General features: G+C 42.7%; 2 protein-coding genes across 5 annotated transcripts; one reads left to right on the forward strand and one right to left on the reverse strand.

The window, feature by feature from the left end:
- The first annotated feature begins 12202 nt into the window (after positions 1 to 12202).
- Palmd (palmdelphin) lies at positions 12203 to 62209 on the forward strand. 2 transcript variants are annotated; one of them, XM_048456702.3, is made up of 9 exons: positions 12203 to 12347; positions 28673 to 28753; positions 33180 to 33304; positions 53394 to 53508; positions 53642 to 53675; positions 53794 to 53907; positions 56332 to 57429; positions 61807 to 61955; positions 61986 to 62209. In XM_048456702.3, exons 1-8 carry the CDS (start codon positions 12339 to 12341, stop codon positions 61848 to 61850), a joined length of 1620 nt encoding a protein of 539 aa, XP_048312659.3. In that variant the 5' UTR covers positions 12203 to 12338; the 3' UTR covers positions 61851 to 61955; positions 61986 to 62209. The 2 variants fall into 2 exon arrangements, with proteins under 2 accessions (XP_048312659.3, XP_087753742.1); XM_087897616.1 differs by having other exon boundaries at positions 12231 to 12755.
- A 9865-nt stretch (positions 62210 to 72074) lies between these two features.
- Positions 72075 to 116632, reverse strand: Frrs1 (ferric chelate reductase 1). Of its 3 annotated transcripts, none has more exons than XM_048456672.3 (16): positions 116612 to 116632; positions 102289 to 102512; positions 100523 to 100659; positions 98825 to 98919; positions 97379 to 97526; positions 94508 to 94690; positions 88870 to 88968; positions 87778 to 87925; positions 84052 to 84165; positions 82721 to 82836; positions 80417 to 80503; positions 78834 to 78931; positions 78543 to 78601; positions 77256 to 77399; positions 76743 to 76804; positions 72075 to 76665 (listed from the first exon to the last, which is right to left on the reverse strand). In XM_048456672.3, exons 2-16 carry the CDS (start codon positions 102482 to 102484, stop codon positions 76573 to 76575), a joined length of 1779 nt encoding a protein of 592 aa, XP_048312629.3. In that variant the 5' UTR covers positions 102485 to 102512; positions 116612 to 116632; the 3' UTR covers positions 72075 to 76572. The 3 variants fall into 3 exon arrangements, with proteins under 3 accessions (XP_048312629.3, XP_048312627.3, XP_048312628.3); XM_048456670.3 differs by lacking the exon at positions 116612 to 116632 and adding an exon at positions 114696 to 114807; XM_048456671.3 differs by lacking the exon at positions 116612 to 116632 and adding an exon at positions 114454 to 114604.
- Between the last annotated feature and the right edge of the window lie 5206 nt (positions 116633 to 121838).

Below are 121838 nucleotides of genomic sequence, written 5' to 3' on the forward strand. Positions count from 1 at the left end.
TTTTAAAAGATTCAAAGATGAAACAACAAAGATATTTCCTTCTATTTTAGAGTATCACTTTCAAGTGGAAAATGATGAGGATTTGTGGGGAGGAGGGCATTTTTTAAGGTCTTTTCTAAAGGTCTAAGTAAGACAGATATAATAAACACTGGCAAAGCATCCATCTCCCTAAAAAGAGACCCATTAAATATTTTGGAAGTAAGCTTTCAGTTGACATCTTTCAAAACACTAATTTCCAAAAGCCTTGAAACTAGGATTACAATTGTCTGGAACCCAATCTGTCAGTAAGCAACCCCCAGCCTTCATTCTTAACAGGGGAATGGGCTGAAGGGCAGACACACTGACAGCTGGCTCATTTCTTGCTTTGCCATGTAAATCCACTTTAACATAACTGGCTCACACCCTGACTTTTAGAGTGATGGTTCTGCCTAGAAGCTGAACTAATTGGATAAGCTTATAGAATATTTCCATAATGACGAAGAATCAGACCCAACCTTCCAAGGTTTCCAGCCAGTCTAATGGAAAATCAGCTGGACAGGGAATGTTACCATTTAGTGAACTGGCCCCCTGCCCAAGTTGGCTTCAGTTTTCCCAAGTTGGAAATAAAATCTTTGGGTAGCTTTTTGATCATAGGGAAGGATGAGTGTGCTCTTTCCCTTGAACCAATCAGTTATGGTATTGACGTATATAGGCAGAAACATGCACTCAGCAAGTGTGAAAGCTCTAAATGAAAAATAATGTACATTCTAGTTTCCTTTCTGTTGCTATGGCAACACACTCTGGTTAAACGTAGTTTAGGGGATGAAATAGTTTGCTTTAGCTGACATCTCCGGGTCACAATCTACTACTGAATGATGTCAAGGCAGGAACACGAAGGAAGGAATGTGTTTTATTATACATTACATTACCTCCTGTTGAGGAGTTCAGTTCCCAGCCAAAGAGAACCAAGATTTTGATATGGGATTAGAGTGCCATTAATGAATACATAGAAACACTCTTATCCTGTATGTGTATGTATACATGTGTGTATGTGAATATGTATGCAAATATACAGAGAGGCATAATTTGAAAACCACATGCTTTGTATAGCAAGCTGGCTTTATAAGCCAGTATGTAAGCGCTTGGGAGCAAGTCATCCATCACCTCCTAAGGAACCTGGGAAGATTAGCTTGTCTCTGAAGATCTCAGAAAGCAAAGTCTGTGACTATAGACTGTCCCCTTTGCTTCCCCCTTGGACACTCCTGACTCATTCTCGTCATTACCTCTGATTTGTACAAATCTAAGACTTTCAAACAGTCCTGCTGTCTTCTGTGCTAGGCTGAACCTAACAGTCCCTCTACCCTGACTCTGGTTTCAATGATATTTTCACTTTCTTCAGGGTTTGTTGTCTCTCATTTGCCCGTCTTCCTCTCGAAATGAGTTCCCTGTCACATTTGTCTGTAACTCGCCGCGTGTTGTCGCACAGTCAGTAGATGGCTTTCGAAGTGTGTGATGGAGGACAGAAGGAGGAAGCAACTGGAGCTCAGAATTGCGAGCTTCTGCTCAGAGCCATCCCCTCACATATCTGTATCCAGTTTCCAAATTGCTCACGTGTGGGGTGGGAAACGGTCTATGAAACTTCTTAGAGAATACAGCTATTTGAAGAATCCCCAAGTCCAATTTTGAGAAGCTAATGGAGTCATGGAATCAAGAATTGATCGTGAGGAAACAGCTCCTAAAGGTATGTTCCAGGCCCTCTGGTGGCTTTTATTGGTTCTGTATAATTTCTGGATTTTTGTTTGTTTGTTTGTTTGTGTGTTTACTTTATGTTTTGTTTTTTGTTGTTGTTTCTTTTTTTTGCCATACCATCAACAAATGTATTCAAGCTACAGGAAAAAATGAAAGGGGAATGTAAGATTTTAACCAGCTAGAGAGGACTTAGCTGGGGCAGTGGTGGTGCACGCCTTTAATCCCAGCATTCAGGAGGCAGAGACAGGGGGATGGATCACTGTGAGTTGGAAGCCACCCAATCTGGTCTACAGAGTGAGTTCCATAACAGTAAAGGCTACACAGAGAAACCCTGTCTCAGGGTGAAAAAAATAAAAAGCAATCATTTTTGCTAATCTGGGGTCGAAACTTCCAGCTATTCAAATGTTAAAAAGTACATTCAGTTACTCTTCAAACTAAAATCGTGATTTCTGCAGATAAAAAAGAAATAAATTTTCAAAGCCAAAACCAAGAAGACTAAAGAGGTGGTTCGGCAGTTAAGATAGCTGGCTGTTCTGCAGAGGACCAAGGTTCAGTTCTCAGAACCCACCTGGTGACTCACAACCGCTTGTAATTCTAATGCCCCTTCTGGACTCTGCCTGCACCAGATACACATGTGGTACACATGCATACCTGCAGGCAAACATTCACATGCATAAAAGGCTTTTTAAATGTCTTTAAAACAAAATAAAAGGTAAATATTTTTAGTTCAAAAAACTATCTGAGTCTACACAGAAGCAATCTAAATATTTAAGTTTTAAAATTTAGTTTAATTCAGTTATTAAATCCAACATTTTCATTAATTTGGCAGTCTTTGTAGTTAATCAGTCAAAGACAAAACAGAAACACAAAAGTGTTGTCATGGAGAAGCATACTAAAAAAAAAATAGCTTCTTGAACAGGATGAGGGTTCCCTACCAAGCATGTTCTGTGTGGCTCTCCCTCGAGGATAAAACATAGGAGGGACAGAACCTCACTTACTAAGGACAGCAGGAGACGAACACAATTCAAACTGCATTTTATTTCAGAAACTTGTTTAGGTTCAAACCTTTTAACTATCACATTGGATTGGCGGTCTAAAACTGAAAGTGTCACATGAAGGCACCACAGTGGGCCAGCATTTTGGAAAGCATCCAACACGAAAACAATACTGAGGGAAGGGCAGCTTCCTTCCCTGCTAACTGAGGAAGGAAAGTGAATAAGGTGGACGCTCCTGCTTGATTGCTCCTGCTCAGAGCAAATAGAGTTAGATGTGGACCGGCATGGTCCTTCCCCTCATCTTCCCCGGCGCCCACTGTCCAAGCGACTGCTGCATGAGCTGTAAATGCGTAGAGGTTCTCAAATACGCTAAATGTTAGCATTTCATTTATGTGGACAAGGGAAGAGAAAGAAATAAGGAGCCTTTTTCGCTTGTCTTAGTAGGCTTATGGGGGAAATGACTGTATAAGTTTTGTCTGTTAATATGTTATTTTTTTATCTGTGGTTATTTGTAGCGGGGTGGAAACAGCTGCACCCTTTAGCTCTTGCAGTCAGACAATTGGTTCCATTAAATAGTCTTTTCCAGCTTTTTCCCCCAGCAGCTGTTTGACCTCTAAGAAACCCGTCTGAAGCAATTAATAATATTCAACGAGAAAGCAGGCTGCTTAGCCACACACAGAGGTCTAAGACTGTAGTTACTTAGAGTATGCTAGTGTGCTCTCAGAATGCGTCCTTTACTGAATAGTTGCAGGCTATTTTTCAACAAATGCCTAAGAAAAGTCATTATGGGAATGTCCACCCTTAAAAAGTCTGATTCATAAATCATCAGAGTGATGACATTTTCATGCTATTCACCATGCATTATTCTAGGTACATGATTATGTATTGTTTAACCTGGTGGTAAGCATCTCATTATCACTATGTGAACTTAGAGGTGGGATGGATTGTAGCACTGAGATGGAGCTTTAGGGCTAGGTGCTCCTAGATTTAAATTCTCACTTCATAGTTCACCATATCTATGACCTGTTCCTACCTCAGTATTTTTGAGTGCTAATTTCCCAAACCATAGAAGTCCTAAGTACACAGCTAACAATGTATGTTGCAACATAACTAAAAGAAAGTCTTTTTCATCTTTTCATCTCAAAGAAATGGTAATGATTGAGGTAATGACTGGGCTAATGACCCTGGTTTGATTCTTGTGCAATATATACATGTATAGAAACAAATATCACACTGTACCCTATATAAGCACAACTAGAATATGTCTATTACAAATAAAACCTTATGACTGGGCAGTAGTGTCATATGTCTTTAATCTCAGCACTCAGAAAGCAGAGGCAGAGGCATCTCTGAGTTCGAGGCCAGGCTGGTCGACAGAATGAGTTCCAACATAGCCAAGGGTATGCAGAGAAACCCTGTTTCAAAAACTAAAAATAATTAAATAAAAACTAAAAACTTTATAAATTCTCAGCCTACTAGGCAGGCCTATAAAGCACGTGATACATATTGAGAAGTCCAATTAATCAGATGACCATCATATAACAATTAATTGGTGTCCATTAACTGTCCAATCTTACCTAAGCATTTAGAAGACAAACAAAAACTCTCTGTTATATGGAAGTTGCATTGTAGATGAAGAAGACAGACAATAGCAAAAGCACATTTTATGATATTGTAGAAGACAATAAAGGCTGTGGTGAAAAATAAAACAAAAAATAAAGCTGGATGTTGGGGTTGGCACTAGCAGAAAGATCTTGGGTATTATATAATGTGGTCAAGGTCGGAACCTTTGGGAAGAGATTATCTTAGAAGATGTATGGTTAAACATGAGGGATTGAACCCCAGAGCCATGTGGGAGAGTGAACTCTATACAGAGATAACAGTCTGAAGTCTAGGGCAGAAGTCTCAGCTGGAGCTATAAGTAAATGTGGATCTTAGCATTTAACTGGCATAAACTCTGTAAGATACATAGAGAATCCACCAAAAACCAAAAACAAAGAAAAAGATAAAAAGAAGAGATCGCTATTAACTAGGCACCAGCCAATGGCAATTTTCAGAGAAATAAAAGAAGGAACCAGAAAAGGAGGTGAAAGGGACACCAGTGACGTTGGATCAAAGTGGACAGTGAGACATTGGATGGCCAAGAGAGAAAAGGAAGAGAGGAAGGTGGACCCTGTACAATACTATGTACAGTTACAGTAAAATGAGCAACCTCACTGTGTACCATCCTGAAGTTTGTTTATTCTCTCAACCTTAAAGATCAAATCATCTACCAGAGGAATAAACAGTACTGTAGCCCTGACAATAGAGCGCGCCTTGGAGTGAAAATCCACCAGCAAAAGAAAAAAGAAAAAAATACATCAGTACCAGAGATCTCTTGTGGCATGTGTGGTTCCCCTAGTCAAAGACCACTGTATTTCTTGGTCCACAGCAATTCAGCCCATTGAGCAGTCCACTAAAGAAGGGTAGAGTCAGGGCGTTGGACAGTAAGAGTCAGGAAGAACTGACCCTCAAGGAGGGGTTAACCTTGAAACCTGTGATTCCAGGATTGTCTGGATCAGCCTTCTGGAGGTACTGTAAGGAGTAGGCAGATAAGGCAGAGGGTCAGGAATTGGACACTAGTCCGATATCCATTACAAATTCAAAGCTAGCCTGGGCTATGTCAGGAGACCCCACCCCAAACAAGATCTATAAAGGAAAGATTTCAAAATTTTTTTTACAAAAGAAATTGTAAATTATTTACAAAATTATTTTACAAAGGAAATCTAGCGAGTATGGGGGCCCACAAATACAACCCCAGACTCAGGAGGCTGACACGGGAGATTGTCATAATTTCAAGGTGAGCCTAGGCCTTGTACAGCTTTGAGACACTGAGACTGTGGTAGTTTGAATGTAATTGGCCCCCATAAATTCATAGGGCGTGACACTATTAGGAGATGAGGCTTTGTTGGGGCGGGGTACGGCCTTGTTGGAGGAAGTGTAACACTCTGGGTGTGGACTTTGAGTTTTCCTACGATCAAGTTACTCCCAGTGTCTCAGTTGACTTCCTGTTGCCTTTTGATCAAGATGTAGGCAGTGCCATGTCTGCCTGTAGGCTGCCTTGCTTCCCAGCATGATGATAATGGAGTAAACCTCTGAACTGTAAGCCACCACCTCAATTAAATGTTTTTCATTTATGAGAATTGCAGTAGTCATGGTGTCTCTTCACAGCAATAGAAACTCTAAGACTTAAAAACAACCAGTATTTCTAACTCTTACCCTTAGGCTTACACCAATTCAGGTCTCCAGAAGTCTGAAAAAGTTAGGAGTCAATTTCCTCACACAAGACCTAGTTTCAAAGATTCTAGAAAAAAAAAATGTTTCAAATATTCATCCTAGAAACAACCACTCTAGGATGTGTGTAATTGCCTACTATTCACACTTGTATCTATACGCATACCTAAGCACTGAGATCCCATTTGCTTTATCCTTTCTACTCATCCACGTTTGGTGCTGCTGTAGCAACTACCACCAGCTGTGTAAATTATAAACAACAGAAGGTTATTTGGCTCTTAGTTCTGAAGACTGAAGATTTCAAGGTCAAGAGATTGCATCTGGAGGGGTATCTGGCTGTATCATAAAGTAGTGGAAGCTATCATATAATTTTTAAAAAGCTCAGGGAAGGAAGAGAGAGACTCTTCACACACACACACACACATACACACACACACACACACACACACTTTTTTTCAGTTTTTCGAGGCAGGGTTTCTCTGCAGTTTTGGAGCCTGTCCTAGAACTAGCTCTTGTAGGCCAGGCTGGCCTCAAGTTCACAAAGATCCGCCTGCCTCTGCCTCCCGAGTGCTGGGATTAAAGGCGTGTGCCACCACCACCCAGCAACACACACACTTTTTAAGCTAGTGTAATACACTCGCAAAGTGGCCTGTGAGTCTAACTACCTCCAAAGTGTACGTGTATTAAGTTTCCTCCTGCATTTTGGAAGAGATGCTTAAACCACACCTTATTTCTGGGTCCAGATCTTCTCAAGATTAGGAAGAATTCTGGGTATTTTACCTCTTAACAATCATGAGCAATGTTTTAATATATTCCCATAGGTACTCAGTCCCAGAGCCTATAGCCTACCTTTTAGTATTAGTATTACAGTATTATTACTAAAAAAATATTCCTTACAATATATTTGATGATATTTCCCCTCCCCCAATTCCTGCCAAATCCTCCCCATCTCCATACCCATCCAACTTTTTGCCCTTTCTTTTTCTCTCTCTGTCTTTTAGAAAAAGAAACACAATGCCTCTCTCTGCCCAAAGAAGGATGACTTTTCAGTCCGCTGACCTTAGAAAAATGTCTGTTCTGCTTTTAAGTCCAGATTTCTCCTTGAGGTAACTTGCCCGCACCTCACGTTCATCTGTGTCCCCCTCCATTCGCTTTGCACATACTGTTTGTGCCACCCATGACTGTCACTCATGTGCCCTATGAAAGGGGCCTCGTGGCAAGCCCCGAACACCACGGGATATTGCCAAGGCAAAGTAACAAGGTCTCCACCAGTGTGATAGTTGACACTTCATCACAGCAAGATACAATGGTGGTTGGCTTGTTGGTATGTTTTACCTTGTTTGTTCACTGATTTTTTTTTTTCGAACACATATCTTACCTCTCCATCCAGACAGTAAAATTCTTTGCAAGAAGAGGAACTGTTTCAAATCTCTTAGACCCCACTGACTCCCACTGAAAATCAGGAAATGCGATAGTTTGAATGTACAATGTCCCCCACAGACTCATGTGTTTGAGCACTTGATCCCCAGTTGATAGTCATGTTTGGGAAAATTGTGGACTCTTTGAAACAAGTGGCAGGGCTAGCAATGGTGAGTCAGTGGGTACTAGTTTTTAGGGTTATACCTCATCCCTGTCTCTGGCCCACACTCTTTTATTTTTCCTGCACCTGAACCACAAGTTACTACCACCCCAGACTAAGTCACCTCAGCCTCCATGTCATCTCTACCACGGTCTCTAGCCCTTGAACTGCGAGCTTTCCTTTAAGGTGCTTCTGTCAGGCATCTGTCATGGTGATGATGAAGGTGAGAAATGTAGGTAATAAAATATAACTTCGGTCTCCACATCCTCATTTATGTTGGTTAACAAACACAGGAGATGGAGCTAAACGGTTTTAATAGAATCATCGAGAGCAGGTAGAGCCCTACTGCTGTTCTACAAAGCTCTCTAATCGTAATTGCATAATTAATACTTAATGAAAGCTAGCTCACTAGGCTACACTGTTTTGTGAGTTACGTTTATACCTCTAGATAGTTCGTGATCCAACTTACACTTCTAGAGGTATGGTAAATTTTATAAATCCATCTGAGACATTGTTCCTTAATTCCAAAGTCCATAGCCAATTCCTTATTGGATAATGGATAACCACACAACCTAACACAACTTCTCCCCCCAAAACAAATTTGTCTGCTTCAGTTGATGGATAATATTCTTTCCTCAGACCAAAACACCTAGATATCCAGAACATTTTTTCTTTCTCATCTTATGTCTGTCCCTAGAATCTTTTTGATTCTACCAAAAAGATTAAAACATATACACAGCTCTAACAATTCCCACCACAATTACTGTTACCCCCCTTAGACCTAGCCACCATCATCAACCATACAATTCCTATTGTCTCTTCTCCCATCTTTGAAAGGCTCCTGTACTAAAAATTATTAGTGGAAATCTATAGCCCTAACAGTGGTTTACAGGGTACTACGGGATTGAGATCTACCATGTTCCCAGATACATCTCCTGTCATTGCCCTTCCCTTGGAGCCCACCTCTAATGACACTAGACTGATCCGACAGAGTACTCGCTGTTGGGTCTTTCCAAGCGCTTTTCCTGGTATGTTCTTGTCCTTGGTACCTTCATGGCTAACTTCCACTTCCCCTTAAGGCCTTATTCAAATGTGACTTTCTTATCTAAGTTATCATAACTACCCAGTTCTAAACTGAAATCTTCATTCTCCTCCATACTTTTTTCTCTACAGCAGTATCACTGTTTCCTGAGAAACCGTCTCTCTTGGTCATCAAGTACAGACGCACGACTGAGCAAGAATCTCATTTGCTGCTCTCTGAACTCCATCTCTGCGTTTGCATCTAAGCTCTGTTTTCCAGAAGCTACTCCCAGCCAGTCATTGAATGTGACAGGAATACCAGCATGAGTTCATTCCTACAGGACACAGGAACACTCTGATAGCTGCCCTGGACCCCAGGACTCCCAAGTGTTATGACCCATGTCTCTTAGACAGCACTGCACATTCAGCTGCTCCCACACAACTTTCCCTTTCCCGTCCACTCAGATTCCCAAACTGCTCCAGTTTCAGCCTTTTCTGCTTACCTCCCAATTTTCCGTCTTGTATTCATATCTCATAATAAACTTTTGCCCACGTAGGCTTTCTTGGCATTTGTTCCTCAGAGGCCCCAGTATAATACAATCACCTTACATATTGCATTTTATATTTGTCTTTTATTGTTTGCTAGAATATGAATTTCTAGAGAACAAGAGTTTGCTTATTTAAGCATCACATACACCTAGCGCATTAGTGTCTGGTGGGCAACCAGTAAAATGAATTGAAGGGGAGAATGCCTGAAGGTGTTTGAAAAATATTATCAGCTTTAACAATATTAATTATGTAAATTAGAAAACACACAATACTCATCAGCTCTCACAATTCTGCCCCATCATAAATTCCTCTTGCTTGCCTCTCCTGCCCCAGTAGAAAAATCTTTTCATTTTCCTACAGCAGAAGTGAAATTTGGGTGATAAATTGATTTTAGGAAAAGATCCACTTTATTGATTGGGTGACTGCCCATTAGTTTTGGCAAGCAAATGCAGAACTGACTGAGCTATTCGCCATGGCTTCTCTCTTGTCCTTAGCATCCGTCCAGATCTACAGTTAAATAAGCAAAACCTTTGGTTTTAGTTTTGAAGATTTTATCTGTTTTCTTTTTTATTTAAATATTCATCCAATAATAATCAAATTTGATCCCTGCCCGATTCGAGTTCTTATTCTCTTTATCCAAATATTCCTCAAGAACAGGGGAACAAAGACCAGCTTTTCTCAAGCATGATCTCAGACTCTTTTTGAAGTATATTTTTAATCATTTGTGTAGGTGGTGCCCATGTGTGCAGGTGCCTGCAGAGGCCCTGGTGTCAGACCTCCTGGATCTGAGGTTACAAGGGATTGTGGGCCCTCGATGTAAATGCTGGGAATCAAACTCTTCCATTTTATTCCCAGACGGTAGGCAGACAGATCTCAAAGCCCATACCAGTGCCACACCTCTTCAGTCAAGGACATGCCTTCTAGTCCTTCTTAAAACAGTACACTAACTTCAGATCAAGTATTTAAATGCTCTCAGCTGCTTCTCCAGCGCCATGCCTGCCTGCTGCCGTGCTCCCCACCATGATGGCCACGAGTTCACCCTCTGAAACTGTAAGCCAGCCCCCAGTTAAATTGCTTATAAGTTGCCATGGCCTTGGTGTCTCTTCTCAGCAGTAGAGCAGTCCCTATGACAGAACCCTCTATAGATTTATGCTTACCCATATTAACTCCCATCTATATTCACCTAGATAACAGAGGCCATGATTCCCATGGCAGAGAAATAACGTGGGTTATTTACTTAACATAAAATAATGTTTTCCAGTTCCATCCATTCTCCTACAAATTTTATAACCTTGGTTTTCTTTACGGCCAAGTAAAATACATTTTCTTTATCCATTCATTTGCTGACAGACGTGAGGACTCATTCCATGTCCTTTCTACTGTGAAAGGAATTGTACTCAGCATGGATACACAAATGTCTTGACAGGAGGACATGGTATCCTGTGGGTATATCCCCAGGAGTGGTGACTGGATCGTATGGTAGTTCTATTTTATTTTATTTTTACAAGGCTTCACACCGGTTTCTACAGTGGCTACATTAGTTGATGCCCCTATCAACAGTGTGCATGCTCCTCTTCCCCACATCTTTACCAGACTTCTTGTCACCTGTTTCCTGTTTCATTTGTATTTCTGATGGCAAAAGCTATAGAACACTTCTCAAATACTTGTTGGCCAGTTATATTTCTTTTTTTAATTTGCATTTCTTCTGCTTAGATCATTCGTCCATTTATTTTTGCTGCTCTAATTTTTGCTGCTCTTTGTATATTCTAGATATTAATCCCCTTGTGATTTCAGATTCCTGAAAGTGACGGGCTTCCTGTGCAGGTGACTGACTCAGGGTGTGGCCTCTGTGGGTGGGGAGATCGGAATAAAAGTGTGGCGCAATCTTATTTCACCGAGCCCTATGAAATTTCTCCAGAATAGAATATCAGGGTTCTGCCTAAAACTTTCCATCCAGCCCTTAGGCATCCTGGGTGCTTGGAAGAGGAGAATGCTGGGGTCCTACTCCCTCATAAAGATGGATTTAACCTTCAGCCTGTGTCTTTCTTTGCCCTGTGTCCTTGGGCATTGCTTAATGACTGTCTGTTACAAAGTCAGACAGCTGACATTCCCATCCGGGCTTTGCCACTCATTAGCCACGTGGCAAGTGATCTCCCTGAGCCTGGAGCCTCATTTTAAAACAGGAATAATAGCACCGATCACTCAACACCTCTCAGATAAATAAGATGAAACGCTTTTGTCTATGGACAAATATTAGCTACTGCTTTTACAATGACCAGAAAGACAAAGAAATGTAAGCCATGCTTTCAGTGCCAGGCTTGTCTACTTAAGCTCTCCTCCGACTGAATGGTGACATTAAGGGGCTGATAGCATCCAAAGTCATAATAACGTGGTGGACGGTAATTGGGGTTCACGACAGCAAACTGCACCTAAAGAATGGGTAGGGAAAAGAAAACAAAGTCAATGGCAGCGCTTCCTGGTCTCTGCTTTGACCCGAGATTCACCGGGCTTCACTGCCTTCCTCTAAAGAATAGGACTGTCCACCCAGGGTCACAGATCGCCTGGTCACACTTTCACCGGCGCCCTCCTTTCTCTTGCATAACTGCTGAGGTCAAAATGGACACCTTCCTGAAATTAAATCGTGTCATTTCTGAATGGGATCCAAAACAGGAGCTGCGTTCCCCAGACGTCCACGGAGGGCACCAAGAGCTCCCAGGGACCTAGCATTTCAAAATCGGCACCTTAACACCTTTCATTTTTGCCAAGACCTAAGATCCCAGGGTCTGTGACAGAAGGCTGAAAGTGGGACTTGGGGAGGGGAGGGGAGCTTAATGTAAATATTCTGCTGTAAGGGTTCTTAAGTAACCGCAGGACTACAGAAGCCATCGTTATTACTTAAAGCCAAGCAGAGGGAACATGACAAACGATTGGCTTGGCACTTCTTCCCCAGTGTGTTTCTCTCTCTCTCTCTCTCTCTCTCTCTCTCTCTCTCTCTCTCTCTCTCTTTCTCTCTCTCTCTCTCTCTCTCTCTCTCTCTCTCTCTCTCAAGTGTGTGTAAGCTCAGAGGCCAGAGTGAGGTAAACTAAGTGAAGTAACTTTAAGCACACAGACTCACAACGCACAGTGCGTGCTGCAGGAACCCCCGCTGCTCTGACACTCCGCACGGCAGTTCCCTGTGCCGCTCCGGGAAAATAATGACTTGGGTAAGGAACAGTTAATAAGAAAATGTGCCTCGCTAACCGTGCACAGAACAACAAAGAGCTGGCAGCCCCTGAAGGAAAAGGGCTTGTGCGGCTGCCGTTCAAACTTGTCAGTCAACTCCTGCCAACAGCCTCAGCGTCTGCCTCCCCAGCACACCCTCATTACATGTGTCTGTCTGGCCTCGTCTGTGCCTCAGCGCAGAGACGCTCCTGACAAGCCGGGGCTCTCTTCCTTTCTCCCTGGTGCAAAGAGCGGATTTCTCTCCACGTCTCTTCTGTCACCTCTCCCTCCTCTCTCCAAGGAGGCACCTTGATTTATGGTAGCTTGGGACTTCCTTCAGCATCTGCCTGTCCTTGACTTCTAGAATGGAAGAAGCTGAGCTGGTGAAGGGAAGACTCCAGGCCATCACAGTAAGTCTGGGTAGAGTTGTAAGTCATTACGGTGGTTGCTTAGAGGAGCGGCACCGTTGCTAGCTGTGCTTGTCTCCCAGTCCTCGTAAGTAGAAAAACAGAACTGTCAGCCTTTGTGGACTCCTCTCTGTTTCTCTTAACCCTTGTGACCCCCTGTGACACTGGGGCTTCGGAGCCTGAGATCAAGGGAGATGCTTCTGGATTTTACAGATGGTGTTTGTGCTTTAAGCAGCAATCGAGAGGTTTTTCTTAAGGACTTTGTAAATCTCCCTCGCCTTCTGTGGAGATTAGAAACGTAGTTCTTCCTTCAGGTCCCTTTGCCTGACAAAAATTTTTAATAGATACCCAATCATGAAACTTTTCGAAGCAATGGGTATAACCCCCAAAAGTTATCTTTCTTAAGAAGGAGACCAAAAGGAAGAAAATCTGAAACTTTTTCATTCTTAGTGTTAGCGTGATCTCCAGAAAAACCTAACCAATATAAAGCAAAGCTTGGTGTCTACTCAAGAGAAGTATTAAACGGGAGGAAAGTGGGGAAGGCACAGACGAGAGTAAATCTCAGAGGTCAGTTTTCCAGGGCAGACACAGCCTGAATAAAATCTCGATAAAGGAATGCCATGCTTGAGATGGATTGGAAAATCCTTCCCTAACGCCAGGAAGAAAAGTAGTACATTTTATGTTTGTTCTGGGCAAGAGTCAAAGCAAGAAATGAATTACTTTTCTTAACTGATACCATTCTTCTGCTTTTGCTTCCAAAATGTTGTATCTGGCAGTTACCTGGAAGTCCCTGGCCCAATCATCCATCACCGTTAGCTGTAACCTGTGGTAGCATTTTTGAGGAAAAGCAACTTCGCCAGTCCACACCCCTACGTGTCACATTTTCTGCCACTGAAATCAACTGTCAAAAAAGAAGTAAATCCTTTCCTCAGAGCTGATACTAAATCCTGGGAGGCAGGAGGCTATTCCTCTGTGCTCTTCAAAGTCTCGTATTAATTAAACTAATTCTAATTTAGGATTTTTTTTCTAACTCAGTGAATATAGTGGGTTTTTTTTCTACACAGAAAAGATTCAATTAATAAAAATAATTAATAAAGATTCAATTAATAGAAATAATTAATAAAAAATACTTTCTTCAGCAGTGAAAAGAAGCCAAGAGTCCAGAGATAAGATTGGCACTTTTCTATAGAAAGTACTTTTTAATTTCTGAATTGAATTACTGTATTTTCCCTTAAAAAGAAAAACAAAAACAGAACCTTGGGCTGGATTTTTGTTTGTTTTGTTTTGTTGTTAAATCCAACCCCGGTTTCAGCTGTCCTTCTTGAAGGGACAGGAACTCCACTGTGCTCTGTTGTTCTTGGCATGGTCTTTGCACATTACAGCTGTCGTCTAAAGGTTACTTCACTGCCCCGAGTTGTTCAGAACTCGGCTCCTTTCCTCCTACCCCAAAGATAACCAGATGAAACCACGCATTCGTCGAAGCTCGCTTCTCCCCTGTTTCTGCTACTCAAGTGGGGAACATCTTACGTTAAAGTCTTGTTAGGTACGGTTAGCAGCTCAGACCATTTAGTGAAGAAGCGCAAGGTCCAAACAGACGGCTGATAACAGTGACCCAGAAAGCCTGGGAGTTCTCACTGAGGGTTCACATTCAACAGCGATAGAAGGCAGGTCGAAATGCCTTAAAAGGGATTGAGTGGGTTGGTTCCTGAATACAGAGATATTTTTAATGATTAAAAATAATAAACTTATTTTTTTTGATGATCCTATGAGCCCAAACGTATTCCATTAGAGTTAATTAAGTCTTTGAAGTAAGGTGGCAAAATTTATCTTGAAAGTAAAATTCTTGCTTCAAGCCTGCAGGGCAAAAACTGGCAGAAGTTTATAGGAACGAGTTTCCATTAGCCCACACCTCACGGGGCTCAGCATATTTGTCACCACCTAGAGGGGAAGTGAAGCAGTGCTGTGTCCATGGAAACAACACAACTGCTCTCCTCCCAGGCACCCTGGGAAATGCCAGCTTTCTCCACCCTGGCCTTGCCCAGGAAGCCACCCCAGCTATTCTTTCTACCTAGGAAAAGAAAACACGCAGTACACAGGGAACTGTCAAGAATTATCTCATTTCTGAACAGCAGTAAAATTATGGGACCCCCGAACCAGACTGAAGCTCAGAGGCAATCATTTAGCCATTCTCCTATTCTGAAATACTTTCTAGATACTTCAAAGACTGCACCAGGAGCGTTTTCCTAGGGCACAAAAACACAGCAACACAGAGACTTCACTGGGTAAGGAAAGAAAGCAAAACCAAGCTTTGACACTGGGAGAACAATTTGGTATTTTTTATTAAATTGTGATCCTCTAACTCCTAGCAATAAAATAAAATAAACTCGATGATTATACTTACTCCACAGGGTTTCAACTGACTAAAAAGGCTTTCTTTTTACTTTGAATAATTGAAAAAAAATTCATCTGCATATAATTTGGCTGAACCAAGTGACAATATTTCTGTAAAAATATTTTAACCCTGTGATGATGCTATTCCTTTCTCATACCAGCAAATTTAATTTTAAGATTATTCATAAATTTTCTCAAAGATTTAAAAACAATAAAGGCCGAGTTTTGAGAGTCCTCAGGAAGAATAATGGAAAGAAGGGCATTTGGGTCTGAATGCTTCAAACAGACTCTTTTATTTCATTACCTTCGCATTCTGCTTCAATGGCTCTACCCCATAGTAACTCCTCACTGCTAAATTGATGAGCAAAATACTCTTTAGCCAATGAGTTCCATTTCCAACCGTGATCTGAAAACAGGGCAACTTTACACTGACTAAATATTATGCTTTGAACCTCAAAAGTTTCTTGTTAGTATACATTTAGCAAATAACTGATTTTTATACAAACAAAACACAGTTGAAATAGACCTTTAATTCATCTGCCACCCCCCCTTTTTTTAAATGAGGTTCCACTATGTAGCCCTGGGTGACTTGGAAGTCACCATGTGGATGAGGCAGGCCTTGGATTTGCAGAGATCCACCTGCTTCTGCCTCTCAAGTGCTAGGATTAAAGGTGTGCACCACCACACTCAGCTTGAAATGGATATTCAGTGTTACTGGAAATGGCGATATCAATTTCTCTAGTGCTTTGAGAGGTGTGCAGGATGGCATGACACACTGACAGAGAGAGCTCTACAAAGTTACTCTCTGGAAATGAACACAGTCCCGTTCCTGGAGAACAGAGAGATCCCCCTTAGATGAGTAACATCCAGTCAGTCCACATCCCCTTCCATGGGGGACATATTGCCGTATCTGGGTATGCTGGGACACACAACACCTAATGTAGCACTGCTCAAATGGAAATAGTGGATCTTAAACATCTGCAGATTATAGACGTGGGAACACAGGGTGTTTCTGGGCAATGTTCTGATGAATTCTGAGAACTAATGTCCATTTGCTGAGACCCAAGCAGGACATGAGAGGTGAAGAGTTAGCTGGCATACTTATTTTCTCTTAAAAGTTTACCTTTGATGGTTAAGGGTAAGCCTTTCAACTCATTCACTCACACCTTTCTTCAAAGTCTGATCATGTTTTGAGTCTTACGCATTGAATTTGCAAGTTTTATGAGGAGAAATTGGGGGCATCAGGTAGGAAGATGGAAAAGCGCTGCAGCTGTGAGTTTTGGGGGGCCTCCCGAGGAGGGCAACACCTGGGCATGGACATGAAAGAGGTGGGCTCTGTCAAAAGTTAAACCCCAGCAGGAATCCTAAGCCAAAGCACCTGCCTAGGCCTCCCTTCATCTGGCAGGGGGCCACAGAAAGTCCTGACATTGCAATCTGAGCAACGGAGCCAGATTGGCAGGCCAAAGCTGCCCGTGACGCAAAATAACACAGAACACAGCTCTCTCACATGGCCTGGATCCACTCCCTAGTTCTTCCCACTCCCAGTGAATATTTTCTTGACTTGTAAATACAGGAACTTGGGAGGCAAGAAGGTCTTGCATAAAACCAAGAAAATCTCCCCATCTTAGAAATGCATATTAAAATCATAACCTAATGCTAAGTTTTGATAGTGCTTTAGTTCACAGTGTCTGTCCCTGGATACTCCCACTCACTGTGTTCTGGTTTTGTCAATATTTGTGATCATCTAGCAGTCAGTGAAGTAACTGATCACCCAGAACCAGGACATCCTGTTGAAATGTGAGGACCCTAGTATACAACCAAAACGCAAGGACCCAGTATTTGAGATTTCAAGGTAGTGACTCCAGAATGTTAGAATCAGGGCTGGCCCCTTCTGGGCACACTGTCTCTTGTGACTTCACAGGCCACATGCCCCAAAAGCCATTCCTTTTGTATGTTCTAGGCCCAGCATATCCACCTTCTCTGCTCATTCTACCTGTACAAACGAAACAGTGAACCCCAGAGCAAGCAAGCCTGGTGATCGACTAACTGTATACCTCTTAATTGTGTTTGGGCCGCTGTATTGCGTAGAGGTCGGAAGATTTCGAGTGTGTAATGCACACCCATTATGTGCACTGTGAACCAGCACACCTCCGAGTTAAGACATAGCTATAAGAACAGCTTCTGTTTTGTCAGGAGTGTGAAGACACAGCAATCTCCTAAAGAGCCCTTGAGCCAGAATGTTCAAACAATGGAGTTCTGCTGTTTTCCATGGTCCTATATCAAGATTACATGTTTCTTCCAGAGAAGGCCGTGTTTCTTTGCCAAGCATAACAGCCCACCCATCCAGGAGGTTGTGTGATGAGGTACAATAATTCTGATAGCTCATTAAGGAAACTTCTTTCTGATAATGGGAAGGTTTTTCCAATGTGCTACCGAATGATAAAACCACTCTGCTAGATGCTCTACTGACAGAATTTTCTGGCCCTCAACTGGATGGTCTAAAAAAAAAAAAAAAATATATGCTTCTTTAGAAAATGGTGATTAAAACAAACTCTAGTCTCCAATGTTTAACTACAGACTCAACAAATGCTGCCTATCTCCGTGCTAATATTGAAACAGAATTTCCACTTCCCCATCTCTAAGTCTCAAACCTTACTCACCATGTGTGTTATGTGGGGCAAGAAGCATCCTTGGTGGATTCTTCACTGAACCTCACTGTCCAACACCTGTTGTTCCTCTACCACTGTAGCATCCTCCCGCCTTCCTCGGCCCACCTTCCTCGGTCTGCTATGATGAGAGTGGGCAGAGAAGGCCTGGTGCCATTTCAAGAGTACTTGGTACTGGTTTATGAAGGTGTGAAGGACTCAAAGTCAACTCTCAGGGTAGACACTCCATTGCCTCTTCCCCAACCCAAATCCATTACAATCATTTCCTCCCTTCCAGAACTTAGTAAATCCAGGATAGCTTTGCATCTTTCAGTGACCCCAGCAATGAACTCAACAGTAGCTGATATACCAAAATAGTAATAATAATAATAACAACAACAACAATAATAACAATGAGTGACTCAGTGAGCAAATACTGTTCAAGCTCTGAAGGGGAAGGAGCAACCTAATGATCATGTGGCCCACTAGTACATGCTTTTTTCCACTCATGACCCAGCCAATTTTATCACAGGGACTTGTTTGTGTTTGTTAGTCGTTCATATTTGTGTTGCCACTGTTAGACAGAGTCGAAGCTGCTAGCATGTCCTGTAAGGTTAGGAAACAAGATTAACTTTGCAGCATGAAATGAGACTTGGTCAACTGGAGCTTTTGAGCTTATTCTGTAAGGAGTAGTGACAGCCCAAAGCCCTACTGCCATGGCTGGTGTGAAGATGAAGGTACTGGGGCTGGAGAGATGGCTCAGCAGTTAAGAGCAGTGACTGTTCTTCCAGAGGACTTGGATTAGATTCGCAGCATCCACATGGTGATTCACAACCATCCTTAACTCCCTTTCCAGAGAATCTGATACCCTCGTCTAGACCCTGCAGGCACTATACACATGAAACATAGACATGAATTCAAGCAAAACACCCACATACATTTTTTAAAGACACAAAAAAATAAATAAATAAAAATCAGCCTATGTTATTTGTTTAAATAAGAGAAACTAAGATGCTCCTTAACTACATGTAGAAATCATCACAGAACCCAGAAAACAGAGATTTCTTTCCGCACGCTTTCATCCTCTTTATGCTTCTGTATCCAGTGCTTCTGGTGTGTGGCGGCTCTGGATGCTCTTCCACTTGAGAACAAGTCTCGGGGTTTGGTTCTTCTATTCATTCACCTTGACTCCAGACACTGAGGTCACACAATTTCACTTTGTGATCTTTCAAGTTTCCTGAGAACATTTTTAACAACAAAATCCCAGTCCGCTCTTACTTCATTCTTGAAAACTTGATACAGAACTCTATCTGGGTGGTTTCTTCTATATGCTTGTTGCGTTTGGCTTCAGTCTTCTTGCAGGGAGCTGCTTTAAGAACACTAACTGAGCTGATTTCAGGGATTAGCTCAGGTAGTGTGTTGTCTCCAAGTACACATTGTTGATTTTTAACCCCTAGGACCCACATTTAAAAACCCTGTTGTAATAGGGTATGTTTATAATCTTGGAAAGTTAGAAACAGAGAGATCCTGGAGCTTCATGACTAGTCAGCTCTAAACCAGTTGACCACTGACCTTCATATGTACACACGCACACACACACACACACACACACACACACACACACACACACACACAGTAGCCAATTTCAAATTTATATCCTTTTCTTGTTAACATTTTCACAAACTTACAAAACAATGTTGTCTGAATTAAGATTTTATTGCTGTGAAGAGACACATAGCAACTCTTGTAAAGAAAAACATTTCATTGAGGCTGGTTTGTAGTTTCAGAGGTTCAGTCCCTTATCATCATGGCAGGAAGCATGGCAGCATGCAGGCAGTCATGGTGCTGGAGAAGGAGCCGAGAGTTCTATCTATCTACTATCCAGATGTGCGGGAGAATTGTCTGTATTCTGTCAATCATGTTTTAAATAAACGCTGATTGGCCAGGCAGGAGGTGTAGGCGGAAAAACCAGACAGGAAGTGGAAATGATGCAAGGAAAGCAGGAGAATTCTGGGGAGGAGGAAGTTGATTCCTCCCACTCCTGCCCAGATCACCGAAGCAGCAGGATGTGAGCTGCCCCACTGAAAAAGGTACTGAGCCATATGGCTAACATGGATCAGAAAAATGGGTTAATCAAGATGTGAGAGTTAGCCAGTAAGAGGCTAGAGCTAATGGGCCAATCAGCTCTATAACTTATAGAGTCCTTTGTGTGATTTTTCTCTGGGACTAAACAGCTGGGGGAACTGGGCAGGACAAAAACCCCAACAAGCCGGCCCCTTTTCATGATACACAGATGGGCAGGCAACAGGAAGTGACTGTCATACTAGACCTGGCTTGAGCACTTGAGGCTTCAAGGTCTGCCCCCTAGTGGCACACTTCCTCCAAAAAAAGCTAAGTCTACTCCAACAAGGTTATACCTTCTAAAAGAGCACCTCCCTAGGAGACTATGGAGGCCGTTTTCTTTCACACAGCAAGTATGTTTGTTTTGTTTTGTTTTGTTTTTTCATGCTGTGATACCTGAGAGGACAACAAAGGGAAGAAAGGTTTATCACAGCTCAGAGTTTCAGGAGTGTGGCCCTCTATTGCTTGGCTTCATGCCCTTGGGCAAAGCATCATGATGGCAGAGGTATAAGTCTTAACAGACCCTTCACCAACAGCCTGCCTCTCTCTAGCTAATCCCGATCTGCTGGAGCTCGCACCACCTTCTACATTAGCATCACCAGCTGAGGACCAAGCAATCACCACAGGAATCCATGAGGAACATTGCATATTCACACCCTACAATGAGGCCGTGTTTAAGGGCACGGGGAAACCACAAAATACTGCATTCCTATGATCCAGGTATTCCTGGGTTCTTTCACATATATTATAGAAATACAATGGTCCCAACTTCACAGAGATCTGAGGGAGACAAAGTAAATTAATATGCTTATGTGCATTAAGTGGACCCGGATGCAAACACTTCATCAGTGTTAGCCATTATTTGGGTTGTCATAATCCTTGTCTCTGAATCTGGAAATAATTAAACCGCACAGGATCTGGGGGGGCGGTGAGTTTCAAATATTTGGGTTTGTTGTTTTGAAGTGCTAAGGATGAAACAAGGCGTCACACATAATAAGCAAAGAGTAACATTAAGCTACACCCTCACCCTGTCTTAATTTTCAGATTCAAACCCAGTCTCTCAGACATTCCTGTCTAAATACAGCATCCCTTGCCTAAATACAACTCATTCTACAACGTTGCCAAGAAATAGTCAATAAATGTTTCAGTCTTCAAATACTCATAATACATCTTTATATCTCTCCCAAAAATAGGAACATTCGCCATTTTATGTCTTTTGATACCTTTCCCTTCATCCAAGATTCCATGGAGTTTACATCACATAAATTTTACAGTTTGTTTATAAACTTTTCTTCCCTCAAAATGAAGACCACCAGAGCCTGAAATGTAGTGTAGTAGCTGTTGTAGGTTCCACTCCCTCTCAAGCATGAATTTCTCTTTAGGTACTCATGTCCTGCCCTTTCTAGGATCAAGAGTTTTCTCCTACATTAAAAATATGAAAACAAAAATATGAGCGGAACAGTCCCATTTTATCTGTCCTTTTCATACATGTACAATGTATTTATCTTCGGTAGTCTTACTACCTCTGTCATTTTGCCTTCAGCATAATGCACCGCTCACACACACACACACACACACACACACACACACACACACACACACACTATTGTTCCGTGTTTTCCAGCTTCATATCATACTGAATTTAGTAGCAGTATTTATGCTACTAAAAATGGTTGTCCCTCCCTTACCGTTTTGTTGTTGTTGCTGTTTGTTTGGTTTTGGTCTTTTGTTGTTTTGTTTTTTGTTACGTGGGGTCATTGGGAGGGTCCCAGTTAGATATTAAACTTCTTAATCTGGCCTGTTTTGTTGGTTTTCCCTCTTTCTTCCCTTCCTTTCTGAGATGATTTTTCACTGTGTTTAGACATTTCCATTCACTAATTACCCTTGTCTCGTGACCTGTCTTCGCTACTGACCTATTTGTTCCTTTGCAAGCACTCATTTCCAGTATTGAGACCAAGCCTTCCTGCAGCTGAGCAGATGCCCTGCCACTGTGCTATTCCACCACCCACCTCGAGAATTTTTAAAGTCACTGTTTTCAAGAATTCTTTAAGTCTACTTTCACTAAAATCTAGTAAACTTCTTCATGGAGTCAGAATTGTCTTTAAGAAATGTGTATTCGCTGCCGGGCAGGGGTGGCGCACGCCTTTAAACCCAGCACTCGGGAGGCAGAGGCAGAAGGATCTCTGTGAGTTTGAGGCCAGCCAGGTCTACAGATAGAGTTCCAAGACAGGCTCCAAAGCTTCTTGTTGGTAGTATTTAAACTCAAACGAACTACCTCCACCTTCATCCTTCTGGTCCTAAGGATGAGAATAACAGCAAACTGGTCGTGACGTCACAAGCTACTCAGTTTCTTTTTTTAAATTTTATTGATTTTTATTGAGCTCTACATTTTTCTCTATTCCCCTCCCTGCCTCTCCCCTCCCCTTCAACCCTCTCCCAAGGTCCCCATGCCCCCAATTTACTCAGGAGATCTTGTCTTTTTCTGCTTCCCATGTAGAGTAGATCCAGGTCTGCCACTCTTAGGGTCCTCATTGTTGTCTAGGTTCTCTGGAATAGTAAATTGTAGACTAGTTTCCTTGGTGTTTAAAAACCACTTATGAGTGAGTACGTGTGATAATTGTCTTTCTGGGTCTGGGTTACCTCACTCAAAATGATGCTTTCTAGCTCCATCCATTTTCCTGCAAAATTCAAGATGTCATTATATTTTTTTCTGCTGTTTAATACTCCACTATGTAAACTTACCACATTTTCCTTATCAGTTTTTCAGTCGAGGGGCACTTAGGTTGCTTCCAGGTTCTGGCTATGACAAACAAAGCTGCTATGAACATAGTTGAGCACATGTCCTTGTGGCATGATTGAGCATCCTCTGGATATATACCCAAAAGTGATATTCCTGGGTCTTGAGAAAGATTGTTTCCTAATTTTCTGAGAAATCACCACACTGATATCCAAAGCGGCTGTACCAGCTTGCGTTCCCACCAGCAATGCAGAAGTGTTCCCTTTTCCCCACAACCTCTCCAGCATAAGTTGTCATTAGTGTTTTTGATCTTGGCCATTCTTACAGGTGTAAGATGGACTCTCAGAGTTGCTTTGATTTGCATTTCTCTGGTGACTAAGCCACTCAGCTTCTAACAGAATGAACCTGACAAGTCCTCCCACTGCTCTGGCCTGGTTCAATCGGTTCAGGAAGACACCACTGGCGCTCTTTCAGTCCAAGGAGGTTCTAATGCGATCACAAGATGCCCTGTTTTTCCTGACTTCCACCTAAATGTGCCTCCGTGCCCCTAGCTAAGCCTCTCACTTCTTCTGTGGAGACAGTGAGAAGTCAGTGGAGGCCAGGAGTGAGAACATGAGTTCTTCCTACTTCCTAAAAAAAGCCTATGAGGCAAGTTGCTTTACTGCTTAAGGTAAACTCTTACTTGTAAAACGAAGTATTTGGACCATGTGAGCAATAAATCTCTTATATCTTACACAAGCAAAGTTCAGTTACTGGTTTTTTTTAAGATTTATTTTATCTTTTTTCTTCTTTTTTTATTAAAAGTTTTTTAATACAGTCTTTTCTCATTTTCCACAGCTATCCCCATTCCCATTCCCTCCCCCTCCTCCCACTTTCTCCACCTCTCCACCTTCCCTTCCACTCCCTACCTCCCCATCTGCTCCCCAGAAAGAGAAGACTTCCCATGGGGAGTCAACAAAGTCGGACACTTCACTTTAAGGCAAAACCAAGGCCCTCCCCCCTATATCTAGCCTGAGCAAGGTATCCCTCCAAAAAGAATATACTCCTAGGAACCAGCTCAAGTACTAGGGATAAATCCTAGTGCCACTGTCAGTGGCCCCACAAGTTGCCCAAGCCTCATAACTGTCCCCCACATTCACTTGGCCTAATTTGGTCCTTTGCAGGTTCACCAGCTATCAGTCCAGAGTCAGTGAGCTCTCACTAGCTCAGGGCAGCTGTTTCTGTGGGTATCACCATCATGGTCTTGATCCCTTTGCTCATATCATCTCTCCTCCCTCACTTGGGCTGTTCTCGGACAGCTCGGCCCAGTGCTTCACTGTAGATCTCTGTATCTGCTCCCATCAGTTGCTGGCTAAAGGTTCTATATGACGGTTAAGGTGATCATCAGTCTGATTATACAAATGTCCCAACTTTTATTTCTACCTCGGAATCTTCTTTTCAGCTCCCTCCATTCTTATTCCAGGCATCTAACTCCTCGCTCCACCAAGTGGTCCCAAGGGCTTCTCCAACTCGATATGAGTCTCACAGTCTTCTATCCTCCTGAATGACCTGTTTCTGTGAACAAATCTGCTCTTCTCTGTTCCTCAGCACTGTAACCCACTGATCTTTGCCTCCCCCTCCTCCATATTTCTCAGCACCCATTCATTCTGCTTCTTCGGTCCAAACACTCACAGCCTTTTGTATTGTTGTAATAACCTAACCAGGCTTCCCTTTCAACTTCCCCACTACACAATGAGGCTATGTTCAGTTTCTAAAAACGGGATTTTAACTGTCCTTTTCTCCCTGAAAACATTCCATTGTTTACTATCTCAGACATAAACAAGTGGGGAGCCCCTTGTTGTGGCAATCCAGGGGTCTCCATCAGCAGCCTATCCTTTTCCTGTTACTCTTTGCTGATTGAATGCTACTCTACGTAACAATTTAGATTCCGTATCTGCTGCTTCAAATACTGTGCAGTGTTCCCATTTCAGACTCTGGGTCACACTGAGCTTTAGCTTGATGCCCTCTCTCCCCATTCTTGAGTCTCCAGTCACTACCGACCTCGCCCACTCAGATGCCGTCCCAGAACTTCTAATGCCGTCAGCTAGAAGCAACCTCTCCCTGTCTCTCCTCGGCCTCCTGGCACCTTCTTTTTGCCTGAGCAATAACTGACGCTGTGTTTCTCAGGCTTCAGTTTCTTGCAGAATTTATTTTTCTTCTTCATGAGAATGTAAGGGGCTCAGAGAAAGTAACTATTTCAGAAGCATATATTTATTTATTACAGCATATTTGTGATGTGTATGTGTGCATGCTGGCACATGCATCCCACCATGCACTTGTGGAGGTCAAAAGGCAATCTTCAGGAGTCACTTATCTCCTCCACTTCATTAAGGCAAGGGTCTTCCTTGTCTCTGTCCCCCATCTCTCCACAGGAGTGATGGGATTACAAATGAGTGTCACCGCATCTGTCTTTTGGGTTTTATTTTTTTAAGACAGAGTCTCACTCTATAGCCCTGGCTATCAAGTAATACACTCTGCTGACCAAGCTGTGCTCAGATTCACAGGGATCCGTTGGCCTCCGCCTCCCAAATACTAGGATTAAAGGCGTGTGCCATTATATATGGCCTAGTGGACTTTTTGTGGGTTTGTTGTTTGTTTTGTTTTGTTTTTTGTTTTGTTGTTCTTTTTCTTTTCTTATTTTTTTTCTTTTAACACAGGGTCTCTCTGTGTGGCCCCGGCTGTCCTGGAACTCACTTATGTAGACCAGGCTGGCCTCAAACCCACAGAGATCTGCCTGCCTCTGCCTCCTGAGTGCTGGGATTAAAATCATACGTAACTACTCTCTGTCTACGTTTTTCTCTTTTTTCAAGTGTGGGTTCTGGAGATAAAACTCAGGTCACCAGGCTTGTGTACCAAGCACTTTGATCCACTGAACCTTCTGCCAGAACCTCAATAGTTTTGAAACACTGAAAAACTACGGATATATTACATTTGTACATAAGTATCTAAGTATTGGATAAATTAATAATAAAACAACTTAATATAAATCCTGCTTGGAAGAATCAATCATACGTGAATATTACTGATCAATAATTAATCAACATCTCCACAATACATTTTTGAGTATTGTGCTTACTTTTGTGAGGAATGAGGTAGGGGCAATATCTCTGCACACTACCTGACCATCTTGACTTCCAACTGTACAAAGTGGATTGACTAATTTTCAAAATAAGAGGTCATCTTTTATAGAATTGGAATTTGTGGCTTTTAACTGTTGAAATGAGCTAAGTAAAGCAGCCAAGAACTCAGGAAGTTGCTCATTGAACAAAAGTCTAATTGAGCAAAAAGTCTAATTGTGCCTTGATGAAGTAATCAACAATGAAAGTCACTCGGAAGAGTCACAGTAATAAATGCTCAGCTTGCCAAGTCTCCTGCCAGGGCAACTGGGGGAAGCAGGTGGCATTTCACATCTATTTGCTTCACACTAGGTTAGAGAGGGTCTATCTGGCAGTCACCTCTGTACAGCAGCAGTAGAGCTCCAGAAAAGCCTTTAGATCAACTCAGTTTATTTGATGATAGAAACTAATTATTCCCAGAACATTTTTCAGTGATGTATTACTATCAGACTTAGCAAAGGAATAATAATCTACTCTGCCTTGTAAGAAAAAAAAAAAAACACTCCTATCTTAAAATAAGATCACGCCTGTAACATTATAAAATTCCCTTCCCGCCTGCCTTGACTGATGGGAGAGAGGCATCACATTGCCTCCAAGTGACAAAACACTGGTATTCCTAAGCAACACTTTTATAATCCCCATGTTGTCAAAACACTTCAGAAGTCCCGCCTCTACCCATACCTTCCACTACTTGTTACTAACTCCAAGAGAAAATCAGCACAGACTGGCAGCCAGAGAGACTAGGGAGGGATTGCTGGGTTTGGTGGACACTCGGTCTCCTGTGCACCTCTCTGGGAGCTACTCCTAGAGAAGAGGGGAACGATCACCCCTGGGAAACCACACTAATGACGGGTTTCATTTCTGGCTCTGTCCTGAGGCTGCCTCCCAACCTCAGGGCTTCAGAATGCAGAGAACAAAGAGCTTGCTTAAGGAATTTCCTACTTGAGAAAATGCTACAGTTATGTGGTTAAGAGTGCAGAGGCTGATCTCAAGTTGTCTGGGTTCAAATCCTGGTTCAATCACTTAGTAGTGATGAGAATCTGAATAGTTAATCTCCCTAAACATCCATTTCCCCTTTTGTAAAAAGAAAATTCTTATCGTATGTCTTAGTTATTACAACTTATTAAGTGAAAGAGTGCCTCTGAGACACTTAGCAAAATATTTGGCACAACAAAATGCTACTAATATTTGCTCAAGAACAATAGAAAATTGGTTCTCAGAAGTTTAGAAAATTTTGTGACCAATGACTAGATTACATTCCCACCCTGCCCAAAAAAAAAAAAAACCTAAATGTTAAAAAAGTGATTCTAAAGACCCAAGCCTGTTTGTTGCCTAGTTGCTTTTTCCTGAAAGAACTATTTATAAAAGTTAAAAAAGCAATGTTGATGAAGTCATGTATTCTTCCTACACACAAAGGGAAGCCCAGCACAACAGCTGGGGAACAAACAATGTGTTGTTTTTCTTCAACAAATGTACCTGAACTTACACATCAAAAAAGAAGAGTTTTAATCTTCAAAGGGATCACCTCAGGAAGCTGTGTACTTTCAATAGAGCTGCCAAATACTGTCAGAGTCTCCCTTCTGCATTAGCTCCTGGCTTGGCCTCACATTCTTTCAGGTGCTTTTGTTGGCAACAAAATTTTTTGCTCTGAGAATTTTCAGTTTTGAATCGGATTTAAGAAAAACTCGTGAATAAGATGGAGAATAATATCTTCTCAGGTTTGGGGGAAGTTGGGTTTGGGGAGTGTTGTTTTTGTTTTGGTTTAATTTCGTTTGGTTTGGTTTGGTTTTTAATGAGAGATGGCTTTTTTTTTTCTTTTAACTTGGATAGTCAAATATATCGATTCCAGCTAGTGCATCTCTAGCATTTAGGATCAACAGAAGCACTATCAGCGTGAGCCAGCTGCTTCCTGTATGCACTCTAAGTTATGTAGTTATTTATTGAATTTTACCAAATGGACACCTCTTGAGAACTGAGAACTTTGACAAGCGCTAGCTTATCCTGTGTTCGTCTTACAAGGAAAGTACTTTCAACTTCCCCGGTTCATGGCCACTGAGGTGCCATGGAATTTGATCTAACGTCATGAAGCAGATAAATGGGAGAGTCAGAAACCAAACGCAGGCTGCCTGGTTAGCGCGTGTACTCTTTTCTAGAAAACAGAACCTGACAGCAGTAAAGATTCTGCTCTTCTCTTCTGTTCTGGAATAGGTTGTAAGGTTGTTTGATTGCTTGCTTGGTTGACCCATTCATTGAGGTACTGTGCTTAAATTTGGTGGAAAATATATCTTGCCATGAATTATTCTTTTTTTACCTCAGTGGATGGAGGGTAACGTTACCGAAGCTCCCTTTCTTCATTGTCTGGCCTGTTGCACCAGGAGGAAGTCGCCCCACTTTCTAGCTTCCCCGCTCTCTGAGGATCCGGTCCCTGGCGGTCTTTCCTGTTTTCCACATGTGTAGGCCTTTTACCCAGCAATGTCTTCGGCCTGTGCCAGGAGCAGTCTCCTCCCACCACTTTCAAAATTCCCTCCTGACAACTCACCTTTTTCCATTGCTTCACTCCAAAGTCTGTATCACCACCAGCCTGATGGGGAAGGGAGAAACGGGGCGAAGAGAAAGAAAGACAGTGAAAGCTTCCCTCCCCATTAAAAGACATTTCTGGGTTATTTTTCTTAAGTTGAATCTCTTCTGTGACTGTCCCCATCATCACCAACTTGTATCTCCTTTGTTGCAAAACACACGTTTCCAGGGTGGCTTCTTATCAAGGCCAGCCACGTGACTCTGTCTATCCTTTCAGACAATGACCATTGGCCAGATCTCATTCCCGTATAAACTTTGAAAATTAATTATGCTTCAACTTTTCTTTAATTTCAGGATAAAAGAAAAATACAGGAAGAAATCTCACAGAAACGTCTGAAAATAGAAGAAGAAAAATCGAAACACCAACATCTCAAGGTACCACATCTGACTTCCCTTTCCCCTCAGTGGTTTTGTGTTCAAACAGCCTGACAGCATTTACCAGCCCACCACCATAAAGATGCTTTAGGAGAAAGAGACATGCCAGGTTAGCTCACCCGTCAGTCTAATCACCCTGGAGGAAGCTAGTAAGGTACTGATAATCGCGTCTGAGATTAATACCTTTTGGCAAACCTGAGGAAAGTTGGGAACACGGTTTTATTGCCTCTATGAACAGAGTTTCCAGATCTTCCTCAGTAACCTTGAGAATTTGGCCCTGGTGAAGCCTTGCTTAACATCCTGGGGGGGGGGGGGCTGATCCAGCTAGGAAGTTCCTTTTGAAATCAATGAAAGGCCAGCCCTTCCCCAGGGGCTGTAGAGCAGACAGTGTCTCGCCAGCCTGGTCAAGGATGCCTGTGTTCCAAAGCTCCCTGCAGTGAGTCTGATGTTGTTTGCATATGGTTGGGTTTCTATTTTATTTTGTTTTGACAGAACATGAGATCATAACTATAAATAAATCTCCATTAGAAAACTCAGACTTTACATCTTGCACAGGGTGTGGTCATTTTGTAATTAAAGCACATAGGGTTTCAACATTTTGTTACGTAGTTTGGTCAGAGGATCCAAGGAAAGGACAAACACAAGCTCCTTGTGAATAGGCTCAAGCAGGAAACCGTCCTTATCTGGCAGGGGCGCTATCAATAGATGGAATGAATTCCCTCAATGAACAATGCCCCACAGTCATAAAGTCTCCCAACTTAAACTTGCCAGATTCCGCTAAATCCATTTTTCTAATGGAAAAAAAATATTGACTCTGAAAAGGCACATCATTCAGGACTCCGTTTAACCTCTGTCCTCTGGATTCTGTTGACCGCTGTGCTCCTATTGAAGGTGACATTTCCACTGTTTGATGGATGGCTGAAAGCCATAGTTAATCTGCTCTCCTTACAAAGTAGCACACTGAATTTATGTTGAGTGGTGGACACGCTCAAGAGATACAACATGTACACCCAGGAAAATCAGTGAAATAAAAACAAACTTAGCAATCCAAGGGAAGTCAGTGAATTCTCAAACATTAGAGACAGATCCAGAATAACTGGTGCCCCCTTTTCCCTCCCAAACACACACATACACAATTTGAGTCAGGCTACAAAGAGTTTCCTACTTCAGAAAAAGCATGTCCATCTCTGGCACTCAAGGACCGCGACCCCTGCAGTATGGAAGGCCATGTAACTGCCGAGCTCACCGTAACAAAAAGCATTTAAATATTCCCTCAGCTCTTTGGAGGAAGTAAGTAAGGTTCACACAGGAAAAGGCGGACTCACTCCAAGATTCATGCCCAAGGTGGCCTTAGTGGCATTATGTGTCAAAACAGTCCCAGCAAGAATATATACTATTTCGTATTGATATGCTTTCCAGAGTCAAGGAGCGTCTTCCAGTCCAATCAATGTGTGCACCAAACTTTGGATGACTGTCCACTGTTGTGTAGATTGTATACTGCACCATACAAATGAGCTACTGGAAACCTATTCATGCCCCCCTTGCCATCTGCGCCCTCTGCTCGGGGCCTGCCTGTACCTGAAGCAAGAGATTTTCATTTTTTCTGGTCCCAAGGTGTTCTCCTCTTTCCTTCAAGGACCCAAAAGGGCGGAGATGAGGAGAAGGGGGAAATAACGTGTTCTAATTTGAAAAATTAAAGTTAGGAAGACAAGTTAAATGGCGGTGTTTTTATTTAGACAGTAAATATTAACTGCACATTCTGAGGTCAGAGAAAATGTTCATGAAGATGTGGGTTTTAAATAGAACCTTAGATGGTGAGTGGAATTTACTGAGCTACACATAAGGCCTCTCAGTGAACATAGGTGAGCATAGCTCCTGTGACTTCCGAGGTACTATACAAAACCCAAAAATATGACAAAGCTTGCCCTGTGCCTTTTAACATAACTGACACATGACTCGCAATTAACTAGACTGGAGCAACAACCACAGAGGAAATACAGAACAAAGAGTGGAGATTTCACCATTCTTCCAAGTGTGCAGAAATTGCCAGCTAGTCCAACAGAAACCAGGCCCAATTCCAAAAGCAGGCTCACAAATGTGCAAACGTATTTTTTAAATCAATTTTATGCTATTTTGCCAAGTTTTGAAAGTTCTGTTATCTGTTTTCTTTTCCATCCATCCAGGGAGTTGTCCTGGCTCCCATTACTCTTCGCGGCTTCCCTGATTGCAAGCTAGTTTATATTACGCCACGATGGTACACATAGACATTGCAAGCTTCCTCTCCTCTCTCTCTCTCTCTCTCTCTCTCTCTCTCTCTCTCTCTCACACACACACACACACACACACACACACACACACACACACACACTCACACACACACACACACACACACACACACTCACTGTGATCCTTAACTCCTGATGCTTGGGCCCACAATGCATTGCACTTCCATAGACATTTATTAACATTCCAATCTAATGATTCTGAAATACGTATAATGTGTATACTGTGGACCCCCTTGTCTGCAATAGCATTTATCAGGAAAAACAAATTGTAGTCAATAAAGAATTTTTTTCTTTGCTATAAGTCCATTCAACTCATAGTAAGAAAAACCAATTGATTCCAAGTCTGCTGTGATTACTGAGTGCCATGTAGTAACACCTCGGGAGACCTTTTGATAAAAACTAACAAATATGGCTTGTATGTCACCATAGCACTTGTATTTTCATTTAGTTACTAGAGCTTTTGGTTCTACTATCTACCTTTGTGGTGATGGTGATTAAACCCAGGGCCTTGTACACACCAGGCAGGCAGTCTCTAGGGAGCAGCATCAGCAGCCCATACAGCTTTTGATTCTGAACTTCATTGTCATGAAATAGTTAAGTTGGTGGCATCACAGATTCCTGCCTGGCTCATCCAGCTTAGTATCAGCAGATAGTGCCATCTGAGTGTTTCTTAGATCAACAGGCAAGCAACTGGCACTGTCCTTCGGTATGATTCAGAAAGACTCAAACTTACTAATGTGTGAGAATGGATTTGCATGTAAATAAGACCTAAAGGGCAAAGAAGATGACTCACTTGGTTAAGTGCTTGCCATAGAAACAGAGAGACCTAAATCAAGATCCCCAGCACACATATAAAAACGCAAGCACCTATAATCATAGGTCTCAGGAGATAGAGACGGGCTTGCTGGCCAAATCCTATCTCAAAAATAAGGTAGAGAGCCAGCAAGATGACGTACTGGGTAAAGCTGCTTACTGCCAAGCCCGGTGACCTACATGCAACCCTGGGATGTAGTTGGGGGAGAAAACCAGCTCCAGCAGGTTGTCCTCTGACCTCCATGCACCTCAGCACACAAGGCAGGAGCACCACCCCGTACACACATTAAGTAAGTCAAATGTCATTTGAAGAATGCCAAGGTGGAGAGTGAGAGAGGAAGACACCAGCAGTGACCTCTGACCTCCATATGTACCAGAATACAGGTGCAGTCACATGCACAAGTATATACACACAGAAACTTGTATATACTCATAGACCACCACACACACACACACACACACACACACACACACACACACACATACACGAGGTTTCAATATCTAAAAGCTAGCTTCAGAAGAGTCTAGCAGTTTCACAGAAGGAAAACATCAACTTTATGGAGGCAGGATAACAGAAGAAAATGAGTTTCTTTACTATGCCCATGACTACAATTCATGAAATTTGTGGGCAACAGGAGGTTTGTGAAATTGTTGACAGATAAAGAAATAACTGTCTTCTTGACTACACATTAACTATCCTCAAATTCCATCAATAAAAAATAGATTAAAATCCAGATAAATTTTTAAAACGCTGATCCATTTTCTTGGTGTCCTAAACCCCAGGAGTCAAATATGGGCCTATATTATTGTTGTTCACTGGGTCTGGGAAGGAAAAGGTTCTGTTAGCAGCTCATCAGCTATTATTATAAAAGTCTTGATTGGCTGGGGAAGACTGTCTGGCCCCAGAACAGAGTAACACAAACCGCTCTTGTATTGGGTGTTAGTCCCAGAAATGAGTGCAGATTCTGAAAGGGTCAACAAAACACGATGATATAGGTCTCTTCTTTTATCCAGTGGTCTGTAGCCCAGGTTCTGCGGCATCTGTCTGCAGCCTTCAGACCTTCTTACTTTGACAGATTTTTTTACATGACCTCAATAGTTATTTGTAGTTATTGTAATACTGATTTGGTTTCTTTTTAAAGAAGAAAGGAGCCAAGAAGTTTACAAAGAAGGAAAAATGCCGGATTTGTTGAGTTAAATCAGTGAGGAAAAATAATCCCTCTTCTTTCATATGCCCACTATTGCCATTCCTAATATTTGCAAGCAATAAGAGATTTGGGGAGTCGTCGGCAAATATAAAAATATCTGTTTATGTTTCCTGACATCAGAAAAAAGCCTTGAGGGAGAAATGGCTCCTCGACGGAATCAGCAGTGGGAAAGAACAGGAAGAGATGAAGAAGCAAAACCAACAAGACCAACACCAGACCCAGGTTCTAGAGCAAAGTATCCTCAGGTATGCCCTTTCTGGGGTACTTCTCAAATCTCCTCCCCCCGAAAGTGAAGGTGGTCGTCATGAGAAAATTGGGAAGTGTAAATATTAGATGGGATTATTAGTAATGCCATGAACATAGATATCATGGGAGAAAGATGGGGGGGTCAAAAGTCATTTTCTAACCTATACACAGAAGATAAATGACATGTTTTCCTTTTATGTGTATGTATATGTGCATGTGTGTATGTGTATGTATAGGTATGCTCACACATAGATAGCCTATATGTGATAAAAGCCAAAGGTTGATGTTGGCCTATCTTTCTCAGTTGCTTCTTCCCCTATTTTTAAAAAATATTTTTATTAATTTTTTGAGAATTTTATACAATGTATTTTGATCATACTCACCCCAAGTCCTCCCAGATGAATCCTTTCCTTCCTACCCCCAGAACCTCATGTCCTCTTTGTTGCTGCTGCTGCTGTTGCTTTAAATAAGTCATGGGCTCCAGTGTGTGTAGACCTGGGTCGGGGGACCTCCACAGAAGCATGATCAGTATATCAAAAGCTACGCCTTCAGAGAAAACTGAATCTCCTTCTCACAGAAGCCACAAATTGCCAGCAGCTTCTCACTCAGGGGTGTGGGCTCATAGACCCTTTCCCATTCATGCTAGAATGTTACTGCCTTGATCTTGTTGTAGTCTTGTGCCTCAACTGCTGTGTCCAACATACCTTGGTCCATGGAACCTAAGTAGGGGCAGTGCGGGAATGGAGAAAGGACAGACACAAACAGAAAGATTGGGATCACGAGGGTTATACATGTTCTGAAGAGCTGGATCATCTGCCACAGCAGCCCGGAACCTCAACATGTCTACTATGAACTACACAAAGGGAGGAGTTAGCTAGTCTTGATAGGAGGTGTCTGTAGGGGAGCAGCCTCAGGCTCCCCTACATCCAGGGGCAGGAAGTTACAGTTGCTAGTTTTCCCACACACTGATCAATCATTTGTAAACACTTATACCACAAGAAAGCTTTGCCATTCTAAGCCTGGCCTGTGTAGACAAGGCTTTCCCAAATCTCCAAGGGTCTGAGGCATTGGTCCTTGACATGGTTGTATCCTTGTCAGCAATACACATTCACTCAGGACTTCATCTGCTCTTTATACATTTAGTCTGGGGGTTTTCGGCTCCCCAAAGGCTGCCGTGTGCTCATGAACACATGATCCTGTCATGTCCAGAAGACACTATTTAACTCCAACCTTCCCTGTCTGACACTTGCAATATTTCCAAGCCCTTTCTTGGCCAGTCTTTCTGTTGTTGTAATGAAACCCCGTGACCAAAACAACCTGGAGAGGAAAGGGTTTAATTGACTTACATGTCCACAACAGTATTCAGCATCAAAGGAAGTCAGAATAAGAACTCAGAGAAGGATTCTGAAGGCAGGAGCTGATGCAGAGGCCATGGATGGGTGCTGCTCACTGTCTTGTTCCCAATGACTTGCTCAGTCTGCTTTCTTATAGAACCCAGGACCATTAGTCCATGGGGGCTGGGCCCTTCCCCATCAATCACTAATTAAGAAAATGCTGTACCAGCTTGCCTGCAGCCTGATCTTATGGAGGCATTTTCTTAATTGAGGTTCCCGCCTCTCAGATGATTTTAGCTGGTGTCAAGTGGACATAGGCCTATCCAGCACATTCTCTTCCTTGATGGTCCCTGATCCTTGGGAAGGGGATGTAATATAGATGCAGTATTTGTGGCTTAGCACTCCATGGACATTTATTCTCTGCACTATGGCCAGTTCTGAGTGTCTGCATTAACCACTGTCTGCTGTACAAAGAGATTCCTCTGACATGGTCTGAGATCTGCACTCATCTTTGGTAGAGGGACACGACATTTTGAAGGCTATTTGATACTGTCGATTTTAGCAGAATAATAGTAGCTGGTTCAACCCTGGCATCTGAGAGCTCCCCAACCATGGGCCAGATTTACAGTTCCAAGCATGAATTTCCACTGTGGAACAGGTCTTAAATCCAGTCAGAAGGTCATTGGTCCACTCCTATTTTTTGAGACAGGATGTCTCACAGAACTTGTGAGTCAGGATGTCTCACAGCATCAGCTAGGCCACTGAGCAGCTAGCTGCGGGGATGACAAGTGTGATACCATCATGCCCTGCTTCTGCATAGATTTAAATAGATGCTGGGGACTTGAACTCGGGTCCTCGGGCTTGTGCAGCAAGCACTTTATCCACTCAGCCCTCCCCCCACCCCCCAAAAGATGAAATGTCTTGTGGCCTAATCATGACAACGATATGAAGTCTACTCTTCTTTGAAATAGAAGGAACTTCCAGGATGTCACTAACGTAAGAATTGTGGGGAAGGACTGGACAGGTGTAGCAGCAGGGTCTTCAGCAAGCCTGCTGTGACTACATTCTCTCCATGCTCGCCAGAGACGAACAATTCGGGAGAAAGGCCTTTCTTTTTTTTTTTCTGATGGCTTCCACTGTACTAGTTCTTAATAGATTAGACTTTTGGCTTCACTACCTTGTTTTGATGGCTTTAAATGAACAGATAATGTAATTGGGATTTTTAAGTCTATTACCCCCCCGCAACACTAGTTGTTTGCTCAGTATGTCTCCAAATAGTGGATAATAAACATTTTCTTTAAAACCAAGACACGGCAAAGACCAACTGCCTCCGCAGTTGGACACTCCTTCCTTATGAGGCCTCCCTTTAGATCAAGCCCCATACCCAGCGTCCATCCAGCCTGAGCTGATGATGTCCCTTCTCCACTCCCCAACACAGAATCCTTATCTCTAATGACTCCCAGGCTAATCCCTGTAAGCCTCCCCGCTATGCTGACACCTCAGAACCCCCCTTTCCAGCCTTTCCACATATTGAACACCAACAGCTCTCGCTGAGCCTGGTGATAATAAATGGCTATGTACAGTCAGGCCGCAGGGGCAGGGCTACGGAGCAAGTCTTTAATCCCAGAGTATTGACTAGGATTCTCTGATTGCCTTTCAGCCTTGCCTGAATGCTCCAAGAAGCACAGAGCTTCCAGCCATACTGATAGTGGCTGTCTGGACAGAGCTCCTGGCTGAGCCAGAACTTTAAAGCAGGAGTAGATGTTTAGTGAGGTATAGAGAATATGCTGTCCCCATTCGGTCTTAATAACCTGTAGAGAAAGTCATTCATCACCTTTTGCAGAGAGACCTGAAAAACAAGCAGACAGACAGGTATTCCCTTATCCAGCTGTCTCAGTGACTGCAAAACATCACACAGCAACCACTGGGGCCTCAAAAGGTCTCTCACAGGAAGGCTTTGTCTCTCATAGGAAGTCTTTAACCGTGTTCTGTCCTTTTATCAAATTGTCGCTCATATGCCCTGTTTCCAGCATCTCGCTGCAACTTAATTTTGGACTTTGAGGATGCTGTTCCGCCATCAGGACTCCTTCATCAGCACCAGGTGAATTTAGTCCACAGATATAAGTAATAAATTTATAAAGCATTTGCCTAGACATGAACTCTTTTAACAGTCACGGCAACCCTAAATATAAAACACAAACAACTCCATATCACGGATGAGGAAATGGCGCAAAGAAGGTAAGGGACTTTGTGCCCAGCCACGGGACTCACAAGGAACGGGCTGAGAGCTAAAAGTCAGAGGTCTGCAGCTAGAAAAGAAAGAGAGAGCTTTAAGTATAAATGTTTTGGAAGCTAACATACAGCTGATATGGGCTAGTATCTACAATAATAATTTTTTAAAAAAATTTTAAAAGCTTTTTTTCAAGCAACTATCCTAAAGAGCTGTTTTTGCAAGGCATTAGTAAAGAATCCACATCTTTGTTGGCCTTTAGAGGTGTGTTTATCTTGTTTTTTTTAAATATGTGCAAGAACAGAACGTTCTGAAACAAAATATGAGCGTGAATAATATGTGCGCCTCGTCTGTATTTCCGCCGCTCCGCGGGTGCTCTGCACTGTACAATCGCACGGCCAAGCAGCTTTACCTGCTATTTCTGAAGCTGCTAAATAATCAAGTGCATGTTTTCCAATTCGCTCATCTGCCTAAGTAACTACCGCGGTGCTTAAGAGGCTTTCAGTACCAGTGAACTCAGTAGGCTCCTGCTGGTTCCCCACAGCCAGCTGATACAGTGAAACAGAGCAAAGCCACGCCTCCTTCCCGGAGCAGAGAAAGAGTCCAAGTGCCGCCTGTGATTTATCACTGAGGTGCCTGCTCGGGGAGTGACATTTGCCGCTCTGCCAGGCCCCTCGGCGAAAGGATAAGAGTTAAATAGGGACATCAAAATAGAAATGATGCCATTACCTCAGAGTTCGCAACAAGGCCAGGCCCTGCCTGTGAAGTGTTTATTCCTTCTATGTTCATGGTTTTGTGACAGTTCGCCCTTAGCATCTTACTCTCGTCCCCTGCCCGCAGTCTGTGAGCTCAGCTAGTCTGCGGTCACCGCTCCCAGCTTCCTCGCTTCTAAGTTGGGACAATCGGAGCCACATCACAGGACTCTTGAGAATACAGTGGTTTCCCTGACGCACAGTAGGTGATTCATATAAAAATATTAGAGAAAGGCAATACTATTCTTCATTGGAAGTATAAATCTTAGGACTAGGGAGCTGGTTAAAGCCATTGCAAGTGTTCTAGTTTAATGTCATGACGAAAAGCAACTTGAGAAAGAAAAGGGCTTTTTAGGCTTGGAAGTTACAGGTCCATCGTGGGGGAACCAAGGCAAGGCAGGAAAGCTAGAGGTAGGAAGTGAAGCAGACACCATGGAGGAATGCTGCTTGCCGGCTTGCTTACCGTAGCTTGCTCAGCTAACTTCCTTACACAGCCCAAGGACACTTCCCCCTTGATTAACAGAAAATATAACTTCCCCACAGATCAGTGTGATGGAGGAAATTCCTCAGCCAAGGGTCCCTCTTCCCAAGTGTGTCAAGTTGACAACCAAGATAATCGATCACAGCAAATACAATGGCCTGTGTTTAGACCCCTAGCATTCATGCAATAAGCCAGGCATGGAAGCCCATAGCTGTAACCCTAGCCGTAGCGGCTACCATGGGTGGGTGGGGAGGGGGCCTTTGTGCTGACCAACCAGTCTAGAAGACTGCAAAACAGAAAGGAACATCTAAGGAAAACATTTCAACATCAGCCTCTGGTGTTCATAAACTCTCGTGCACATGTACACACGTGTGTGGAGAAAGAGGAAGAGAGAGAGAGAGGGAGGGGGAGGAGGGAGAAGGGAAAGAAAACAGAGAAAAGAGCATACATTAATGAGGAAAAAAAGAGGTCTACCTAAGACTGAGCCTTACTTGAGCTAGTACTTGGCAGAGGAGTACAGTTTAAAGCCAGTCTCAGCTATACAGTGAATTGGAAGCCAGTTCGGCGACATAAGACCCTATCTCAGAAAAAATATATTTTTTTAATTAAGAAAAATTCAGCAAAATTAGAATATTGCCTAGAGCCTTATCCAGGTGGGCTTATTATTTGACCTCATTCTCTCTCACTTCTTTGAATACAAAAAATATTTATTTTTCTGTGTGTAACAAAGTCTCACTGATCTATGGAAGTATCGCGTTCCATTTGGAAGTGACTAGTGTATATTCCCTATAGTTTAAGGCTAAAATGCTAATAGAACTGAATTACTCCAGGACACTTACTATGCACCAAGCACTATGTACATATATGCACACACATACACTTTATACATATAAGTCATTAAATCTCACGATCACTTAGAAGGCAGTTAACAAATAGAAGAATTAGCATTTATAAGGGTTAGTTCACCCTTCTGGTACGGCTAAAAGGTTAACAGCTTGGGTTTTAATCTGAATTCAAATTCCTAATCATGAAACAGAACTATGCCTGTGCCTCCAATTCTCCAGAAATATCCTTCAAAAGTTAAGCCCCGAACACTTTGACAGCATTTTGGGTTTTGTTTTGTTTTGTTTTTTAATTTCCAATACAAGCAGCCGTTCCACCCTTAAAGGAATCTCGCTATTAAGATAGACATTGGCCTGAGCATTTAGCAAAGCTGAAAGCTGAAAGGGCTCCAGGACTCCCAGACTCACACATAACCTTTGAGTAAAGCCCTATACTTTACTCAGCCTTGTGTCTTTTCCTCTTCCAGAGAAAAACAACATTGCCCAAACTAAGTGCGTTTCCATGGTTTCTGTCCCTGAATCACGATTGTAGCCCAGGAACATATTACTAAGTATTTTGCCTGGTTCCCTGATTAATACCTGAGGAGGCAACGTTCCCAGGAGAAAGTCACGTTAAGCATCTTCTAAACTACTTTTCTTAGAACTTTGGTTTGCCTCTTAAAGGGTCCCTGCTTGTCTTGTGACCTCTGAACCTTTCACATCATGATTGCTGGCACAGCTACTTCGACCAGACCGCCATGCCTACAAACATGTGGGCTAGTACAGACATCACCTCTAACACTTCACTGCTGTCCCGCACGCCCCAGACTTCATAGGACATCCAGGATTCCCCACCTACACTCAAGAAGTCTGCAAAGGAGTTCACTCCCAGCAAACTGTCATTACTGTCCCGGGTCCTCTCCTGCACCTGTCCTAGAGCTCTCCATGACCGAAATTGTCTTCACTCAAGCTCCTCCCCAGATACTTTTTGCTTCTTGAACTGTGGCCAAAGACCTCTGACTTTAATTGGCACATTCAGAGTGCCTGACAGAAATGTCATAAGCATAAAATGTAAAAGGTTAAGTGCCCGGGAGAATGATGCAAACGCACTGCGTTCCCTTTGAGGAGGATAAGCTAAGCTACTTATTATTAAATGTTTTCTAAGCTTTTTTTTTTCACATTCCCAAGGACCCTTCTGACCTTTTGCCTTCTCTTAATAAAGCTTTCATTGGTGCCCAAAGAGTTAGAAGTGGCTTTCTCCATATAGTAAAGTTGGGCAAAGGTATGTGTGAGGCCTTGGATTTTTGTGTGACTATACATCAAAAGAAAAGCCAAGAGCTGGGCTGTGACAACAGCTGAAGCCACGTCCCACAGAACTAAAGAAAGAAAGAAAGAGAGAAAGAAAGAAAGAGAGAGAGAGAGAGAGAGAGAGAGAGAGAGAGAGAGAAAGAAAGAAAGAAAGAAAGAAAGAAAGAAAGAAAGAAAGAAAGAAAGAAAGAAAGAAAGAAATCCCTCCACAACGGGAGATAGAATATGAGACAATACACTCTGCTTAATATCATATAACAAGAATCCACTTAGTTAGCTCAGAGATAGTGGGCAAGATTCAATTACAAATTGAAACCCAAAATATAAAGTTCAGCTCTTCTTTGTTGCTTAGTGATCTTATTTACCTAATGCCAAGCACTTGTCCCGCCTGAAACTAGTGCCTCATCAAATAAGTGAGTGGTTTGGATGAAAATAGCACATTCTACATGTTTCTGCCTTCCTATTTTGACCCAGCTAAGTCTACCTAACACCATAGACCAGGGACATAGTCAAGCTGCTCTCTGTGACAACATGAGAGAGAAGAGAAAGAAAAGGAGGGGGGCGAGAAACCCACCGCTTGTCTCTTATTAAAGTCTGTTGCCTAGAAACCTTGAAGAAGTCATTCTGAGGCAATTACATGAGTCAAGATCGTTCCAAGCGTGTTTTTCACTCTCCGTCTTTGACTAATTGGTTTACCAGATTTGTAATAGTTCATCTGCTGTTGTTTTTTTAATTTCCCAGATAGACCGATTATTTTTAATTCAGGAGCCTCGGTTTCCACTTAACCGAATAAGCGAAGTAAAAGCCCAACTTCCGACCGAAAAGGGAACAAAGGCTTCCCGTTCCACCAAATACACGCAGAGTCCTCCGTGTGCCGAGAACAGCTCTGAATATATAGGTCGTGATAAGAGTTGTAGCCGACAGATGGGTCAATGGATGGGCAAATGAGTAGACTTAAAAATAGAATAGTAAATAACTTGAGTAGTAATGAGCTGGGAAGGAAAACCTCCTTAGGTATCTTTCAAAAACAAAAGGAATAAACACACAATCATCTTTGGGTCAAGAGAAAGCTGTATGATAGCAGTACCCGGGATTCTGAGTTGTTGATGGCTCATTTTTAGCATTCAGCCATCACTTTGCATGCTTTCCTTCTTTCATGCTCTTTGATTGTCTCAGCCCATCCCCATGCCTTCTCTCTTGCTCAGACCTAACAATCTCATCTCGTGTCATCAAAAACAGAGTTTGAAAGACAACAGGCCCAGAATATATACCCGCCACCATGGTAGATAGAACGACCTCTGACACTCCATTACACCGCTTTGACCCAGTGACGCCAACATCCCAAGCACTACTCGAAGCCATCCTCCAAAGGCAGTCCCAACCTAGTTTTACACACAAAGCAGGAAGGGACAGAACGGTATAAAAGTAGTAACAGCCGGGCCTTGAGAAGGCTGATTTTAGACCCATGCATTCTTGAGGCATTTCATTGAATTTGCTCTCCACTCTTCTGAAGGTGATTCCAGACCCATACACTTCCCAGAAAACACGCGTATTTGTAATTGCCTCTCTTTAGATCCCTTAACGTTTCAAAGTATTTTTACATTTACATTCTCATTCCAAATGACATTCCATGCCTTTAAACGCAAATTTAAGAGCCTTTGCAAAAATGTGTAGATCTTTGGCTCTGATGATGTAAGAAAACACAGGAAAAAGCGGGAAATGAATTTCAAGGATCATTCTCTAAGTCTTGGTTACAGGAAAAAAAAAATGTTCAAAAGCAGAGACATTGTATCAGTAGAAGGATCTGTGCTACCATGGAGACCAGGTTTTTCTATTTCTAGTGGATTTCCAGTGGATATTTCCCAGCTCCAAGATGAACCACGCCCTCTCCTTGCAACAGCATCTTTTGTCTGCCATCAGGCAACTATTGCTGAGTCAGTTTAGACCACCCACAGAGGACTGCCCTCCCACCCGGCTATCAGATGTTATATTAGGATTGGAATTTATACTTGTTGGTCTTCAAATAATAAAACCCTCTATTGAAATCAAGTAAGAACAATAACACTAAGAAACAAAGTAAAACTGAAGGGCACAAAATATTGAAGCTACTCTGTGACGCCACTGGAGACAAATGTTAAGGGTTACCCAGCTCAAAGCCAATGTCATTTCTGAATGAGGAAAGTCAAAGGCTGTGTAGATCTCTGTATCCTTTTCCACATCATTGAATGGCTTCAAATGGCTGGTTTACTAGAAAGGCTTTTCTCCCCCACCCCACTCCACCCTCTTTTATTTAATGATCTAAAATGATTTGAAATATTTAAAAGTAGTTAAATTGTTATTACTTATACAAAATACATAATTTTGACATATAATATGAAACACCTACTTACGTTGCCTATAAAAATTGTTTTTAGGGCTTGCAGAATGAAGCACTGTCCTTACAATTTGAACAAAGTTCTGGGCAGAGTAATACCCTCTTGTAATGCTAGTCTCTGGAGATGGAGGCAGGAGGATTAGATTCAGGGCTCAGTCAGCCAGGACTACATAAGACTTTGTCCCAGGAATGAATGAATGAATGAATGAATGAATGAATGAAAAAATAAAAATTAGAAAGAAATAAATGCCTTTGAGAAACCTTTAACGGGGTGGTAAGGTCCTCCCTCGTGATTGGCATAAACATTATGTAAATTTAACTTGTGGAAGAAACAAAGCAGAGAAGAAAAACGGATAAAGTGGGGGAAGTGAAACTTGGAGAGCAACAGAAATCTGTCCTCAGACTATTTTCGGCGTCTTTTCTCCTCAGATTTATTATTATTATTATTCTCTCATATATTACATCCTGACCAAAGTTTCCCATCTCCCCTCTTCCCAGTCTCTCCCTCCCCCAACTCCTCTCTCCACCATATTCATCTCCCCTCCATCTTGAGGCAGGATCTTACTAAGAAAGTGTTGCTGGAACTCACTATGCAAACTATGCTGGCCTTGAAATCTCAAGAGATCCACCCCTCTTTCCCTAGTGCTGAGATTAAAGGCCACCACGCCTGACCCTCCCCTATGTTTCTAACAATTAGGATAGCTGAATGTCGGCTGGGCAATCTTGAGTTAATGCAACAGTATTCTGTCTGCAGCAGTACTTGAAAGTCACTCGAGAAACTCCAGACACCTAGGCAGAGATCAAATCTAACTCTTATTACCATGATTTTGCTCTTGCTAAGGGCTTGGCAAGTACTACTGGATTCTCCACATGCCCTAATTAAAATCTACCCAGTCCAGTTCCATCCTGCCAGATCATTTGAGAAGCCCCAACCTAACCAATGCCCTTCTGCCACTGCAGTTTGTGTTTATTGGCATTCCTTTGAAAATGACTTTTCTAATAACTTGCACATGGTGCAGATGATTCTATAAAACCAGTTTTGCTTCTTATATTCTATGACAATTGACATTCTTGATATACGAAACCTGACTCTGACTGAGCAAGTAGGCTTCTCTGTGAACTCACTATATTCTAATGTCACTTGTCTGGACGCGGGAAACCATGCCGTCTCATCAGCCTATGCAACAGTGAAGAGTGTTTACAGAGTTCTATTAGGAGGCCAGGCTCACCTCTGCACAAGCTGTCTGCACATGATTATAAATTATTTAGCTCTCTTAAACACCTGCTGTTTCCCGTCCTCAGCACAGACTGATACTTGTTTCCATGCCATTGGGCTGCCCCTCCACTTGTCCTCATCTGAAAGCTGCATTGTTTTCCGTGTCCTGTTCTTAAACGCTCAGGATTAGAGTCAACAGGTCTAGCTCAGGGCAAACTGTATGTTTGCTATTACAAGTGCCCTTTCTTTCTGGCTTGGTTACCCATAGGATGTGACTATTATTCAGGTAGGTGGGACTTCTTTGTTATACACATGCCTCTTCACAATGGACAGCAATTCATGGCTTTAACTACCTATGTATGCAATGTGCAACATCGTTTTGATGTACTTATGTCAGGTGAGCAAAACAAAGAAATTTGACATATAATCACATTCTTAGCAAAGATATTATTAATGCTTAGATTTTTAAAATAAAATAATGTTTTAAGAATCTCCTCAGTTAGATTGCATAACCTCAATTTTATTTTTCTTTCCTTCTTTTTGGGATGGGGGGGGTCTCACATTATAGCCCAAGCTAGCCTTGAATTTATAATTATATTCCTACCTCTCCTCAGGGATGCTAGGATTACCAACATGAGCCAGTGTACCAAATCATATTCTCAATTTTATTGGAAAATTTAGTTTGGCTGGCATCATAATACCTTTAACCATTGCTCCACTAGTAGTAACTAATGTTCCTAGTAAAGACCATTTGGCTAAGATTATTAATTGTGTATAACCAATAACATCCACTGAGTTTTTAGAGGGATTCACTCATAAGCTATGATTTTAAAAAAATAAGTTGAAATATTGTCCTTTTTCATCAGAAGTTTTAGTTATTTAAAATTAAACTGTTGCTAACTTTTTTCTAATTAAAAATATAACTAAGCAAAAATACATGAATTGTCAATATAAACCATGTCAGATTTCGTATATCATTAGGAAACCTAGCAAGCATTTTCATCACTAGAAGAAAGGACTTGTTTTTCTTTCTTTTTCTGCTAGCTCATTACCCAAAAGGAAAATGCTACTGAAGAATTCTTCAACACAATAAAAGAAACTCAAAATCTGTCACCTCTCGACTTCTGTCCCATGAAGTTATACAATAGTTAGTATACTCTTAGTCCTGTTGACTTAAAGGAGTCTATCTAAATGCTCTTTAATATCATATTAAAAGTCTCACTTATCTCACACAGAAAAATCTGAAATGGTAAACATTCAAGAGGAGAGGATGCCAGTGTTTTGAGAGGTCAGAGAGAGCATGCTCCATTCCATTTGTTCTACAGTGTAAGCTTGGCAGTATGCTTAAAACCAGCTCACCATGGCATTCAAACATAGGCAGGAGAGATAAATGGAGGGCAAGCTTCGCTATTTTAAGAATATGATATGAAGGCTACGGACATATCTTAGTATCCTACACTGTTTAAATACACAAGAGAATGGAACATCTGGTCTACCTCCAGATAGCCACACCATTTAAATACACCAGAGAATGGGACATTTAGTCTACCTCCAGATATCCATCAAAGCAGATGAAACTTGGTGACATATTTTACTAAAAAGAAAAGAGGAATGCTGTGGCAGCAGAGGGAATAAGGTTCTCAAAATAAAGTCAAAACAGGGATGGTGTTATGCACCTGTAATCCCAGCACTGGATTGTAGAAAGTGCAAGTTCATGTCAGAGATACATAGCAAGAGCCTGTCTCAAAAAGAAATAAAATGGAAGACTTAAAGTTGGATGTTCTTTCTGCTAAAATTTATTAAAAGACTCCATCACAAATATCACAGCAAAGTTGATGCTGGAGAAGTGTCACAGTTTTCTGCCTAGAACAGTATTTTTTTAAGGACAAAGCATGAGGTGAAGGAATTCCTTAACAAGGACAAATTACCACTTATTCTTCCTCTGTCTGCTGAGCCAGGGTGGGCCATCTATGACAAGTCCAGTGATTGAGATAGCTGGGGCTACCTTCACTTTGTTACCATGAACAATAACACATCCCTTTTATGCTGCCAATCAAAATTAATGTTAGATCTGAGTTCACAGAAATAAATTTTTGATTTTAAGACTTATTCCCACAGTGGTTAACTGAGGAAGACTAAATGGAGATCTGCTTTTAAATTCCATCCAGCCTCAGACTCCAAGAACCGCAGGATCAATTGCCCTTATTTAGGTGACCTGCTTGCACATATGTCCAACGGAACTAGGAAGCTACTCACAGGTAGCTGTGAGAACTCACTATACCACAGTTAGTACTGTGTCAGTATGGAGCACTTGTTGAACATTTTTCTAATCACTAACATGTCCAGTCCTGAAAGGTTCTGACTGTAAACTTTTGAATTGGATTGGCGGTTATTTTTTTTCCTCATGAGTTCCAGTCTGTTTGACCCCTAATGGTGAACTTCATCAGACTGTTAGTCCTTGTTAAAACCACCAAAACCTAAAAGAGGTAAATGGACCCTTAGCTGCAGAAAAAATTGCTTTCTGAAATTACCTCTTCTTGACACATCCAGAATTTAGGTGCAGGAGTCCTTTTTTCTAAGACAAAAAGAAGAAGAAGAAAGTCGTTGGAATTGGATTGGGGATATTATCTCCCAGTCATTAAGGGAGGTTATTATCACCACAGAGTCCAAAATGAAAGCCACCTGTTTTCACATAGGGAGCTCTTGGAAATAACCCTCTTTTCCCCCTGAGTAAATAGGCGAGGAGAAGAAAGATTCCAAGAATGGATGGCATTGAGAATGCTTTCTCGTGTGCTCCATTTATCTAAATTGGCTTATGATGCCTGCCCACCATCTCTCCAAGGCTACAAGAGATACTGGCTAATCTATCAGTCCCCACTTCACAGCCCAGAGCACCAAAAAAGAAAAGGTTTTCTCTGTACTGCCTGACTCTCACTAAACCGAATCAGCAATTCAAAGAGCTCAGTTCCTACTCTGAAAGGTTACACTTTCTAAAGACCAGAGATAGCACTTAAGGAAATTCTAAGCCATCCACTGAAACTTAGTCAGGGGAGGCTAAACTTAGCCCCAGCAGCATCCCTATATGCTTTTCTTATTTAAAAAAATTAACTCTTACATGTATTATGCATATATACCAATATGTATACAAACACATGTACAGATACAGGAATATATAACTGTATACAAATTTGTGCTTGTAAATATATGCATATGTACATGTATATAGCTCCTTAGTATCTCAATTATTGTTTTAGATTATTTTATGTATATGTGCATTTAGCTTACACATATAGATGTGTGCCAAGTGCATGCCTGCTACTCACAGAGGTCAGAAGAAGTTGTCAGATTCTCTGTAACTCAGGTTACAGATGGTTATGAACCACCACGTGGGTTAAGGAAGATAACCCAGATCCTCTGCAAGAGCAAAAAGTGCTCTTAACTATTAACTCATCTGTCTAGTCCCTCAATACCTCATTTAGAATAACTAATTTCTTTCTCTTTCCAAAATATATATTTGAAAGATGTTTGGCCTGAGTCCCTAAGGTAAGCACTACATTATTTAAACTTTAAAGCAGAAATAAATATGTTCTTATATAGCCATTAAAATAGATGCACCCATATGTATATTGGGAAAAGAAAAAATAGAGAAGGAACAGGCAATGAAGAAAATTTTAAAACACCAAGCAAAATGATGTACACAACTTTCATAAGACATGCAGCAGGACGTCTACACTGTACCAGACATTGTCTTAAGAGATCACTGTTTCTGTACATTGTGGGATATTCAGCAACATCCTCAGCCTCTGCTTTAGTAGCTTACAGCAGCATTCCAGTACCCAACCATGACAACCAAAACGAATCTCCAGACTTTGCAAACATCCCAGGGAGCCCTGAGAATCACTCTACCGGGATATTCAAAAAGAATTCTTGTCTTCTGGCTGCAATGCTGTTATACACCTAAATGGTTCTCAAATTCCTGTCTTATCAAGTGTAGCACTTAGCAGACTACTTCTATTTCTTTTTTTTAATTAAATTTATTTATTTATTTTACATCCTGACTGGTTTCCCCTCCCACCTCTCCTCCCATTCCCTCTGTCCCTCCCCCAAATCCACTCCTCTGTTTCTTCTCAAAAAGGGGTAGGCCTCCCATGGGTGTCAACAAAGCGTGGCATATCAAGTTGAGGTAAGACTAAGGTCCTCCCCTCCTATTAAGACTTGGTAAGGCAACCTAGTATGAGGAAGAGGTTCTCAAAAGCCTGCTGAAGCATCAGCGTTAGGCCCTGCTCCCACTGCTAAAAGTTCCACAAGTAGACCAAGCTATATAACTGTCTCACATATGCAAAGGGCCTAGTCCGGTCCTATGTGGGTTCCAGTGTCTGTGAGCTCCTGTGAGTCCAGGTTAGCTGTCTCTGTGGGTTCCCTTATGACTGCCTCCCTTTGTGCTGTTGGCCTTCTCTTGTTAGGCTTTTAGGGAGAGAGAGTAGAGGTCAGTAGAAGGAACTGCTAAATTAGGTTGTCTTTCAGGTGAATGATTTACTAACAACAAAACAAACAATTGAGCAAATGTCAAAAGTAAGAGGTTTCAGTCCCACCAGACCAGGCAAGGTATCTACTCTTGAAGGTTCTCAGGGAAAGAGAAGGTCTTTCACCAAGAGAAAGCAGGCTTAGTTAATATGTAATCTGTGCAACTGTGATTGAGGTAAGGAAGCTGGTCATACAAGGGACATTCTTCTTTGTATATGATGAGAGTCGGGCTCATGATAATGTGTGGCACAGGCAATGTGACAACAAGCAAGCTGTCCTTGCCCTCCAGGTAGCAAGGGATGGAGCAGGGGCTGTGTTCCCACACTGCCCTCAACCATCCTGCTACATAGGGAGTCTGCATTCTTGGATACTGGTGAATCCTAAGCAAGGGTAGGGACTCTGAGAATTTCTAGTTCTTTATTCTTGGTCACTGTTATTTAGATTTCCACCACTAAGCAGACTTCTCGATCTTTTAGGAGGCTTCCAAAAGAAGAAAAAAACAAAAACAAAACAAAAAAAAATCCTGACCATTTATCTCTTCATGGTAACATCCATAAATAAGAGATGTCCGTGAGAAATCAAGGTACAATAATAAAAAGCTGAGTTTGCACCCAGTGAAAGCTACAAAAGAAATTCTCCATCAATAGGCTCCTCTCACCAGAGGCTTCTAAGTAATTACCACCAAGACACTTTCTTACTGTTCTGGTTGAAACCAAGGAGTGAGGCCTGGGAGGGAAGCATTCGCTTTTGTTTCGTTTTCTAACATGTTGTGATGTGTCCTTAGAGTGACGTCTCCTAGTAATGCGGCTTTCACCCGAGACTTGAGAAGTTTCACAAACATTTATTAGCAAAGACCTTATGGGGTTAGCAAGCCCATTCTTATCAACTTATTTAAAACCATTCATGTGACTCATACTGAATTACCTTATCAGTGCCTTTTCTTTGTGGGGGAAGGTAGACAATACCTGATACCCGTGCACATCATAATTTACCAAGATGACACAGGCCAGGCAGACGAGGGACTGAATCAGACAGAGGCAGAGACGGAAGAAGTCAGCAATTCCATGTTCTCTACTTCTTTTGTTTCTTGGTTAAGTCCTAATGAGTATTTAACATTGACCAGACTTCTGATCATTTAAAAAAAAAATACATACTTATTTGCTTGTGAGGAAGTGGTAGGGGATCTACAGGTGTCGCCGTGTGCCTGTGGGGGTCAGAGGGCAACCTGCAGCAGTCAGGTCTCCCCTTCCACCATACAGGCACTAAGGACTGAATTCAGTTTACAGGGTTTGGCAGCATCTTTATGCTCCATGCCATCCTGCAGGTCTCAAGCTTGGAATTTTTATCTATCGCTTTTACTTTCTAGGACATCTTGCCCATGTGTATGGCTATACATACTTACTCCTTCTAAAGGAATGTCACCTCCATAGCACACTTGACTGTCTGAGATTTAGCTAAGCCCACGAGCCTCCGGCCTTCATCTCCCAAAATGTCACATTTGCGGGTTTCCTGTGACTCAGGTCCTAACAAAGGCATCCTTCTTCTCATGCCCTCTCCCTACACACACGCACACACACACACACACACACACACACACACACACACACACACACCTATCAACAAATTCTGGAACCTCTCTCTTTTAAATATTTCCAGAACATCATCATTTCTCACCCTCCTAGCAGCAAACACCTTAGATTAGATTAGGCCATCTTCATCTACACTATTAACAACTGATTTTTATGCTTGCCTCTCCAGTGCAGTCTCCCATCCAAGTAGTAACCAGGCCTGACCTTGCTTAGCTCCTGAGAGTGATAGATAATTGACCCTCCAGTCCACACACCTACTTATGCCCAAGGTCCTGTAGTCTCCCCTCATTTACCAGTTCTTTCCTCCTTACTCTTTCTGCTCTTACCTCAAGATTTTTAGGTACCCTGCTCTCTGGAAAGTATATTTTTATGCCCTACTCTCATTTATTTTCACAAATAACCTTTCTTTAAAGAGACTTTCCTGAATGATGCTACGTGCCTTGAATCCTGGTAATCAGTTATTCTGCTTTTCTTCAAGGAAATATTTTTCTTCATACATAAATATATATGTGATTATATACACATTTATTTATTATATGTATATATATATAAGAAAGTAGGTGTTTGTATACATAAACAAACACACATACATACATATACTTGTTAATGAATGGGCTAGCAAACTATGGCCTAGAACCCATCTAACTCTGGCCTGTACTTTTATGAACACAAAATAGGAATGTCATACATGCATGCACACACAGAGACACACCCATGTATATTTATCAAATTAAAGGGTTGCACAGCAAAAATAAGGGGAAATGGATGAATGAATAACAGAAACTGTTTGTGGACTATAAACCTAAAATATTTTGCATCAGGTCTTTTACAGAACAACCCTGTCAGCCTGTGAATTGATGTGTTGTTCCTTGCTAGAATGGCCAGCTTCTTCATTTTTCACAATCATATCCACGTCACATAGAATAGTCCCTGGCACAAGGAAGACGCTAAATAAACATTTTTATGTGGATGTGTAAATGGATGACGACAGTGATCAGTCTTAGGTTCCACTGGAAGTTGGCAGATGAAGCAGAATTCAAACCTGCTTGTCTTTCATTCCACAGTTGGGTCCTAAGGTTCGGGAGCAGTAGTCATTCGAACCTCCTTCATGTCTGCCCAGGTTCCCCTTTATACACCATGTCTAGCACACATATTAGAAAGAGCGCTCTTAGGTGGGTGATGGGAGGAGACGAAGTTAGGATGTGTTGTGGAGAGCCTCGAGAGCTCGCTCACGAATCAGCTTACGCCAGCCTCCTGCCATGTTCAACTGGCTCTCGTTGCCATCATCTCTTCTTCCTGCACCTAGCATCTGAGCAAAACAAGGCCAGCATTTTGTTCTCACTATGCACATTGCGAAACTGAGTTTTGAGGAGGTTTAAGCAATTGACTATAAAGTGTAGTAAAAATTATCAACTTCAGATCTATTACTTTTAGTGGTTTTCCACTCTACCAAACTGGACCAACATGCATTTCGTAATTCAGCACACATTTTATAATTCTGCTGATGGGAAAACTGTTACCAGAGACCTGGAGGCATTTTTGTATTGGCAGGACTCTCCCAGCAACTCCTAAGAAACTAGGGGTGCTATAATTCCCTTGAAGGTCTACGATGCGCAGGAAAACCTTCCCAGCTACAAATGGCCTAAGGTGGCCAGAGGCAGCATCAATACCAGAACCTACAGTTAAAGCAATGAATAGAACGGCCAAGACAATCACATCCTGGGATTTTTATTGATATAACAATAGCCCAAGATTCGGGAGCAGCCAGGCCCATGGCCACCTTTAAGAAAGAAAGCAAGAGAACTGACGATTAGGTTAGTTAGCTGACATGAGGAGCCACAGCTGTCATCTCTCGGGCCAGCTGCTGGATGCAATAAGTCATCCTCCGAGGCAGCTGCCTTTCGAGTTCAGGGTGTCTGGCTAAGACTACGCGTGTTTCATAGCTTGAAGGGCAGCCTTAGCCACTGCAACTGCCAGGGTCCATGGCATCCTGCCGAGAAGAGGCCATGGCGACACATCCCGGGGTGCATCCAAATGCTGGTTGTGAGTTCAGTGTGTGTGTGTGTGTGTGTGTGTGTGTGTGTGTGTGTGTAAAACAGTCCATTTGCAAACGCGACTCCGTCTAATTCCCTGATGCACGATCAGGCTGTACGTATCTACTCCCTGCCCACCCTCTCCAGCTCTCCCCCATCCGTGATCACCCCACAGAAAATGTGGTCTCTGTAACAGAAATGGGATTTTGTCCATTTCTTCATCTCTTCACCCTACTCAGAAAATAGCACCGTGCTCAAGGAGCTTCAAGCAATGTAATTTTTGATGTTAGACTATGCCAGGACCAGGTGTGGTGGCACACACTCCTTTAATCCCAGGACTCGGGAAGCTGCGGCAAGGAGATCTCTGTAAGTCCTACACTAGCCTGGTGTACAGAGTGAGTCCAGTACAGCAGTTCAGTGACAGCTACATAGTGAGACCCTGTCTAAAAAAATAAAAAAGGCGAGGAATTTACTCATTAAATATCTATGGTTTTTATGTGAAACTTAACAATAATACTTTTCTAAATATATGGGGACTTGAGTAAAAAAATTTAAATGACAATGTAACTACAAATGTATCACTTCTTTTAGTTAATCTCTCTGTCTCCCTCCCTCCCTCCTTCCTACCTCCATCTCTCACTTTGAAGCAGCATTGTTTGTAGCTCAGGCTAGCCTCCAGCCCTCACTCTTTCTGCCTTTCCTGAGTGCTGTAATCACCTCTGTGCCACCACATTTAAAAGTCTCTTTGTAAAATAAATCAGTCTGGTTTCTATGGAAACAACAGTAATCATTGCAGCGAAGACAATAAGGCCAAAGCCGAATGCATCACTAATGTGTTAGTTTTCTCATCACCGTGACAAAGAGCAACTTAAAACAGGGGGGATTTATTGGAACTCATGATTTGAGGAGACGCATCGGTCGTGGCAGGGAGGGCACGGCAGCAGGAGCAGCATGGAGTAGCTGTTCACATTGAAAACAGACAAAGAGGAAGGTTGGTGCCCAGTTAGCTTTCCTTTTTCCGTCTCTGTTCAGTCTGGGGCTCTCAGTCCTTGGTACGACGAGTCTCCTCATCTCAGTTAAAGCTCCCTGGAAGATAATCCCTCACAGACCTGCTCAAAGGTGTGTCCCATTAACGCCCTGGTACTCTTCAATCCAACCGGTAATCGAAACTAACCTTTACACTTGCGACGTCCTTATGTTAAGAATAATCAAATAAAAGTAAGCAGACTTGGGTTGAGAGTTGCTTAAGTGTCTGGAACCTTCTATGTATGAGATGTGATAGTTGGTGTGAAGCCGTGACGCTCACTGGGATGCAGTATACTTGGAAGATGTCTGGCTCCTGAATCTGCATGTGAAAAAGATGCATCTGAGACCCCTGCATGTTCAGCACATTAAGCATAAAGAAATGTGTCCCTTTTTTTGTCAGGCTTGAGAAAGAGATCCAAGACCTTGAAAAGGCTGAACTGCAAATCTCAGCCAATGAGGAGGCAATTCTAAAGAAGCTAAAATCGATCGAGAGGACGACGGAGGACATAATAAGAGTGAGTGTAACTCAGTGTTAAGCTATGATTTCCCCCTGAAAAGAATCCACAAATGTTATTCCTTCCAAGTATTGCTATATTTAGATTTTGACTTTTTAAACTAAGCTCATCATGGAAATCTTTTATCTTACAGTCTGTGAAGGTGGAAAAGGAAGAAATCCCAGAAGGTATGTTTTTTGAGCCACCTGTTCCGTGTCGAAGCTAGATCATTTTCATAAGATCGTTGGCCTTGTTTTAATATTAGAAATATCTTACGTGTATTTTGAATTCCTATCAACTTTACAGAGTCAATTGAGGATATCTATGCTAATATCCCTGACCTTCCAAGTTCCTACGTCCCTTCCAGATTAAGAAAGGAAAGACATGAAGACCAAGATGATGATGAACAAGACAGAAAAGGTATTTGAGAGCCTGCATTCAATGACACGCTTTCAATCTCAGATCTCTTCTAAGACTGGTACACGTATGTATAGTGCGTGTGAGTGTGGAAGCACGCATACCACGGCATTCACATAGAGGTCAGAAGACAGTTTTCGGGAGTCTGTTCCCTCTTCCTCTCTTATCTGAGGCAGGGTTTCTCTGTGTCTGCCAATGTACAGCATACTGCAGGCTAGCTGACGCATGAGTTTCCAGCCAGTTCTTCTGTCTGCATCCGCCTCACCTAAGGACAGGTGTGCATCACATCTGCCTTTTTATTTTAATGTCGATTCCAGGTATTGAACTAAAGTCATCAGGTAGCAAATTTTTGCCCACTGAGCCGTATCCCTAGCCCCTCGATGTCAGATTTTATATTTAGTCTTCACAGCTTGCTTGTGTTTCCAGTTTAGGCAAAGGTCCATTTTACAAAGTTTCCAGGGCTATGGGACAGTTCCCAGGGCTTGCACCGTTAGGAATAATGAGGGTGAAGTATTTATTCCATGCATTTTGCTTTCTTCCAAAATAGGCAGGAACAATAAGATAAGGCCTGAAACAGGCAAGAAACACTTTAAAATTTCTCTGCTCAAAAATTTTATCTAGTAGACATAGAGTTATAGAATATTTTTGAAGTGAAAATGCCCCCTTGCTAAGATCAGTCATTATTTATCTTCATGGGATAATGATTTTCACAAAGCCAGTACTTTAAAGTCTCTGGGAAATGAAGGTTTGGCCAAAGAGGAAAAATTTGAATTTTAAAATTGAAGGAGCCAGAATCCATCTGCAGGTAGCAGTCCCTTATTCAGGCAGCAGATATTGAATAACTAATGACTATACACCAAGCTCACTTAGGCACATGGTAGGTGTTTACTAAATTAAACACGCAGGGAGTACTTTGCAGAAGAAAGAGGAAGAACTGTGAGGCAGAGGGAGGATGGATGGAGATCGCGCAGGTTTAACTGGGTACCCAGGGAAAGTCGTGACATATAAGGCAACAGGGGACACAAGAAGTATAAGATGAGCTGAAAGGAAATCGGAAGATGTACCAAAAGCAAGCACCAACACGTTCTAACTCTATGAATGCTGTTCCCGTCACCTGTTAAAATTCCATCCACGGGCTCTTGCCTGGGTCAGGAGACAGTCGTCAGCTTCCCCCCTTTCACAGTCACCTCCAGTTCAGCTGTCTGAGTGCAGCTGCCGCGGCTCTGTTTTCAGCCCCTCATCTGCTTGGAAGTGGTGTTAAACTGGGAGGATAAAAGGGGGTGTCTAGAGAGACGTCTCCGCGATTAAGAGCCCCTGCTACTCTTGCGGATGACCCGGGTTCAAGTCCCAGCAGCCGCATGGCAGCTCACAAACATCTGTAACTCCAGTTCCAGGTGGTCTGGTGCCCTGTTCTGATGTCATTGGGCACTAGGCATACACATGGTGCATAGACATACATGTGGTAAAGCACCCATAATGCATAAGATAAAGTATTTCTGTACTTTGAAAGAGAGAGAGAAAGGGAACTCCAGGCTTCCGACTTCTTCGGGTACAAGGACGCATCTAACCACTTTCCACACTGTGAAGACCTTAGAGCGCTTTACAGTTTCAGTCAGCAGCTGGGCTTGCAACAGGGATGTGACAACAGATCCCGCTGCTGCGCATTTTACCTGCCACAGCCCATAGTGAGACTGTTCTTCCAAAGAAGAAGGCAAAGATTCTTCTTAATAAGGAAACAAAGTGTCTAGGTCTGGTTGGCCACTTTTAGTCACTAGAAAGGGGTATCTTTTGGTTCTCTGTGAAAATACCAGCTACGTAGACCTGTTTCTCTTCCTCGCTCCTCCATACCATTTTTCCAAAATTCTACACTTCCTCAGCCACCATGTTGCTATATGGTCGGTTGTTATAAAACAAATTGGTAACACCAAGGGGGAAATTACAGACGTATTTTTATGTGTATATGTGTGTCCCTGCACCACATTTATGTAGGGGCATGTGGGGGCCAGGGGGCATCAGTTCCTCTGGAGATGAAGTTATAGAAGGTTGTGAGCCTCCTAACGATGTTGCTAAGAATGAAACTCTGTCCTTGTAGAGACATCTCTCTAGCATCCAAATCACAGAGGTGGTCTTTTGGGGGGGGTTGTTTTGTTTTACTTTGCTTTGCTTTGCTCTACTTTGTTTTGTTCGAGACAGGGTTTCTCTGTGTAGCTCTGGCTAACTCTCTCTGTTAGCCAGGCCAGCCTCGAACTCACAGAGATTCACCTGCCTCTGCCTTCCGAGTGCTGGGATTAAAGGTGTGTGCCACCACTGCTGAGTTAAAAGTTTTTAAATGTCATTTAAAAGACCATCAAAGGGTATAAAAGCAAACAAACTCATTTATAAGAGAAAGGGGGTACTAAATCTTGCATTAAATGTGTCTTTTAACAGCTTTGTATGCCATGGAAATTAAAGTTGAAAAGGATTTGAAGACTGGAGAAAGTATTGTTCTGTCTTCAATACCCCTCCCATCAGATGACTTTAAAAGCACGGGAATAAAGGTATACGATGATGGGCAGAAGTCCGTCTATGCCGTCAGCTCCAATCAGAACACGACCTACAATGGCACTGATGGCCTTGCCCCTGTCGAAGTGGAGGATCTTCTAAGACAAGCCTCAGAGAGGAACTCTAAGTCACCCACAGAGTACCACGAGCCCGTATATGCCAATCCATTTTGCAGGCCTCTGACCCCACAGAGAGAAAGAGTAAGCCCTGGACCAAACTTTCAAGAAAGGATAATGATGAGAGCTAACGGACTGGCCAACCATGCAAATGAATCCATGCACAATCTGAACGATGGGCTTTCAGAGGCGAGAAGCAATGGTCCCTCTCACACCAGCCCTACTCGGCCAACACCTCAGCCCCGATCAACGGTTCAGCAAGCAGAAGAGATGGTCCACACCCAGCAAAAGAGGGAGGGGACTCCCTGGGAAGAATCAAACACCAGGCAGAACCAACATGAGGTTTCTCCCAGGACAGGACTGAGCCCCCACAGAGCGAGTCCTGGGACATCAGGACCTCGGGGATCTTCACCCACTTGCCAGGAGGAGGCTGAAGATGTAAGATACAACATCGTTCATTCTCTGCCTTCCGATGTGGATGACGCAGAACCGGTGACGATGATTTTCATGGGGTATCAGCAGGCAGACGACAATGAGGGAGAAAAGAAGCTTTTGACGGGGTACGACGGGGTCATCCATGCCGAGCTGGTCGTGATCGATGATGAGGGGGAGGAGGATGGAGGACAAGCCGAGATGCCATCCTACCATCCCGTAGCTCCCTGTAGTCAGGTTTACCAGCCAACCAAACCAACCCCGCTTCCTAGAAAGAGATCAGAAGTTAGACCTCATGAAAACACAAACCATAAATCTCCCCACAAAAATTCCATATCTCTGAAAGAGCAAGAGGAACGCCTAGGCAGCCCTGCCCACCACTCTCCCCCGGGCGTCCCAATGGCTGGAGATGGGACTGAGGATCCGTCCTTAACAGGTAATAAAAATGACAAGGCATGCTACTGCTGTTTGCTTATGTGATCGTCTTCTATGTGTTAATGAACGTTCTGACTTTCAGCTCCTATGGCCACCTCATAAACTAACGCTCACTGACAGCCTTTCTTAACGCCGATCCAAATTATTATCATCAGGCCAGAGTAAGTCACTTCAAACGATAATGAAAGTGAAAACTCCGTCATGAGGTTTCAATATCACATTGAGTGCCCTTAGCTACTGGAAATGTGTCTTCTATGAGAGAGCAATACCAAGTGTGAATAATTAGAGTTGCTAATTCATGTCCCTGGTCATCAGAAGCAGACTTTCCCCGCGGAATCCAATAACAACTACTTGTCTGTGCTCCCCGTGACGTACACGTTACTCATAAATTAACAAGTAGCCTTAATTTTGCAAGGTAATAGATAACACGGACTATTTTCCTCTCATTTTATTACTCTGCTAGATCTTCTTTCTGTATACTTTTATACTTATATTAACATTGGTTCTTTAATTTTCTACATTTTAAGCATAGAATGTCATTTTATCTTGCATCATCTATGCCTCAACTTTTCATAGTCTTCTCCAACTTTTCTCCAACAAATTAGCATATTTAATTTTTTCTATTTTCTATATAGCTACATTTCTCATTCTCTATGAAGTTTTTATGGCTTTCTATCTATCTCCTTAGCCATTTTAACACTGAATGGAAAGTAACTGTAACTTTTTCTGCAAACTGACGGATCCTCAATTTTAAGTTCCTTGTTATCACTCAAACATAGCAAATAGTTGTCATTTGTGGCAAAATAAATAAGGACCTGACACAAACAATTAGAATAACTGAACAAACCCTAGCGAAAAAACTAAGTCTAATTATACAAATGCACAGGCTCTAAATGTTAGAAATGGAAGGTCATTTTAAATGTTGCTAATTGAAGAATGGGCATTGAAAAGCAATAACTACTCAGTAGCCGACAGGTCAGCGAGTATAACCTGATAGTTTTATAGAAGTGTGGCAGAACCTATAAATTCAAGATGTTTCTTCCTCGTCAAACCATAAGCCCAATCTTGTGTTGCTAATAGACCCATAATAGGGACATTCTTCCATTCTTCTAAGTCCTTGAGTTAGGTGAACCCATTGTAAGTTGAATCATCTGAAGAATTTCTACCCTCTTGAGAAATGTTCACTCACAGATATTCCTCAGACTCTGGAGTAATGTTCCCCCACAATGGACAGCTGCGGATACTAAGTTCCTTTCCATTTGGAGAGAGAGCTTTGTCTGCGGTCAATCGTTTCCTCTGAAATTGGTTCTTAAAACAACACATGAGGCACAGAGAAAAGGAACGCCATATTTATGGGCAGTTGTGTTGACGTGAACCACTGTAAAAAAAAAAAAAACAAAAACAAAAGCAAAAACTCCCTTTTTGATCTGGGATGTTAGCCAGCTCCTCCCAAACACCCTCACTCTTTCTCCCCCTAACCACGTTAACATTTACCCCCAAGAAAAATGGCAGGAAGTGACTAACATTTCCACACAACACTAACCATGCTGCAGAACTAAAATTGTGAAAACAGGAAAACCTGTTCCAGACAAAGTAACAATGCAGTCTTATACTATCGAACTAAATATCTTGTAAAGAGAATGCTCCAAATTCCTTACGTTTCATTGTGATGTTGTTTTACATCTCTACCTTCCAATTCATCACATAGATTAGAGTGGAGGTGTTTAGTATGAATGACTTTTAAAAAGTAAGCTAATCATATTATGCTTTCAGGGACCATCTATGTACTTTAAGAACATAGCTACTACCTATGTACTTCAATTTCAATTTCATAAGTACATTTTACATTGTGCTTTCGGCCTTGCACACACACACACACACAGAGAGAGAGAGAGAGAGAGAGAGAGAGAGAGAGAGAGAGAGAGAAAGAGAGAGAGAGAGAGATGCTACAGTATTAAAAAAAAACACAATTTAAGTCAACTTCTTTATTAAAGTACAGATAGCCTATTAAATACTAATAGTTCTGGTAGACACAATAATTAAGAATTAAGTCTCTTTTGCTTGTTATATGTGTATTTATCAAAATCTTATCTCAAAAGCAATTCGTAGGGATGTGGGAGATAGCACACCCATGGGTAAGAGCACTTGGTCTATAAAATAAGGACATGAGTTTGATTCCATTCGCCCATATAAAAAAACAGACATGGGTGTGCATGCCTGCAACCCCATCATTGCAGAAGCAGAGACTGGCAGATCCCAGCACCTTGCTGACTACCCAGCCTAGTCAGAACAGTGAGCTTCTGGTTCAGGGAGAGACCCTGTCCCAAGGCAACAAGGCATGGAGTAATTAATAGAGGAAGACACCTGACGTCCTGCTGTGGCCTCCTGTGCATACCAGTGCATAGATCACATAAACACACACAGAGTTTTTAGCTTGAAAGAGTATTTGTAGGTGGAAGAAAGATGAAAACGGGGCCAGTGTGGATAGTCTAAAGACCATATATTTTAGTAAAAATTTGAACACTGTAAAACATGACAGAAAAACTTAGGTAATCTTACGTCTACCTGATTGATATGATTCAGACACACCCACTATTATGTGGCTTCCACAAGCTTTCCATAAGATTCCACTACCCCCACCAACAACAACTAGACAACTATCTTTCTTTGGTAGACCTCACATACCCATTCTTGGCCCAGATCAATAGTCTGTGGACCATTAAAACATCAATGGTACTTTGGGGTGAAGAGGTAGAAAAACCTGATTTAGGAACTGCTAGCAGGGGTCAAGGAAGACTGAGGGTGGAACACCAATCTCTCATCCACCAAGTTGAAGCAGCTAAAACTGTCTGAGTGGTTGTAGGGGAATGGGACTGGGATCAGAGAAGGTCAGAAGAGAGGGGTCAAGAGAATGATGGCACATAGTTTAGGGAGATGCTCCCTGCATCACCTGGGCCTGCTCTATCTCCACACCCCCTTCTGGAATTAGGGCTATTGCCACAGCCTTGGGAAAAGGAATACTGGTGCTAGCTGACTTCACTGTGTGTCCTGGGACACAGGGTGGGCTCTGTCTACAGACATAACTGTAGGGAACAGGATCTTGTCCCTGCCGTAAAACAGACCTTTAAACAATCCCTTATCCCTGCTCTCTCCCGGCACTGGTAATGCAAGGGGCCACAAAACCCAAGAGCGGCCCTTCATGAAGCCTTGCCTGCTGCCTCTTCTGCTGTGGGATTGCAGGCTGCTCCTCAGAGGTCTCCACCCAGCAGCTCCCAGCACCAGAGCCCAGCCTGCTGACTGAGCAAAGGAAAATCTCTCAACACATCCTGAAGTCAAAGGAATATTCTTGGTCTTGCGGGTGGAAGTGATCATTCCTCTTTGCTTTCAAAGGGAAATCATGCTTTTTACCTTCCTTGAAATGAAACTATCTCACAGAGTTAACTAGCACAACAACGAACATGGCCTCAGGACAGAAGCAGGTCCCCATCTCTTCTTAGATTTTTACAAAAGGCCTTTTGGAGTTAGAATCATTCCTTTGGTTAAAAGATAATAACGTTTGCCATAGAGATGAGGGGGAAAAAACAGGTCTTCCCTTTTATTGTTTCATTAAAACAAAATTGTACAATTAGTTAAATGGCTGCTTCTTGGGCCGTTTTGCACATGAATGTAATATTGCATAATTAATATAATCATTTGCCCAGTGCCTTGAAAGCATCTTTTAACTTTTGGAACATGATTGAGGCAGCTATACTCAAAGGCCCTAAAGATTAAGGCATGATACCAGGACGCCAAAGGAGTGCTATAAATTCTACACCCACGTTTTCTAAAAATGTTTTCTACGGCCAACTCTTCATCAGCGGTAGGACATACTCAGAGAGACACCTGCCACTCGAAAGCATAATCACACATCCATGCCCAATTATTAGTTCACGTTGTTTCATACAGACACTTACGCTTGTCATTGCTTATCCTTTGGCCAACCAAGCTTAATGAGATTTTTTTTTTACAATACTTAATCACTAGATATAGTTTAAGCGTTAGTATCTTTTTTGGTTCGGTGGTACATAGTTAAGAATGTGCACAACATTGGTGTAAAGGAATAGATATCTAGGCTGGCACCCATCTGTACTGTGCGCCCTGCTCCTCCTCTGACCTTTGTAGACGTAGGCTCCTCCTAGCTCTCCACCTACTCCTGTCCTACGTTAACCACGGCTCATTATTTCTATCTTTTTATGCTACTATGACAATGCTCACGCTGTTGGATAAAACCATCTGAGGTATGTTCTCAACTTTCCTGCCTTCTATGAAATGGTCATTTGGAGTAAAAATTGTAATTCCTTTATAACTTGCTCTTTTTTTTTTTTACTTTAATTTACAGCTTTAAGGATAAGAATGGCAAAGCTGGGGAAAAAGGTCATCTGAGAGGCTTAGTGCCCACCTGAAGAACCTTTGGAAAAGCCAAGAAATGCCTGAAAATTTCTCTTCTGAATACTTTAGTTTCTTTATCCCAAAGTCCAAATATATATATATATATATATACATATATATATATATATGTAATTATTCCCATAGTAAGCCACATAAATAAATAGTAGTCTTTATTCATGGAAAAAAATCCCCCCAAAACTGGGGAAAATAAATGCTAACTTTTCCAGTTACTTGACATGACTCAGTGGGTTGGGGGAACCAGTATATTTTTATTGTATTGATACCAAAGCATTTCTAATAAGAGCTTGTTAAATTTAAGAATAAAGTTATTTAAAATATCTTGACAATCTTAACTGGTGTTGTAATGTTGCTAATGCAAAGATCGTACATAGGTGCCGCTCACCCCAAGGATATCGGCCGGAAGGAAAGTGGAAGGAAGTGGATGGAAGTAGGAACTCTGACACAAACTCTCTAAAGCTCAGTATCTCTTTAAAGTAGCTGAATTCTCAAGCCGAAGATCAACCCAGTGAGCTCAGCTGAGACCCCAAACCATTGCACTCACCCAAAAGGCACACGTGACAAGTACGCTCGCGTTTTGAGAGCGCGCTTAGATCATTTTGCTAATGCACATGACTTTCCAGAAGAGAACAGGCACATTCATTCTTCCTCTGGTATCATCCTCTCTTGGACTCAGTTCAAGGTGCAGTAAACGACTGTTGCTTAAGAACACTAGTAAAGAACTTCCCCCATTCTCTAAGGGCGCAAAGCTGGTCTAGGCGAACAAGTTAGAATCTTCACCTTAAAACTAGAAAGAGGGGCTAAAGGGGGGTGGTTCCGTTGGTAGAAGTGTTTGACTTGTAAGCGTAAGCTCAGTCCTCAAAGTCCATGTGAACGTGTTGAGTATGGTGGCATGGCCTCTTGATTCCAGCATTGGAGAGGCACAGACAGGAGAGTCTCTGGAGCTCATTGGTCAGCCAGTCTGACTTAACTGGTGAGTTCCAGTTCAAAGAAAGGTCTTTCTCAAAGGAGGTCGACAATGTTCCTGGTGGCCCCCTAGGTGGCACTCCAGCCTCCCCATATATGCCATGAGTGTGTAGCTGCAAATTCACACACACACACACACACACACACACACACACACACACACACACACACCAAAAACCAATGAGCATGTATAACATGTCATTCCTAGGTAGTCTTCCAAGCTGCTCAATCCTGATTTGAAAGAGAATATTTCTGTGCCGGTCATTACCCTGTCCTCCATCTTACACACTCAAGATTGCTCCCACCTGGAACTGGAGAGATGGCTCAACAGTCAAGAGCGCTGGCTCTTCTTCCAGAGGACCCAGGTTCAATTCCCTATATCCACATGGTGGTTAGCGGCGGTGTATAACTCCAATCCCAGGGGATCAATAACTGACCTCTGTAGGCACTATGGATGTGATGCACAGACATAAATGCAGGCAAAACACTCATACACATAAAAATAAATATATTCGAAAACTAAAGACTGATTCTACATATCTTTCCCTAGGCCATCCTATAGGTATGCATTACCCAGGTCCTCCAATTGAGGGACTAGCCTGTTTCTTTCCAGGACGGACATTGTCTTTCCCTGCTGGGATGCTGTCTGGTAAGGCTTTCTCTTAATTATTGATCTTAATTAGTGGTTCTCAACCTGTGGGTCATGACCATTAGAAAACACATATTTCTGATGGTCTTAGGAAACCCCAACCATAAATTTATTTAGCTACTACTTCATAACTGGAATTTTGCTACTGAGCAGTGTCTCTGTTCCTAAGACCTTCAGAAAAAAAAATATATTTTCTGATGGTGGTGACCTACAGGTTGAAAAACCTCTGCTCTAGAGGCAATGAGAGGATGGGACAGAAGGTCCTCTCGGGAGGACAAGCTTTAGCCCATGCAGCTGTCTCAGATGAGCTGCTTGTCAAAGGTGAGCTGTTCTCTGGTGGGAGAGAGCTCCTTCTGGACAATCTGAAGGTTTGCATTGCTGAGATACTCTCAAAAGATACCCTAGCCTGGGTCCAAGGGACTCCTTCATTTCCTAGTTCTGGGCTTAGCATGAGTGAGCGACCTGCAAACTATCCTTTTGCAGCCCTGCCATTTACAGGCTTGCAGTACATGTTTTATTTTAAACACAATCTGCGACACATGACTCTAGGTATGCCTTGGAACCTCTCTGGCTTCGTGGCACGTCCCAGTAGTTGGCTGGTCTCACCCGAATTTTTTTTCTTTAAGGTTTCTGAGACGATTATTAAAAAGGGGCCAACTTTGGAATACAGATCAGGGCATAGCAATACATGTGTCCCAACCAGTCAAATTCAAAGCTACTCTAGAATCTGACTATTCTGGGTTTTCCCCCTGTCATCCCAATTCAATGCAAGTTGTGATTCTTGGAAACCGTCCTAACACAGCCTGCCGGAGGCTGTCACCATCCACTTACCACCTTCACTGCCATCTGACCAGTGACTGGACACTCCTACTGGGACCTAGTGACGGCTCTAAGAAATGATCTCAAAAGCAGGAAGAAAGACACAGTTGAGAATGGCCATTCACGGCACCAAATGAAGGCAGTGCTTCAGGCAACTGACTCCGACCATAGCTCTAAAGACTGAACACATCTAAATATGTCTTTCTGAAGGGGAGGATGCTGGAGAACTGGTCCACAGCTCTCCTTAGTCTTGAGGGTCATGACTGTAGGCACTGACTCTCCCACTCTTCTGGGTTGCAGTTACAGGAAAGTCACACCGGCTCCTGTAGCCTTAGAGATGGTTCAGCGTGAGACAAAGACACAGCACAGGCTGTGGGGACAGTGGCAACATCTCACCTACTCAGGGCAGTCTGCCGCAACCGTGGCACTGACACCCGCAGCATCTGCCCCACTCCCTGTTATCACTCAGGCAAACAACTCTCCTGAGCTTGGTTTCTTATCTCGAAAATGAGGTCAGTTAATGTCACATGCCCTGCAGGGTTGTCTGAGGACTCAGGAGGTCAGTCAGTGAACCATTTCAAGTGTCCCAGCCAGTCAATTTTAACTAAGAAGTTACACATCTAAGACTAACCCACAACACCCCTCATTGTATACGATTTAGTGCTTAAATTAGAAATATAAATGCTTAAGAAAGGATAAATAAAGCAAGAGGTAAGGTGACCCAGGTGTGGGACACAAGCCTTTAGCCAGAGCACTCGGGCAAGCAAGGCAAGGGTTCACAAGTTCAAGGCTAACCTGGGCTACCTTGTGAAACTCTCTTGAGAAATAAAATAAATTTTAAAAATAAGAGAGATTAAGGTAGTTTTTCCTAACAGGTATTCAATTCTAACCTGTGTTAGGGTTTCTGTTGCTATGAAGAGACACCATGACCGCAGCAACTCTTAGGAGGAAAAACATTTAAGCGGGGTTGGCTTACAGTTCAGAGGTTTAGTCCATTATCATCAGAGTGGGCACACAGGCAGACATGCTATTGCCAAGGTAACTGAGAGTTCTACTTCTGAATCCTCAGGCAGCAGGAAGAGAGAGACACTGGGCATGGCTTGAGCTTCTGAAAACCCCGAAGTCCATCCACAGTGGCACACTTTCTCTAAGAAGGGCACACCTAATCCAACAAGCCCATACCTCCTAATAATACCACTCCCTATGAGCCTGTGGTGGCCATTCACCTCTACAGTTGCTCCTGTTCTAATTGCTTAAAAATTGTATTCCCCACGTCAAATTACTTTGGCATTATTGCTAAAAATATATTTGCTTCTTAAGTGCTGACCTCTGACCTTCAGACAGGTGGAGTTTTTGATTTCATTCATCTATACCCATCATGCTAAGACCACATTTTACCTCTAGTTGCTAATACTATACCTTTGTAATAACATGGATAAAGCAAGGATGGGCCTCCCCCCCCAAAAAAAAAAACTTGTTGGACTCACTATCTATTCATCCATTCATCCATCCATCCATGTATGTATGTATGTATCTATCTATCTATCTATCTATCTGCCTTTCTGTGTATCTCTGTCTCTTCTCTCTCTCTCTCTCTCTCTCTCTCTCTCTCTCTCTCTCTCTCTCTCTCTCTCTCTCTCTCTCTCTCTTTCTCTTTCCCATACCCAGTCTGGGTTGTGATTGACTTCATATAGTACCTTTGTACATTTGCTACAGTCAGTGCCATATAGGGTCACATATGTTACTAGTGCCATAGTCCTTTCAGATAGTCTTAGTTTTTGTATAATATCCCTTTATACCACAGACTCCATCTTAAAAGCCACAATGTTTTAATTAGTTAGTTAGCTTTTGTGTCCTTGGCCTCCTCTTGGCTATGACCATTGGTCTAGACTTCAGCTGTGTTGATGACACTGCTAATTATGACAATTACTGGCTAGGTATTTTATAGGACATACCTCAATTACATATTTTCTGACTTTTTTCTTTTTAATGTTTAAACTGGGGCTGTGGATTTTGGGGAAACCTACAAATAGAAAATAAAATTTCCATCACAAATCAAGGGCACATTCTTTCAACATGATTGATCACTGTAGATGTTCACTCGGATACTCTGGAATCATCCAAAGAGTGTTTGTCCATCATAAGCTCTTCTCCTCGCCTTCGGGAAGAAGACTGTCTACTTTGGATAGAGTGCAAGTCCTTTCCTTGAGAGCTGAGACATACTACACAATTCATTTACAATTCTTCTGGACAAACTTGGATGTGTTTACCAATATTCTCAGGTTTATTTAAGTTAGTATGAACAAATAAATCATTTATCTATCAAGACAATTCGCTGCTCAAGTTGTTCATGTTTTGGTCTCTTACCATTGTGTATTGTACCCCCCCCCCTTTATTTCTTTTGTTGTGTTGTGGCTGGAATCTAGGACCTTCACACACTAAGAAAGCACTCTAGCCTCTGACAGCAGCAATTCCTCAGCTGAAATTCCCTCTTCCCTGTTAGAGTCTGCACTTTTCAGTGGATATCCTCACCCGACCCAGGCGCACGCTTTCCCGAACTCGGGCCCACGAGAATGGACGATTGTCCTGAGGGTTAAAAGAGACACACACAAAAAGAGACCTTTGCTCATTTACCAGAGTAAATGGCCACTTTATTAAACTCAAGTCAGGTATTTATACCAGTGGGCAACCAGGATCAAAAAGGGCAAGGCCTCCTCCCAACAAAAGCAGGAAGAAGAATAAAGGCCCCAGTAAAGGAAAACTCCTCCCACCCAGAGGGGGCTGGGGAAACTGGCCTCTGTGGGAGTTTTTCCCCAGGCAGGTGGTCAAGGGTTCAAGGCAATGACAGACAGGTTAGATGGGCCTTGGCGCCTGAGCTTCTTTGAGGCAGGTTGAGAAATTACCATTTTAAAGTAAAATAGATCCCTCAGGCTAATGTACCAGGCTGTAGCAGAACCAAGGACAGAACTAGCAGGAAGCTTAGCTGGTTAGCGTAAACATTATTTGCATCCAGTATTTTGGCCTCAAGGATCAGGGAGGACAGGGTCCCACATTCCCTGATGAACCGAGTTTGTGTCGAATTGACCAGGAACTAACCAGCACAATCATTATCATGAACATTCATGAACTTGTTTCGCAGACCTGTTTTCACTCCTGCTGCATTTTACACTTAAGATTGGTGGGTCATGCCACAACTGTGCTGAACATTTTGCGGAACTCCAAAATACTTTCCATTAAGGCTTCACTGTTTTAACATTCCAAAGAGCGATGCACAGCGTTCTAATCCCCTACATCGTTTTTCATTAAGGTCATCAAAGTGAGTGCACTGTAGTATTCATTGTGGGCTTCATTTGTGTATCTCCAGTGAATAATCACATTGGGCATCTTTTCACCATCTTGGGGAAATCTCTATTCAATCTATTTTTAGCTAGATTGTCTTCTCACCTAGCTGCAAGAATTCCTCGTAAAGATGTGGAATTGATTTGAGAAAATACATATTTTCTCAGTGTATGTGCTATATTTACATTCTTTCTTGAGTTTGCTTTTTAATTTGTTTTGTTTTTTGAGACAGGGTTTCTCTGTAACTTTGGAGCCTGAAACTAGCTCTTGTAGACCAGGCTGGCCTCAAACTCACAGAGATCCACCTGCCTCTGCCTCCTGAGTGCTGGGATGAAAGGTGTGGTCACCACAGCCCAGCTCCCCATTAGCTCTTATGACTGAAAATAACTCATTTATTCTAAATTCTGTCACGTGGTTCATACCTCATGTCTCTGTACAGCTCTTGCTGTTTTCTCCAAGTCTGATTGGCAACCCCACCTTTCTTTCTCTCTGAGTCCTCTCTATTCCCAGAAGTCCCGCCTAACCTCTTCCTGCCTAGCTATTGGTCATTCAGCTCTGTATTAAATCAATCACAGTGGCACATCTTTACACAGTGTAAAGAAATATTCCACAGCATTTCCTTCTTCGTATCTAAATAAGCAGGAAAGGTTTTAACCCTAACATAATGAAACTATAAACAAAAAGAACAATCATCAGGTAAGAATTACATTCACAATGTCCAGTCCATTTGTATTTAGCATATTAGGAGAAAATACTCTATTATCTATCTTATGTTGATGAATTTAAAGTTTTATAACTGAATCATTTTCAATCATAACTTGCATCACTATCTTTTTCTTTTTTTATTTTTGTTTTTTGAGACTGGGTTTCTCTGTGTATCTCTGACTATCCTGGAAGTCACTCCTGTAGATTTTTCTTTGGGCAGCCAGCTCAAAAAAAAAATAGACACAGAGCTTATTAATTATGAAAGCTTGGTCTTAGCTTAGGCTTGTCCCACTAGCTTTAATAACTTAAATTAACTCGTTTATTCTAAGTTCTGTCACGTGGCTCATTGCCTCATCCGTTCTGCCCATGCTGCTTTCTGAGTCTGACTGGTGACCCCACCTTTCTTCTTCTCCCATCTAACCTCTTGTTGCCTAGCCATTGGCCATTCAGCTCTTTATTAAACTAATCACAGTGACAGATCTTCACACAGTGTAAGGGAATATTCTGTAAAAGCTCAGCCTGTTGTGGGTGGTACAATCCCTAGGTTGGGTTCTCTTTAAAAGTGCAGTCTGAGCTCTCTGTAAAAGAACAGGCCACTCGGTAAACAGCACCCCTCCATGGTCTTTGCATAAACTCTGCCTCCAGGTTCCAGCCCTGCTAGAGTTCTGTCTTGACTTCCTTCAGTGACGGACTATGATGTGGAAGCGTTAGTCCAATCAACTCTTTCCTACCCAACCTGATTTTGGTCATGGTGTTTCAGCACAGAAATAGCAATCCTATGTTACTATGTCATACCACATATGTAACCAGGCTGGCCTGCAACTCAAAGTGATACTCGTACCTCCCAAATCCTGGAATTCCGGGCATGAACCACCATGCCTACCTGGTCTTTAGAGTCTTGATGATGTCATTTAAAGCAGAAAAAAAAATTCTATTTCAGTTTTTTTCTTCTTTCATCTTTTATGCTATTGATGTTATATCTAAGAAATTCATGTTTAATTCCAAGTCAGGAAAATTAGTTTTATGTTTTCATCTAAGGTCTATGATCAAATTTGAATGAATCTTTGTCTCTAGAGTGAGGCAAAGGTCTAAAGTCATCCTGCTGCATACAGACATGGCTTTCAAAGCACTTGCTGTCACATAATCTTCCTTCGGATTACCTTGGTGCCTTCTAAAAATGTTTATATGAGCTAGAGATGGCAGCAGTTAAGAGAAGTGGCTGTTATTACAAAGGACCTGGGTCAATTCCCAGCCCCCACATGGAAGGCAACAACTTTTTCTAACTCCAGTTCCAGGGAATCAAATACCACCTTCTGCCCAGTACCAAGTATGTACATGGTACACAGACATACATGCAGGAAAAATACCCAGCATACAGTAAGTTTTTAGATGACCATCATGCTGCCTGGATTGTTATGGTCTCACAGGTTCTAATATTAGGAAGTGTATGTTCTCCATCATAATTATTTCTTCATAGCTCTTTGGTTATTCTAGGTCCTTTCTATTTGCATAGGAAGTTTAGGGTAAGGGGCTGGAGAGATGGCTCAGTGGTTAAGAGTGCTTATTACTCTTCCAGAGGACCAGAGTTTGATTACCAGTGTCCACATCACACAGTTCACAACCTGTAACTCCAGTTCCAGGGGGATTCAATAGGAAGGTATCCACATTTGCATACCAACATACTTACATACATATTTAAAGTAATTTTTTCCGTTTTCTTAAGACAGGGTTTCTCTGTTTAGCTTTGGAACCTGTCCTGGCACTTACTCTGTAGAACAAACTGGCCTCGAACTCACAGAGATCTACTTGCCTCTGCTTCCAAGTGCTGGAATTAAAGGTATGCACCACCGTCACCTGATGATTTAAAAATATTTTTAAAAGTAAGATTTGGATAAGATTTACCAATTTCTACAAAAAGAAACAGCTGGTAGCCTGGCCATGACTGTGTTGATTCTGTAGAGCTACATGGAAACCTTGCTACATTACTGTTTCCTGATCCACAAACACAACATCTATTTCCACTCTATTAGGTTCTCTCTAATTGCTTTCAGCAGTACTTCCTAGTTTTTCATGTAGTCTTGCACTTCTTTTGTTAAATTATTAGTCTTTTTAAAATTTATTTATTTATTTATTATGTATACAACATTCTGCCTCCATGTATGCCCACACGCCAGAAGAGGGCACCAGATCTCATTACAAGTGGTTGTGAGCCACCATGTGGTTGCTGGGAATTGAACTCAGGACCTCTGGAAGAGCAGCCAGTGCTCTTAACCACTGAGCCATCTCTCCAGCCCCCAAGTTATTAGTCTTTTGGTGGGAACTGGATTTTTCAGATTTCGTGGTCATGACTAACATGGAGAGATGCTGTTGATTTCTATGTATTGGTTTTCTGGATGTCACAGTTGGGGGGGTTAGTGGGTCTCTTAGGTCTATTTTCATAAGAGACTGTAGCACCCGTGTGCTTTGGCTTCAGACTCAACTACACAGTACAGAGTGGAGAGACCAGACGATCTTTTTCCTGTACTGCATCACAGGGAGAAGTGTCCAGTCATTCACCTCCAAGTATAACAGGGCATTCGAGCAGGCAGGAATTAGGGTCTCCCTCCCGCAAAACATTTTTCCATGGAATCTTCTCAACCTATCCTTGGGTTGCTGCTTTCCAAGCCGAGTTTCCAGGTTTCTAGACCAGAAGAGGTGCTAGTTTTCCGCTGGGTTCCTGACGCTCAGCAGCATGCTGATTGCCACTGTCCGGAAGTGATAGAAGCCAAACAAGGCCCTGGCTCCAAAACAGAGACTTTCCCCCTCTGAGTGGGCATTCCCTATCAGAACCTTACTACATCTGTTTACTCTGGAAACTAACAGTTTCCATGTTTACACGAGTTGTTTGTCTGTTTGTGAGGCCTGGGCAGGGCCTTACTCAAAACATTAGTCTTTGAACATCAGAAAATAGTGTCAGAGAACGCCAGTTATTTAGAACCCATGGTATGAGGAAGTTCATTCCGATCATCAGTGTCAGGGCCTGAGTGAAAAGCCAAAAGGTTATTGAGGTCCCCACAGGGAAGGAGAGCTCAGTAAAACTGGCTTTATATGTGGATATACTGTCATATGAAAAAGACAAATTTTCTAGTATATTCTTCTAGATCTTTCCCACCCCAAAAGCAGAGTTCAAAGGCTGGGTTCTCTATATCACGTTAACTTCTCTGACAGCAAAATAAGAGATCAGCCTGGAACTGCATTTATGAGCAGCGTGACCTCTGGATCTCTGTCTCCCAGCGTTATAAACCCCAGGGCAACATTAATACTGAAGGAAAACGCAAACAGCACAAAATTTCGCCGTCTTAAAATGGACGATCCTCGGCATTCATCTTGTGCCTCTATCAAGCGCCAAGACATTTTGTCAGATCAAAATACAAGTTCACAACCACTAAGGAGTTCCCTCCCACGCCCTGCCTCTGCTTAGCCCCCAGCAAGCGTCAATACTCTTCTACCGTGTTAGCTGTTCTGAATATTCCATATACGTGGAGCCATGCAGTAGTTAACCTGTGTCTCTGGCTTCTCTCACTTAGCGTATTTCAAAGGCTCCCTCACATTACAGCAGGAATCAGCGCCGTATTCCTTTGTCTGGCTGGACAGCGTTCCTCTGCACACATATTCTACAACCTGTCGATGGGCATGTTGGGTGTACCATCCGTCATTGGACATGAACAGTGCCACAGTGAACATTCTTCTCAGTTTCCATGTGTTTATTCCCATTTCGATCATGTTTGAGGCAGAGTTCAGTGCATTAAATACATTCAGAATGTTGTACGACCAGCACTACCCATTCCCCAGACGCAAACTTCGCACTTGTGAAGTAACAACTCCCATCCCCTAGCTACCCACTCTCAGCCCACTGATCTGCTTTCTACCCTGGTTCTCCGCACATTTGATCCTGCTGGGTCCCACAACAGAATCAAATGTCCTTTATATCATTTCATCTGGCTCAATGTTTTCAAGATGAGCATCATACATATTATAATAAAAAATACACATTTCATATGCAAAAATTATTAAAGTTTAGCACTGTAATCAAGTGGCAAAGACCTTACCACCAACATACACAAAGCAAACACCTTTGACTGGTATTGTGTTGTTCGGTCCTCACAAAGTTTAGTGAGATAGTAGGGCTTTTTTGTTTTGGGGGATGTTTTTTGGTTTTTGTTTTATTTTTTTGTTTTTGTTTTTGTTTTTTTGGTTTTTTGGGGTTTTTTTTGTTTTGTTTTTATTGAGACAGGGTTTCTCTGTAGCTTTGGAGCCTGTCCTGGAACTAGTTCTTGTAGCCCAGGCTGGTCTCGAACTCACAGAGCTCCGCCTACCTCTGCCTCCCGAGTGCTGGGATTAAAGGCGCGCACCACCACTGCCCGGCTAGTGAGATAGATTTTGAAGATGACAAAGAGGACTCACAGAGACAAATGAATTTGCCATGAGCACGGAACTCAGAAGCAAATGCGGCTACTCAGGCCTCTGTGCCCCTGGCCCTTTCTAATGCACAGCAGCATCTGCCTCCCATCCCACCGCCCATTCACAAAGACGGTCAGGACATGGGGGAACCGTGTTGGGAATGGGACAAGGAGGCACTAAAAAGAGAAAAGAACTTGAATAAAACATAAATCTGCTGATTCTGGCTAGGACGAGAACAGAAAGGCACGGCATTGGGTGAGCAGCAAGGCTGTGGGCACAGTAGTGAGTGTGGCGAGGGTTAGACCAGGAAGGAAGAAGGGCATGGGAGCTGTGAGGAGGCTGATCCGGTTTATAAAGAACTTAAAAGAATCGTTGCTCCAGTTCCATTAATAATGGATTATCTTGAACAAGGGCCTTTGTTCTCTGTTTCCCCTTACTTCGCTAGAATACACAGATAAATAGACTTTCAGCCAAGAGCCACACAGCCCCCACGGCTTCCTGGTCAGCATCTGCTGTGTTATCCTTCCCACAGCCTCCTAGGCTGGAGCCGGATATGGAAGGGTGAGGTATCACCTGGCCTACAGCTCCAAAGCCCGACGCACACTGAGAACGCTAACACGAAAGTGGCTCACACACTCAATGACAAGTGACAGACCACCTGGGCCCCGACGTCATCTCCTCACACCAGAAACTGATGGAAACATGCCCAGACTCAGTTTACACATGCTACCCTAACCATGGTTTCCTAGGCTATGTTGTTTGTTTTGTTAAAAACACATTGGTCCCCATTTTACGGAACATCCCTTCTTTAGGAAAACATGACCATACTGACTGTTTATGACAACATGCCCAACAGAAAATCATTTAGCTTAGCAACTGTTCTTATCAAAAGATTATATATATATATATATATATATATATATATATATATATATATATATATATACCCATTGTTTATTACAGACACAAGAAGAAAAATTTCTTTTCTCTGGAGACAGAGCACGGGGAGCCAAAGAGTTGGGATGTGTCCCTAAGGGAAACAACAGGCGTGCTGGGATTAAGTGGCACTGATCTCCTTTGCACAAGTCTATGGAGGAACAAACCAGAGCAAGCATCGGTTTCTAAAAGAGAACATGCTATGCACAAACTCACAGCTGGCCAAAGTGCAGAGGGCAAGCATATGTGCTGGGCTCAGCCACAAGTGTGACCTCTATATCACACCCCTCCCAAGGCTCGGGGGCCATCTCAGAGGAAGAGGCCCGAAGACTGCAATAGCCAGAGGCTGGGGAAGAAGGAACAGGGTACAAACAGTGTCTTCAGGAGTTGGCAGCACCAATCCGCTCGTGACCTCACGTTTGCCTGCACAACACCCGCACAAGATCAAGCCAATCTGCACTCTAGCACAAGTGGGAAAAGGTCCATGCGACCCATCCCTGAGGACCTATGGTGGGAGGGAGCCAGTTTTCTTTAAGGGTGTGGCTTGTGATAAAACCTTCTTCCCCAGTGGGTGGCCCCAGATCCAGGGAAAATATAGACAGCACAAATTAGAGTCGAATTATATATAATATTATACACACACATACACACACACACACAGTCTGGAGGTAGGAAAGTAGTGGTAGATCTGGAAGGAGTGAGGTGAATATGATCCAAACACGTTATGCAAGATTCTTAAAGAGTGAATTAATAAAAATATTTCTTTTAAGAGGCTATATTACAACACTGGCCTCAGCACTAGAAATCCAGCAAGCTCGCCTATCTGGAAAAAGAACCTAAGCAAATTCCACCTTTCCCCAAAAAGAATTTTTTCTTGTCAGATATTGAACATGACTTATTAAGAGAGATGTTTTGGCCTTCAGCAGCTTATAATGGAAAATGGGAAGAAAATGTCTTCACATAGATTTAAATGGTTACTCAGAATGTCTGTTCCCCCAGTGCTAGGACGGGCCCAGGGCCTCATACACACTACTCAACATTGAACAACTGAACTACCTCTCCAGCCCTTTTTCTCTTGAAATAAAAACATTCTCAGGGGACAGTGTAAACTGTAGCTCAGAGCTCATTGAACAAGAACACAGAAAATTCTAGACTGAACCCTAAACTACTTTTAACCAAGATCTATGTGTGGCGGGGGGGGGGGGTAAGTTTCACTTTATTTGTTAGAAATAAAAACATGATGCTGAGGTCATTCATTACTCAGAGATAAAAATAGCATTCTGGGGCCAAGCAGCAGCAGCAATTTTATAATAATCAGAAAAAATATTCAAAGAAATAAAATATACCCTCCCAATTATTTTATTTTTAAAATGTCCAATTTTGCTTGTTTCCCTTGCCTAAGAAAATTATCTTCATTTGCTACAGGGTTGGAGGACTATAAATGAAAATATCAGTCACTAAAAATAATTTTTAAAAAATGAAGTCAGAATGTAATAGCACCAGTTACTAATTTTTCTCGCACCTATTTCCCCAACCCAAAAAGAAAAGAAAAAAAAAGTTAAGAGCCATAAAGTGTAAGAAAATAGCCCCATTTTTAAAAAAAGAAAGAAAGGAAAAAGAAAAAAATACGAAGTGATTAAAGTGGTCTGAACAGATGAGTCCTCCGGTATCACAGCGCCACCCACTGTCTAGAAGGCCTCATAGCAAACACTGGCAGAGATAGGAGAAAGGAAAACAGCTCTGCCAGTGCTGAATTCCTAAGAGCACCAGGGAGGTTCGGAAGGAACCCATCCGTGTTATTCCATCTTCACCAGCGAGGAGAACACCTGCTGGACACACTCACAAGGCTGAGTTTCCGCAAATGTGAAATCCATGACTTTGATCTCTCTCTCTCCCTGAAGGACTGGTCTTAGAGCTGAAACCAAACAAGATGCCGTTTCAGCTCCACGGATGAAAAGAGAAATGGCATCTCTACGCAGAAGATGCCTACTTGCACCTCACTGCTAACAAAGAAAATTTCATATTCATAATATAATGGAAAGTTAGTGAAATGTGCACTGAGATATAAATCAACCACACCTCCACCTTTAACCAGAAGTAATGGAGCACACACAGCAAAGAAAATGTCCCCAACCTTGGGCTGGAAACATGTTTTGTTCTTGTAGGTTTACTTTGTTTGGGGTTTGTGTGTGCTCATAAAAACAACAAAACGTAGCAACGATTTTTTTAAAATCTAAGATCTCTGAACAAATTAGTCAACACAATGCTTTCTCTTCAGTGCCCACTGAAAAGTAGCACTGCCCTGAAAGTGACAGTCCCCTTCAAACCAGATACAGTGGCATACACCTGTGATCCCACACCCGGAAGCAGAGGTAGGAAGATAGGTTCAGGGTTACCCTTGGATACACAGCCAATTGGAGGCCAGCCTGGGCTACACAAAACCTGTCTCAGTCCCAAAGACACAATCTCCACGTATCCTTTGCCTGAGATAATCATCTTCATTGGCTTATCCTTCTAGGTTACTGTTTCAAATCTGGTGGGGGACGTTGACAGCCATGTCACCTCGAGTACAGTGTTCCTTTTAAGATGCAGAAGAACACACAAAAAAGACTTGATTGACATCAATGCACAGGTTGCATGGCCTAGCTGGATAGAATCTGCAAGACCAGACTTGAGAAATCTTCTCTCGCAGTGCCCATGGGTCTTTCAAATTCAAACATATAAACATATTCCAGGTAGTCAGCATGAGCCCGGGTCTCCTTGTTTTCATAATTATGACCCAGGCCCACCAAAAACAAAAAGAAAAAAAACAAGCAAAAAAAAAAAAAACCAGTCTTCACTTGTTCATACTTGGTTGATTGCAGATAAGAATACCATGAGGAAAGTCACATTCCCACATATGTAAATCGCCAACACTGCCTTCTTAAAAACATGACCCTGAAACAAAAACTGAGATTTAGCAGAAAGCACCGTCATTAAGGTGTGTGTCGATCAACAAGAGAGGAGACGCTCACCTCTGCTTCGGCGACAGTTAGCGACTGAAGGATCTGAATTCTATCATCGTCCAATATTTCCACTGTCAAGAACAACGGTGATATGCAAGTCAACTAGTCGTCACAAGAATAAGATAAAAACCTAAATCATACCACACCCCAATTTTCTGCATTTCAAGCTACTAAATGTTGCAAACTTTCTGCACCTGGGTGGGGTGGTATATGCGTGCACATACATGTAAGTGCATGCATGTGTTTGCACACGTGCCATGTGCAAGCACACATGGAGACTCTCTGCCTTATTTCCTTCGGTCAGCATCTCTCACTGAAGTTGGAACAAGGCTGGCAGCCAGCAAATCCCAGTCATCCTCCTGTCTCCATTCCTGAACAGCACCAGGGTTACAGACACACATGACCATGCCCGTCTTTTCATGTGGCTGCTGGAGATTTGAACTCAGATTCTGATGCTTGCATGGCAAGCACGTACCCTGCACCATCCCTCCAGCTCACAGTAGGGCTTTTCAAGCAGGTTACCTTTTCGAGAGAGCCGATAAGCATGGATCTCCAGAAGCACCTCGGTTCCGATGTGCCAGACCACAAACCCCATCATCGCATAGGTCTTCTGTGGACCGGGGAGATTCAGCCCCGGTAAATCCATTCCTAGGAACATTGCTGCCACTATGTAGAAAAAGGGAGTGGGGGAGTGCTCAAATACAGTGCCCAGTGAAAAGATTAATTGATGCTTTACAGATTAATTAGAATACATTAAACATTTATGAAAAGAATAATCTTTAGGGCTGAGAGAATTTGGCCTTCCTTAGTATAAGACCACATAAGACAAGATAGGAAATGATGATCTAATAATTGCTAAGAAAGCACCCACGAACCAGGGCGGTAGCTCAGGGGTAGAGGACTAGCCAGCAGGCATAAAGCCCTGGCTTCAATACCCAACACCAATAACAACAACAAAGGTACCTAACCTTCCAGAAATGTAAGTCTGCAATGAAGCAAAGGGAGAGAAATGAAGAAATGACTGTTGCCCTTCTCATCCTGCACTTAATCCCACAAGCAATAGAATATATATATATATATATATATATATATATATATATATATATATATATATATAGGTGAGAGGTGGCTCCCTTGGAATCAACAGAAGATATTTGATGTGGGGGTGGTCGTGGGGGTGGGGTGCTAAGGCAGGGAGATCACAAGCTCAAGGACTGCCTGAGCCAGAGTAAGATTAGACTTGACAAACAAACTTTTTGTTGACCTAGTCTCAACAAAAAGCTAGAAAAGGGTCTGAGACGTAGCTCAGTGGTAGTGTGCTTGCCTTCTACCCATGAGGCTCTGGGTACTGATTCCCCAGTCCTGAAATGAAAGGCTTTGTCAGATAATTGCAGCTGCCCTCTGGAGACCATCAGCCCTCCAAGTCCAGACAGCAAGGAAATGGCCTGGAGCCGGCAGACTTGTACCAGCGCCCTTCATCCACCTCGCCCCGGGACCCTCACTGACCCTGCCTGAGTGTTTAGCCATTATCATAGCCTTATTTGTTTGCAAAGGAAACGTAAGGAAATGGGAAAGAAAGGGCTGAGTTTTAAAGCCTTAAAGCCATTTTTTAAAACTTTAACTTTAAATAATGACTTAAATAGTTCCTTGTAGAAATTACTTTCTGGATTTCAATGTTTCAGGCTGATTTCTTCTCAACAACCAATTACTCCAATTACTAATGCATCTAAAATCATTTAAGCCAAATTACAACCTTCGGTGTAAACAACCAGCAATTATATATGAGTACGTGGCACCGCGCTTACTTACCTGCCATTATTCTAGCCGCGGTCCCCACACTCCAGTGAGTCCAGTTAAACACCTGCCTCCTACCAAAATAAAGTGATGGAATAGCAATTTATCCCCAAGAGAATAAGAAGCATGCAATTTCCCTATTGCCAGGGAACTGGGTATCTGAAACTCATTTTAAAGTCCTTAAATGTAAATACAGTCAATCACTGTGAGCTACAAAATGCAAAGTGCTTCTATCTTGAAAAGAAAGTAGTTGCCCCTCCAGTGACGCACACACGAAGGGCGTGTATATAGAAGAGCTGTCTGTACCTTGGATCATGTAGAGGTGGTCTGAAGGTTGCTAGCAGAGGCTGAAGGACCGCTAAAGTCATCACTGCACAGCCGAGGTATGGGTGGTACCCTGCACGCTGAAGAGGGCATCATTAATAGTCTTTCCTGTCAGTTTAAACCGAGTTCAAAACCATATACATTGTGCATGGAATGACTGCAAGAGCCAGAGCATCAGAAAGTCTGCTGGGAGGTCGTGTGTCCTAGAAATGACACAGAAACCACCCTTAGCCTGAGACTTGAACACCACCACACAATAAGCATGCTAGCACGCAAGAGGGAAATGTCACAAAGTCCCACCCCTAGACAGAGAACCACAGGCAGCTCATGACAGCTGAGAGAGGCAGAATTAGTCTCACCCAGGGTTGAGGCCCCTAATTGGTAACCAATACAAAGGGTCAACCCTGAGGTCATATATACGCAACAACAATAAATGGTCACAGGTTATAGTTACATACTCATGTTTGTGGTGTGTGTGTGTATGTGTGTGTGTGTGTGTGTGTGTGTGTGTGTGTGTGTGTGTGTGTGAGAGAGAGAGAGAGAGAGAGAGAGAGAGAGAGAGAGAGAGAGAGAGAGAAAGTAAGAGATAATCATAGAAAAAGAGACCATCAATTTGAGGAGGGGAGAAATGTGAAGAGTTGGAGGGAGGAGACATGGGAAGGGTTAAAGGAAAGGGGGACGTGATACAATTATTATATCTTAATTTTTAAAAACTTGATATATATAGCAAGACTGATCATACAGTAGAGATGCAATTCTTTATTGACTTAATGATAATTGTAAGAGAAAGCCACTTCAATTGATCCTGTTTCTTAGACATCACACTTGGGCTGGAAAGACGGCTCGGCAGTTAAGAGTGCTCACTGCCCTCCCAGACGACCCAGCTTCAGTTCCCAGCACCCACATGGGGCAACTCACAACCACTATGCTCGCCTCTGGTGCTGGAGTTACCCAGATCCACACAAATACACATACACATCATTAAAATAACAAAAGTAGTTCGGCTGTGGTAGCTCATGCCTTTAATTCTAGCACTCAGGAAGCAGATGCAGGCGAATCTCTCAGTTCAAAGTCAGCCTGATCTACAGAATAAGTTTCAAGACAGCCAGGGAAACTCTATCTCAAAAAGGAAGGAAGGAAAGAAGGAAAGAAGGAAGGGAGGGAGGGAGGGAGGGAGGGAGGGAAGGAGGAAGGGAGGAAGGAAGGAAGAAAGGAAGGAAGAAAGGAAGGAGGGAAAAAACATAACTCAAAAATTAATGTATACATAAATAATAAATTTTAGACATCATACTTCAAATTTTCAACAATCTAGAAGGAATACACACTCACTAAAGGAATGCATGAGATGTAATGCAGCCTAAAAATACATCAGTACCAAGCAATCTATATTCACAGTCTCCCTTCTGTCCCAATCCCCAACCAGGTGAAGTCATCAGATAACTCAAAAACAGGGGAAAAGGATGTACACAGAAACGTCTCATTATCCACCTCTGAGAATAAAGCAGCAATCTGCCTTGACACCAAAACAGATTTATAGGGAAGCATGCTGCTGAAGGCATCCTTACCCGACTCCAGCCTCCTCTGTACACAAAAGGCAGAACAAAAGCAACGCAGGTGAGCACAGATGTGGCAAGCATGAGCATCCGATGCACCTGCAAGGGGAGATGGCAGGGTGAGAAGACTTCACAACAGACATCTGGTATCACAGCAGGGCACTCACGGGAGATTCACTGAAGCCATACATCCCGCTTACATCAAAACAGTCAAAATAAAATGTCATAGACCATTAAGCTAAAGAAAACTCTACGCTGCCAACGCCTCACTCAAAGGGGTTCACTGAAGCTTCGCCTGCTCCCTACAGCAGAAATGGATACCGCACACACAAAGCACACTTACTTGCCAAGGCCTTCATTTCCTTCCACAGGCATGGATGAAGCTCTGTCACCATGCAGAGTGCTATGCTGTGTGCAAAGAGACAGCGAGAAAACCCAAAACGCTGTATCCTGCAGGGCTTATAGTATAATCAGAGACGATAAATGAACATTACATGGAACATATAATTCTTTGTGGAAAATCAAGAAAATATTAAGAGTGAAAGTGGGCATTGTTATGTACCGGACAGCCGGTGTAAGCCAGAATTAGTCCAGGACAAGGTTACCCTACATGATACTAAGTATGATAGGTAGACCCTATAAGTTTCTGTCGATGTGTGACTGTCACTAACATATACACATATCAACAGTGTATGTTTGAGAACAGCGGAAGAATGGACAAGATGACTCAGAGGGTAAAGGCACTTGGTGAACAAGCCTGATGACGTGAATTCAGTTCCTGGTAGGCTGTCTCCTCACAGCAGCCAGAATGGCTCACACACAAAGCCCACTGCTTTGTAAAGAATCAACTCCACAAAACTCTGACCTCGACACATGCTCACTAAGGTACACACACACCCATGTCACACCATGAGCGGCCACATGAATGCATACATGCCCTCCCCACACACACATATACATACACACATGCATACATGCATGCATATATAATACATACATGTATGCATTTCAAAGAGTAAAGGCAGTAGAGAACTTGGACTGATAAGGAACATGGTCATCTTACTGGAAAACCTACAGAGCAGATTGGAGGAGAAAGAATGTAGGCATGAGCGCTCATAGGCAGAGACGAACAGAATAGACACATAGCAAAAAGACCAAATCAATAAGGGCTGGAGAGTTGACTCAGTGGCTAAGAGCACTGGCTGCTCTTGCAGAGGACCCAGTTCAATTCCCAGCACCCACACAGTGGCTCACAACTATCTATAACTCCAGTTCCAAGGGATCCAAACACCCTCTTCTGGCATCTTCTGGCACCAGGCACGCATGAGATACAGACTTATATGTAAGCAAAACACCCACACAGAAAAGAAGTAATAATACAATAATTTTTAGAAAGTATTCTTAAAGAGAATAAATAAAATAGGCAACCCTTTCAACTAAGAAGAAAAATGAGGTTAAGATAAGAGAAACCTCAAGAGCTGTTTCTATGGCCAGGAGAAGTGAAGGGTGTGCTCTGATGAGGTCAGGACTCTTCCCTTTTCCTTAGCCGCAGGTGTATGCAATGTCATGCCACACACCGACTGATGGCTCAGTACATGTGCAAATACCCACAGTCTCCTGCCTATGAAGATAAGGCTGCCTGGCCTTCCTGCCTGTTGACCCTGCCGTGTTCTGTAGGACCCCAACTCCCCATCCACAGGAAGGCTCAGCATGGAAAAGAGCACTTCCGGTTTCTTGTCCCACACATCATCAGATGCTCTTGACTGTTAAACAGGGAGGGGCTCACCAAGCAGAGGACAGACGTGCGGCGAGCACCGGCATTTCTTTCCTGTTTTCCAGACCTTGACTCAAACTGACTTAGGGCAGTGAGCTAATCCCTCTCAGCTTCTCCCACTACAAACCTAAGGGTAAGGAAGGATCATTTGACCCTGACATGTTCTCGAATCCAGCCCACTTATCAAGAAACAAGACTCTGTAAAGAATCTTACATTGGTTCTTAGTTGCTTAGGAAACTAGGGGGAGGGGAATGGGTCTAAGACCGGCAATAGCTGTAACTAAGAAAAGAAACACACACACACACACATACACACACACACACGTGGGCCAGCAAGATGGCTCAGCAAGGAAACGGACTTGCTGTGTAGCCTGACAACCCAAGCAATCCCAGCACCCATATGGTGGAAGAAAACTGTAATCCAAAAGTAGTCCTCACACACACACGCCCACACGTCTATGTGTGCGCACACACACACACAGACTTCACGTCATAGTGTTTGAATAACATGGAAATGGTCTTAAGCCTTTTCTCTTACTAACCTGAAACCAAGCTGCTTCACCGAAGAAGAAGGCTTTGGACCACACGGATCTGAAGAACCGGGCAACCAGTACTCCTATGCTAACTGTGGTCATCCACGCCACAGACATTAAGGCACCTACGGGAGGGAAACATACAGTGACTTACATCACAGAGTAGGCTGCTGTATCAATGGCCAAAGTGCTCAGAAAAAATAAACGACCAGCAAACTACATTCAAGAGATAGAAAAGTAATCTCCCTCCCTCACAAACACACACACACACACACACACACTTATTATACCTCCACTGCTGATGCTAACAGTCAACAAGATCATACCCTAGCAGGTATGAGGTACACCAAGTGTTTTACACGTATTAGTCAAACGGTCTTTGCCACTCACTGTTCATGGGTATTTATAATGTTCCCAGTTAGCTGAATAGGGAAACAAGGGCACAGAGCACCCAAATAGCTTGACCACAGCAACTGTGTTCTTAACCATCTTTCTAACAGTCTGCCTGCAGCTTTCTTCTCCCGTAGACTTAAGCTAAACAACAAATGAAGGGAAGGACAAAAGGACATGTGACTTCCGGATCTAATTCCTGCCCAACTGGAGGTGCAGCGGGAGCAGAATCCAGCTGAAGATGGGAAAGTGGCTTCCAACGAGAGCTGCTGCGGTAACAGACATAGAAAGCCACCTGTGAAGAACTCTGGAGAATACCAAGGGAATACAGCAAGAAAATCCCCGAGAGGCTAACATGTTGTAATGGTACGGTATGCACGGCTTCCCTGCTTTTGAATCCTCTCTTTTCATCATGAGCCAGGGCACTCGGCAAGTAGAATCAGCTTTCGTTGGTGGACCCAAAGCACAGGAGAGCCTTGTCCAAGCCACTTCTCCCCCCCTTATCCAAATATCTAAGCACTGCACCGCATACTTCCTGTGCTGAAATACTAACACAAGAGGGCTACTAAACAACCAAAACCATACATCGCTTTCTACTCAGTATTTATTTTAATTAAAACAAGACAAAAAAAATCAAGGATTCAAAGGCATTAACTTAATTAATCCAGTAGTACTCAACCTGGATGAATTTAAAAATTTTCCACTGCTGATTTTAAGGGGTCAGGGTTCAGACCACTGAATTAGATCTCCTTCTCACTTTTAACAAAAACTGACAAACATTCAGAGAGAGAATCTGCCTGAAAATGTTAATGTTTAAAGACAGAAGAATCATGCCAATTTGCTAAGTGACTCCTACCCTCCCACCCCCCTCCCCGTTCCTGATCCAGCCGACGCCTGCTCGTTGGTTAGTGTATCCCATAAAGCGTAATAACACTGCTCCGTTCACTCACCATGCGTCTTTAAAAGGGGTGAAGAGTGGGATCCTCCTACGTTCTTTGGGGTGCCCGTCACATCGTATTTTTCATACGTTATCAAAGGTTGCTGAAGGTGCCTAAAAATTCGGCCTGAGAAGTGGACACAGAACAGAAAGGGAATGTTTCACGGTAATGAAAACTAGTCAGATAGGAAGAGTTGACATTCACAGGTAAACGCAACAAAAAGATACATTTCCCAGAACGCATGGCTTTCCTGAAAAGCAAGGGAGTAATTTAGCCAACAATGAGATGAATCTAAACGAGGGCTGGGAACGGAAGAGTTAAAGTGAAAAGAACCAGTATGTGCCGCTAACAGGTTAAACAGTGTCAAAATGACGGCTGATGACGTCACTGAAAATGCCCAGTGTAATTCTCGCACAGTTACAGGTATATGCTAAAGCCACAACCCTCTAACCACGCCTGCATTCTGAAATCCTCGGACATGCTAACAGACACTGCGCCGGGGAAGACAACGGGCAGACAACGAAGAAAAGCATTCTGAGGACATAGAATGTGCCAGATGGTCAGCTTGGACTGGGTCTGGGTAACAGATCAGAGTCTCGAATAAGAAACGGAGGGAAGGGCTGGAGAGTTGGCTCAGTGTTTAGGGGCACGTACTCTTGCAGGGGACCTGGGAACCTGACACCCTCTTCTAACCTCTAAGGCATACATGCAAGAAAAATACCCAAACACATGAAATAACAGAAAAGAAAGCGAAAACAATTATTTTTAAACTGATAAAACATTTTATCTTTTTCCCCCCTTTTTTCTTTTCTTTCATTCTTTTTGAGTTTTGTTTTGTTTTTTGCAAGTGGGTCTCACTATGTAGACCAGGCTAACCTTGAACTCATAGAGATCCACCTGCCCCTGCCCCGCCACTACCTCCTTAGTGCTGGGATTAAAGGCATGCACCACCATGGATGGCCTTATTTGTGTCTTTTATTACTATTTGTTGCACATAAAATCAAAACAGAAAAATAAGGGATTATTCCAAATGTGTGCATATATTGTGTATGTGTGTCCCCTACTACACAAGTAAAATAACTTTTTTAACCCTAACATCTGGTTGATGTGCCCAGTAACATTGTATTGGAGAAAAATCATTCTTCCCTTCCCCAGCAGGTATCAGTTGCAAATAGCTTTGTGGTTAGAAACAGGACTCCATGTCCATTTCCCCTTCTCCTTGCTGGGATTTTGTCTGGTTTGAACATGGGCAAGTCCTGTGCACGCTGTCACAGGCTCTGTGAGTTCATACGCACATCGGCCCTGTTGTGTCTGGAGGATGCTACTTCCGTGACGTCATCAACCTCCTCTGACTCTTACTATCTTTCTTTCTCCTCTTCTGCAGAATAACTTTGAACCAAAAATATAGGCACAAGAATATTCTTAACAACATTTTTATGTTACTTAAAAAGAAAATGCAAGCTAAACGTCCATCACTAGAACAGAATAAATTACAGAATTTGAAAACATATTTTTAGAAAACTATTCCAATACAAAAATAGTTTAAAAAACCTAATGGTCTATAAACTTTTATTGAAAACACATGCTAGAGATCAGGCAACAGACTATGTCACGGAAATTTCAAAAGGATGGGGCTTGTGAACATCGCAGAGGGTAAAAGAATTTGCAGTGCAAGCCTGGTGACCTGGAGGAGAGAACTAACTCAGCAAAATTGTCCCTTGACTTCCACAAGAGCACCATGGGTATACCTGCATACACACAAATAATAATAATAATAATAATAGAAATGACTAAATTTTTAAAAATTTGTGAAGGATATAGGTTATACTATCTATCTATACAACAAAATGAAAAATAAAAAGAGGGAAGATGGTCCAGCTAGATACTTACAGCACTAGTTTTTTAAATAATTTATTCTTTTTCCTATGTGCATCGCTGTGGGAGTGTCAGATTCCCTGGAACTGGAGTTATAGACAGTTGTAAGTTGTCATGTGGGTGCTGGGAACTGAACCCAGGTCCTCTGAAAGAGCAGAACTGCTCTCAGATGCTAAGCCATCTCTCCAGCACCAAAACTATGGTTTAAGATATTGGTTTAAACAGGAAATCAAAACTAAAACCACAAGCCTTTTTAGAGATACTAATGCCGAAAACACCTCAAAACACCTGGATGCAATCAAAGTAAAGGTCAAGTGTTGAAGTGATCGTTTCATTTGTGGTTTAGTTAAAACAACAAGATGTAACCACACTGGTTAGCTTTTATCAACTTGCTACAAGCTGGAGTCACCAGGAATCTCAGCTGAGGAATTGCCACCATCTGATTGGTCTTTGGACACATCTATGAGTCATTTTCTTGCTTGATGGTTGATGTGGCAGGGCCCAGACCACTATGGGAAGGGCCATCCCTAGGCTGGTAGTCCAGGGATATATAAGAAGCTCAACAAGGCAGAGGAAGCAGTGTTCCTCCAGTCTTTGCCCTCAGTTCCTGCCTCAAGCTCCCACCTTGGCTCCTCTTAAAGATGGACAGTAACCTGTCAAACAGAACCTTTCATCCCCTGTAGGAGCTTTTGGTCAGAGCAACAGAGAGCCAAACTAAATCAGCAGTCTAGAAAATCAGGAAGAAAATATCAATAGACTCAATTAAGGAAATATCAATAGACTCAGTTAAGTGTTTGGTAATTCAGACCACAGACATGTCCCAAACAATGGTAGAAATAAACAAGATGGCAAAGCTGCTGCCACTGAAGACACTGTTCACGAAAATGAAGATGAGGCTGTACGTGGCAGTGCGAGCTTTTATTCCCAGCCCTCGACAGACAGAGATGGGTGGATCTCTATGAGTTCAAGGCTAGACTGATCTACAGAAAGTTTCATGGAGGCCACGCAAGGCTCTATAGCGAGACTCTGCCTCAAAACAAAACAAACAAACAAAGAAAACCAAAACCAGTCATTCAGATTCCTAACGTACACCGGGACCACAGGGTACCCATTTTGACTAGGAAGATGCATGACAGGAAATGACTGCAGCAGAGCAACCAGACACAACCCCTTCTAGTCTGAATGGCCGCCTGGGCTCCTACTGCACCCCCTGGAGAAGCTCATGTCCACGGAGACCAGATCCAGATTAGACAGACTGTCCCGCCAGAGCTGGTATTTCTTACGACAATCCAAAAGGCACTGTTTCTAGGGAAGGGGAGCAAAGCCCAAAGACATCCACCTTACAAGGCGCTTACAGCTCTGGTTCGAATCCACTGCACAAAGCAGGGGCCACTGAAATCATAAGCCACGCTGCCGTGTAACCTGACTGACATTCTCTGTGTGAAACACAGCCAGAAACTCAACTTCAAATCCAAAGGGAACCCCTTCCACACCTTAAAATGAGCAACTGTAAATTATCACATGTACTCACTCATAGGCGGTTTTTAAACATAAAGTAAAGAAAACCAGCCTACAAACCACAATCACAGAGAACCTAGACAACAATGAGGACATTAGGAGAGACTTACATAGATCTAATCTACATGGGAAGTAGAAAAAGACAAGATTTCCTGAGTAAATTGGGAGCATGGGGACCTGGGGGAGGGCTGAAGAGGGGAAGGGAGAGGCAGGGAGGGGAGAAAAATGTAGAGCTCAATAAAAATCAATAAAAAAAAATGAGCAACTATAGTAGTATCTGCAAAGAAGGGGAAAAAGGAAGAGAGAAAAACGATGTGCAAAGATAGATTTAATCCGAGTGCTTACCGTCGTGAGCGGCTCCTTCTGCTAGGAAGATGTAGTAGCTTTCGTTTAACACAAATCTGTTCTTAACCCCAGGAAGGGTGATGTTTCTTCTGAATGAACACTGTATGACGCCATCCACCAGCCTCCAGGCCATATCCTCGAGGGTCCCCTACAAACACAAGAGCTTCTCAACACTTTCCAAAGATTTGCTAAAAGCAAAACACGCTCCAAACCCTGACCTGTTCCGTTTCCTTGCTCTGAGGCTGGAGGAGCATGCTTTATCTTCAGTGTCCTTCCTTAGTTTTCCCCATCAAAGAACACCAAGGGTTTTTTTTTAATTATTCCAGTTTATCTTTATGTCACTTGGCAAATGCTATCTTTCACTCTTAGCCAGATCTCCCCAGTTCCTCCACCCAGGCTAGAAAATCTAGTGCATGTGCTAACCCAGCACACCAACAGAAATGCTGAAGAACACCCTGGAAGCCAGCAGGCAGCAGGCATCCAGGCAAGAGTTCCAGGCATCTGAAGAAGTTGACCTCACAGGAGAGCTAGGCACGGCAGCAGTGGTATCATGGAGAAAAGCCACTGCCCAGCCACACTTTATTCACTGTGACATTAAGGAAGGGCCACTGCGCCTTCGAAGCACATTTGCTTGTCAACTGTCCTAGAAAACAATAATAATACTCCTCATTGGCACAGGTGCCAGTAAGAGGCAAGCAAGGCAACCACCTGGACACCAGGGCTTACATGGGGTCTTCCTTCCCACTAGCCAAGAACCACTTCTGTAACTAACAGAAGTTTGGCTGTTTGTTTGATTGACTGTTTTGGGGAGAGGGTATGTCAATAAGCCATAAAATCCTTTTCCATAGATGTAACGAAAAGAATTTAAGGGACGTAAGCAATAATTGATTGTTTCCTAACAGAGAACGTCGCCTTTGTGCTTTTTTAAGCACGGAATGTTTCCTGGAGATAATTCAGAGAAGAATGCCACTGCCGGGCCCTTGCCTGGGCGAGGTTAACTGTGGGGCTGGCCACACACACAGTCACATCAGTGGCAGCCACATAGCAGGAAGGAGGACCAACCAAGTGTGTTGCCAGCATGTTCACACTCACCCTGGATTCCATCACAGGATAAGTTCGCCCTGTCAAATAGGAAGGCTGTATATACACTGTCTGATCTTCGCGGATACACAAGTAAGCATCATCGTCACCCTGAAAAACAAGGGCATTATTGTAAGGAGCCCCTAATCAAATAGGACTCGACACTTTTAAAAATATAATTGACTCAACGGTAAATGATCTATGAAGTCTAGAGAACCAGTTGTTTATTTGTGAGCTAAAAAAAAAATGTTTATCTGTATTTGGTGGTACACACCTTTAAGCCCAGCACTCAGGAGACAGAGGCAAGCAGATCTCTGTGAGCTTGAGGTCTGCTGGCATGGCTACACAGTAAGGTCCTGTCTCAAAAATAAACAAATAGCTGGGGGTGGGGACACAAACTTTTAATCCCAGCCCTGGAGAGGCAGATCTCTGAGATCTAAGCCAGCCCAGTTTACATAGCAAGTTCCAGGCCAGTCAGGGCTACGTAGTGAGACCCTGTCTCAAACGATAATTAATAAAAGGGCACAAAAATTCTAAAGTAATAGATCAAAAGAAACATGTTGGAGATAGTACACAGTTCAACAGCAGAGCACCCTCCTAGAATGTGAAAGGCCCAGAATTGCTTTTTTAAAAGACACAAAGCATGCTTTCACGGTCCCGCACCCACAAATGGGTGCCACTTAGTGCTTCCATGGGTGTGAATTCAAACGTTCACATCTGTCCATTTCTGCCTTCTCAAGGGAGAAAATAAGCCCTGTGACCTTCCTTTCACTTAACTGTGGGCACTATATTAGAGAGTGACTTACAGAGACATACACACGTCCTACATGCATGACTGGGAACATGCAGCATCCGGTTATGCATATTTTGCTAAGATACAAACACTGCTGTATAGTGCAGATTTTCACTGGATTTGGTGTGGCATGACTGAGATAAAACTACCAGAGTTGAGGGAGAAACTTTTCACCAGTACAATGCTTCCCCATCCTTTAGTCTCCAATAGTCCTGAACTCTGAAAGTTATGTTATGACTTTTTAGATTGGCTCTGAGGAGACAGGCTGCCACTTCAAAGGACTCTAAACAATGGAACAAATGAATTACGTCGGTCTGAAATCACTGCCCATATGCCATTAAGCTAACAAGACTCTTGAGTTACTAACTTCTTTTGTATTCTTTATTGTTATTACATGTGTGTAAATACTCAATGTGCTAAGTCTATATAAATATATATATATATGTACATATATACTTTCTTCAGGGATGATAATCTGATATTAAACATCCAATTGGTTTGCTCTACTCTGGGGAAGACTATTTCTGTCACTATCAGAATTTCATAGTTGCCTGTAACTCCTCTTCTAAGGCTGAGGGCTACTGAGCTCTCCCCGTCCGTGTTAGTGTGTCTATTAGCGCTGTCCTTGTTCAGGTTATATTTAGGCAGCTATGCAGGTTGGATTTCGTGGGTATAGTTCTAACATTTCTAAGAGACAAAGTCTCACAACCAACTCCCCATTCCTCTGGCTCTTACAGCCTTCCCATCCCCTCTTCTACACTGAACTCTGAGCCTTAGGTGCAGGGGTTCTGTTGCAGATGTACCAGATGGAGCTAGTATATATAACCACAAAGAAAGAAAGAGGCCATGAATTTGAAAGAGAACAGGAGATGGGGAGTTACATAGGAAAGTTTGGAGGGAGGGCAGGAAAGGGGAGAATGGAAATAATGTAATTATATAAAAACAAAAATAAATAATTTGTTTAAAGAGATGGGCGAGAAGCAATGAAATGGCTTAGTGAGTAAACGTACCCAATGCCAAGTTTAATGACCTGAATTTGATTCCTAAAGCCAACACAGTAACAACAGCAACAACAAAAGTACCCACGGAAAAAGCCAGGCATGGCAATGTACACCTGTAATACAGGCGCTGTGGGGGATAAGATAGGAGAAGCCCGGTCTAGATGAATTGGTGAGAAAATCAGATTCAGTGAGAGACCTTGTCTTAAAACATGAGGTAGAGAGCAATTGAGAAAGATTCCTGTCTTCAACCTCAGACTTCCAATTGCACCTGCAAATCAGTGCACATAAAAAAATAATAACAATACAGTCAAAGCAGCTGACTTAGCAGTAACCTGATTAGAGCTACAGTACCAACAATAACAGAGAGGCATCCTGAATATCAGAGAAGACAGCACAGGAGAGAATGGGAACAGATAACCCGATCTTCACCTCCTAAATGAAGGGTAAGAGAAGATGCCACTGTTTATAAACACTGAAGTTACAGAAATCCATGTCTGAAGCACGGAAGCACACAATATAGGAAATTCAGAGGGGAGATTATGAAGACAGGAAGACTAAGGAGGGGTTCAGGAGAAACACAGGAAAGCCAGGTAGAGGTACAAGTCACATCAGAGACGGTGACAACGCAGTTAAGAGAATTAAAGCACAATGTTGAAGGCCATGGGAAGGTTGGTAAGACAGCTCAGTAGGTAAAAGCACTCACTGCCAATCCTGATTACCTAAGTTTGGTCCCCAGGACCCACATGTTGGAAGGAGGAACAAACTCACACACACTGTCCTGTACTCGCACATTTGTACCTGCAAAGCGACACATATTCAAAGTATTTTAAAAAATGTTTTTTAAAAAGTACATGGGAGGGCATATGTGGGTAGCTCAGTAGTACCGAGTACTTGCCTATCCTGAATACGCCCCTCAAAATCAATCCACAGACAGATAAGCATCCGGTAACATATTAGCATTCAAATCTTAACTTCTCTGAATTATTCCTGCTGAGAAGCACCAGGCTATTTTGAGGAATGATGAAATATGAGCAGAAAGCATCTTGTGACACCAGGGCAAACTAAGACACGCTAAAAATGGATTGAGAAGCCAAGAGGGGCCAGAAGGCAGCTAAAGAGACTCCATCAATAACCTGCAATGCAATGGGCAAGAAGAATCCATTAGTCTAGGAGCTGAAAGATGGCTTGGAAAGTAAAGTCGCTGGTAGAGCAAATCTGGTGATCTGGGTTCAATTCCCAGAGCCCACAGAAAGATAGAGGGAGGAAGCTGGCTCCACAAAGTTGTCCCCTGACTTCTGCATGCACGCTGTGCATGTACACATGCATGCACTTGGTTTGTCATCTCTAGAGCCAAAGGTACAGGTCAAACAGCAGGAGGCTGGGCAGTCCTGGGGACTGAGTGCTCAACCTAGGAGACCTAACACTATCTCAAGGTTGAATGCCTGCTGCAAAATCAACTGCTTGCTCAGTGTGTGATAAGATATCCCCACACTTTGGAGGATCACAGAAGCATCCATGTTATGAGTGTATAGTTCCAGAAATTTACTGCTTTCTACTTAAGAGGGAAATGAGAATAGAAGTTAGTAATGTGTTTGCTTATTAGCCTTTATATCATAAAAAATCACAGATAGAGAAGACCAAAATGCAAAAATAAGCAAGTCACTATCAGCAAAAATTTGGAAAATTATACTTTTCAATTTTTGTGATGAAAGCAATTGCTGTCAACTTACGAGCTACTATTTTTTTAGGTAGAATTTAGGTTGTTATCCAATCAGCATTTAAAATATCAAACATCTTCAGTATCTCAACTTATTATATAGTCAAAAATAACAGGACCCTGAATGTGGTGGCACATGCCTTTAATCCCAGTACTCAAGAGACAGAGGCAGGCAGATCTATGGGAGTTTTGAAGCCAATCTGGTCTACAGAGTTCCAGGTTAGCCAAGGCTACATAGTGAGACCCTGTCTCAAAAAAAAAAAAAAAAAAAGTTCATAAAAATACACTAAAGTTTTGAAAATCACAACCTTAAGTAGAAATAACCACTTTTAAAGTATATCCTGAAGATGATCCATTTCCGCCAATTTAGGCAAGCAGGTGTATAACTGATTTTAATCATTAAGCAGGCTCTCTCTGGGAACCAAGTGCACCTGCATAATTAAGTCTTTTTATAAACACTTTTGATGAGCACTATAAGAGAAATAGGTAAAATTTCTAAGTGAGATTAAAATACCTCAAATTAGAGATAAACGCTTTTGTGCCCATCTTGCCTACAATTTACAAGAGCTAGCAGCCTACCTGTAGGACGTCCGCCATCATACTCAACAATGAAATCCTCCCCTCTTTCTCATTCACTGTGGCCAACAGGAGGAAACGGTGCTATTACATTTACAGCATGAATTTGAGCTCTACAGTTACAGAAACAAGTTGTTTTTTTTTATTTTTCAACGACAAATAAATATGATGTAATATGTCACATCTATTAATACATAACTGACGTATGTAAATGAACGCGGTGCCCCAGAGACCCACCTTAAGGAAATTATGTGTTTAGGCAGCAAGGTCTTTTAATCCTATCTGGACTCCTCTTCTGCATTTGCCTCACAGCCAATTCCATCCCGTTCACACAACAAGCCTTTTCTTATTGCTTTAGAGTCCCATTTGACTCTGATCTCAACCTCATTCTTCACCTCAGCCACCAAATTTGATTCATTTCCCTTGCACTGAGAACACCCAAAAGAATAAGCTGCGGGTCTGACGGTAATTACGGAGAGAAAGCGGGGAAATATTTCGTGCAATCACAGCATTATGATCCATCAAGATGTATAAGGCCTCCCAGAAAAGTAACTCTGCAGAGAAAAGGTTGACGCTTTCTTCCTTTTGAAAGTACATGAGGTAACTTGTTGCTTTGTCACTATGGTGATATGTGTTTTGAGAGGGGGGCTTCACAATTTGGGGCTGCTAGCCTCAAATCTGTCATGACCTCAAACTCCTGATCCTCCTGCCTTAATCTCCTGAAGGCTGGGACCAAAGGCCTATGCCAACAATTTAGGTGGGGTGTATTTCAGAATAAATCTTGGCTCGTCTTTCACAGCAATGCCAGAGTTCTGTTCTGCTTGATTTTGTTTGGTTATTTTGAGCTATGGTCCTCTAAAAAGGTAGGGGGATGGAAGTCAAGTTTAAACCCTGACATGAAGAAAAGTCTCCAAAGATTCTGCCTTCCCTAATGAGGAAGTCACACTAGTGGGCATCCACTCTGCTCACTGCCAAGCCTCTACAAAGAGGACGTAACGTTTGCCAAGGGTCCTCTTTCTCCTCCCTGGTGGAACTGGGCCCTTCTGTAGCATTCTGCTTTTCCCCAGCAGCACAAGGCTGCCACCTACAGAATCCCTAAATCCAGCCAGCAGTCCCCTCCCAGGAAGAGAAAGAAGCAGGAAAAAGAGGTTGCCTTGCACACATCAGGCAAAGGAGCGGTCAGAACGCCTGCACATACGTGCCATGCATTGGTGGGAAACTGGCTGATGTCGGTGGGCCGGGGCACCAGCAGGAGAGGCACCAGCGTTAGTTCCGGCACCTGCATGAACAATAGTCTGAAGGGCATTACAAACATGGTATTTTATGCAGACATCTCTCTGGCCTGTGGTTCGACAAGGACAGAAGACAGCAAATGGTCTTCCCTGCTGACCTGCTCTTAGAAATCACTGCCTACGTGTTGAAATCAGGAACCAGCCACTGAGATTCAGATCTGTCCTTAGTGCTTTCCTTTCCCCTTCTACCCTTCAAACTGGAAGGCGCAGCGAATCTGCTGTTGCTGCTAACCTCCTGCTGTCATCCCACATGCAAGCAATAGATACCAACCATCCACCGGTCACGGGACAACGCAAACGACAGGTAGCCTTCACTGGGACCACTCATTTCGACCATCACGGACTGGTCATCTCTGGTGAAGGACAAGAAGAGGCAGGCAGGCTGGGTCTCTGGGTCACAGTTCAAAGGACTCCGAACACAGAACTTCTTGCTCCCACACTCGGAAGCACTGAACTAGGGAAAATGACAAGGAGGGACATGTCTTAATTATGAAATAAGCCGTTCACAGCCAAGGACTGGACAGCCATTACCTTCAAGTATGGGCTGCAATAAGAACGCCTTCAAAACAGGGAGCAGAGGACGCACAACAAATCAGAAACAATCAGAGCTTTCTTCAACTGGGGATCTTTAAAAGTTGTTAGTTTTAATTACCATTTGGAAAACTATGTCCGTTGGAAAACTAGTCAGTCTGTAGTGGTAAAGAGTGCTTTTGTTCATTTAATATGAAAAAGACTTCGCATCATCCAAGACCAGGAGGAGCAAAGTTCCCTGTAAATTTTGAGAAATCTCTTAGGAATAAAACCACACTGACAATCATGCCTAACAGGTACCCTCTAGTTTTCAAGAGATGGTAAAAAGCAGGCAAGTCAACCATTAACGAGTCTTTATGTGTAAGTCTTGGAAAGAGCTTTTAAAATTCACATTCAAAATTTGAACTTCAGTGATACAGGAGATGTCGCGCTTGTAGAACTACAGCACTCTAAATAACCGTCGGAGAAACTCTATTGTGTCGGGAGGCACAGCTAGCGTTCTCCGCTCACTGAACCCAGAGCCTCCCAGTGCGGCACCTAAGGAACCTCAGCCATGCCCCCACCACCACCTTAGGCTTACTAGGTACATAAATACTCCACAGTGGGGTAAAGACAGAAGCCACCAGGACCTTGAAAATGTGACTTTGGTCTATGAGCTCCGCTTTGATCTATTCCACCTGTCCAAGATCCTGTTCTCTAAGAGTCTCTTTACTTTTGACAACCCAAAAGAGAGGAAGAGGTCTCTTTTAACCCTAAAAGTGTCAGGGCTCTGAATGAATCTCCCTATAATTAAAGATTATCACTTTGGCACAGAAGCATGGTAAAATTTCAAAGAATACATTCCTTTTATTGACAGCATGAAGGGCAATATTTTCTATTAGGAAGGTGATGTACAAGCCATTCACTCACTTAAAGCAGGTTTTTAACTAAGTATTAAGAGTGAAGTGGGAGCTAACACAAATAATGACCTCTTCAATAATGTATAGGCAAACGAAAGTGCGCCATGCATCATAATGTGATCAAATACAACACCTATGGTGGTGTTTAAAACCGTGGAAGAGAAGGGTGCCAAAGAAGACAACTATTATCTAAACTAAATGGTTTATTTAGTCATTTCTAGTTTTATTTGTATGTATGTGTTTGTGTGAATGTATGCTTGGGGTCCAAGGAGGCCAGCAGAGGGCATCAGAGCCTCTGCAGCTGGGCTTACAGGCAGCTGTGATCAGCGTGATGTGGGATTTGGGTCCTCTAGAAGAGCAACAAGTACTCTTGACTGCTGAGCCACCGCCCCAGTGGAAGCAGAGATATATACAGACAAAAAAAGAAAAGGGGGAAAAAAAGACTTGGATGACTGTTTCTCGACCTGTGGGTCGTGACCCCAAAGACCACTGGAAAATGCAGATATTTATGGTAGCAAAACTACAGTTATGAAGTAACAACAAAAATATTTTTACAGTCGGGGGGTGGTCACCATGACATGAGGACCTGTATTAAAGGGTCACAGCATTAGGAAGGCTGAGAAGTCCTGACCTAGAGTTTACCTCCTTTCTGTGTGGCACAAGGCACAGGGCAAGGCATATATTCATTATTTTGATGCCTTTTCTTGGCCATAAAGAGCAGCACATGACGAAACAGGAATAATTTCCTCCGAAGACCCACTGAAGGCAGCTAAGTCACCATTTAGGCACGAGCACGTGCTTTCCATTATGGTAATGCCCTGACACCTTTCCATCCTACGTATGCACTTCTGCAACATGCAGTCTAATGCATCCAAATTTCCTCTGGCGCACACCTTCCTGGGGTTTCTAGTGTGCATTACCCTTTCCAAATCTCTTTATCCACCGTCGTTCTTTTGAGTCAGACAGCCTAAGTGGAACTGCAGCTGACAGGATTTGTAAGCAATTTTTTTCCTGGGACTCAGCACACTGAACTTTCAGGTTCTGTTCGGGTGCGGGAGGTGGGGACATAGAGAGCAGAACCTCTTATAGCTCAGGCTAGCCTCAATGCTGTTTGCTTCATCTGTTTGTTTGATGAGGGGAAGTGATTGAAATACTCCTACTACCTGGTTCAGACTGACCTACAATTTACCCCATAGCCCAGCCTGGTCTCAAATTTGCAGTGATCCTCCTGCTTCTGCCTCCTGACTGCTGGGATTCTAGGCAGGTGCCGCCATAACCCACTGAGTTCCCCAACACTCTAATCTGAATAGGATAAAATCTATATTATACCACCACTTCAAGACTCCCCTCCAAATCTTGACTATATGTAACAGAAACTTCCCCTCTATGTTTGGTATTCTGCAGAAAGGAAGACTGGAGAAAAGGAAGAGAAGAGAAGGGAAGGGGCGGGAGGCTTTCTTGGCTTCATTTCCAAAGGGAGCACACACTCCCCGTTTGCAAAATTGCCTGTAAGTGTGGCAACTATATCTGAATGGGGATTCTTTTATGTCCTTTACTCAAACCTATAAATCATAATGTCGCCCTGAAGACTTCCTTCAGACTTCTACAGGGTACCCCAAAACTCCCTCCCACAGTGCAGGACAGCTAATGCCTGCCCGGATAGCCACTCTAGACTGCATTTGATTTGGTGAAGGCACGGAAATGCTACTCACCGACTTGGTTAAGTGGGAGGCAGAAGGTGACACTGTCAAAGGCTGTGCTGTCGCTGTAGGCGTCGTAAAGGGAGGAGCATTTGGTTGCGAAAGGACATGACTGGGAATCTTCACCCAGTAGATTTTGTATTTCTCAACAACCGTGGCCCTGAAATAGAGTACCAGTGAAATTAGGCAAAACCCCAGCAGTGGCCCATCAGGAGCAAACCAAAACTTTAGGTGAAAAAAAACGTGTGAGGAGAGGGGACAACGAACGCCCACGTGTGGGGCCAATCTCTTATGACTGTCCTCCACCCATTACCAGACGGGTTTTGTCGCTCTCTCTCCCTCGTTCCCTTGTCCGTTGTCTGTTCTTCTATCAACAGCCATGTTAACAGCCATGCATGCTGGACGGCACGACTCAACCACATAGGTTTCTGTTCCCTGCCGAGAGCACACTCTTGGTCGACCCACAGTGCACACTAGTCACACCCCTCCAAAGGGCACGTGTAAGACGTGACCACCAACCAAAGCTCCATAGAGGTGGCCAAAACCTAAGCGCTCACTGAGGTCCTCAGCAGCTGACGCACGGGGGCAAAGCAGTGCTCCAGTGTGCCAGGGGTCTGTGGACAAAGCTAAGCAGAAAAGGAGCACGCCAGAGGAGATTCCCTCCTATAAGACAGGCATCCGTCTGGAACACCACTCAGGAATCATGTCACGGCTCATGATATTCCATTCCGCTCTGCGCAGATGAATAGGAAAAGGACGCTATTGTAATTCTGGTTCCACGATTCCAAGTGGCAGGCAGCAATTTACTTTCTGATAAGCTATGGACAAGTTGTAGGGCTGCCAAGGAAGTCGCCCTACTTTCAGGCCTGTCTTATCTAGACTCTCATACTAAAACAGAAAGTATTACTCTGGACACACATACTCAAGTACTAATTGACGGCTCTTAGGAGTCCTAAAGCAGCGTAACACTTCACTCGCTAAACAATGTATAGTGATGGCTAGTAAATGCCCCTCAAGTACCAAGTCCTACCAGGCTTGGTGGTGCCTGCCTGTGAACCAAGCACGTGGGAGGATAAAGCAGGAGGAGTCTTAAAAAGAAAAAAAGAAAAAGAAAAAGGACAGTGCAAAGTCCTGGGCTATGCACTAAAATTTTGCTTTGGAGGAGAGGGGGTGAAAGAAAAGCCGGGTCCATTTGGAGTCAGAAGCAGGAGCAGGAGGACTGCTACAAGTAAGGCCAGCCTCTTCTACACAGGGAGTTCCTAGTCAATTTCAATGCTGGATAGCTAGATGCTGTCTCAAGTAACAACAAAGAAAAGAAGCAAGATAACTCTTTTGTCTGTAAGCTGTAACTGCTAAAGCTCTCCTACACGGGTGAATGGTCCAGGGCAAAGCAATACATGGGACCATGGTTTCAGGCTTAACGGCAGTGGTTTCAGAGACGTGCGCTCTCATACTCACAGAAACCGTACGTGATTTGGGGCACTGTGTGGAGCGTTCCAGTAGACCTTGATTTCGGTCTTCTTGGATGAAGACGTATGACTCACAGCTAAACCCTGAAATAAAACAGGAAAGAACAACCAACCCATCACTGGACAGCTCGGCATGATCAGGATGCAATTACTGGCAAAAGAAATGATTGCTGTATGATCGCAGTATTTGGAGGAAGACTGTTCTATGGAGAGCAAGACCAGGACCTCAGTAAACTCATACCCACTGGTTGACAATGTGTTATCAGTCATATTTATCAGTTGTTATAAATTAGAGTCATCAGAAACTTAAATACGGAAGGAAACCATGAATACTGGGTGTGTTAATATTATCTGAAGGTTGTTTTTTGTCTTATTTTACACTTTAAATTTATATTCCTTTCATTAGTAGACATGAATAAAATACAGAAGATTTTCCCCCAAAAAAATTCACACCTCCAAACATGTATCCCATTTTAGCAATTCTTACTTTTGAACAGTCCTGTTTCTATTTTCTTTCACCTGGCAAACTCCTACACATTCTTCAAAGTCTAACTTAGAATTCACCTGCTCCGATCTGTGGCTTCCCCTGCTACAATTCCCAAGGACTCTGTATGCACGCCAACCTAAGTTTTCACTCTGTTCTACGTATGTGTCTGTCCTAAGTGCACATGCCGTGCCATTGTGCCAGCTACCCTGTGTCCATGGGCTCTCTCCTCTGTACAAGAGTTTGAGTTTTTCCACCATGCAGTGGTGGTGCATGCCTTTAATTCCAGCAGAGGCAGGCTGTGAGTTCAAAGCCAGCCTGGTCTACAAGAACTAGTTCCAGGACAGGCTCCAAAGCAACACAGAGAAACCCTGTCTCAAAAACAAACAAAAAAGAGTTTGAGTTTTTCAAGGACAAGGAACAAGTTTTGTTTGTTCCCATATCTCTGGCACTCAGGAGAGAGCTCCAGACATAGTGTCTACTGAATGAACGAGTGAATGAAAGAATGTCAAACCTTACATCCCTATCCCATTCTCAAGCTGTCTCTTCATTAATCCTTTAAAAGTCAGTACACTGGGGGCCAGTAAGACGGCTCAGCAGATAAAGGGACTTGGTGTCCAAAGACACAAATCTGACACTTGAGTTTGATTAGCAGAACATTTGTAAAGACGGAAGAAAAAACTGACTCCACTAAGTTCTCTTCTGACCTCCATACATATATGATTGCATGCCCCCTACTGTTCCTCCTCCTCCTCCTACACACACACACACACACACACACACACACACACACACACACACAATGGCCGTTAATTTTTTGTTTGTTCACTTGTTTGTTTGAGACAAGGTTTCCTGTGTAACCCTGGCTGTCTGGGGACTAGCTCTGTAAATCAGGCTGGCCTCAAACTCACAGATCCGCCTGCCCCTGTCTGCCAAGTGCTGGGGTAAAAGGCGTGTGATTGTCTTACATTTTAAGTCAATATTTGCCAAGGTAATATAAACATCACCAATTATACACTCTTCAAGCTATTACCCTCCCATTCCTAGATGCTGCTGCTAAGTAAACCAGTGGCCAAGTCTGGTGCCTGTAAATCTGTTCGAATGCCTGCTACACACAGCGATAGCCATTGACCTAGTCACCACCCTCGAGTTAAAAGCAGCCCAGAGGAACCAATGGAAATGAACTTCAGACCCCACACAAACCTGGACATCTTCACAAGTCAGAAGCTGTGACACTTCACTGTCAATCAGTGTGAAGGAGCCAACAGGAGGGCCACTCAGATCCTCGGCATCACGAGCTTCCAAGAGAAAGCCTTTAAAGGTTGGCCCTGATAAGGTAACTGGGTAACAGATAAAGAGACAGGTGAGGGTAAAAGATTTAGTAATAGTCCAGGAACAAGCATTTAGAAGAAGTTCAGTTAATTAGAATCTGATGTATCTCTGCAAAACACACAGGACAGAAATCACCCAGCAGAAGAACGTCTAAATCGTGTTCCCTGGAGCATGCACGCCATGTCTTGGAAGGCTGATTTTTTGTTGTTGTTTTGGGTAGGTGGGTTGTTTATTCTGCAGCACCACACCTAGGACCTTGCACACTAGGCAAACACTCCACCATGGAACTATGTCTTTAACCCTTTTTTAGTTTTTATTTTGAAACAGAGTTTCAGTAAGTTACCCAGGCCAGCCTTGAATTCATTCTGTAACACAGGTTGGCCTTGAATTTACAATCATCTTGTCTCAGCCTACTGAGTGTGTGGGATGATAGACCTGGGTCTTTAGGCCTGGCACCGTAAGATATTAGTAGCTGTTCCACAAGAGGGTAAAAGCATGGGTGATGACTAGGTAAGTCTATAGGAAATGTTAATTTAGAAAATTCTCGAAGAAAGTAAGAATAATGTTTCTTTACTACAAATCTGACCATCTTTAGTACTCTATTGTCGCAGAGTAAAATTCTAAGAGATATCTACAGCACACAGGGTGTTACACGTTTATTTCTTCATGCATCCTTTTTGTTAAGAACTCCTGTTAACAAACCAGGTGGTGGTGGCGCACACCTTTAATCCCAGCACACAGGAGGCAGAGGCAGGCAGCTCTCTGAGTTCAAGACCAGTCTGGTCTGCGGAGCTAGTTCCAGGACAGCCAGGGCAGTAAAACGGAAAAACCCTGTCTCAAACAACAAAAAGCATTTTCCTATTAGCATTATGTAATTCTATAATTGCAAAATACAGGAATTTCAAATGTCATCACAAATGTACTTTTTGTTTTGGTTTTCTGAGACAGAATCTTGCTAAATAATCCAAGCTGTCTCCAACCCTGATCCTTCCTCAGAGTACTCAGATTACGGCACACACCACCACACCTGGCTATGGATAAACCTTAACACCCAACCTACGTTTTGCCAGAAGAATCAGGGACACATAAGAGATTGCACTCCTTTTTAAAATGGGAGGAAGTAAAACAATATAAAATTATTTTTTTCCTGTTCCACTGAGCTAATAGTGTTCAAGATACAACACACAGTGAATGTAATGTTAATATAATAAAACAAATAAATTCTTTGATATCTTAAAAAAAAACTTATTTGGTCTGGAGAGATAGGGCTCAGCGGTTAAGAACTCTTGACTGTTCTTCCAGAGGACTGGGGTTCAATTCCCAGCAACCACATGGCAGCTTACAACTGTCTAAAAATCCAGTTCCAGGGGATCTGACACCTTATTGATTCACATAAAATAAAGTTAAATAAATCATTTTAAAAAAACTTATTGTAGACCTTGTTCTTAATAAGGAATAGATGCCACTTACATAATACAGACATCTGTAGTAAACAAAAACAATGAAAGTAGATCGTGCCATGGTAACTCAAATGACTAGGTTAAAATGAAATTGTTTCATTCCAGCCATAGTAAAAACTCAACAAGTAGAAACAGACTCAAACACAAAATGCAAGTCTTTATTCCCAGCACTAGTACCTTGGATCTGGTCTCCAGGTTGGAACTTCGTCTGACTCAACGTGATTTGGTGAACAGGCTCAGACTGTGGGCTGTGGCCGTGTTGGGGGGCCATCCCACCGCAGGACATTGCTACTTTCCCATTGGGGTAACTAGTCACAGAGCAAATGAGCAATGTACACACGAGGGCACTGATGGTAAACTCAGGAGCTGCCATGTCCAAATGGAGATTAAGAGTACGTCACCTGCAGATAGAACGAAAATACAATATGGCAGCTTTGATAACACGGGGCAGGAATCCTACAGAATTACTTGCTTTCAGTGCTTGGTTCTCCAAATTCTCAAGCTACGTAATAAAAAGAGTGTAGTATGTGATCTAAAGCTCAATTTTATCAAAACGCCAACTGTGGAACTTCACCAAGATTCCATTTCCCTACCTGAAAATATAAGTTCTTTTATTTTAACAAGATGAAAATATAAGCCAACATCCAAGAGGGGAGCTAGTGAGCGATCTTATGAATATGAGGGAACCAGGTGTGGTGTCAGCATCAGGAACAGAGGCAGGAGGATCTCTTTGAGATTGGCACAGGCCTGTCTACATAGAGCGTTCCAGAAAAGCCAGAACTACAATGCGACCTGTCTCTAAAGGGAAAAAACAATGATGAAAAAAAAGTAACCTGGTCCAATAAAAACAAAAGGTTTCATTCCACCTCACCCTGAGAAGCTTAGAGGAACGTCTCTTCTGGATTTTTGTTTGCTTTCGAGACAGAATTTCTCCATAGCCCTGGCTGTCCTGTAACTAGCTCTGTAGACCAGGCTAGCCTCAAACTCACAGAAATCTGCTTGCCTCTGCCTCTGCTGGGATTAAAGGTGCACCCAACCACCTTCCTTTATCTCTTCTGGATTCAATAATCGTTATCTAAACAAATTTCTCTCAACTTCCTACTAACTGTAACAGCAAGTGTATCATCTAATTTGTAATATGGAAAACAATGTCCAGAAATGCCTGGAACCCCAGACATTTCTGATTTAAGAAATGATTGTCAACTAAATGTCACACAAACCTCTTCTTGACTTCCTCTTCCTAGCTGTGTGCTAGAAAAACAGCTACTCCATACCAACCCCATCCTCCTCTAGCCCAGATCCACAGTACTCCATGGGACTAGAAGTAACTGGGCAGGGTCATGTTACATGGCACTAGGTTTAACTCTGTGGACAGGCTGCAGAAGGAAAAGCCCAGAAGCAGCTCATTCTCCAAAGAAATAGAACTTTCTATGTCATGTATGTAGCTAGAAACCAGTATCTGTTCTGGAAGATACATACTTTATTTCAGGAGCTACCGAGTAGATGGCATGGGGTCCAGGAGTCCTGTGCACTCCTACCTTTTGTCAAACATCAGTTATATAGAATTCTTCTCTGTAACAGTGATAAGTGGAACCAATTGTGACCTTCAGAAAAAGTATGAGAAGCATTAACGCTTCTAGGCAGACTTAGAAGAAAAGAGTGACCCAAGGAAGCAGAATATTAATGAATGTAACTGGTCCTTAGGCAAAGCAGTTGGAGATTTTTCAAGTAAATCCTGGCTTCCAAGGCCTTCTGTTAGGAGCAAACCTGTTACTATAATTTTAGGGGGAAATCCCCCCAGCACCAGGTACCCCAGTAGGTTAGGCTCAGCCACCCATCCCAAAACTCTGATTGAAGATATTTGTAATATCAAAAATCAGAGACAAAGGATTCAATCAGTTCTTCCATCGGAAAGATAAACAACAGAGAGGTTCAATGATCTGAAGAATTGGGGCAGTGAACAAGAGGTACAAGAGTGGTCTGACGGGCCATAATGTCAGCTCTTATCCAATGACCCGTCATTGCTGTCACTGCTGCAGGGGCGCAATCTGGTTCCCCTCAAGTGACTGCCCAGGATACCGTTTCACCATCCAATTATTGTCTTCACCTGCCCTGTGAGTTTGTACTGTTTCCAGAATCCAAGGTAAAAGCAGGTTGACGACCGTGAATCTCATCTGACCAGCCTCAAGCATTTTCGTTATTGCATGTGCCCAAGGGAAGAGTCAATGTTGTAAGAGACTGGCTTGCCTTCACAACCAAGCAAGAGGCACAGAAGAAGGTGGAGACCACATTTTAAGTGGTCTTGGCCCAAGGTATTAAAACAAGTAGGTAGAGTTATGTGTCGTTCATTAAAAAAATATAGCAGGACCAGTGCCGCAGCTCAGTGAGTAAAAGCATTTGCCACCCAGTCTGACTACCTGAATTTGATCCCTGAATTCCATGCGAAAGTCAAAATAGAGAACCAACCCCAAAGAGATGGCCTCTGACCTCTGCCCGTGTGTGTGCACACACTTACACACTAATAAGTTTTAGGTTTTTGAAAAGTCTGAGGGTGTAGCTCAATGGTAGAGACCTTGCCTAGCTAGCATGCACAATCCTTGCCCCCCACAGACATTCCCATAAGAAAACAAAAAGTTGATTGATTAAGTCCACAAGTGACTAATCAAGTGCTGTCATATCACATTCAGGGTCTACAAACTGTACAGCTCTAGCTAATGCATACAGCAACAGCCTCTCTTAACTAGGAAGAAAGAGTCATGTTTAAAAAAAAGGAAAGAAAGAAAAAGAAAAAAAGCAAGGGGCTGGAGACAAGCTCTGTGGCTAAGGGTGCTTGTTCTTTTAAAGGACCAGGGTTCGCTTCCCAACACCCACATCAGCTGACTCCAGTATTAGTCAGGGTTCTCTAGTGTCACAGAACTTATGGAATGAGTATCTATCTATCTATCTATCTATCTATCTATCTATCTATCTATCTATTATTTATCTATCTATCTAAACCATTACTTTCCTTAAAGCACTTGAAAGCCTTCAAGATTTCTTTTTGTTTCGGTTTGAGGGTTTTTTTTTTTTTTGGTGGGGGGGCATTCAAGACAGTTTCTCTGTAGCTTATGCTACACTTCAGGGCTGTTCTGGAACTCACTCTGTAGACCAGGCAGGCCTCAAGCTCACTCACAGCGATCGGATCACCTCTACCTCCCAAGTGCTGGAATTAAAGATGTGCACAATCACTGCCCAGCTAAATCCTACACAGTTTCAATCAACTACATTCTAGCATGGAAATAATCACTTCTTCACTTGGGTGTTTTGTCTGCATGTACATCTGTACACCACATCTGTGCAGTGCCAGGGTTTGGGGCCCTTTGGAACTGGAATGACAAGCTGTTGTGAGCCACCATGTGCAGGCTGGGAATCAAATCTGAGTCCTCTGCAAGAGCCGCCAGTGTTCCTAACCACTGAGGTGAGACATCTCTCTAGCCCCTTTGTCTTAGTTGGAGATTCTATTACTGTGAAGATACCATGACCATGGCAACTTTTATAAAAGAAAACATTTAGTTGGGTGGCTTACAGTTTCAGAGGTTCAGTCCATTATCAACATGGCAGAGTGCAGGCAGACATGGTGCTGGAGAAGGAACTGAGTGTTTTACATTTTGCAGGCAACAGGAAGTAATGAGGCACTGGGTGTGGCTTAAGCATGCATGAGCTCTCAAAGTCTGCCTCCACCGTGACACACTTCCTCTAACAAGGTCACACCCCACTCCAACAAAGCCATGCCTCTTAGTAATGCCACTCCCTTTGGGGACCATTTTCTTTCAAACCACCACACCCTTCTTTTTTTTAAGTCTCCTATTTGTCATCTGATTTTACTATAAGAATTACATGGGTACTTTTTCAAAATGAGTACAAAGTATCACCATTAACTTCTTAGGTAAATATGCTAGATTTCACCATGAACAACATGAGTAGGGAATTCATTGTAACAATTGTTCACATAGAAGCAGCATTCCTTCATCCACGGCTTCTGCTTCAGCTCCTGCCTGCAGATTCTTGGGTTGAACTGTGATGTGAAACTGTCAACTGAAATAAACTCTTTCCTCCCCTTGACTTTTGGTCATGGTGTTTATTAAAACAATAAAAACGCCAAGGAAGACAACAGTCTTGCTTAATTCAAACTGCTCAGTCACTTTATGAATCCGAGGAACAATGCAGAGATTCCCCATGGGCTCTTTAGAGAAGGATGGATGTAGAACAACAAGTTCAGTGCTTGGAGGGAAAAGAGTCCATAAAAAAGCTACAGGAAGCCCAGCAGTGGTGGTGCACACCTCTAATCCCCACTCCAGAGGCTGAAGCAGACAAACCTGTCTCAGGAGGGGGCTGAGGGAGACAAGTAGGATGGTGGTGGTGCACGCCTTTAGTCCAGCACTCAGGAGGCAGAGGCAGGTGGATCTCTGAGTTTGAGGCCAGCCTGGTCTATAGAGTGAGTTCCAGGACAGCCAGGGCTACAAAAAGAAACCCTGTCTTGGGGGGGGGGGAGACGGAAAAGGAGAGAGGGGGAGGAGAGGAGAGGAGAGGAGAGGAGAGGAGAGGAGAGGAGAGGAGAGGAGAGGAGAGGAGAGGAGAGGAGAGGAGAGGGAGGTGGAGAGGAAAAAGAAAAAGAAGAAGGAGAAGGAGGAGGAAGAAGAAGAAGAAGAAGAAGAAGAAGAAGAAGAAGAAGAAGAAGAAGAAGAAGAAGAAGAAGAAGAGATGGCTCAGTAGTTAAGAGGTCATACTCAAAACCCAAATCAGACAGCTCACAATTGCCTATAACTCCAGTTCCAAGATGATCTGATGCTTCTGGCTTCTGCCAGCATTTACATGAAGACACAGAGAAATACACATCATTAAAAAATAAAAATGAATCTTTAAAACATTAGTAACCTGGTCGCCATTATGTGCCATCACTCTTAACTACTGTATTAGCACTTACACTCATTTCTTCCAGACATCGCAGTGCTTAACAGCTGAGATTTGCCTAACTTCTGCTTAAACCTTCTATAATATTTTAGAAACTCTGTCCTTCTTTCTAGTAACTTCACCTTCCAAGAAAACTTCCATACCAAGGAATAATTGACTTCAATAGCTGAATCTCAAATGATAGGGAAATCAAAAACTGGGTCAAGGATTCCCACTTGCCCATATTTAAAAAAAAAATTAAAAAGTTTCAGACTTCATTTTCACAGCAGGAAACAAAGGGTAAAAATGTCCCAAATATCTACAGCAAGGCACTGATTCAGACACCAAAGTCATGGAAAATGAGCGGTGAAAAAATGGCTGTCCTACCTTCTGAGCTCAAATCCTCGGGTAAAAAAGACATAAGGAGGTGAGAGTTGTGTGCGATTTGAGTAAGAGCCACCAAAGAATCACAGGAAGAAAGAAGAGGTGAAAATCTACTTTGGGGGACAAGTGAAGAACAATCTAACCAGAGCAAAAGTCAAATGTCACAAATAGTCTTTGTAAACATATTAGGGGCCACATATGTAGCTCAATTGATAAGAGTGCTTGCCCAACACATAGGAAGCCCTGGGTCTCCATCCACATCACTGCATAAAACTAGGTATGATGGTGTACATACGTCTGTAATCCCTAGGTATGATGGTGTACATACGTCTGTAATCCCAGGACTCAGGATACAGGGCCAGGCGGGCCAGAAGTTCTAAGCTATCTTCAGCAACACTGTAAAGCCAGGTTCTACTACATGACTTTTGTCTCAAATTAAATCTGCCTTTTACATGAAGATATCCATTCCCACGAGTTTCTGCTTCTCTAGCGCTCTCTGCCCCTCCTCACAAGCCAACTCCCTCCTCTCTCTCTCTCTCTCTGAGTATGTGGGCTTGACTGTGTGTTTACTGTGCATGTGTGTATACAATGTTTGTAGACCACATGTATGTGCAGATATATGTCTTCCTAGTCAATTGCTCCTTTATGTATTGAAGCAGAGTCTCTTGTTTGAACCAGAGCTCACCAATATGACTAGCTAGCTGGCTCCAGGGATCTCATCGCTGCCTCCTAAGCCCTGGGATTACAGGCAGAACACCACACCTGCCGTGCATTTATGTAACTGTCCACAATCCAAACTAGATCCTCCCCACCTCCATCTATCCCTGTGACTTTCAACCTTGGCCACCATCTTCCCATTTCTCACCCCAGTTTCTCACGGGCTCATCACCCCATCTGGGAGGTTTCATAATCTTTCTACTGTTCTAGAACCACATCTGCCATCCTGTGACTCAACTGTCTATGTGAGCGACAGTAAGTTCAACTTGCTGAAGGAGATGCACACTTTTTCCTCCGGCAGGGTTCTCGTGTCTGATTATGGCCTGTCGACATATCTCCAATCCAAAAGCCTTGAAACCTCAACCTCTCAGAATGTGATACCTCAGTCTTCTACCCGTGCTGGGCAGAGCCCACCACGACTGCCCAGCCCTTTCCTTCTTCCTTCGCCATCTGTTTCCTGCCACTGCGGCGTCTGTCTGCTGCTTTCCTCTAACGCCCTCTCTTTCGTCCCAGGCTAATGAAACACTCTTGTTTCTATACTCGCTCCATCTGCATTAGTCAGGGTTCTCTAGAGGCACAGAACTTGTGGGATGAACATGTGTGTGTGAATATATATGTGTGCTTGTATGTATGTGTGTGAATATATATGTATATATGGAATATATTGAAATGACTTATAGGCTGCAGTCCAACTAACCCAACAATAACTATCATCTGTGAATGGAAAGCCCAAGAATACTGTCCTACATGGTTAGGTATCTCAGCTGGTCTTCTATATATGCCGGAATCCCGAGGAAGCAGGCTCCAATGCCAGTGAAGGAATATGTGTGCTGGCAAGGCAAGGGGAAGCAGGCAAAGAACAAGCGCTTCCTTCTTCCATTGTCCTTATATAGGCTTCAGGAAGAAGGTGTGGCCCAGAACAAAGGTGTCTTCCCGCCTCAAGATCCGATCAAAGGTGTGTGTCTTCCTGCCTCCAGATCTAGATCAAAAGCCTGTGTCTTCCAGCATTAAGATTTCTGGATTGTAGTTCATTCCAGATACAGCCAAGCTGCCAACCAAGAATAGCCATCAAACTACCCTAACCTCACTTCACCCCACAAGATGGTGTCCTAAAGATCAGTTTCCGTCAATCTCCTCTTTCTCCATTTATTACCTACTCAGAAATCATCAACTAAGGGTGCCAGTATTAGCCATATTGTGTTTCATACTTTCGAGGACATTTTTCTCTATACTATACTATACTATACTATACTATACTATACTGATGATGTAACATGTACTAGATCTTTTTTTTTCTATTTGTGTTCTGTCTTCTAACTGGAACCTTTTGTTTTCTCATCAATTTCCTACATAATATATGTATGTGTATGTGTGTTTATACACACACATATACACACATGCACATACATAGAACCTATAGATGACTCAGTGGGTTAAGGTTCATGTCACCAAGCCTGATGACCTGAGCTCAATCCTCGGGATCAACATGGTAGAAAGAGAAGGGGGGTTAAAATGTTTATGTATAGATAGGCATGGTGGCCCACACCTTTGATCCCAGCACTGGAGAGGCAGAGGCAGAGGCAGGCAGATCTCTAAGAGTTCAAGGCCATCCTGGTCTACAGAGTGAGTCCAGGACAGCCAGTCCAGAACTGTTACAAAGAGAAACACTGTCTTGAAAACCAAAAAAAAAAAGCACATATACATTTATAACATGCAGATACAGATAAAACTCTCCATACACTATGCTTACACACACACACACACACACACACACACACACACACACACACAGGTACACACCATCATTTCATTTAAAATGCAAAAGACTCCCGACCTTTAGTCCCAGCACTCAGAAGGCAGAGGCAGATTGAGTTCAAGTTCAGCCTGTTCTAGAGTTCCTGGAAAATCAGGGATACAGAGAGAAACCCTGTCTTAATAAAGCAAAAGTATAAAAATAAATAAATAATAAAATGCACATGACTAATAAATCTCAGTATTACCAAAGATATAAAGAACCGAACACTCGGAACTGAATAGAAGACCCAGATCTCAATCCACACATCTTTAAACACCTGAATTTTGATAAAGAAGCAAAAAATATCAAATGGAAAAAAGAAAGCATATTTAACAAGTGGTGCTGGCATAACTGGATTTCAACATGTAGAAGAATGAAAATAGATCCACATCTATCACCATGCACAAAACTCAAGTCCAAATGGATCAAAGACCTCAACATAAAGCCAAACACACTGAACCTCATAGAAGAGAAAGTGGGAAGTACACTTGTGTGGGAATTGCTACCCCGAGTTATATTTCCCTGCCCCCATTTGAGGTGCTTATCTGCAGAGAATCATAACTTCCCTCTGCTCCTGGAGTTGGATGAGGAAGTTTGAGTGCCCGTGATTATTCCTTGATCCCTGCTGGGGTCAGGTGACAGTCCCTACTGGGGACAGGTGAAGGTTGAGGGCACGTGATCAGTCCTTGACCCCTACTGGGGTCAGGTGAGAGTCCTTCCTTGGGTCAGGTGACAGTCCCTTCGCAGCCCCCTCCCCATTTGGTACCTTGGTATAAAAGCTAGCCCCAGCAGAACAATAAACAAGCTGCTGTTTCACCTCAACCTCGTGCTCTGTGGATTTCATTCAACCTGGACACCCTCCGCCGAGACTCGTGGTTGCCGAGACTCGTGGTTCCAGACCATGCTGGCGCGGTACACTTGAACTCATTGGCACAGGAGACTACTTCCTAAATATAAGCCCAGCAGCACAGACACTGAGAGAAACAATTAATAAGTAGGACCTCCTGAAACTGAAAACCTTCTGTAAAGCAAAGGTCACAGTCAACAAGACAAAATGACAGCCTATAGAATGGGAAAAGATCTTCGCTAACCCCACATCAGACAGAGGTCTGACCTCCAAAATAAACAAAGAACTCAAGAAATTGATCACCAAAAGAACACATAATACAATAAAAAAAAATGGAGTACAGACCTAAACAAAAAACTCTCAACAGAAGAATCTAAAATGGCTGAAAGACACTTAAGGAAATATTCAACATCCTTAGTCTTCAGAGAAATGCAAATCAAAACAACTCTGAGATTCCATCTTATACCTTTAAGAATGGCCAAGATCAAAAACACTGATGACACTGATAATGCTGGAGAGGTTGTGGGGAAAAGGAAACACTTCTGCATTGTTGGTGGGAATGCAAGTTGGTACAGCCCCTTTGGATGTCAGTGTGGCAATTTCTCAGAAAACTAGGAAACAACCTTCCTCAAGACCCAGTAATACCACTTTTGGGTATATATCCAAAGGATGCTCAATCGTGCCACAAGGACATATGCTCAACTATGATCATAGCAGCTTTGTTTGTCAAACAACCTAAATGTCTCTCAACTGAAGAATGGATAAGGAAAATGTGGTACATTTACACAATGGAGTACTACACAGCAGGAAAAAATAACAACATCTTGAGTTTTGCAGGAAAATGGATGGAGCTAGAAAACATTATTTTGAGTGGGTAACCCAGACACAGAAAGACTATTACCACATGTACTCAATCATAGGTGGTTTTTAAACATAAAGCAAAGAAAACCAGCCTACAAACTACAATCCCAGAGAACCTAGACAACAATGAGGACACTAAGAGAGACTTACATAGATCTAATCTACATGGGAAGTAGAAAAAGACAAGATCTCCTGAGTAAATTGGAAGCATGGGGACCTTGGGGGAGGGTTGAAGTAGGGGCGAAAAGAGGCAGGGAGGGAAGCAGAGAAAAATGTAAAGCTCAACAAAAATCAATAGAAAATAATAATAATAAAATAACCAAATTTAAAAAAAAGGAACGGAGCACGCACACAGAGCATAGAGAGCAGCCGTCACAATACTTTCAAAAGAAATTTCACAGTGCCCTAGTAAGCTAAAAATAAGCTTAACCTCTACAAGACACCCACTTCTACAAATTCATCCCATAGGAAAAAACACTCAGACAGTCAGTCAAGGAAAATTTAAAACAGCAAAGCTTAAAGATAATGTAAGAGAAGGGAAGTACTGACACACGCCTTTAATCCCAGCAATCACAGGCAGAAGCTGGTGAATCTCTTTGAACTCGAGACCAGCCTGATCTACAATGTGAGTTCCGGGACAGGCATAGCTGTTATATAGAGAAACCAGGCTCAAAAAAAAAAAAACCAAAAATAAGATAATTTAAAAGCTTGCAAAAGTAAACTGTGTTATAGCCGAACTATAGACTACTATCTACCAAGTTCAAAAAGGAACACAGAAGAAGGCAGGAAAGACAGCACACAGGAGACGGAGGTGGGACCATCAGGAGCTCAGGGGCATCCTCAGCTACACTGCAAATTTGAGGTCAGGCTAGGCTATGTGATGCATGAGATTCTGTCTCAAAAGCAAAAGAGAAGAATGAAATAGTTCCTAAAGAGAAAGACAACAACTAATTAAGTGTTTCACAAGGATTAACTCAACTCACAAAACTCCTAAAAGAATGAGCAGGGCAGTTGTGGCGCATGCCTTTACCCAGCACTCAGAAGGAAGAGGCAGACAGATTTCGGAGTTCGAAGCCAGCCTGGTCTACAGATAGAGTTCCAGGATAGCCAGAGCAACACAGAGAAACCCCCATCTCAAAAACAAAGCACACACACACACACACACACACAGTAAATGCACATTAATGCCACATTGAGAAGTGAAAAGTTAAGGAAACTGCAAAATGCTACATAATGTACCAAAACATACACAAATGAGCGTAAAAGGAAAAAGAGAAGGAAAAAGCACTATGCAACGCTTCTAACAGTTCTCAACGGTGGTCGTTCACCCTCAGAATGCACAGAATGGGAAGTAGAGGGCATTTCCTCTCTTTAATGCCCTTTCTCAGATATAGACAGATGACAGAAACAGAGACATATAGACATACATACACTCACATCGATGTATATTAATATATGTAATAAATCTTCTTTCTTTTCAAGATCTAAAACTGTTATTTTATTGTTCTAGGTAAGGATTGTTCATGTCTGTCATTAAAATGTTACTTATGTTAATGTGTGTTACTTATTGTTTTACATTTCAGTTTGACTTCCTTTTTTGTTTCTGTGAGACAGAGTCTCACTCTGTAACCTATACTGGCCTCGAACTTACTGTGTAGCCCAGACTGGTCTCAAACTCAAGGCAATCCTCCTGCCTCGGCCTTCCAGGTATTAAGGATTACAGGGGTAAGACACCATACCGAATTCCAGTTTGAATTTCTAATGACAAATACCCCAGTTGACACAGCAGACATAAACAAATGCTCTTTGACAACTTCAATACTCCTCAATGAGAGCAGAGCTCCCGTCTTAGGTTCGGCTGCCAGAAGTCAAGGTCATAAACTCAGCCAAAGCTAAACTGGTGGGAAGAAACAGTCCAGCTATAGCCCAGAGTCTCACTTCTTTATTGAGAATCTCATTCATGCATATAATTCTTTGATCGAATCAACCCCCTAAGCGGGCAGCGGCACACACCTTTAATCCCAGCACTCCAGAGGCAGAGGCTAGTGGATCTCTGTGAGTTCAAGGCCAGCCTGGTCTATGGAAAGTTCCAGGCCAGTAAGGGCTACTAAGTGAAACCATAAGTCAGGTCTCCATTTAAAATAACCTTCTTTCTTTGGAAGCTTGCCTAACTGTGCCAACCTGATATAAGAGTCCTCCTCTTAGAAATATTACCATAAAACTTGTAACGTAATTTTTCTGCCACAATTGGTGACTGACAGGTAGCAACAAAAAAGACATGCCCCAATGCTTTTGCAAATTGAATTTCATAAGAGTCTGACATTCCATGAGCAGAAAGGTATGTCACTGAAGGCAGAGCAAAACGAAATATGTGCCTACTAATTGACTACTAAAACTTTGCTGAACAAAACTTCCTCTGCAAATTCTAGCTTTGCTACCAGGAAGCCAACAGATAAATCCCTCCTCTGTATTAGCGAAGTGTAATAGACTCGCTCTTTTTCCTTCTCTTAATTCAGGAAAGGAAGATTCTAGTTGAACTGAAAGTTCGAAGTTTAGCTGTGTTACGAAAAATTCCACATACCAATTTAGTAGTTGAAAATTTCCCTTTGACCTTAGGCGTCAGGACAAATGCAAAAAGGAGAGAGGAGAGAGAGAGAGAGAGAGAGAGAGAGAGAGAGAGAGAGAGAGAGAGAGAGAAACCTTCACGTGGGCAATTATGACATTAGGGTTAAATGTAAAAGCCAAGTTGCTGTTGTTAAATTTTTCTTACGGTGCACAAATAAAGTCAGTACTTTGCAGGCCTACTTACCTGTCCTTACAACTACCCCTTTCTTGGGATTAGGGCTCGTCACTCAAAGTCACGAGGCTACGAACCTAAATCTTTAGAGAGATCAAGAAAAGCCTGCTGGCGAGTGCAGCCCCCATCCCGCCTCCTGACTGCCCCTGTCGGCGCAGCTGCCAGCGCACGCCGCTGTCGCCCAGCTGGCTTCGTTTTTTATAAGCTTTGCCAAGAGTTTTGACAGCGAAAACTAAACAGAGCGGGACTCTTACCTTGGGCAGAGGCAGCCTGACCCGACTTCCGCCTTGGTTCCAGCCCGTACCGCGGAGCAGCAGCTGGGCGGAGCCAGTTCCCTCCCTGGGAAGGCTGGCTGCCTGGTTGCCAAGCTGCACAACCTGATTTCCAAGAAAGGACGGCTTTTAGGACTACGTACCTGAAACTAAAAGGGTTGTGTTTCTAAAATGCTCTTTAGGTTTTTACTCACTAGTAATTGCTGCCCTGAGGAAATGTCACTTTTTTGCTTGTTTTTCTCTACAAATGTCTTTGAATGCTCGCCTGTTGCTTAAGACAAAAGGCACCTACTTGTGTCTAAGCAAGATATCCAGACTCAAAAAAACAATAGAATACTCACTCCCACTGGAATTTCATTTTGCAGTGTGAGTATTGAACTATCAGAGACACGCTAATAGTTGTATGTGTGTGTTTGTGTTAATGATTGGTTGAATATGGAATTCAAATTTACCATGAGAATTTACAGAGCAACCCCCCCCCCATTTGTTTTGTTTTCCTTTTGTTTTGTTTGAGACAGGGTTTCTCTGTGTAACCCTGGCTGTCCTGAATCTCATTCTGTAGACCAGGCTGGCCTCAAACTCCCAGAAATCGACTTGCCTCTGCCTCTAGATTAATCCTAGGTTAGGCCTGCACCACCACACCTGATTTTAGCCTACACACACACACACACACACATCTTTTTTTTAACTCCAGCAGTGCTCCACAAACTATTCAATTACCTACAAAAAGCTCTAAAGGAATCAGAGTGCACAAATTATAAAAGATGTGACAGAATTCTTTTACTTCGTAAAGTGCTACCTGAAATGCATGGGATTTGTTTTGTTCCATTTCCCCTTAAGCCTTTAGTCTGTGTCTTGCATTATTTTGCAAAAGAAAATGTTCAGGGCAAAGGAAAAGAATTGTATTTGAAAATGTTAAGCCCGTCGCTTCCCAACCTTGACTAACCTTTGCGAACTGAGGAAAGATCACAAGGCGTGCTTTGGCCTGTGGATACCCATTGCCCAACACCAGTAAATTCTTTAAATCCATTTGAAGAGAGACGAGATAGGGAAGAACACCCACCTCTAAACTGTCTAGCAAGAACTAGTAACGTTCAACAAACAATTTACCCCTCCCCAGCCCCACCCCCACCCCCACAGCAGCAGCCGCCCCAGGAGATTAAGAAAGGCTTTAAATAAGATGAGAGTCCAGATCCTGTTTCCCAACCTAAAGCAGCTTGGAACATTAAAACTTTCTAAGTCAGCTGATTTTCAGTACAGAGCCACAGGTTTGAGGTCCAACCCATGCCCCAACAAGCCACACTCCTCCCCGACAAGCCAGCCATCCTCCATAAGCGAATTTAAAAAGACAAGCTAATAATGAAAAGCAAAAGGAGAGATTTATTTAATGTATTTGACTATATAGGGAAGAGGAACAAAGGTCTGGCCACACGTGCACACATGTACACACACACACACACACACACACACACACACACACACACACACATCAGTCTGCCTTTCCTATAAGATAAAAGAATAGGGTTCAAATAGGCGTCTGGTCAAGGTGTGGTCCCGGACCTACCACGGTCTCAGCTCAGGATCTCTCATGCAAAGTCATATGAAAAGAAAGTTCTTAATCTTTCTCTGGGAGACAAATTCCTCCTCTGGAGCACCCCAGAGATTCAACTATCTCAGCTCCCTGCAGGATATACCTGGAGACATTCCACTTCAATAGTTTGATCACCAAAGAGAGGAGTACAAATGTCCCCTTAGCCGCTTTCATTCCAGCCTGAGAGACTGGTTACTGCAAGGCAGTGGCTTAGCTATCCACAACTGCGATTAGGGGCCTTGTTCGCTTTGCAGGCCAACAGTATGTTAAAAGTCTATGAAAACGAGTAATACTTCTGATAACTCACCACAGTCTTATGCAGCGAAGACTGGAAGTTGCTGGGGGAGCTGAATGAGGAGGCTAGCCTTTTCCAAAGACACCCTTCCCGGGCCTATCACTTCCCTCCAGGTCCACAGCTAAATTCCTCTTATCAGCCACCCCCAGTTGTTCACCTCTACAGCCAGCTTCTTCTTCAGCTGCTTATCAGTTGTTCCAAAAGAGGCCAGGTTTATTTAAAATGTCCAGTGGAGCCTGAAATCGAAGACACTGGAAGTTCTCTACTGGAGGCACTAGGGAGGTTCTAAATCAGCTCTTCCTAGCCTACCTTCAGGGCCCCTTTACAGCTCTCAGCCTGTCTTGTATCCCTTCCTTTGGCTATCAGACTACTGAGACAAAAGACCCCAAGAAATTAGAGCTCTCCTGAGAAACTCTACAAGGGAAAAGAAAAAGGCTTGTGGGGACAGCCAGAGGAGGAACTTGTCTCTAGGAGAGATTTGCAACTTGTGCTTGTAGCCTTGCAGGACAGAATGAAAGCCAGACCAGCACAAGTAGGACCACGCCTTGGCCACGTAGCTTAGGTATGTATTATCGCTTGACTTCCCATTTAAAACTTCCTTTTGTAAGAAATATCAAATATGAGTCTTTTTCATCAAATGCTATAAAACTTTTATTTAAGACAACAGATAAATAGATAAAATAGAAGATTAGTTAGCCATTTGTTTTCCTTTTTCTTTTCTGTTTTCTTTTTCAATTTCTTCTTCTTCTTCTTCTTCTTCTTCATCATCATCATCATTTTTGTCTGTGTTTGAATTCGTTGATGCTTTTGAGACAGGCTCTTACTACTTGCTCCTGGCTGGCCTGGAACTTGCTATGCAGATAAGGATAGCCTGAAACTTCCCCCAGTCCTCCTGCCTCTGACACCTGTGTGATGGGGTCACGGGAGTACACCATCACATCCATTTTACTCTGCCAGACAAAGGAGGAAAGTAAGGCCTGTGCTACACAGTGACTAACCCTAAGGTCATTGTGCTAAGTAAAATAACCTAGTCTTCTAAGTTGGGGAAATCCCTGATGTACCCATGGAATTTTCCAAGTAATTGACACTAAAAATAGTTCCTTCATGAAACCAGGCATACGCCTGTAATCCACTCAAGACACTAAGGGAGAGAGCATGTTAATACGAGGCCATCCTGGGCTGTTCAGCAGGACCCTGTAACAAACAAAGAGACAAAAATGACTTCTCTGCCAAGTAAAAGATCATACTTTCTGAAATCAGTCCCATTTGGGTTGAAATCCCAGCTTTGTTGATTAACAGCTGGCTGCCAGTCAAGCCATTTAACCTCCTAATCTCTCTTTGTCCGTATAAGAAACTCTGTATACATAAGTAGGGTGGTTATGTATATTATTTCATGATGTAATATTTCATCACATGAGAACTTCTGTGGTCTTGAGAACTGGCTTCTGACACTGTCTTTAATAGCTACCGTTAGAGTGACAATACACACATATGTGAGCTGCCATCCCCACAGCCACGCAGTCACTAAATACTCCATCTTCTACTCCTGAACTCAAACATAGCTTCAGAACACTGCTCAGGATATGAGGCCAGGGAATCAACGCCGGTGGGTGGGAAGTTCCACCCCCCAGAAGCAAGCCCTACCGCCGGGACAACAGCGTTCCTTCTACTTCTCATTTCTAGGAGCCAAACAAAAAGCAGATATTAAATGCAAGGTCTCACTTTAATTAAGTAGTAGAAAGATAGAAAGTCTCTTGTTTTGCTTTTCCCCTCCTCAAACTCACTTGAATTTCAGTTCATTTAAAGGCTGGTATTATCAACCATAATGAAAGCATAGTTGACATTTTTCAACCCCTTTAATTGTGTTATTTTCTCTTTCTGTCCTTTTAATTTAGTGGCAGACAATATTACATTTCATAATGAAATACTGCGGGCATGGCACTGCTGACCAAAGGGAAATATTAGAGGGTTGACTTGGCTTAACCAAGATAATAAGATCTCTGTTGATTATCTAAAGACACGACACAAAGTAAAAAAAATCTTGGTGATTATAGTCAGTGGCCTCTTCTATTTTCTATGAATTAGGGTTACACTGCACTAAAATTTCTGTCCTATTATTATTAAATTTGCTAAAGTAAATGTAAAAAAGAAACCAAAAAAATTAATACAGTAAAATGGAATTGAAATCTAATCATGGTTAATCTCAATTTTTTTAACTTACTCAATTATATAATAATGCAAGAATGGCATGATTTACCCCAGAACTTTGTTTAATGGTTCTTGAACTATGGGAAAGGGGTCATTTATTTTGAGATGATTCATCTCATGCTGAGGGTCTTTAATATATAAAGATGTAAAGTAGTCTCCAGTACTGGGAAAAAGACTGCACACTATTACAGTAAGAGCAAGAAGGAATAGATTTATCAGTTAAGTAAAGTGTCATTTGTTTTAAGTACAAAACATTACATAATAAGGCAACGGGTATAACTTAAGCTCTACAGCCCATTTAGCCATTTCTGTAATAATCTTTTCCCCCTCAATTAAGTAAACCTTCAAAGTTGTAGAATTTTAAATTTGACTTCTGGTAAGCACAGAGGTAAGACAAGTTCTCAGCTCCCAGGTGTCCCCATTCAGCAGGACAAGCAACAACGCATTCATCAATGGTTGCTTCTTTGTTATAACAACTTCTGTATAAAGGTGTGGGAGCCTAGAAAGAAAGACCTAGAGTTGTGTGAGTCTTTCCCTAAGAAGGAAAAACAAGGAGTTTCCCAGTGATTAGAAAGAAAGAGACTGGGGAGGTGGAGACCTTGTGTCTCACTGAGGAGCAGAATGAACAGTGATTCTTGCTCTTCAACCCCTAAAGAGAGAGCTTCTTCTACCCTCTGTGTCCTAGACTCGAATACAAGATCAAAAGGCCTTTCCCCAAAAGTGTCTAATTGCATAAAACTTAACTGCAGATATAAATGTGGGATCCTCATAGAACAATAGTATCAAACCAAGGGGTTCAAGTCCATTCTGCTTTTATCAAAGCAATCAGCCAGGAAATGTGGGTCAAAACAAGAGGCCAGACAAGAAAGTCCAAGAACAGCAGCAGTGAGACATCCATAATGATTGGGTTAGAAGCAGAGATGTGGATTACTTGGGAAATAGGGCAAGAACTCAAGCAGGAACCTGGAGATGGGGACTGAAGCAGAAACTACAGGGGACTGCCGCTGACTGGCTTGCTTTCTATGACTTGCTCAACATGCTTTTCCTACAACCCAGGACCACCTACCCGGGGGTTGAACTGCTCACAGTGGGATAGGCCCTCCAACACCAATCATTAATAAGGAAAACACCCCCACAAACTTGCCCATGGCCTGTCTAACAGAGGCATTTTCTCAGTTCAAGGTCCCTCCTCCTGGACTACCCTGGCCTATGCCAAGTGGACCAAAACCTGATACACTATTACAATATAAACAAACAAACAAAAACACAAAAGCAACAAAAAAAACACTAATAAACAAGAGCATATACTTTCTTGTTTATATCAAGGATCTCATATTGTAATATTAATATCACAATTAAAAATCATTCTAACTTTTTAAAATTCCAGGATTTTTAAAATTCAAACACTCTGAAAGTTTAGTCTCTTTAAAAGTTCAAAGTCTCTCAATGTGGGCCCTTATAAAATTAAAACAAGTTTAAATTAACCCTTTCTTATTCCTAGAAGGAAGAGTCAGGGCATGGTCTCAGCTAAGTCTAAGAGTGTAAGAAGTTCAGTTTTGGACATCTGGGACTCACTCACACCCTTCTGGGCCTGGGCTGTCCCACCTCTTTGGCTCTGCCCTCCACTGCACACACAGTGTGTTGCGACGAGCCACAGAATACTGAAGTAATTATTCAGCCGTCACTTCGTAAGGTCAACCCATCAGAATCAAGGATTCTGTTAGAGGATTAAACCAAGACGTAAGGTGTGTTGGAGTTACTGCCTTGTCAATGGGTTAGCTGTTTTCTTGCTGTAGATTTCTCGCGGTAGCTTATTCCCAGCTGATACAAATTTGTGATATTTCTCCCACAGTTCAGCACTATTTGACCATTTATTGGGCACAATTTGCTCTATGCATTTGGGGTATGCTGATAACATCCCTTAGCTCTGTGTGAAAACAGTCGCACAGTCAAAAAGACTTGTTTCCCACTGCCAGGTCTTTGTTCCTTTCTCCAACGTAGAGATCTAGCTGCCTTCCTGCAACTATCTTTATTGGCAGGCATTTGGTCTGCCTTAAGTGTCCAGGCAAAAATATTTCACTTAAGACATTCCCAGATCCAAGGACATAGAATTACTACCTGCCTAAAACTGTTTATTCATTGCTACTTAGATAGAAAATAAGCATGCCCTGGTTTTACCTTGCTTGCAGGTAAGAGAAGCAATGACCTAAACTAACCTCACACCAAAAGATTCTTAACTCCTTTCCCTAACTTCTATTACTTCACTATTACTTCTATAACTTCACTAACTATTCTTAACTTACCGTCATCTTGGCCTAGTAACCCAAGATTTTAGCTTAAGATTTACTGCTTGTGTTTACCCTGGGACAATAACTGGAAAGGTAATCAGTCATTTGCTTGGCCCCACGGAAAAGGAAGTTTTCTTGCACACCTGCTGAAGATCTGAGCCATCAAGACCTGGCTGGAAGGTGCCAGGTTCCGTTTCTTGTGCAAACTAAGCCTAAATCCTCTCTTTGTTCTACAACCTTAAGCAATGGATGCTATCCTTAAACCTAAAAAGCTTCTTTTAATCAACTGACTATAGCGAAAGTGCCACAGCAGACCAAAAGCTGTTCGGATTCCTCCGCTGCTCAGGCAGGTTGCCTAGCTACCACCTGTAGTGTGCTCCGCCTGTCGGAAAAACTGCCCAAGTGCTGCTTGGAAGTGGCGCATGGAGAAAAAAAAAAACAGTTTTTACCTTATGATATCTGCTGATTAATAGATTTTTAGTTTAATATTTAACACTTAAAGAATGTAGATACACGTCACCACAGAACTTTCATATGGCGATGGATGGAGATAGAGATAGAGACACATATTGGAACACTGGACTTAACTCCCTAGGTCCAAATGAGAAGCAGAGGGAGGGAGATCGTGAGCAAGGAAAGCAAAATCAGAGGGGGCCTTCATCCGACGATGGATGGAGATAGAGACGGAGACCCACATTGGAGCACTGGAAGTCAGGACCGCGAAGGGTGCGTTCACCCACTGA

The sequence above is a fragment of the Myodes glareolus genome, chromosome 17 (genome assembly GCF_982192425.1).
Source record: "Myodes glareolus chromosome 17, mMyoGla1.1, whole genome shotgun sequence".
NCBI classification, from domain to species: Eukaryota; Metazoa; Chordata; class Mammalia; order Rodentia; family Cricetidae; genus Myodes; species Myodes glareolus.

Coding starts and splice junctions, on each gene's coding strand:
- Palmd (XM_087897616.1), top strand. CDS start 12,711: ATGGAAGAAGCTGAGCTGGTGAAGGGAAGACTCCAGGCCATCACA. Junction 53,509..53,641: donor CGACGGAGGACATAATAAGA/GTGAGTGTAACT, acceptor TTTATCTTACAG/TCTGTGAAGGTGGAAAAGGA. Junction 53,676..53,793: donor AAAGGAAGAAATCCCAGAAG/GTATGTTTTTTG, acceptor TCAACTTTACAG/AGTCAATTGAGGATATCTAT.
- Frrs1 (XM_048456672.3), bottom strand. CDS start 102,484: ATGGCAGCTCCTGAGTTTACCATCAGTGCCCTCGTGTGTACATTGCTC. Junction 97,527..98,824: donor CCAAATCACGTACGGTTTCT/GTGAGTATGAGA, acceptor ACTCTATTTCAG/GGCCACGGTTGTTGAGAAAT. Junction 88,969..94,507: donor TGTCCCGTGACCGGTGGATG/GTTGGTATCTAT, acceptor CTTGTTTTTCAG/GGTGACGATGATGCTTACTT.